Source organism: Megalobrama amblycephala, linkage group LG8 (genome assembly GCF_018812025.1).
Source record: "Megalobrama amblycephala isolate DHTTF-2021 linkage group LG8, ASM1881202v1, whole genome shotgun sequence".
NCBI lineage: Eukaryota > Metazoa > Chordata > Actinopteri > Cypriniformes > Xenocyprididae > Megalobrama > Megalobrama amblycephala.
Genome location: NC_063051.1, coordinates 27,336,239 through 27,480,417, shown reverse-complemented (window position 1 = coordinate 27,480,417; position 144,179 = coordinate 27,336,239). Strand labels below are relative to the sequence as shown.

General features: G+C 36.7%; 4 protein-coding genes and 1 long non-coding RNA gene across 13 annotated transcripts in view; 3 read left to right on the top strand and 2 right to left on the bottom strand.

The window, feature by feature from the left end:
- The window catches only part of ccdc85al (coiled-coil domain containing 85A, like), a 24,250-nt gene extending 4,988 nt beyond the window's left edge, over window positions 1-19,262 (top strand). The window contains exons 3-5 of one of the 2 annotated variants that reach the window (XM_048200295.1): window positions 12,927-12,984; window positions 15,321-15,357; window positions 18,306-19,262. In XM_048200295.1, the coding sequence (XP_048056252.1) occupies window positions 12,927-12,984; window positions 15,321-15,357; window positions 18,306-18,311 (101 nt within the window). In that variant the 3' untranslated portion in view covers window positions 18,312-19,262. The remainder of the gene's footprint in view (window positions 1-12,926; window positions 12,985-15,320; window positions 15,358-18,305) is intronic. The other variant, XM_048200296.1, reaches the window with a different exon arrangement.
- Window positions 19,263-73,012: 53,750 nt separating this feature from the next.
- Window positions 73,013-75,482, bottom strand: LOC125273285. Its single transcript, XR_007186039.1, has 3 exons — window positions 74,997-75,482; window positions 74,213-74,881; window positions 73,013-73,469 (listed from the first exon to the last, which is right to left on the bottom strand). It is a non-coding gene; the product is annotated as an uncharacterized LOC125273285 (long non-coding RNA).
- Window positions 75,483-79,219: 3,737 nt separating this feature from the next.
- trim25l (tripartite motif containing 25, like) lies at window positions 79,220-93,502 on the top strand. Of its 4 annotated transcripts, XM_048200291.1 has the most exons (23): window positions 79,220-79,268; window positions 79,377-79,480; window positions 79,590-79,731; window positions 79,799-80,453; window positions 82,445-82,540; window positions 82,656-82,889; window positions 83,096-83,255; window positions 83,329-83,394; window positions 85,998-86,036; window positions 86,121-86,159; window positions 86,272-86,313; window positions 86,405-86,470; window positions 86,551-86,619; window positions 86,703-86,762; window positions 89,462-89,530; window positions 89,657-89,716; window positions 89,802-89,873; window positions 89,962-90,021; window positions 90,444-90,515; window positions 91,728-91,745; window positions 91,873-91,938; window positions 92,558-92,623; window positions 92,752-93,502. In XM_048200291.1, the coding sequence occupies exons 4-23, from the start codon at window positions 79,800-79,802 to the stop codon at window positions 93,324-93,326; spliced, it is 2,583 nt and encodes an 860-aa protein (XP_048056248.1). In that variant the 5' UTR covers window positions 79,220-79,268; window positions 79,377-79,480; window positions 79,590-79,731; window position 79,799; the 3' UTR covers window positions 93,327-93,502. The 4 variants fall into 4 exon arrangements, with proteins under 4 accessions (XP_048056248.1, XP_048056249.1, XP_048056250.1 ...); XM_048200292.1 differs by having other exon boundaries at window positions 79,590-80,453; window positions 86,408-86,470; XM_048200293.1 differs by having other exon boundaries at window positions 79,590-80,453; window positions 86,706-86,762.
- Window positions 93,503-96,182: 2,680 nt separating this feature from the next.
- On the bottom strand, window positions 96,183-127,158 carry trak2 (trafficking protein, kinesin binding 2). Of its 5 annotated transcripts, XM_048200285.1 has the most exons (17): window positions 127,004-127,158; window positions 122,214-122,409; window positions 119,527-119,676; window positions 109,804-109,860; window positions 107,996-108,072; window positions 107,771-107,887; window positions 107,255-107,464; window positions 107,102-107,180; window positions 104,675-104,805; window positions 103,196-103,270; window positions 102,053-102,190; window positions 100,941-101,020; window positions 100,659-100,838; window positions 100,284-100,582; window positions 99,572-100,051; window positions 99,390-99,489; window positions 96,183-99,045 (listed from the first exon to the last, which is right to left on the bottom strand). In XM_048200285.1, exons 2-17 carry the CDS (start codon window positions 122,266-122,268, stop codon window positions 98,274-98,276), a joined length of 3,000 nt encoding a protein of 999 aa, XP_048056242.1. In that variant the 5' UTR covers window positions 122,269-122,409; window positions 127,004-127,158; the 3' UTR covers window positions 96,183-98,273. The 5 variants fall into 5 exon arrangements, with proteins under 5 accessions (XP_048056242.1, XP_048056243.1, XP_048056245.1 ...); XM_048200286.1 differs by lacking the exon at window positions 109,804-109,860; XM_048200288.1 differs by lacking the exons at window positions 109,804-109,860; window positions 119,527-119,676.
- Window positions 127,159-128,051: 893 nt separating this feature from the next.
- On the top strand, window positions 128,052-143,747 carry stradb (STE20 related adaptor beta). Its single transcript, XM_048200284.1, has 13 exons — window positions 128,052-128,297; window positions 129,305-129,375; window positions 129,486-129,547; window positions 133,513-133,596; window positions 138,134-138,230; window positions 138,380-138,501; window positions 139,294-139,402; window positions 139,491-139,614; window positions 141,066-141,237; window positions 142,036-142,140; window positions 142,231-142,478; window positions 142,754-142,796; window positions 142,897-143,747. The coding sequence occupies exons 3-13, from the start codon at window positions 129,536-129,538 to the stop codon at window positions 143,056-143,058; spliced, it is 1,278 nt and encodes a 425-aa protein (XP_048056241.1). The 5' UTR covers window positions 128,052-128,297; window positions 129,305-129,375; window positions 129,486-129,535; the 3' UTR covers window positions 143,059-143,747.
- The last annotated feature ends 432 nt before the right edge of the window (window positions 143,748-144,179 follow it).

The following is a 144,179-nucleotide window of genomic DNA, read 5'->3' as shown; positions in this document are numbered from 1 at the left end:
CAGGAGAACATGCTGAGTAGCCTATAGTTCACACCGCCCATAAAACACTCACCTCAAGGTGAAAGATGTGACTCACTTTGCATTCATTAGCTTCAAGAAATGCCCCCTTAAGATGAAATAAGAACCATGAAAGATCAGATAGATGTCCTGATTTAAATAACTCAAAATGCCAAAGAACGTTTTTGGCTGACTCTTGACGGTGTTCAATTAGCTCTTTACAGATGAGATTTATTTGTTACGTTTAAGATGGAACCTCTCTGGTGGCAAAATAGCATTCTCTCATTTGACAAGGTCAAAATGAAATCAATAATAGTCGTTGAAAGATATTAGCTTTACAAATTGCAAAGACCCTCAAGAATGCCTTTCAGCTAAGCACTAACAATAAAAGGTAATTGCTAACAAGATGACTGTTGTTGTCAGATGCTGTGGTTTCAGCACTGTCTGTAATGTTGCTGTGGACATTTGTCACTGTCACAGCCGGTTCTGGTGTTGGTCCCAAAGGGAAAACCATTGTTCACCGAACCCATACACATCCAGATCATCCGTAACTTCACATGGACAACCCCAGTGCTTCTGTGGTGTTGATGAACAAACTGAGTGTGTGTAAAGTATTGGGTTTAAGGGATATTTCAAAAAATGACACTTTACTCACCTTCATGTCATTTCAAACCTTCTGTAAACATGGAGAAAAAAAAGCCAAATGTGTTTTTGTCCATACAGTAAAAATCAATGGGGTCCAATGTGGTTTGGACCATAATATTCTACAAAATATTTCACAAATGAAAGAAATGCATACAGGTTTGGAATGGCATGAGGATGAGTAACAGAATTTGTAATCAAACAATCCCTTTTAAGTCAATCAGTTTACTTTAGCATCTGTGTTTATTGCCTAGATAACAAGAACACTGTTCTGACATCTGTATTTTGTTGAAGTGCCCTGTCAGTGACCGCTTTTATAGAGAATCTATCAGCAATGTCAGCATTTACTGTTGCAGTCACGGTGCCCAGGCAGCCAATGTTATTTATTTATTTTTCCACTCAACAGCAGTAGCTGTAGTGAATATAATCTAAACTTTTGAGTTATATCACGGTCACAGTTTAGGATTATATCACAGTTCGTGAGCTTTGGTTGTCTATTTGTAGACCAGCATGATGGAAATGGTTACCGCATTGTGTAGCTATTGAAAAAACATTCAAATGGAGTTAGCAGTCACTACAACTCATAAATGTAGTATTTGTTGTGGGAATTAAACTTGTGCGTAGATGTAGGGATGTAGTGATGTTGAAGCTCTGGATAATCCTGTAAGAGGTTTTCAGAGAATTATAATTTTTCTGCTTTCTTTCTTAGCATGTGGCTCTTATTCAAAAAGCCAAATCGCATGATTATAAACATCACAGTGCTTTAGTCGACAAAGTTCAGATAAATGAGCATCTAAATAACAGCGTCACAATACAATCCCGCTGCGTTTTTCGCTGAAATCCTGCATGAAAACAAGCACCTCTTGACCTCCTCAAAACTAATCTTAATACCATCGTGCTGCTAGTTTTTTTTTTTTTTTTTTTTCTCGTTAAGATGCTGGGAGGCTTTATTTTGACTTTGACTTTGCATGGGAATCACGTTGTACAGTAGCTAATGCTGTCAGCTCATGCCGGAAATTTGGTTTCTGGTGTTGGATTTCACATGAAAGCTGTTTTCATAGAGGCATAACAGTATGTGGCTACACTGAGCTGACAATGTCTGTCAATATCCAGCTTTATGCTGAAGAAAACGTGTCTTGAAAAGTATGTCCACGTCACTAAGCTCTAAAATGAGGGCATTGTTGTGTAGGCAGAGAAAAATAGGTGCTCTATTCTCTGTTTCACTCTCTGTCTCTTGGTTCAGATATGTATTTTTTTATTTTTTGCTGACCCCGCACTGTGAGCAGATGGAGGGACCAAAGTGTTTTTTTTTTAACAATGCAAGGTTAAATGACCAGTTCACCCAAAAATGAAAATTCTGTCATCATTTACTCACCAACATGTCATGCTAAACCTGTATGTCCTGTTTCCTCTGTGGAATATAAAAGAAGACATTTTTAATAATGCACTGGTCAATCTATTTTTTAATCCATCCACTTACAATAAATATAAGGACTGGAGCTTTCAAACTTCTAATGGACATTAAAGCGCCATAAAAATAGTCCATATGACTCATGAACTACATTCCAGTAAACTTATGTACGGAAGAGGATTAGGGCCAAGCAATAATAAAAAAATAAAACCATCTCGAGATTAAAGTTGTTAAATTTCGAGAAAAAACTTGTTAAATTTCGAGAAAAAAGTCGAAATAAAATGTTGAGAATAAACTCATTAAATTGCGAGAAAAAACTCGTTAAATTTCGAGAAAAAAAGTCGAGATAAAATGTTGAGAAAAAACTTGTTAAATTTCGAGAAAAAAGTCGAGATAAAATGTTGAGAATAAACTCGTTAAATTACGAGAAAAAAGTCATTAAATTTCGAGAAAAAAGTTGAGATAAAATGTTGAGAATAAAGTCATTAAATTACGAGAAAAAACTCGTTAAATTTTGAGAAAAAAGTCGAGATAAAATGTTGAGAATAAAGTCATTAAATTACGAGAAAAACTCGTTAAATTACGAGAACAAATTCGTTAAATTACGAGAACAAATTCGTTAAATTATGAAAAAATTTCGTTAAATTTCGTGAAAAAAGTCGAGATAAAATGTTGAGAATAAAGTCATTAAATTATGAGAACAAATTCGTAATTTAACGACTTTTTTCTCATAATATAATTACTTTATTCTCAACATTTTATCTCGACTTCTTTCTCATAATTTAATGACTTTATTCTCAACATTTTATCTCGACTTTTTTCTCGAAATTTAACGACATTTTTCTCATAATTTAACGAATTTGTTCTCGTAATTTAACGACTTTTTTCTCATAATTTAATGACTTTATTCTCACCATTTTATCTCGACTTTTTTCTCGAAATTTAATGACATTTTTCTCATAATTTAACAAATTTGTTCTCGTAATTTAATGACTTTTTTCTCGTAATTTAATGACTTTATTCTCAACATTTTATCTAAACTTTTTTCTCGAAATTTAACGAGTTTTTTCTCGTAATTTAACGAGTTTATTCTTAACATTTTATCTCGACTTTTTTCTTGAAATTTAACACGTTTTTTCTTGAAATTTAACAACCTTAATCTCGAGATGGTTTTATTTTTTTATTATTGCTTGGCCCTAATCCTCTTCCGTACTTATGAACCAAATCAGTTACACTCTTAGAAATAAAGGTTCCAAAAAAGTTTTTTTCACAACCATAGAAGAACCGTTTTGGGTTACAAAGAACCTTTCAGTGAACAATTCTTAAAAGAACCATTTTTGTCTTTGTGTGAAGAACATTTCAATAATATAAAGAATATAAACCTTTTGTCGAATGGAAAGTTTCCATGGATGTTAAAGAGTCTTCATAAAATTATAAATGCAAATAAAGGACCTTCATTTTTAAGAGTGTAAAGACTGATTTTATGAACAAAATTAACTCATTCAACAAAAAGATGAATTTGTTCTTGAATCGGACATCGCTACTTCTCTCATATGCCCTGTTTACACCTGGTAAGATATGTTTTGGTTAATCAGATCCGCCCATAATGACCTAATGCGTAAATATAATGGGAAGCGCACTAGCCAGACGGGATTTAAACTTTGTTGGCTGAAGACCCAAGTTTGGTTTGAAGATGAAAAACGCTCCAAGCCCAATGTTCTCTCACCATTCCTGATTTCTAACACACACTCGCAGCGTTCGGCGTGATCTTGTGGGTGTCAGAGCAGAAACGAAAGCTGATGCTCTCTGTGTGTTTTTCCATCATCTCCAGGGACTATCATATGTAAATTGCATGAGCTTATTTTGTCCATTAGATTGAAAGATCTGATAAAAACCCATACATTTACCCAACCATAGACCCTCCCTCAGAAAAATCAGGACAGAAGTGGTTGAAAGTGGACAAAAGAGATGGATTAAAACACTAGGTGTAAACGGGAATGTCTCCCTCGTCCACTTGTGATCCAATCGACCAAAACACATCTTAATATCAGGTGTAAACATGGCCCTAAACTCAATACCATCATCATGTATTTTAGCATGTTAAATCACATTAAACATGCTGGTCTAAGCTTCTCTTCTTAAAAATTCAGTGAAACTTTTTAAACTCTTGAGCATGTGAGATTTATTTCTCAACTACTTTCACTTCAGTTTAAACAATGGCAAATCTGAGACCTTCCTAATACCACAGATAAGGGTGAGGCTTTTAAAGAGGAGACAAAGCAGCCATTACACAACTCCTGAAAAAAGCCATTTCCTCATAATACAGAAGTCAGACCTCTTCAGACTCAAACTCTTCAGTCCCCAGGGAAGCCTGTGGTTTAGGCAGACCTGTATCTCAATTGCTGTATGTGTGTGGGTGTGTGTGAGCATGAACGCTGTGTTGTGTGTGCTCCTCCGTGACCTTGGGAGATACCCCCCTCTGACTCCAGCTCTAAATTTAGACCTGAAGCTGACAGTTTCTCAGTGTTTACCTCCACACATACAGTAGGCAAATACCTTTCCCCTACTTCCACTAACACACAGTCTTACAGGTGTCCTGATGAATCATTTATTTTTTATTTTTTATTTTTTATTTAAAACAAAAACTTGTATACTGAAGCCTACATCTTTTATTTTATTTTATTTTATTTTATTTTATTTTATTTTATTTTATTTTATTTTATTTTATTTTATTTTATTTTATTTTATTTTAACCAAGCTAAAGTTTACACTCTTTAACAAATTACTGTATGTATATATATATATATATATATATATATATATATATATATATATATATATATATGTGTGTGTGTGTGTGTGTGTGTGTGTGTGTCTGTGTGCATTTTACTTCATTTTATTTTTTATTTGATTTTAGTAAAATTTAAAGATGAAAAATTGTATAGTGAAGCATACATTTTAGTTTTTGTTATTTTATTTTAACAAAAGTTTAGTAAATTTTACAATCTTTAACAAATTACAGACAAAATAATAAAAAAATAAAATAAAATGCATATATACAGTAGATTGTTAAAGAGTGTTAAAGAATGTTAACTTTACTAAACTGTATTAAACTTCACTAAAATTTAATTAAAATAAAATTAAATAAAATAACTAAAATGTAGGCTTCAGTAGCATATACAAGAATTTTGTTAGTGTAAATTGTACTAAAAATAAAATTAAAAAATTAAAAAAATTAAACAAAACGCATCTATACAGTAATTTAGTAAAGAGTGTAAACTTTACTAAACTTTTATTAAAATAAAATCTAAAATGCAGCCTTCAGTATACAAGATTTATGTTTTGTTTTTGTTTTTTTACTAAAATGAAATGCTGTAGAGGAATAGGCTTACATTTACACTGTGGCATGGTTTGAGCAGATGAACTGAACAAAAACAGAATGGCAAGTGAGAAAATGTCCTATAATTCTTGCCCTGTGTGCCATATTTGAGTATTTGTATTTCCCTGAGAAAGAATATTACAGTGAGCTCTTAGTCACGGGCCCCCTAATGGATTTTAATGGCGGGCTCAGCTTAGTGTGTTGAGTCATTACTTTGTGTGAGGACTGTGCATTTCACAAAAAAGAAAGAAAGAAAATAAACCCCTTTGTAATTGCAGACATAACTGTTTTCTAACAGGTTTCCCAATCACTGCACCTATATCATGATATTGTAGTGAGAATGTAAAACATTTGACCAGTTTAAATGGTCTTTTTTAAAAAGCTTGATAAGATTTCCATGTGTTTTGGCATTAGCACATTGCAAAATCCAAAAAGGATTACTTTTAAACAACTTTTAATACAAAATAATACTTTTGATTTTGTGTTTATTACTAATAATAAGCCATGTGTGGGATTAAGAAAACAAACTGTGCACTACAATGGAGCCAGGAGCAGGGTGAAGCAGGCTGAGCTGAGCATGACTCTGCCTGAAGGGATATGGGTTAACACTGTCATGAGATGCACAAATGTGCAGTGAGCTTAATTAGGCGATGACCTTCAGTTAGCATGCTCTGTGAGGGGCATTGTGGGTATTCTTTGGATGATACAGTATGACAGCATATAAAGGCATTATTTTAGTGTGTTTAAAGGTGCTGTAAGCTGTTCTGTTAACTTGAACTGTATGCAGTCAGCAAACCTGAACAGACAAAATGACTCACAGCCAGAGAACATTTCTGATTGGCTATTTTTCTGCATTTTTTGATGGTTACAGACAGCATTGGGGGTAATGCATTACAAGTAACTTGATTTACGTAATCAGATTACTTTTCAAGTAACTAGCAATGTAACGCATTACTTTTTCAATCTACAACAAATTTTCTAAGTTATTTTTTCAAATAAGTAGGTGTTGTGTGCGCCGTGTGAACATGATGGCTATTGTAGTTCTAGACTAAATATGAACATGCATTTACTCATCTCACTTGCAAGAAAACATTCAGTATTCCTTAAAATGAATAAAAACGGTGAAATGCAATCTCTGAATTTTATGCAAAGTTGTAATAATTAACTATATTAAATTACATTAATATACTTTATGTGTATAAATTTCACTTTTTTAACCAATGTCTTTGCTGCTGACCTTCAATGATCCAATTCAACCATAATAAGCAAAAGTTACTTTAGATTAGATTTAGAAATAGCCCTGCGTTCCATTCGGAAGGGCTCATCCCTATGCCCTAATCCCTTCAAAGGGTTTACCCTCCAGAGTGAGAGCTCAAAACTCTTTTTTTGAAATGCACTTCTGCATCATCTTAACGAGACAATCAAGGAGGTGCTTTCGTCGCACATTTTGTACGCTGGTTGACCCCCCAAAAAACACACTCTGAACGATGAGTAGATTGTTTAACGTTAGTTTATTTAATTATTTAGGCTATTTTTGGTTTATCGCACCATATTATATATTGTGTCTATTTGAAACATTTGAATGGACTGATAAAGGTAGCTGTAAAGTATTTTTGTTGAAGTACAATGTCGTTTTGATCACAATAATGTACCAAATCTAACTATAAACTTTACAGTAGTATAGAAAAATACTATACATACATTTATAGGTAAAATTGATCTCCGAGCCTCCTGTACCCATTCTGTGATGCCAAACAACTTCCCTGTGCAAAGGATCATGGGGGCCCGAAGTGTCCATCAGTTGTACCCTTTGAAATCCTTCATTCCGCAGGGCCCTTTAAAGTGGCCAATTTTGCGCACTTCGGTTTGGAACGACCCTTCAATTTGGCGGCCATAATTGTTTTCACTCTGAAGTGCCCTTCGGAAGGCGAAATATCCCGTTTGGAACGCACTGTAAGAGTGTTGAACTTCCTTCTCCTGAATCCTATTCTTCTTTAATCCAGAATGGAAGCACAGCTAAAAGGTTTGTTTGAGCTGCGCCGTCTACTGTACAGGTGTAAATATGCATTTCCTTCAGCGTGAGGCTTATTCATTTCACTTTTGGTGTGAAAGGGCCTTAACATTTGCCAAAAATATAACTTTTTGTTGTTGTTAAAAAACAAACAATCAAGCTCAGCCCAAGAGAAAAAAGTAACATTACTTTTCATAAAAAGTAACTAAGTAATGCAATTAGTTACTTTTTTAGGGAGTAACACAGTATTGTAATGCATTACTTTTAAAAGTAACTTTCCCCAACAGAGTCTAAGACTTTGTTCAGTCTTGCAGCAAAAAATCTGTTATTCTTCTGACTGCATGCTTTTTGTTAAATCTATTGCTAAAGTCTCACAAATTGGTGAATGCACATTTGCATCGTTACTATCACAGCGAATGTGGACATGCTAGCAAAAGTGACTTCAAAAAATCAGATCTGGCCGCATATAACTTTATATAACAGTTTTTAGTCTACAAAATTAGATTAAAGACAAAAAATAAAAATCATGTTTCCTCTGCAGTGTGAACAAAGCCTAAGGCTGTCAGAGAGGTGATTATTTCAATGATATCTTTTAGGTAGTAAGACACTTTATGCATGGTATTAAAAATATTTGGGGCGGGGATAAGCTGTATTTTTTTATAGTACAAAATCTACAACTAGTAGTGCAGATGTGTGAAAATGATAAACTGACAACATAAAAGACAACATCTGTGTTTTTATAGGCAAGAATTTATTAAACTTCTTGGAATTACAAATATGATGCAGGCAGATGTCTTTGTGTGACAGTTGTGATCATAGACTTCGTTTAAGGAAAGAAATGTGAACATTTACATAACGGTGATGTTTAAAGACTCCTGCATCTGTTTAGAACTATTTAATTATTCATTCCAAACAATTCAAAGGAGAGCAAGTAGATTCTCTTCTCACCGATAAGAGAATTTTGTGGCCTCCTCCCCCTGTCAGAGCTTAAGCGTTCCCATGATCTCTGAAAATATAGGACATTCTCCTGTAATCCCTGTTTTACGATGATGGAAAAATGTGTAAGTCTATCTGCATTTGTGATAGCTGTGTGTGTGTGTGTTTGTTTGCATGTGTGTGTGTGTTTGTGTGTGTGTGTGTCTGTTATAGAGACAGGAGAAAAAGTAAGAGATATTCATCTTGACACAAGTTTTGAACTTACACAAATATGAAATCACACATCTTGACCTTCGCACCGACTCTATCTGAATAGACTGTATCTGACAGATCTGAGTCGCCCCACATGGCATAAATATCTGGCCATGAGCTCTCAGGGCAAATTGAATGTTATAATCTACCAGCCAAGAAGCACAATGACATTATAAAAGCCTACACAATGCAATTTCAATATTCAAGCTCAAGAGCTAAGCGCATACTTAGGCCATTATTATAATGTAAAGCCTAGTATAATGAATGTTAATGTTAATGGTAGGACACAACAAGAGATTTGGATCTCCGGCCATGTTTCAAATAACTGATCTAAGTATTCAATATGAAAAAACTGTCTTTTAACCCTATAAAGCCTAAACTGTATCATATTAGTTGCTATACTGTTACAAAGATCTCATTTGGTGCTTTTCCACTGCATGGTACGGCTCAGCTCACTTAAAGGTGCCCTAGAACCAGTTTTAACAAGATGTAATATAAGTCTAAGGTGTCCCCTGAACGTGTCTGTGAAGTTTCAGCTCAAAATACCCCATAGATTTTTTTTATTAATTTTTTTAACTGCCTATTTTGAGCCATAATTATATATACACTGATTCAGCGCGTGGCCCCTTTAAATCTCACGCTCCCCCGCCCCCGAGCTCTCGACTGCCTTAACCAGCATCAACAAAGTTCACACAGCTAATATAACCCTCAAAATGGATCTTTACAAAATGTTCGTCATTCATGCTGCATGCATGCATCGATTCCTGTGAGTATAGTATTTATCTGGATGTTTACATTTGATTCTGAATGAGTCTGATAGTGCTCCGTGGCTAACAGGCTAAAGTTAACATTACATACTGTTGGAGAGATTTATAAAGAATGAAGATGTGTTTATGAATTATACAGTCTGCAAGTGTTTAATAATGAAAATAGCGATGGCTCTCTTGTCTCCGTGAATACAGTAAGAAACGATGGTAACTTTAACCACATTTAACAGTACATTAGCAACATACTAACGAAACATTTAGAAAGACAATTTAAAAATATCACTAAAAATATCATGATATCATGGATCATGTCGGTTATTATTGCTCCATCTGCCATTTTTCGCTGTTGTCCTTGCTTGCTTACCTAGTCTGTTGATTCAGCTGTGCACAGATCCAGACATTTTGCCCTTGTGTAATGCCTTGAACATGGGCTGGCATATGCAAATATTTGGGGTGTACATATTAATGATCCCGACTGTTACGTAACAGTGGGTGTTATGTTGAGATTCGCCTGTTTTTCGAAATGAGATTTACATAAGGAGGAAACAACGGTGTTTGAGACTCACTGTATGTCATTTCCATGTACTGAACTCTTGTTATTCAACTATGCCAAGGTAAATTCAATTTTTCATTCGATGGCACCTTTAAATAGTACCTCCTCAATTGAGGTTCCAAGCGAGACGTACCAATACTAAAATGTGACATGTAAACATTGGATTTGCTACACAAGACACCAAACCCATTAGCCACAGCAGTATCATTTGTTCGCACGACTTTTTAAATGACTTGCTTGAAAAAAAACTTGAAAAAAGAAATGGCTGAATCGTGGTCAGTAGACTAGGTGTAGACATTCCTTTTGTTGGTAGCCAAGGAGCGGATCCACGGCAGTAGAGGCGGTGGAACTATAACGATCAGTTTATAATCCCATCCACTTTAAAGCGGTACTAACTGCAGTGGAAAAGTAAACCAAGCCAAAGTGAGCCGGGCCGTACCATGCAGTGGAAAAGCACAAATTGATTTACATTACAAGTTATTCTAATTTATTATACAAAATCCACTTTTACATGGTGTTTGGACATAAATGTGTGTTAGCAGTGCGTGAACACAACCACCCTACAATGAAAAAAATTGCCCCACCCCCTTTAAAAAAAAAAAAAATCCCCATTAAACCAAAGCAGTCTCATTAGACATGCCGTTTTGATTCTCTGAGCAGTGTGACATCACACAGCTCAGGCCCCGCCCACGGCCGTTGACTGACAGTCCTGCATTACCATAGTTTCCGCCCTCAGTGATTTGTACGCTGTCCACCAATCTATCCACGCTCGAGCAGCTTTACCGACAACGTTTCTGTTGCTGTATGAACATCTGAGCCACTGAGGACGGAATGGATTAATTTTTGAAGGTAATGCGCCCCAAATTATACCTAAATTCCTTTATGTCTGCGCAAATCATTTCACTCCAGACTGCTTTTTTGAATTAGGGTCAATGCAAAAGGACAATACAAAACACATGTTTTGCTATAAACTTGTTACTCAAGGGTGGATCATTATAAACTGTTCGTGATCCATCTTATAGTCTCTGGACTCGGAGCAATACTGTTTACGGCAGCAATGAAGGAATCTGAGTTGTTTCATCTGAGTTGTTTTACGGATATAAAGTTTACCGGTTTATTAAGCACCCCCATCGAAAAAAAGAATAAAAACAGGCTAAAACTAAAACAGGCTTGTAATAGTGGATAAAAACAAGATGAAAATAATTTATAACCGTAATTAAACTAAACTATACCTGTTCTGTCTCCACGCAGCATATATTCTCTGGCTCTGTAGGCATTATTGTCTGACTCCGGTTCGAACTGAACACCGCTGCCGACAGTTTCGTACATTTTCAGTGCTTGAGATTGTCCTGTTTGTTTGCTGCATGAGCTCTTGAAGCTCCGCCCTCTTCTTGAAAGTGGGCCGGAAGCAGCAGCTCATTTGCATTTAAAGGGACACAAACAAAAACGGCTTGTTTTTGCTCACCCCCCAAAACTGGCTATTTTAACATGCCATAAAAAATGATCTGTGGGGTATTTTGAGCATCACATACACACCGAATTGCATATTTTTGCTAAGTTTGGAGGTATTTTTACCTCCTCGAGTGTGAGCACCATATTGTCCTATATCATAAGCCGCTTTCCACCATCGGGCTGAACAGTTCTAAGAATGGTAAGGAATGGTTCCAGTTAGCAGGAAGGTAGAGACTGAGGGTTGTCTGTAGGAAATAAGAGGCTCCCAACATAAATTGTTGCCCTCTCAGCGCCTGAGCAGTTATTTTCTCTTTTTAAGGTTTAGTTGCACACTGGAGACCACAGGCAAACTCTCGTTTATCTGCTTTACTGAGCCCGGCAACAACATTTTCTCCTGCATGTCTGCCCAGACTAAACCAACTGTAAACCTGTCTGCTTTTCCCATATGCCACCCCATCAAGCACACACACACAAGAGCAGACATAGTGACAGTCCTTTGGGCTGAGAAACCTCACACTGTGGAGTGTGTAATCTGCCAGAGTAAGAACATTCAGTAAGATAGTATACACAATGTCATGTCTACATTCTCAGACTGCTTCATGAGAAAAATCCTACATGCAACATATATGAGCGCACCTTTCATTGGTAGGTTAATCTGAGGTTATCCAGCTTTCCTGCACTCTGACGGTTCAAAGTCATTCGATATTCATTCAGATAGAGTGATGGCACATCCATTCTGTCTGAGCTGGCCTCCATTAAGCCGGCATCAATAGCGCTCTATGTTTCATTCACCGCTTCTGTTTTTTCATCTCGTTATCATATTTGCTTCAGGCGTGCACTCGCAGTCGGCCATTAAAGATTCATGCCAGTCTGTGGACTTCTAAGAAACACTCTAGGAGGTTTTAGCAGTTATCCTGGCCGGATCACCCACCAACATTCACAACGTGAAAGCAGATAAAGCATGAAACACAAACTAAATCTGATGTCCAGGAGAGAGATAGGGCCTCTGCTTTGATCAGATAACAAGAACGACAAAGAGTTTTAGAAATCTGCTACACAAATGCTCAAAGGGTGATCAAGGATAAGCATCCAATCAATATTTAGTGATGAAACAAACCAAAAAGCAAGGATTCCCAGTATCACACAATCAAAACTGAGAGTTCCATCCATTTAAGCACAAGATCAAATCATGCTGGATCACAAAAAAGTTACATAAAAGAAACACTGCGAATGATGTAACTGGACTGAAAATGGCGGTACAACTTAAAACTATTCAACAGATTGGCGATGAAGGTAAAATCAATATATTTTCAATGTGCTGCAAAAAATTAGATATTTATTTTTTTCATGGTAACATTGTGGCCTCTACAGAAGTATATACTGTATCATTGATTAACAGTCTCTAAGTTTCTGGTATGTCTTGCAAGGTTCACACGCTATCATTAAAAATAAAGAAAATTGGCTTTGTACTTCCAGACCCAACTGCTGTGCAATAACATTCACAAAATTCTTTTTTATCTTCACAGCTTTGATATCAGCAGGATGTTGCAGCAACAACTGCAGGAACGTGAAGCTCTGGGACAGGTGAGTTCTGCTTCAGTGTCTCAGGCACTGTTCCAAACCCTAGTGAGCTGCCTACCTAGACAGCATTTTTAGGCATCACTGGTGTGCTCCTGTTTACTCCAAAACAGTAGGCAGCTAAATTATTTTGACCAAGGCAGCATTGTATGTATCCTTTGCTGATGCATCGGAAAAAGCTTAGTGCAGATTTTCAATAAACATGGCAAAAAGTAAATAGTAAATGCTGGGTTAAAAACAACCCAAGTTTAGTTGAAAATGAACAAACCCAGCGGTTGGGTTAAATGTTTGCCCAATGTGCCGGGCAGTTTTATTTTACCCAACTATTGTTTAATATGACTATATGGTTGGCTTAAAAAAATCAGACACATAATTACTACTAGAGGCAACAATAATCATCAAAAGGTGAACATTTATTGAAAAGCTATTTAATAAATGTTTATTGTTTAATTATTATTCATTAAACATATTATTATATATTCATTTATTAAACATATTAATAAATGTTAATTTCCAACATACTTTGGGTTAATTTTAAGCAAGCAATACAGTAATTATTAAACAATAGTTGAGTTAAATAAAACTACCCAGCAGGTTGGGCAAACATTTAACCCAACCGCTGGGGTAAAACAATCCAATTGCTATAGGTTTATCCATTTTCAACTCAACTTGGGTTGTTTTTAACTAGCATTTTATAGAGTGTGCAATTTATTCAAAGTATTAATAGAAAAAATGAGCTATTCTACCCAATATTTGTGTGTCAAATTGATAGTTTAGAAACATTCTAAATTCAAACTAGGATTAATAGTGAGCACTAGTCAAGACTATCACAGTTTATTCGGAATCGGATCAGTGTTATTGTTAACTAAAGCTATAATCGTTTAAAATATTTTTTGTTAATTGAAATAAAGCTGAAATATTCCACAAAAAGCTCAAACTGCCTTGGGAACTAACTGAAATAAAATACGTTTAAGTTGAATTACTAAAAATGACAAAGGCATATAACAAAATTACTAAAACTTACACTAAAATTAAAAATGAAAACTTGAAAATATAAAAATAAATGCTAAGTCAAAATATGAATAAATACTATAATACTGAAATAATACTGATTTACAGCTTATTAAGTATGCCTTAATTAGAAAGGAAGAAACTGACTGACTGATACATAAAATGATCAACCACAAACTAAACCAGTGATGCCACAATAACAGACTGACATTGAAAAACTCATTCAAATTGTTCTACAGATCTACAGAAAACACCAGGGTGTAGAAAAAGAGAATCTTTCAAAATGTAATGCTACAAATCTAACAAACTTTGGCAAATCCAGAAACTAGCTCATTATATTAACCAGAAACACAATTTTGTTTCCTGGCTGACTGAGCCGTTCACCCCGACTCCCAGAAGTTGCAAAGCAGTCAAGAGTTCTGTCTGATCTGATTTTCTCAAGAGCTTTCCAGTTTTGTGTGCAATATGCATGAACAGATTGTACCTTCGGAGGGTGAGACGAATGGGTTTGCTGCCTATATAGAGCATTTCAGTTTTCATTTCAGGTAGAAAGCTGTTAATGTAGACAGAATACAGTAAGGCAGTTTTACTATAGTTAAAACATGCAAGTGTCACCAAGATCCATGCATGTACGCTTCCATATGTGTATGAATACAATGGTAGAGGTGACCCTGTCTATCTGTGATCTCGTAAAGCTGCCCAACAGGGGCAGAAAATGGCTTTGTTAATATTTAATAGCTCAAAGGCAGACATTTATCCTTAGGGATTGCTCACCAATCCCATCAAGATTTCACTACTGTCACAGGAATGCTGATTTTTTTCCCCTCATGATTTTCAATTTCTTGATGCTTGTGGTAATTAAGGACATCAACTTCCATGCCATATAGATGATTTCTGTAATCCTCTTGTAAAAACCTGAGATTAAAGGAAGAGTTCTGTCATGTTGCAAGTAAAAATTTTGTCATCATTTACTCACCTTCATGTTAAGGCGCCTGTATTGTTTTCATTCCTCCGTAAAACAAAAAATTATGATATAAACTGCTAAGCTCCCAAAAAAATCTTCCCCTTTGAAGTTCTCAAATCTCTTTTAAGCTTGCATTCAGTCAAAAAAATGTTTGAAAACCACTGCACATGATATTTGTGAAATATGGCAGAGGTGAACAATGGCGTAATCACTTCAGAAGACTTGAAATATAGAGCAAAAGGAGTATATACTACATTTATGGAGCTAGTATGGTGCCTTTATTTTAATAAATCACCATCCATTTTTCTTGAATGAATAAATAAAGCTCTCCTGAAGATATCTCTTTTTTTTTTTTTTTGTTTCACAGAAGAAAGAAAATAATACAGGGTTGGAACAAAACAGAGGTTAGTAAATGATGACACATTTATGGGTGAACTACTTGTTTAAAAATGCTCAACAAGCACAGTTTTATGTCCAGTGTTGACATATGCTGAATTCAGAATAGCATACTACTCTTACTATTTCTTTACATTGTAGAAAAAATGTATTTAAGTGCTTTTAAAAAGTGTGAAAATGTCCTAATAAAAGTTTTACCTTTAAAGTACATTTTAAATCATTATGTTTTAATAATCTTTTGTCATGCTTTACAGAAGTACACTTATTTTGATGTGTTAAATACTAAGGTGAAGTAGGCTACTTGGTTATAATTTTAACTATAGTGTGGTTATCAATATTACATTTAAAGTTATTATTGTATTAATTTGCAATGTCATCATTACAATTGTGTAATACATGATACAAGATTCAGTAGAAATGATAATAACAACCGACATGGAAAAACTAAAATTGGCGATTAAAATTGGCGATCTGTGAACCCATGAACCAGTGTCTGAAGTTTGTAGACACACTTGTAAAGTATAAAGATTTGTAGTTAAAAGTCTCTTATGGGTCTGATTAATCAAGCTTTCCATAAAACAAACAAAACAAGCCCTAAGATTTAATAAAATAACATATTATAAAGACACTTCAGATTTAATGGTATTGTTTGGGCACTGTTCTGACCCGCGTGTGGCGTTTCGAACACTTTGAAAGAGTTAATCATTTTGCGAAGCAGTTGGTTAAATTGATTCAAAGTTTCGAAAAGCTTCACTTTTCCCATCACTGCAGCCAACAGTGTGGGAAAACAAGAGATCGAATAGGTATATACAGACCAGACTAACCAACAGGAACAGGAGTTTTGTCACAAAACAAACCAACACAAGACAGAGCACACAAAGGAAATATATAGGAAAAGAAATGAGGAGGGTAGCGAGGGAAAACATGTGCGGCAAATTAACTTATAACAAGATAACAAGGGGATGGGGCAAAGACATGAGACAAGAGAGCGCATGGCACATAGAAACAAACATGATGTGCTCACAACTAACATGACGAAACAAGGGCACATGGTAAATGAACAACCATAAGCCATGTGCTCAAAACTAAAAACACAACACATCAAATTGACAAGAGCACATGGTAAGGGAATCAGTAACTCATGCCATTTTCCCACCCAATGAGCATTTGGGTCCCGACACCAGAACTGACAAAGAACTAGACAGACCCAGGCAGACCTCACTCAGGCACAGAGACACGGATCCTGTCGCCAACCCAAAACATGACAAAGCAAAGAGACAGGATCCTGATAATGTAGTAGGCCTACTCTCTAACCATATTTCAAAGAAAATAGAAGTAATTATAAAATTACAAATTAAAATGTACTTAAAGTCACCATAAAATCTAAAATTGACAATCTATCCATGCACATTATAATTATTTTTTAATCAAAATAACTTCCCCTCCCTCTTGCTGCAACATCTCTTCTCTGATGACATGTTTATTGACATGAGGGCGGGACTACCTGTCACTCACCTGCCGAGATCCACCAATAGCAAACCACAGCCATTCAACCAATTCCCGATGGACAAAATCAAGTTCCGCCCTACATTTTTTCTTATTTGAGAAGCCATTTCACTCAGATATATGTAAGAATAGGATAGAAAGACTATGGCAACTTCTGTTTCATGCCATTATGTTTCAAGTTCAATTAGTTGAACTTTAAAGTTCAACTAATTGCATTTAATATAAACTATAATACATTTTCAGTTAATTGTAAATAACATGCAATTAAGTGTGTGAAGACATTACATTAAGTATATTCTTTTAAAGTATATTTCTTTAATAAGTGCTATTTTAAAAAGTATGCTCAAGTGTACACTGTAAAGCTCAATATGTTTAGAAAACTCAAAACATTTAAGTAAACTAACTCATTTTTAAAAGTTAGTAGAACTTAAAATATTTGTGACAAGTGGGTTGGGGCCGAGAGCTGTGGAAGCGGAGCAAAGCCAGCGTGGTGCACAGGTTTTTCTCATTACCATTCACGCCACCGGCATCCCTTCGCTCCCACAGTTCTCAGTCTTGCCCAACTAAGACATGCTATTATCAAAGAGACTGTCATTATATACTTGCTTATACAGTTTTGCAGCCCATCCTCAACCTAACCAAGCTCTACTCTTCACCACAGTGATAACCCTACAAAACTAACATAACAGAACCCCTTGTATATCCCAACACAACACAACATTAAACACTAACTTATGTCTCCCTATGTTAGTCTTGTGCAAAAACACACAAAATAACACTTACTTTCAACATTTATTTATACAGTCTGACACAAAGCATGCTGGGAATTAGAAATCTGCTGCAACTCAACTCAGTCATATTAAGTTCAGCTCACTACAATGAAATTTTGAGTTCACACAACTTTTTTCTATTAAGTACAATGAACTTTCATTATTATTTGAGTGAAACAAACTCATTTCATTTTTTTTATTTCACTGTTGGATTTGACAGTTTCACAAAGGTGGTTATCTTAAAATTTAAATTGTGTATTGGCTAAAGGTTTATTATGTAATTCTTTTTTAAAGAGTATTCAGATGGCTTCAAACATAGACTAAATGCCGCAAAACTCCAATTTTGATTCCATGGTCTTCTTTAAAGTCAGCATAAAACGAAAGTTGTGATAGTCATCTTTCATATTGTGATGTATATGCGAGTGAAATGGCTTCACGGACAAAAAAACAAACAAATGATTAACGGGATGTGTTTTTGTCCATTGGGAATTGATTGGATGGTTGTGGTTCGCTATTGGTGGATCACATGTGAGTGACCCACATCATCAGAGAAGAGATGTCATTGCAATAGGGAGTGAAAGTTACTTTGATTAAAGATTACGAGGGCACGTGAATTTTGATGTCATGATTTTTATTCCATTAAATTGTAACCGCTTAACGTGAAATTTCTGTCTCCGCAGTTTTGATGGCTCCTCTTGACCACGCCCTTGCTTGGAGGTTTGGGGTGACGCAGGGGCCCCTGGAGCCCCACTCTCACCATGCAGATATTCCATCCCTTCACCTTGTACTCGATGGGCCGAGCAGTCTGGGCTCATTTGAGTTGTCATAACAGCAGTTTTCTTTGTGGACCCTCTGGTGCAATCATTTCAAAGGGGACTAGAGTGAGACGCAGGATGTTTTCCCCACCCGTTCTGGTGAAAGAAGACGCTCACACAAACCACAGAAACAGACACACCCACACACAGCTATGAGAATCGAAATGTCTCCTGTGGTTTACAGATGTTTAACAGCACTGCATTTGGGTAATCAAACACTCGAGCCGTCCCTCTCTCTATATCGGTGTCTCTTTGTATCATTCTGAGTAGCAATAGGACACATGAAACACGATGCTGTGGCTTCTCTGAAGGTGCTTCCCTGTCCTTGATGTTTATTTATGCAGTTTCTTTTCAACCAAAGCTATTTGAAATATCCTTAATGTTCATTTTTCATCCAGGCATCTATGAAGGAGTATCAGTATCATGTTTGCTAGTTTTTCCATATCTTGGATTTTTTTTTTTTTTTACAAGACTGACACCAGTGCAAGGTGTTTGTGTACGGTTTATGGTCATCAACGAAAGCAGAGTGGACTCTGTACATGTTGTCAGTGACTGAATAACCTCATCAGTGTTTTGCACTGATTCTGTGTGTGTATGTATGCGTTTATTGGCTTTATTATTCCTTCCCTCCAAGCTCCTGTATATAAGCTAATGAGGTGTTTCTTCATGTTGTTTTATATACAGAAGTACAGCATAGTATAGTAAATTAATGGATTAGTTTTATATGCATATAATGACTATTATTTTTGACTTACAGTTATTATTATAACAATAATAATATGAATATATCTATGTGCAAAATATTAAAGGATTTTCATTATGTATGCATGCATGGAATTTATTATTTGTTTCACTAATACTAAAGCACAAAGCCTTAATCAGCAATCTGCAGGAGCAGCTAGATTCCCAGGTTGCTAATTGAGTTTAACCATCCGATCTGTTTTTACCATCAAACATCTTTCTATATGAAGCAGAGCTCTTTATTGTGCCATAACATCAGTGAGTATTTTATTACAAGCCTTTATTTTTTTGTGTCATGAATAAATTCATATTTTCTCAACTGTTATACCATGAAATCAGAAGCTTTTCGCTTTGGTTTTGAGATCCGGCTTCTGAGCCGACCTCAATCCGTTTCATCATTGCTCAAGCAGGGAGGCTCCGGACGGATTTTAGTTTCTGAGCATTTGCCTGTGATGAAATCAATTGATCCTCTTATCGACGACAGAAACGCTGTTTAGATAAGAACTGTGTGGTGCTTTAAGATCCCTGTTAAAAAGGCCTTTTATCATAGAGCTGCATATACCTTTATGTTCTTTGCAGATGCTTTCTCTTAGTTTCTTTAAGTTCACAGAGTTTGCAATTCACGGTGGTTTGCACCCAAATTACATATAAAATCAAATCCCTTGTGGGTCTATGGCTATGTTTGAAATGTAAAACCAGTGTACTATTCACTGAATGTTACGCAGTATATGCTGCTTATTCTTTAAAAATAGGGAGTGAAACCGTGTGCATTATGCCATGATAAATATCTCAAACAGTAGTACACTATACTGTTGTGAAATTTGTGTCTGGAAATTTTTTTTTCCACATTTTTAAATTTAAGTTTTAAAATGTGGTTACACTCTATTTCGATAGTCCACTTTAAATATTCTACCAACTATAAGTAACTTTGCAACTACATGTCAACTCTCATTAGATTAGAGTATTAGTAGACTTAGGTTAAAGGGTTAGTTCACCCAAAAATCATCTGTCATTAATTACTCACCCTCATGTCATTCCACACCCGTAAGACCTTCATTCGTGTTCGGAACATAAAAATATTTTTGATAAAATCCGATGGTTTAGCGAATCTTTTGTTTCCAATCAGTGGTTCGGAGCATGTATCAGACTACCAAAGTCACGCCCCCCAGTGGTGAACCATTGAAATTTAGAAACACTTATGACTTAACAAAGCCTCGTTTAATGAAATCACGTGACTTTGGCAGTTTGATACGCACTCTGGACCACTGATTCAAAACAAAAGATTTGTAAAGCTTTGAAGCTTCATGAAGCAGTGTTTTGAAATCGCCCATCACTAGATATTGTTGAATAAAGTCATTATTTTGTTTTTTTGCCACATAAAAAGTAGTCACATGAACTGTTTTAAATGTGTCTTTAGCTTTCTGGGCATCTGAAAGTGTTAAATATCTTGCTGGCAATGCAGGCCTCACTGAGCCATCGGATTTTATCAAAAATATCTTAATTTGTGTTCTGAAGATGAACGAAGGTCTTACGGATGTGGAATGACATGAGTTTGAGTAATTAATGACAGAATTTTCATTTGGGTGAACTAACCCTTTAAAGTTAGGTTTAGTAGAATAAGTTGACATGTAGTTACAAAGTTATTTATAGTAGAATGTCTGTTAGGGAGCATCAAAATAAAGTGTTTGCAGATATTAAGCAGAAAGTCTACTAATACTCTGACTGGTACTTGACGTAGTTGCAAAGTTACTTATAGTTATAGAATGTCTAATGTGGACTATCGAAATAAAGTGTTACAAAAAATGTCTTAAAAGTTATCAGCCCAATCAAATCATGAATCAAACTAGACATTTTACAAATTGAGATTAATTAATTAATTAATTCCAGTTCCATTCATAACACTGGAAATATAAAGTCATGTGCACTGCATTGTGGAAAACAGTATTTGACACACTGATGTATACTCTGATGTTTTGCAGTAAGTCATATGGGTGATTTATGGATGAAGAAAATTTGTATACTATATGTACTATATACTGCAGAAATTAGTATTAGTAGATTATTAGTTTAATAATATATTCATACAGAACCATAGAGAAGTCTTATTTGCTAGAAGATTCCTCTCTGCCACTGTGGAAAAGTATCTGAATTTTGTGGAAGCATCCTTTTATGGAGCAATTGATTCACATATCTATGAATCAATATCAGTCTCAATTTCAGACTAGCTCATCCAGTGTAGACTGTATGTCTGATGTGGAGAGTAAAGGAGAGAAAGGCAGTGCAGTGTGATTAAGACGCATCCTTGCCAGTGCAGGCGAGCTGACAGAGGGCTGGTCTCTCAGGTTCCCTGAGCTGCACCCAGTTCCGCTCTGCTGCATTGCAGTACAGTAAAGACGTGAATGCTAGAAAAGTGAGGAGAAGAGGAGGTAAGTAGAGATGGCAGAGATATGCAGAGGAAAGGTTGAGAGGAGATGAATCAGAGCGAGGAAGTTGGAGGCCAGTGGGTATTTAGAACTATATTGGGATAAGGATCAGAAAAGTTATGATTAGAGGTTATGTTATAGTGGAGTTTATGTAACAGGAGTTTAAATTTGAGGAAAGGAGGTGCAGTAAAGAAGTCAAAGGTTCAGAGAAGAGGGGAATATATAAGTTATGATCATAGGGCAGGAGGTGCAGGAAGAAAGGAGGTGCACTAAAGGAGTTATGACAACAGAGATAGAAGTGCAGTACAAGAGTTATAATAAAAGGGAAGGAGGCGTAAAAGGTACATAAAAGGAGTTATATAAAAGGAGTTATGAATTGTGAATAGGAGTTGCAGTACAGCAGTTAGGATTTAAGAGAAGGAATTACAGTTGACGAGTTACAATAAAAGAGGTACAATACAGGAGTTATGATTAGAGGGAAGGAGGCACACTACACTCATTCTAAAGAAAGAAGTGAAGCTGAGCTACGATTAGAGATGCTGTGCAGCAGAGGAGACAATGATTATTAAGAAGGAGGTGTAATTGAGGAGTAATATCTATACAGGAGGAGGAGCATAAGATGAGTTGTGATAAATGATTATAAAGATAATGATTATAAAGAAGGAGGTGTAGTTGAGGAGTAATAGCTATCCAGGAGGAGGAGCATAAGAGGAGTTGTGATAAATGATTATAAAGACAATGATTACAAAGGAGGTGTAGCTGAGGAGTAATAGCTAAATGAGGGGCATAAGAGGAGTTGTGAAAAAAAGAAAAGGAAGTGCAGCAGAGGAGAGGACATAATGATTATAAAGAAGGGGGTGTAGTTGACGAGTAATAGCTATCCAGGAGAAGGAGCATGAGAGGAGTTGTGATAAAAGAAAAGGAGGTGCAGCAGAGGAGAGGACATAATGATTATAAAGAAGGGGGTGTAGTTGACGAGTAATAGCTATACAGGAGGAGGAGCATAAGAGGAGATGTGATAAAAGAAAAGGAGGTGCAGCAGAGGAGAGGACATAATGCTTATAAAGAAGGGGGTGTAGTTGACGAGTAATAGCTATCCAGGAGGAGGAGCATGAGAGGAGTTGTGATAAAAGAAAAGGAGGTGCAGCAGAGGAGAGGACCATAATGATTATAAAGAAGGAGATGTACTTGAGGAGTAATAGCTATCCAGGAGGAGGAGTATGAGAGGAGTTGTGATAAAAGAAAAGGAGGTGCAGCAGAGGAGAGGACATAATGATTATAAAGGAGGTGTAGTTGAGGAGTAATAGCTATACAGGATGAGGAGCATAATAGGAGATGTGATAAAAGAAAAGGAGGTGCAGCAGAGGAGAGGACATAATGATTATACAGAAGGAGGTGTAGTTGAGGAGTAATAGATATACAAGAGGAGGAGCATAAGGAGATGTGATAAAAGAAAATTAGGTACAGCAGAGGAGAGGACATAATGATTATAAAGAAGGAGGTGTAGATGAGGAGTAATAGCTATACAGGAGGAGGAGCATAAGATGAGTTGTGTTAAAAGAAAAGGAGGTGCAGTAGAGGAGAGGACAAAATGATTATAAAGAAGAAGGTGTAGTTGAGGAGTAATAGCTATACAGGTGGAGGAGCATAATAGGAGATGTGATAAAAGAAAAGGAGGTGCAGCAGAGGAGAGGACAAAATGATTATAAAGAAGGAGGTGTAGTTGAGGAGTAATAGCTATACAGGAGGAGGAGCATAGGAGGAGTTGTGATAAAAGAAAAGGAGGTGCAGCAGAGGAGAGGACATAATGATTATAAAGGAGGTGTAGTTGAGGAGTAATAGCTATACAGGATGAGGAGCATAATAGGAGATGTGATAAAAGAAAAGGAGGTGCAGCAGAGGAGAGGACATAATGATTATACAGAAGGAGGTGTAGTTGAGGAGTAATAGATATACAAGAGGAGGAGCATAAGGAGATGTGATAAAAGAAAATTAGGTACAGCAGAGGAGAGGACATAATGATTATAAAGAAGGAGGTGTAGATGAGGAGTAATAGCTATACAGGAGGAGGAGCATAAGATGAGTTGTGTTAAAAGAAAAGGAGGTGCAGTAGAGGAGAGGACAAAATGATTATAAAGAAGAAGGTGTAGTTGAGGAGTAATAGCTATACAGGTGGAGGAGCATAATAGGAGATGTGATAAAAGAAAAGGAGGTGCAGCAGAGGAGAGGACAAAATGATTATAAAGAAGGAGGTGTAGTTGAGGAGTAATAGCTATACAGGAGGAGGAGCATAGGAGGAGTTGTGATAAAAGAAAAGGAGGTGCAGCAGAGGAGAGGACATAATGATTATAAAGGAGGTGTAGTTGAGGAGTAATAGCTATACAGGAGGAGGAGCATAATAGGAGATGTGATAAAAGAAAAGGAGGTGCAGCAGAGGAGAGGACATAATGATTATACAGAAGGAGGTGTAGTTGAGGAGTAATAGACATACAAGAGGAGGAGCATGAGGAGATTTGATAAAAGAAAATTAGGTACAGCAGAGGAGAGGAGATAATAATTATAAAGAAGGAGGTGTAGTTGAGGAGTAATAGCTATACAGGAGGAGGAGCATAAGAGGAGTTGTGTTAAAAGAAAAGGAGGTGCAGCAGAGGAGAGGACAAAATGATTATAAAGAAGGTGTAGTTGAGGAGTAATAGCTATACAGGAGGAGGAGCATAAGAGGAGTTGTGATAAAAGAAAAGGAGGTGCAGCAGAGGAGAGGACATAATGATTATACAGAAGGGGGTGTAGTTGAGGAGTAATAGCTATACAGGAGGAGGAGAATAAGAGGAGTTGTGTTAAAAGAAAAGGAGGTGCAGCAGAGGAGAGGACATAATGATTATAAAGAAGGAGGTGTAGTTGAGGAGTAATAGCTATACAGGAGGAGGAGCATATGAGGAGATGTGATTGATTGGGGGTTAGGTGCCTTGCTCAATGGCACCTCAGTTGCAGGTAATGAGAGTGGAAGAGAGCGCTGTTCATTCACTCCTCCCACCTACATTTCCTGCTGGTACTGAGACTTGAACCGGCAACCTTCAGGCCTAACAAGCCAAATGTGCAACAGAGGAGGTATGATAAAAGGGAAAGTGGCGTAATGGTTATAAAGACAGAGGTGCACACGATGAGATATCATTAGAGGGAAGGAGGTGCAGTAGAGGAGTAAGTGTTCTAAAAAAGGAGGTGTAGCAGCTAAGTTACAATTAGACTGAAGGAGGTACAGTAAGAGGAGAGGTGATAATGATTATAAAGGAGGTGTAGTTGAGGAGCCATGGCTTTGAAGAAGGAAGTGCATAAGAGGAAGTAAGATTAGAGGGAAGGAGGGATGTAGTACAATACAGATCACATCAGTTATTTGAAAAGGGGCACAGATGATGTGTTACAGTTAGAGAGAAGGAGGTGCAGCAGAGAGAGAAGTTATGATGGTAAAGAAGGAGCTGCAGCTCAGGATTTCAAATTATATGGAAAAAGATGCATAGGAACAGTTCAGTGGATGGATAAAGAAAAGAGAATCACGGAGATAGAGTATCATAAATGTAAAGGAACCTGTCATTGCTCCAGGGAAGGGCACCAGTGCAGTCTGGGCATCCCAACAAGGTCGAAACAAGTCAATTGCTCAATCTGCATATGAAGCCCAGCACAGAATCTATAAATACTGAACACATGCACATGATCTGGTTCTGATGAAGGTGCACTGAATGCTCAAGGTTTATGGCATGATGGAGACCTCAGTCTGTGAGCAGATCAGACATAGATCAGTTACATTGACGAAATTGAATATTTCGTCAAAGACATCGACTGATTGTGTTGTCGATTGCGTTGTATTATTTTATTTTAATTTCAAAAGTCATTTAGAAGTTCGGACAAAACCAAGAACAATTTAACCTTTTATGTAATGTTATTTATAGTTTATATAAAATAAGTTCAAAGGTGTAGTTTTCTATAGTTGAGATTTTAATTTTCTTAAAATGTACACAAGGTGTACACAAGAATCAGTTATCAATGCCACAATTTGTCTAATGAAATATTATCTCAAATTTAGACTGTTTTCTACTATTTGTTTGAAATTAATGTATATCTGTAGTCTGGGTAAACCCAGCCTGATCTGCCGGCGATTTGATTTCGCTCAGCAACTCAGTCTGGAAACCCGTGCATTCATTTCTGCTGCGCTGTTACACTTTTGCGGGAACCAATCACAGACTGGCCTATCCACCTTGCTCGCTATTGGCAGGTATAACACAATGACGATAGAGAAGCGACAGCAAGCAGCTTTCAAACTCTATCTGATCTAACCATCTCTCGCACGACCGTCACTCCAAAATAACAATGCACAATCACAGTGACGCCGATTGTGTTAAGCATTTACCTTATCTGAGAGAAATGTAGCAGAGCGTTGATCCGACAGTCTCTTCATAGGAAGATTACAAACAGCGATTAATGACACACAGTGATTCTCTTCTGTTATTTTGGTGGTTTGCTTCACGATGTGAGTACAGTACTCTTTTACTTCAATGCCCCTTGATGGTAGACAATATTTTTATTATTTGCTCTATATGTTTCGTCTCCCTGCTTCTTGAATCTTGCGCCGCCTGAGCTGACTGGAATTCTTTTTGGTTATGACAATGACGTAGTTTAGGGCGGCTATATTCCGCGTTCATTTACACTGAACCAGAACAGTATCAGAGTCGCCTTTTAAACTCTCGACAATGCTGAATGACTTCTTTAGTTAGCAAACAAATCGCTCAGGTGGGTGTAAATACCGATCACTTTCATGTTTTTTTGCACAACCTGCAAAAATCGCTCGATGCCATTGCTGCTTCTGCAAACCGTGGATCAATGCTACAAACCAATACAAACTAAACCTGTGTCTCAATCAGTTCCCTAGGTCGTGAATCAGTATATCATGAAAGTGAATGTGGCTGATTCCCTGATCAGTGCCCTGACTACTGAACTAGGGAGCTGATTGAGACACACGGTAAACCTGTCTGGAGTTTTCGCATCGCTCTGCAAAGTACGTCACCCGGATCGTTGATCTGATTGGTTGAAGGACTATCCAATTGCGTGAATAATGCTCGTTGATGACGCCTCTTGTGCAGTAGGAAATACATGCAAACTCCCCAGACCAATATTCAATTTTAAATTGAGCTTGGTCTAGTGATAGCCAGACTAGTATATCTGTGCACATATATTAATTTACCACAAAATCAAGTGGTTTGTCCTGACTCTGGGGAGTTAAACTGCCCACTATTCTTCAGAAAAAAATCCTCCAGGTTCTGCACATTCTTTGGTTTTCCAGCTTCTTTTGCATATCTGAACCCTTTCCAGCAGTGACTGTATGAATTTGAGATCCATCTTTTCACACTGAGGACAATTTAGGGACTCATACACAGTGTTGGGGAAAGTTACTTTTAAAAGTATTGTGTTACAATATTGTGTTACTCCCTAAAAAAAGTAGTATACTTATTATTTTTGGCAAATGTGAAGGACTTTTCACACCAAAAGTGAAATGAATAAGCCTCAGGCTGAAGGAAATACAAATTCATGTCATTACAGTAGTGTCAGGATCACCAGTCACCATGCCTGTTATTGTCTGCTCAACTCTTACAAAAATAAGAGACTTTATCATCAGTAGCAATGAGCTACATTTCATTTGATCCTGCCACTCTCCTTCTCTTCATAACCCAAGATGGCCACTCGATCAAGTTCTATGTTGAAGAGTTCCTTCAGCTTGCCCACCAGGTACCTTGGAATGATGAAACAACTTCTGGAGTGGTCTAGATGACCAGCTGTTTCTCCAAGTACCAGCATGTGCTACCCCGGGTACTCTAGCACAATACATAGATCATGTGCTGTGGTTGAGTGGTTCGTCCTTTACTGCTGGCGAGGTTGATGAAAACGGCAGCACAACTCAGTTGCTGCCACCCCAACCCACTCCAGCCCTCCTGGTACCGACGGTTTATTCCATCAAGCCCACTCCAGTCTCAAAGTCCAATCCTAATCATAAAATCTCCAAACCAAAGACTCCAGTCTTCCCTAGTGCCCGTAAGATAGCCACCATGCCAGAGCCTCGTCCCAAGATGGCTGCCATGCCAGAGCCTTGTCCCAAGATGGCCGCCATCCCTGAGTCTCGTCCCATCATGGCAAACATGCATGTGCCCTTAAAGGTTTGGTGGAGATTGAGGGGATGCCTTGGGGCACAGATATGGCTCCAGCCTGAGTCCAGTCCAGTGTCTGCTTCAGCCCCGGTGTCTGCTCCAGAGTCTGCTCTAGCCCCTGAGTCCAGTATCAAGCCCATTCTAACTCCTGAGCCTGCATCTGAGCCCACCCACCGGTGAGTCTGCTCTAAATTCCCCTTCAGTCCTTGATCCAGTACGAGAATCTTCCCCAGACCAAGAGTCCACTCCAGAGTATGCTCTAACCCATGAGTCAGCTCAAGAGCCCACTCACGCTCCAGAGTTCAACCATGAGTCCGCTCCAGAGTTTAGTCCAGAGTCTACTCAGCTTCCTGAACTCTACAAGGAGCCCATTTTTTACCCCACACTCAGTCAAGAGCCTGCATTAACCCATGAAGCAAGTCAAGAGACTGCAGCTGTTTGTTTGCTGGAGATTCCCATCTCCTCCATTATTGTCTGCTCAACTCCTACAAAGATAAGAGACATTATCTTCAGCAGCAGTCATCAAGGTGTGTGTGGTGTCCTTACCTGTCTGGACTGTTTCTATCCTCATCCACTCTGGTTGTTGTGATTTGCTTTATAATTTCACCCTGTTGGATAATAAACTGTTTTATCATTGTACTCACCGTTCTCCTGAGTCTGTGTTATGTGACAAGTAGAAGGCGCAGCTCAAACAATCCTTTCATTTGTGCTGCCATTTTGGATTGCAGAAGAATAGGATGCTGGAGAATGAAGTTCAACACTCTTCAGCAATAAAAACAAAAATGAGACACAAATGTGATGTTTATCTAAAGCCATTTTTTCTTCTTGGTAAACCAGTTACACTCAAAGCCTGAGACTTTAGATTTGTTGGTGTCTAAATACATAAATGCATGGTGAACATTCCATGCAGGGGGTTGGCACCATTCATAATTGTGAACAAGGAGACTAAAGGTTTCAATAGAGATCAAAAGCAGAGATAATGCACTTAGGAGCTGTTCTATAAGCACTGTGTGAATGATAGTCTTTAGCCTGAATGGGGTCTAATTTACCAGCTCTAATTACTGACTGCTAGTTCTCAAAGTGCAGAGAGATAGCATCAGTCATTAGACCTTTCCTAATTTCCCAGCCTGTCCATTTTCTACCATACCAGCCTTTATATTATCTGCTCTGTGCAAGCAGCCAAGAATAGAACAGGGAAAGAGTGCTTTTGGCTTTGTGAATGCAGTTGCATTCATCTGACGTGCTTCTCACAGACTCATGCATTGAGATGGGTAAAAAACTGACAGTTTAGAGTAGATGAATGTTGGAGATTGTTTTTTGCAAGCTCACCTCAGTCATAAGGATCCTGCGCAGTATCCTGGGCAGCTAAAGTGAAATACTACATTAATGGCATGACTTTGGTGCAGGACTACCTGTTTGTTCAAACAATGTATGCTGTTACCACAATGCCTTGTCCACTGGGAAAAAGGAAGCTCTTTGAGAGGTTTAAGATTAGTTTAGAGGATGTTTTTGAAGTCTTGTAGTGTGATAGATGTTGACAGCTATAAAGGAGTACAGCACAAAGCTTTGCAGGTCACTGCACAGTCATGCAGTACAGAGACAAAATCTGAATGCAACTCACTCAAAAACTAAAGCATAATACTACTCAAGACCCCCAACCCCCCAATAGACATGCACAAACCACGATGGAAACATATTTACAGAACAATGTGACTGCGCCACAACAGAGGATTTGTTTGGATAATTGGACAAATCAGAGGATCAGTTTCATTGCGTCTCAAATGTTGATTTAGTTTTTCTGAAACGCCAAAGTCATCAAAATGATTTGGTATAATGACCTCCCAGAAGCGTCTCACACGATTTTGTTCTCTTGACGATTTTGTTCTCTTAAACACATGGGATATAATCACTGCTTTATTCGCAAATGTTTTATGTGATATTCCGATTTTGCGGATAACTTAAATTCGCAACTTTGGATGGAAACATAGCTACTGACCTAATGTTGATTGCAAGATGACACTTTTTATTATAAATTATAAAGTTCGATTTCCTTTAAATCAGTGAAGCATTATGTCTGGAATTATTTAACCACACTGCTATGCCTGTCTTTTATCTGTAGCTAGTACCCATGAGACCATAAAACCTGACAGTGCAAGAAAAAAAAAGTTCAAATGAAGTAAATACCACCCAATTAGAAGCTCTTTGCTGCATCCCAGACAAGACAGACTGTTGTAAATGAGAAAAATCTGTTCCAGGCATGCAGTTCACTGAGTGTCTTTCAGTAATGCAGACTTTGCTAAAAATACCAGATGCTGTGAGGTAACTCTGGGCTGTTGCAAAAATAAATGATTAAATAAATAAAGAGAAATGTACACTGCAAATTAGCCTGGACTCCATTGTCTATTATGAATATGATTCTGAATATGAGGCTTTTTATGCTAATGTGATGAGTGAATCCATAGGGATTTCTTTGGCCAGTAGTCCATATAATCAGACAGAATTAGTCACGGCAGCCACTGCCAAGTAGACTTTAGTTCTAATGAGAAGAGAGAAACTTCTCTGAGTCATTTTGCAAATACTTTTAACTAACTGGTGCTGAGGTGATTGTTAGTGGATGTATGAAGTCAGTTCCCCTCTAGGTGTCCTTGCTAAGAAGACCTACAATATCTGTAAAAAAAAAACAAAAACAAAAAAACATTTGAATCCTATTCATTTCTATGGCCAACATAACTGTAGGTATTTGTACAAAAAAAGTGACGAAAAACATACATTTTCGCACATTTGCATAATATATATAATACATACACACATATATATATATATATATATATATATATATATATATATATATATATATATATATATATATATATATATATATACATACATACTACATATACAAAACACACACACACATATATACAGGTCCTTCTCAAAAAATTAGCATATTGTGATAAAAGTTCATTATTTTCCATAATGTAATGATAAAAATTAAACTTTCATATTTTTAGATTCATTGCACACCAACTGAAATATTGCAGGTCTTTTATTGTTTTAATACTGATGATTTTGGCATACAGCTCATGAAAACCCAAAATTCTCAAAAAATTAGCATATTTCATCCGACCAATAAAAGAAAAGTGTTTTTAATACAAAAAAAGTCAACCTTCAAATAATTATGTTCAGTTATGCACTCAATACTTGGTCGTCCTTTTGCAGAAATGACTGCTTCAATGCGGCGTGGCATGAAGGCAATCAGCCTGTGGCACTGCTGAGGTGTTATGGAGGCCCAGGATGCTTCGATAGCGGCCTTAAGCTCATCCAGAGTGTTGGGTCTTGCGTCTCTCAACTTTCTCTTCACAATATCCCACAGATTCTCTATGGGGTTCAGGTCAGGAGAGTTGGCAGGCCAATTGAGCACAGTAATACCATGGTCAGTAAACCATTTACCAGTGGTTTTGGCACTGTGAGCAGGTGCCAGGTCGTGCTGAAAAACGAAATCTTCATCTCCATAAAGCTTTTCAGCAGATGGAAGCATGAAGTGCTCCAAAATCTCCTGATAGCTAGCTGCATTGACCCTGCCCTTGATAAAACACAGTGGACCAACACCAGCAGCTGACATGGCACCCCAGACCATCACTGACTGTGGGTACTTGACACTGGACTTCAGGCATTTTGGCATTTCCTTCTCCCCAGTCTTCCTCCAGACTCTGGCACCTTGATTTCCGAATGACATGCAAAACTGAGCAACATTCCAGTGCTGCTTCTCTGTAGCCCAGGTCAGGCGCTTCTGCCGCTGTTTCTGGTTCAAAAGTGGCTTGACCTGGGGAATGCGGCACCTGTAGCCCATTTCCTGCACACGCCTGTGCACGGTGGCTCTGGATGTTTCTACTCCAGACTCAGTCCACTGCTTCCGCAGGTCCCCCAAGGTCTGGAATCGGTCCTTCTCCACAATCTTCCTCAGGGTCCGGTCACCTCTTCTCGTTGTGCAGCGTTTTTTGCCACACTTTTTCCTTCCCACAGACTTCCCACTGAGGTGCCTTGATACAGCACTCTGGGAACAGCCTATTCGTTCAGAAATTTCTTTCTGTGTCTTACCCTCTCGCTTGAGGGTGTCAATGATAGCCTTCTGGACAGCAGTCAGGTCGGCAGTCTTACCCATGATTGCGGTTTTGAGTAGTGAACCAGGCTGGGAGTTTTTAAAAGCCTCAGGAATCATTTGCAGGTGTTTAGAGTTAATTAGTTGATTCAGATGATTAGGTTAATAGCTCGTTTAGAGAACCTTTTCATGATATGCTAATTTTTTGGGTTTTCATGAGCAGTATGCCAAAATCATCAGTATTAAAACAATAAAAGACCTGCAATATTTCAGTTGGTGTGCAATGAATCTAAAAATATGAAAGTTTAATTTTTATCATTACATTATGGAAAATAATGAACTTTTATCACAATATGCTAATTTTTTGAGAAGGACCTGTATATATATATATATATATATATATATATATATATATATATATATATATATATATATAGCCCAGCACTTCTCAAAGTCTGGACTCCGGTCCGGATCCGGACCCGGAGGGAATTCAATCCGGACCTGCCTCCATTTCGTATTTCAACAGCAGTAATTGTGTGTAAGGGATTAAACATCTGGAATTCCTACTAAACGCATGTCAAAATCATTTGTTTAGTGTTTTATGTCTTTTTGGAGATGGTCCGAAATTAAAGCGAAGGCGAGATATTTAAAGTTTTCCTCCGTGATTCAGTTGCCATGACATCCAGTGAGCATATACTTTTGATGTAATTGGGCGCGAGTCGCGCGAGGACACTTCACTCGCAGTAAGCGTTTGAATGGGTGTGGAGCAGTGGTTCTCAACCTGCGGCCCGGCACAAATGTAAATGCGGCCCGCGATATGCCGACTACAATAATAATAATAATAATAATAAAAAATTAGCATACAATTTATTTTTGTTTTAAAATTTTAATTAAAGTGAATAAAAAAAATATAAATGAGCTATAATGCTTTATTTGTCATATAAAATAATTTTGGTGAGCATTTATTATTTTCAGACATCAGGCAATGTAGGCTAATGACGCAATCACTCAGTTAACGAAACACAAGTGCGCGCTTAGGAAGAATTCAAACAGTAGCCATTAATTTTGTAAATTTAAGCCTCAAAATGGTCAAATTTGTTATTAAAGGAGAAAAACTAAATGTGGAAGATAAAATGAAGGAACACATGCAAACAAGAAGAGTCGCAGCATCAGCAGTAAAGGCAAGAAGAATGGAAGAATCAGTTTGCTGTTAGGCCTAATGAGCGAGATGGGCAGCCTTCCTGTTTGCTCTGTAGTAAAGTACTTGACAAGCAAAACCTACAATTTCAAAAGACTGAACTGTGAATTCGATGTGTTTGTTTGATATATTTTAAATCAGTAAAATAACCGCATCAGCGCACCCGCGGCTGGATGAGCCCAACTCTGCGCGCGCTCGCGGATCCGATGCTGCGCGAGGGATTGCGACATGACAGAATGCTTGATATCGTCATTGTAATTAGCCTACAGTGCGCTCAGTGTTGTTTGTAAAAAGAGCTGAGTAACATTTGCTTATTAAGGCATTTATGTGATTGTTTGGTGACTATTGCGATGATGTTGAAGAGTCATAAAGTCATACAGAATTAAGCAACTTAAAGTGATTGTATATACAGTTTGTGTGTTCATTAAGCATTACTGATTATTATTGTAAAGCTAATGTCAGTAAGTTAGTTTTTATTTGTTATTTATTGTGTGCAACATCTTGTATTATCTGTTAATAATACAAGATTAAGTATTAAATATTATCTGCTAATACCATAACATTAAATCTGATTGATTTGCATTGGTGACGTCATATGTAAATTATATGCGGACCGTGAGACTTGCACTTGGACCATTGTGCGGCCCACTGGGAAAAAAGTTTGAGAACCACTGATATAGCCTATATATATACACACATACATATATATATACACACATATATATTTTATATATATATGTAGCATGCAAGCTCATTGACTACTGAATACAGCAGGAACCAATCAGCTGTGTCCTATAAATAATGATGTGGTTACAAACAGGTTGAGTTAAAGGACCTATTTAGCCTGCGCCATCTAGAGTTTGATAACAGAACTTTGTATTTATCTGCATTTTACATAAACTGTTGTAAAGCGTTTAGGGTGGGAGTGTGGCTCAAAAATATGAGAGGGAAATGTAACTATTCAAATATATTTATAATACAAACGCTTCATAAAGATTTGTACGTTTTAAAGATGTGTGAGCATTAATATTTTTATGTTTTAAAAGCTGTCAATACATCCATATTGTTACCAGAAGACGATGATGAAGGAGAGTTCAAAAGGGTTCTTTAATGGAAACAAACTAAGGTAATCCACAACGAGGAAGAAAAAGTAACAGTGTAACAAAAGGCACGCACGGACGGACGCACGCGCGCGCGCACGCACGCACGCACACACACACACACACACACACACACACAAAACAACCAAAGAGTGAAACAGAGCAACTTAAATACACAGTGATAATGAGATGATAACAAACAGGTGTGATGATTAGATGAGTGTCCATGACAACTGATGAGTGGCAGGAAAACTCAAACAAAGGAATGCATGTGATGAATATAAACAAAATAAAAAGTCCATGAAAGCTGAAACACAACTTCCATATTGTGACATATTGTATGTGTATACTTTACGTAAAATACAGATCCTCCTGGGACCCAGGAATAGACTTCTGTCCTCTGTAGTGGACATTATATTTTAGTGGTTTTCTCTGACATCATACATGTCACAGTTTTAAGTCTGGATGTCCTGTAAAGAGCACATTCAGGGCTTTGCAGAGATACCAGATTTTTAGAGGTTTCCCCATTACAACAACAACGTTCTTGGTCTTTAAATATGACTAAAAAAATGAAAATTAGCACTCTTATGGAAATATGATAATATTTTGTGATTATTTAAATCGGATTAATTTTCAAATTGTTTATTATAAATCAACATCTCAGGAAAATGTTATGGGGTTTCAAATCAAAATATGACTTTCTGTTATGAAACAGAACATTGATTTCATACATGTCCACTGTAGAGGACACCGGGACTTAAATCATGTTTATCAGGCATTTCAGGAGACACAACAAGTGAATAGGGAAAGAAATTATATATCAATATTCCTATTAATTATTAGATATTATTATGAAAATGTTGCCAATTATTGCTCCCATTATTACACTTCTTTTTTCATTGCATGTTGCTCCAAGAACACATTAATATGCAAATTAGATACAGTGTATAGATACATTGTATTGAATGGGAAAACCCATGTATGGCCATTTTACCCTCATACTGCATAAAGTAAAATGGTATATCAATTAATTCCATTATATGTTTCATAACATAGTTGAGAATCATCTTTATACAAAGTTTGGTTAAAAACAATCCTGAAGCCTAAAAATTGATTGGTGATTAAAAAAAAATCCCATTGTTTTTGCCTATACATGTCATTTCATGTCATTTTATTTTTTAAACAACTTAGTCCTGGTGTCCACTACAGAGGACATAGCATAACATATGAATAAAATATAATTTTTTAAAAATGTTATTTTTTCATTTGTTTCTTATGCTCTAAACAATATAATGACGTGAAAAAATACTAAATTTAAAAAAAAAAACATTTGGGGGTCTCAGGAGGAGATGAATATTAATGAGATTGAACGCAATGGTTGCTCGGCTTGCTTGCTGCCAGTTCAGTGTTGAGCCAGACACATGAGCCGTAAATGCCACGTCTTAAATCATTCTGGAACAACAGAAAAGTTGTCAAAACTTTCATCATTAACTATGGACCTGCTCTATACTAATGTTTGACATTGTATGCTTGGGCTGTCTTCCATCACATGTCCCGATTTTGCAGAGTTAGATGCGTTCCTGGGTCAACATAATGTTGATCCTGGAAAAACATTCCTGTCCAAAAATTTAGTACTAACATATCCCTGCCCCTAAACCTAACCATACACATAACTTACCCCTAAAATCAACAAGATGTTGAGCCAGGAACATGTTGCACATGGTGAAATCAGGTTCTGTGTCTTCAAAGTGGGCATCCATTCATTTTAGGGCAAATATTGCCCAAATATCCATAATGCTATGAGCTAAGAGAGGTATTTTTTTGATGGTGCAATTTTGACTTTTGTTTTCACTTGGACAAAAGTGCTGAAATAAGTGTATGAACTTAAAAGGTAGGGTGATGAAATTAGCTAGATGCTAACACCTGCTGTACATGTAAATCAATGGATCATTCAAAGCTTCGTTCAGGAAACCTGTTTGCAAACAATCATTATTTTTGCAATTCCCTCCAGTTACACAATTTAAGCTTTAAATGTTATGATTTTGTTTTAGTATGATAGTTGCATATTTCAAGTGTTTGTGGTACTGCCCATTTCCCTGATTTAATAACTTGTCCCTCGAATCTGATGTATTGTTTGGAATGTTGTTCCAGGATCAACAAACATGTTGCATTTAGTGAAATTAGGTTCTGTGTCTTGACTCCACAATAAATGTGGTTTACAATAAGGTCCATAAGCTAACATTAAGAGCATTAATTTTTTTTTTTTTTTTTTTTTTGCAGTATTTATTCATCTTTGTTAGTTACCAACTGTCTGTTGTTGGTTTGTGTTATCTCTGGTCCATTCAATAAGAACTTAAATTGTGAATTGAATAATGTATTAGTAAATGCTGAAATTAATATAAACCAAGATTAATAAATGCTTTGGAAGCATTTTTCATCGTTAGTTCATGTTAACTAATGTTAATAAATGGAACCTTATTGCAAAGTGTTACCATAAATGCTGCCTGGTTTGATATCTAATGCATTCAGTATATATACAGTTTTATTCTCACTCTGTCTCGCCTGACACAGTGCTCTGCCAGTCCTCTCACACTCTATCATCACTGTCAGTCAGGGGTATAAGACAGATTTCATACAACAGATTAATGGACCTTATCTTTACACAAGCTCACTACATATATACCACTCACCAGCCGGCCGTTGTACAAATCCATCTCCCCATATTCCCTGTAGACATTCATGCACTCACTTCAGCTTCCTGTTAAACAAACAGATCAGGGAGCCAGCACTATCTTACAACATTTATCATGAGTAACCGTTCCCTCATCAAACATGCAGCAGCTCATTCTGTCTGCAGAGTGAAACGTGCATAATGCATAGAGGCTCACGGTGCTCTTTCATTGGCCGATCTGAATCAGGCTCACTGTCAGAGTGAATGATTGATTCTGTGCAAGAGCGTTGTACTTCCTGAGTGCACAGCATTAGATGAACATCAGATGAGCTGAATCACTGGCGTGGCTGTGAAACGGAGCTGATTGACTGTGCTGTGGTGGGTTTGTTGGGAGCTCAGTTAAAGGAAAATTTTGAACCTGTCCTTATAGCGCATATATAACATGTTGATTGCCACAGACAATCATTTTGATTGTCCCTCAGTTTGTATGAAGAAAATGAAAATATGTTACAAGTAAATATACTTGTAAAGGAAATATAGGCTATGCTATATAAGGAAATATAATTATAAATCAAGATGGCCGGGTTAAAAAGCAGAAATGTGAATGTCAAAGGCAACAGACAGGGAAAAATAAAAGTCCATTTCATGCGTTAAAGAGACCTCCAAAAAACACCTACTATAATATAATGAAATATCTTCAATATTTATCAGAACACATAACTACGTTTGAATGGCCATCAAGAATCAACAAGTCAATCTAATATTTAATGCTTTTTAACATTATTATATAATATTTAATATTAAACATTTTTAAAGGAGAATCATTACTATTACCAGAGGTAAGGTTTTGGGTCTTGTTAAGGATTTTCTGTTTTGTTCAAAGTAATTAAATAAACTGATTTTTTATAACTTAAGATTATGTAAACATATGGTATTTGGGTTAACAAGCGCCCCCACTGTTGGTAAATTAAATAATTTTATTTATCAGTATTATTTTAATTATTTCTTGAAACAATTATTTGATGAACAATCATTATCTTAGATATTATGCCAAACATATCACTTTAGCTAATGTTTTTGTATCAATACTGGTGAGCCTTTTTTTCCCATAGCCATCGCATACATTTATATGATTTTGAAACAAAACAAACCAAACTAAGGTTATTGTGATGGTTTGTTACACCAGGGTTTTTTCTCATTATAGTCCCCTTTATCTTGCTCACTGGGGTTGCAAAGCAGTATTCTTAACGCAGCTCGTAAGCTGCTTACATATATTTATTGTGAAAGTTCCTTATACAAACTATTTTTAATCGAAAATGTTCTTCTTCAGGTTTATACATCCAATATTAAGTATAGCCAATTTAAGCTTGGAAGCAATAAAAAGTTCATCATATTTGGGGTCCTTGGCATCAAAATGTTTGAAAACCCCTTTGTTACATGACAACAATGTACTAAAAACTGAAAAGTTTCGAAGTTGTGATTTTCACGTACAGACGACAACCTTGTTAAAATCCCCATTCACACAGATCTGCGAAAACTACTAAAAATACTGTATTATTCTGCCAGGCCAATAGTTGGCGATGTCACTTTGTATGTGCCTATAGACTGAACATGTAATATGCGTTAGTGATGCAAAGTCTGATTCACTTCCGCGAACCGGTTCTTTTCGGACAGTTCGACTTAATGAACCAGTTCAAAAAGCCGATTCATAGATGTCATAAATGATGTCACTATGCATTTCTTTTCAAACAACTCACTGTCATGTTATATAAATGAAACATTCAAATAAAGACATTTGTGTCAACGCATACTGAAACAATCAAATAAAAAGTTATTTGTGTCAACACATATTGCTGATTATTGCCTTTTATTCACTTAAGTTGTGGTCACAGTTTCATTTGCAGATCCTTTATGTTGGATACGACTGACCAATATTGAGTATCTAGGATAAGATTCGCAACTACAACACACATTTGATACACAAACGCGGATATGTTCTACATGTCTAAAGTCTTATAAACTCATTGATTTTGCTTAACAACTTAAAATATAATCTGCATGCACAATAAACCATAGTAAAATTTATTTACATCTCTTGACAGAAATGTTTTTGCAGGTTTTAATAAAATGTTTTTTAATAACAGTAGTCATAATAATCATATTTCCAGTACGTGCCTCAGGCTTGCATTGTATCATCAACTCACTCATCAGACTCCTCGGTAATCCTCGGCAAACTTCGACAGTCAGTTGGACCCGCTCATTCGGTTATTTTTGAGTCGACGTGCTACTTCAGCTGTGCGTCTTGCATCATCAACCCGGAACTAAAGTTCAATTCAGTTCAGTTTGTGAGCCGACTCGACCAGTTACTTCCTGAGAACCGGCTCAAAAGAACAATTTGTTCAAGAATCGGGCCGTTTCTCAATATGCGTACTTGTCTGTACTTGTGCTCTCGTGGACTTGTGAAACGTCATCAGTCGCTGTCCAAGTACTGTTCCAATTCAAAGTTCACATCTAGCCAAGTTCAGTTCAAATTCCCGGATGTGTTCTTGATCCGCCCCTTTTATCGAGGATGCATCGAGAGGTAACTTGTGCAGACTTGAGACAGCCAGGTATCCCAGAATGCATCTCGCACTAACCAGCAAGCGTCAATAGTAAAGGAGAAACCCCGCATAATTTAAACATATTACTGTTTTTATGTGATGATATGTAGTTTTAAGAGTTTTTCAGGCGAGAATGTGTTGGTTTAAAGCTCAAATTTGTGTTTTATTGATACAGATTGCGCCTTTCTGACAATTTGATCTGACGTTGTCGGAGTTGTGAGATCCAGGCGATCACCGGACGCTCAGCGCTCATGTACCCAGCCGAGAGCAGCCTTATCTCGGCTTGTCCTTCTGACGTTTGCCGCTGGCTCCGTTTTGGCTGAGGGCAACGTGACGTTTGTTCATAACTTTATATATGGCTATTTAACTTTTGTATCCTACTAAAGCGCTGATTTTGTACGCTTGACTGAATTGTTTGCTTTATTTCTTATTGTATATTCTTACCTTTTATATTGATCATTAAAACTGACATAAAACAAAGAGACATGGTTTTGTGTTATGTTATAGCCTATTTCATTTTATTACAGTGAAGTTAATCAGAGTAAGCACAGATAGTACATTTAATATTTTTGAAATATATACGAAAAGAGGCAGGGTTGTTTAATATTTCGTTTTGTTATAAATATATGCACATTGCAGATAATCAATCACTGGTTGCCTGAGACTATTAATATGTTTTTGTTTGTTTTTTTTTTAAATAAAACGAAAAGAGGCAGAGTGGTGTTTTATAACAAATTTCGTTTTATTGTTGGCTAAAATATACATAAAGAGATAACCGGAGAAGCCAGAGCGAGCTGAGTGACGTTATCAAGAACGCTGCTGTTCCATTTGCAGAATCACCGGACTTGTGTTCTCCCGTCCACGGGAGCTCGTTCTCCTGAGTCGAACTTGCCAAGTCATAACTACCAAGGATGCGAGTCCGAAGTTTGCAAACTTGGTTTTGAGAAACGGCCTCGAACATCACTAATACGCATGCGTATGACGTCACTGTTTTCGCAAATTTGTGTTTTTGTAGTTTACACAGAGACGATAGCAATATTGTTTTTATAAACTTGCACTTTAAATCCCGTTTTCAAAAGTTCGCATTTTCAGGCCCCCAAAATGCCAGTGTCATGTAAATGAACAGCCAAAAAACATAAAAGGTTTTCCATTTTTAGTTGAAAACGTTGTGGTGTAAACAGCCCCAAAACACAATGAAACTAACCATATCCGTGAGAGTATGGGATTAGTTTCCTTGAGGTGTGACTTTAGCCTTGTTGTACCTTATAGGGTACAACAGGGCTAAAGGCACACCTTAATAAAAATTGTGCTTTTCACTACTCTCAAAGTATATGATTGCAGGACAAATATATATGTTTGTATTAGACATTGATGGAGCAACATATTTTGTGTGAAAAAAAAAAATCATAAAGTAGTTAATTTTGTTTAAAAATCTTATAAATGTATGAGGTGGTGAGGGGGGGCTTTTACTCCACACATGGGGTAAAAGGCACACAACATTTATACAAATACTTTAGCTAAAATAATGTTTTTAATAATGACTAGGTTAATATTTATTCAAAAGAATAACTTTAGCAAAGTTTGTGCTATTTTCAGTTTATTTTGATAAATAAAAGAATTCATTTTTGTTCAGTAAATATGCTATCATTAAAATAGGCCTATGCAATATATATTTTTATATATAAAATATAAAATTATATATTTTATTTTTAAAAAAATTATATATTATATTTTAAAAATACAGAAATACAGAAACAAAATTATTTAAAAAAGTAAAGATTCTGAAAGCATTGAAGGAGATCCCATAATAGCCTATTTAATATAGATTTACAGTAGTAACAATAAATGATATTTTATTATGATATGATTAAAGGTGCCCTAGAACTTTTTTTTAAAAGATGTAATATAAGTCTAAGGTGTCCCCTGAATGTGTCTGTGAAGTTTCAGCTCAAAATACCCCATAGATTTTTTTTAATTCATTTTTTTAACTGCCTATTTTGGGGCATCATTATAAATGAGCTGATTCAGGGCTGCTGGCCCTTTAATTGCTCGTGCTCTCCGCCCAAAGAGCTCGCGCTTGCCTTAAACAACATAAAATAAAACATAAAACTTTAAAAAAAAAGTTCAAACAGCTAATATAACCCTCAAAATGGATCTGTACAAAGTGTTCGTCATGCAGCATGTCTAATCGCGTAAGTACAGTGTTTATTTGAATGTTTACATTTGGTTATGAATGAGTTTGATAGTGCTCCGTGACTAAAGCTAACATTACACACTGTTGGAGAGATTTATAAAGAATGAAGTTGTGTTTATGAATTATACAGACTGCAAGTGTTTAAGAATGAAAATAGCGACGGCTCTCTTGTCTCCGTGAATACAGTAATAAACGATGGTAACTTTAACCACATTTAACAGTACATTAGCAACATGCTAACGAAACATTTAGAAAGACAATTTACAAATATCACTAAAAATATCATGTTATCATGGATCATGTCAGGCATTATTGCTCCATCTGCCATTTTTCGCTGTTGTTATTGCTTGCTTACCTAGTCTGTTGATTCAGCTGTGCACATCCAGACGTTCTGCTCTTGTCTAATACCTTTCATAATGTTGGGAACATGGACTGGCATATGCAAATATTACTGTTATGTAACAGTCGGTGTTATGTTGAGATTCGCCTGTTCTTTGGAGGTCTTTTAAACAAATGAGATTTATATAAGAAGGAGGAAACAATGGAGTTTGAGACTCACTGTATGTCATTTCCATGTACTGAACTCTTGTTATTTAACTATGCCAAGGTAAATTCAATTTTTGAATCAAGGGCACCTTTAATATATTTTAAAATATGATTGTTTCATTATAAATATGGGTATTATCTCTAAGATGGATACCCAATTTGATATATGATATTTGCTATGTGAATCTAACCATGTTATGTCAAGAAATGGAAAAGTCAGTCAGCTATTCATTAACATGTTAATTATTGTGCCTTTTGCCCCAACAGCAGGGGCTCTTTTTACCCCAAATACCATACTTTTACATATTCTTTCATTATTGAAAAACTGTTGCTTGAATTACCTTGAACAAAACTGAAAATCATTAAGAAGACCCTTGTCTGAAAATACAAACATTAACTACCTCAGAATCAACTTTGCGTCAAGAATCAGACAAATTTGTATGTACATTTTGAAAAACAGATGTTTAGGAAAGTGCTGCAGCAAGTTTTTGTGCCATCTAGTGGTTTAGAGGAAAATAAAATCAAAGGCGCCTTTTGCCCCGTTGTACCCTACTATTTCTAGCAGATTTTAAAAGCATACATCCCTTCATTTTAAGGCTAATATTGCCCAAATCCCCATTATGCTATGGAAGAGAGGTATTTTCTGATGGTGTACTTTTGACTTTTCACTTGGGCAAAAGTGCAAGTCTGAAATAAGTGTATGAACTTAAAAGGTAAGGTAATGAAATTAGCTAGATGCTAACACTTACTGTACATGTAAATCAATGGTTCGTTCAAAGCTTCTTTTGGGAAACCTGTGTGCAAACAATCATTATTTTTGCAAATCCCTTCAGTGATGGTACTTACACTTAAGTTTTAAATGTTATGGTTTAGTTTTAGTATGATATTGTTATAATTGCATATTTTAAGTGTTTGTGGTATTGCCCATTTCCTTGATAAGCTTCCATTTCAAGTGTATTCCTTTAAACATGTTTCCTGTTTGTTCATTCGAAAGGACAAGTCGATATTATTGCCAGTGCTAATCGACAGCAAGACACGGATGTGGTACATGGACATTAGGTTGGAAAAACCCAGAATTGTCTTTTACTCCTGCACACTGCGACTGCCTTATTAGACCCTCTGGAAAACTAGACCACGGTGATTTGCTTTCTAGACAAACTGCCGCCCACCTCTGACCCAAAACTCCCACAGTGAACGTAAGAATCAAAATGACCTTTCTCTCTCTCTCTCTCTCTCTCTCTCTCTTTCTTTTCTTTCTTTCTGCCTTCTCATTTCCCCTCTCCTTCTCTCTCTCTCTCTCACACACACACACACACATCTCTGGCTCTGATTTTTAATTACTTTGAGGTGCCTCCCTTGAGTGCGCTCCCCTTGGCTCAGGCTGTTCAGTGTTGACTCAAATCTGAGATCTGATCCCTCTCATCATCACACAAGACAGTCACATCTCACAGTGCCACTCCAGAGGCCGTCACACAATGTGCTGATTCATCCTCTCATCATTCTCAGCCACACAACTTTGTCTCACTGTTACTGCAGCCAACGTGCATCGGATTGAATCTGTAATGAATTTAAAATGTCTTAACGGCTGGAGCTGAGCAAGCAAAGAATATGAGCTGATAAATATATCATTTCACCAAAGCAATCAACATTAATGTCCATAATGGCTATATATCCTTCCTGTTTTGCACTGCCTTTCCCCCAATCCATCTATCCTCCTTCTCATCATCTGAATCAGGCACCTTGTTTGTCTGAGGAGCTGTTTGTTAGGCTCTTTTCTCTGTCGCTATGGGCTGCCCATTGATCTGGCCAGGTATACTATCTATACGGGTCGATCAAGAGAGAGGTAGGGGGTGAGAGATACAGAAGAGAGAAAAAAAGAGAATGAGACTGAGAGAAGGAAAAGGTATATAAATAAAGGTAACATTTCATGTCATTGGTCTACTTTAGACATTCTACTAGATAACTATAAGTAACTCTGCAATTACAAAGTACCAGTCATTAGAGTATTAGTAGACTGTCTGCTTAATATCTGCTTCCATTTTATTTGATGGTCCCCAACAGACATTCTACTGACTATAAGTAAAAATCTACTACAGTCTTCTAATACTCTAATGAAAGTTAGTTGACATGTAGTCGCAAAGTTACATATAGTTAGAAGAATGTTTAAAGGTGCCCTCGAATGAAAAATTGAATTTATCTTGGCATTGTTAAATAACAAGAGTTCAGTACATGGAAATGACACACAGTGAGTCTCAAACTCCATTGTTTCCTCCTTTTTATATAAATCTCATTTGTTTAAAAGACCTCCGAAGAACAGGTGAATCTCAACATAACACTGACTGTTACGTAACAGTCGGGGTGTACGCCCCAATATTTGCATAATGCCAGCCCACGTTTCCAACATTATAAAAGGCATTAGATGAGGGCAGCCAGTATTAACGTCTGGATGTGCACAACCAAATCATCAGACTAGGTAAGCAAGCAAGAACAATAGCGAAAAATGGCAGATGGAGCAATAATAACTGACATGATCTATGATAACATGATATTTTTAGTGATATTTGTAAACTGTCTTTCTAAATGTTTCGTTAGCATGTTGCTAATGTACTGTTAAATGTGGTTAAAGTTACCGTCGTTTCTTACTGTATTCACGGAGACATGAGCTGTTGCTATTTTCATTTTTAAACACTTGCAGTCTGTATAATGCATAAACACAACTTCATTCTTTATAAATCTCTCCAACAGAGTAGCATTAGCCGTTAGCCACGGAGCACTATCAAACTCATTCAAAATCAGAAGTAAACAATATAACAGTATACAATACTCACATAATCCGACGCATGCATGCCGCATGCATGACGAACACTTTGTAAAGATCCATTTTGAGGGTTATATTAGCTGTGTGAACTTTGTTAAGGCACTGTTCAAGGCAAGGGAGCTCTGTGGGCGTGGACCACGGGATTTAAAGGGGCCGCAGCATAAAATCGGCGTGTTTATAATGATGCCCCAAAATAGGCAGTTAAAAAAATTAATAAAAAAAACTCTATGGGGTATTTTGATCTGAAACTTCACAGACACATTCAGGGGACACCTTAGACTTATATTACATCTTTTAAAAACATAATCTAGGGCACGTTTAAAGTGGACCATTGTAATCAAGTGTAATAAATAAACAAGCATCTGTATTTCCTTTTTTAAAGAGGAAAGTTCACCCCAAAATGAAAATACTGACATTAATTACTCACCCTCATGTCGTTCGAAACCTGTAAGACTTTCATTCATCTTCAGAACACAAATGAAGATCTTTTTGATGACAGAATGACAGAATTTTTATTTTTGAGTGAACTAACCCGGGTTAGTTCACTCAAAAATGAAAATTCTGTCATTTATTGCTCACCCTCTTGCCGTTCCACACCCGTAAGATCTTTGTTAATCTTCGGAACACAAATTAAGATATTTTTGTTGAAATCCGATGGCTCAGTGAGGTCTCCATAGCCAGCAATGACATTTTCTCTCTCAAGATCCATAAAGGTACTAAAAACATATTTAAATCAGTTCATGTGAGTACAGTGGTTCAATATTAATATTATAAAGCAACGAGAATATTTTTGGTGCGCCAAAAAAACAAAATAACGACTTATTTAGTGATGGCCGATTTCAAAACACTCCTTCAGGAAGCTTTGGAGCATAATGAATCAGCGTGTCGAATCAGCGGTTCGGAGCGCCAAAGTCACGTGATTTCAGCGGTTTGGCGGTTTGACACGCAATCCGAATCATGATTCAATACGATGATTCATTATGCTCCAAAGCTTCATGAAGCAGTGTTTTGAAATCGGCCATTTTTGGCGCACCAAAAATATTCTTGTCGCTTTATAATATTAATATTGAGCCACTGTATTCACATGAACTGATTTAGATATGTTTTTAGAACATTAATGGCTCTTGAGAGAGAAAATGTCATTGCTCCCTATGATGGCCTCACGGAGCCATCGGATTTCAACTAAAATATCTTAATTTGTGTTCCGAAGATGAATGAAGGTCTTACGGGTGTGGAACAGCATGAGGGTGAGTAATAAATGACATTATTTTCATTTTTTGGTGAACGAACCCTTTAAACTAAGCTTTTACTCACATATTGATCAGCGAACATAAACAGAAGCTCAACCAAACCTGAACAAACCTCTTCCAGAAGCTCAAATGTGCTGCGTAACCAATGAGGTTCATTCTCATGTGTTACGGAGCACATTTAAGCTTCCGGAAGAGGTTTGTTCTCGCGCGTGAAACAGGTTTGGTTGAGCTTCTAATTATGTTTGCTGATCAGTGTTTACATGTGAGTAAAAGCCTAAATTAAATCTGTTCATCATAACAAGCGATCGATTCTCTTCAGAAAATTTGGACTAAACCGCTTGATTCATATGGATTATTTTTCCAATCTCTTTATGAAGTTTTTTAAGCATCAAAGTGGTAGTTATAAAGGCAGTCTATGGAAGGAAATCTGACAGCATTCTGTGATCAAAAAGGTCTGAAAATGAACGAACGTCTTATGAGTTTCGAACAACATGAGGGTGAGTAATTAATGACAGAATTTTCATTTTTGGGTGAACCCTTTAAATGTTCAATTGAAAAGTTTTGCATGAACATTCATCTTGGTGTCAACCGGACATCACTCTAACAGTGTGTTGTACAAAAACAGTATGCTGAAAAAAGCATTCCATACTTAGAAAAACTGCAATAGAATGGCCATTTAAGTCAGACTTAGCCTGATTTGAAAAGCAAATAAAATGCAACGAGTTAAACTTTCTACATTGCATGATAGAACATGTTATATAGATGTTACTGTGAACAATTCATTCATGCATATGTTTAATTTTTTTTAAACCTCGTTACGTTTAATCAAAATATCATAACTGGTCCTTCCTGTGAAAATGACAGACTTCTCTCTGGTGACATATGCAGGATGCATCAATTAGTCCGATAAATCCCTGCAACCTTGCTTTCATCTACCTCCATTATAGAGTGGAAAGCCCACATCTCAAAATTCAATCAACAACCGTCTCCATCCTACATTTCTTTTTTGATAATCTATTACACTGGGATGTACGTCACAACACGGAAGAAAATATTTGTCACTTCCCTTACATTACAACTTTAATAATGTGTTGAAGAATAGCATGATTTTGTTTGATTAACTTAAAGGTGCCCAAAAATGCTTTTTCACAAGATGTAATATAAGTCTAAGGTGTCCCCTGAATGTGTCTGTGAAGTTTCAGCTCAAAATACCCCATAGATTTTTTTAAATTAATTTAAAACTGCCTATTTTGGGGCATCATTAACTATACACTGATTTTTTCAGCGCGCCGCCCCTTTAATTCGCGTGCTCCCTGCCACACGAGCTCTCGATTATATTACAGCACATTTACAAAGTTCACACAGCTAATATAACCCTCAAATGGATCTTTACAAGATGTTCGTCATGCATGCTGTATGCATGCTTCGAATTATGTGAGTAAAGTATTTATTTTGATGTTTATATTTGATTCTCTATGAGTTTGAGGCTGTGCTCCGTGGCTAACGGCTATTGCTACACTGTTGGAGAGATTTATAAAGAATGAAGTTGTGTTTATGTTAAAAATGAAAATAGCGACGGCTCTTGTCTCCGTGAATTCAGTAAGAAACGATGGTAACTTTAACCTCATTTAACAGTACATTAGCAACATGCTAACGAAACATTTAGAAAGACAATTTACAAATATCACTAAAAATATCATGCTATCATGGATCATGTCAGTTATTATTGCTCCATCTGCCATTTTCGCTGTTGTTCTTAGTCTGTTGATTCACCTGTACAGATCCAGACGTTACTGGCTGCCCTTGTCTAATGCCTTTCATAATGTTGGGAACATGGGCTGACATATGCAAATATTGGGGCGTACACCCCGACTGTTACGTAACAGTCGTTGTTATGTTGAGATCCGCGTGTTTTCCGGAAGTCTTTTAAACAAATGAGATTTACATAAGAAAGAGAAAGCAATGGAGTTTGAAACTCAGTGTATGTCTTTTCCATGTACTGAACTCTTGTTATTCAACTATGCCAAGGTAAATTCAAATTTTGAATCTAGGGCACCTTTAATACATGACTTTACCAACACAAGTTATTACAAGTTTATTATCTTACAGCTGCATACATATTATTGCATTTAGGCATTATTTTGACAGTCAGATCTGACTGATAACTCCTCTAGGCTTTGTATCACTATGAAATCTTGTTTTTGTGTTTCGTGTTACTGGCAGTTTTCTGAGTGGTCTCGATGTTCCTGGTTCTGATTTCTGCCTTGTCTTGGATTTGGACTGATAATTTGTGCTTTGACCCTCTGCCTGGTTTTTGGACTATTACTGTGGATTGTATTATCTCATTAAACTGCACGTGGATCCTCACTCTCTGTGCTCAGTGCTGTCCTATGTAACAATTCTGCACATTTTACCAAATGTAGCAGGCCATCTCTGTTGTGCTTCTATCAAAACAGCCAAAAAGCCAAGATTGTATTTATTGCATTGAACAACATTTCAGCATCTTTTAAGTCATTTTTGTTACAGTGGGTTTTGTAGGGAGGATGCCAACATTCTGAGTGAGTACCATCTTTTTCCTTAGGAGAGGAAATGTTTAGCAGTGGGATATTAAAAAAAACAGGCCAAGCTGGCCTTAAAACCAGGGCCAGGAAAGAGATTGATTACATTTCACCTCCTTGGATAAAAACAACACATTTATGCCTGAATTTTCAAATCGAGGAGCGCTATCTTATTTTAGCTAGGCTTGCATTCCAGGATGTCAGGATGTAGGCTACATCCCACAGATCAGCAGAGGAGTTTAGAAATAAACTATGCTTACTGTGCGGTGGGAAGTTATGTTAGGCTGACAATGCCAACATATAGATATTCCATTTAAGCTTCTTACTTTGTGAGCAAACGTTCTAACACTATCCTGTACTTTCAAGCTACATCCATTAAATTCAGCACACACCATTAGACTGTTCTGAAATAATTTGCTTGGTTTTTGTTCAAACAGCTAGCTCTATAGCATGTTTTTTCTCCAAACCAGTTCAGCGCAAACTCCTGCAGATGTTTTTAGGGGTTCAAGCACATAGCTCTGAAATGCTATTGTAATTGTTTAAATTTCCAAGGATCAGCATTCTTACCTAAAAGTGATCAGGCAGACCAAATCTTACGTCATAGAGTCTGGTAGTACTCACGCCATCTACACCGTCACCAAGGTTCGCCCTGATCGGCCTGACGGGGCACTACAGGGGTGAAAAGTATGAAATCCTTCTTAACTCCTAAACTCTTAGGCGTAGCTCAAGTGTCTTATATCGTTGGAATCCTTGGCTCAAGATGGACCTGAAATCCAGATTTTTTTGCGTATTTTGTATTTTTTTTTTTTTTGAAAAACCTACTTTTGCAAACTAGTCCTAGGTTTTTGGCACGATCGGAACCAAACCAGTGCAGCAAAATTCTCTGGAGTCTGATTGTCAATAATTATAAAAAAAAAGTTGAATTTTTGATTCACGGCCTCTAAGGGCCGCCAAAACGTTCAAAGTGGGCGGAGACACTTTTACTAAAATGGCTGTAACTCGTGAACGGAATAAGAAATTTTTATCAGACTTGGCATACATATGTAAGAGCTGATTCTGTGGTCACTTGAAAAAGGGTGCAGCATAATATCTTTTTACACGTGTGCTTAAAGGCCTTAAAAGAGCTTGAATCCTGATAATTGCTGCTCGCATATATATATATATATACACACTGCGTTCCAAATTATTATGCAATTGACATATCAGTAAGATTTCAGTACAATAAACATTCAGATTTTAGTTTTTCTAAGAAAATGTTTGTTTGTTTATTCATCCATGTCTTTTTAGATAACTGGTATCAATCTCAGACAAAATAATTTGCTAGATATGGAAACCCTACTTAGAGGTTGTTCCACATTATTAAGCAAGTCACAGTTCTCATGCAGTATGGGGAGGAAGAAAGATCTTTCTGAAGATGAAAAGCATGAAATGGTACAATGTTGTGCAAAAGGCATGAAAACAACTAATATTGTGTGAAACTGAATGGAGATTATCAAATTATCATAAGATTTGTGAGTGATTTAGAGCACAGCAGAACTCGGTCAGATAAAAGCTTATTAATGAAAGTTCCTATCAAAAAAATTAATTGTATTAAAAGGGCAGCTATAAAAAAGCCAGTGCTGAGCAGCAAACAGGTATTTGAAGCTGCTGGTGTCTCTGGAGTCTCAAGAAGCTCACCATGCAGGCTGGCAGTTGTGCGTAAAGATGCATTTTAGACACCACTAACCAAACCTAACAAAGAGAAACATTTACAGTGGGTTTAGAAATACATTTTACTCACTTTACTGCTGTGGTGTTTTTTTGCAGCATGCCTAGTGCATTGTACAATAGTGCATTGTACTATGCACTATCCTCCTTTTTATACCATAGCTGAAAATGGCCAGTTATGAACTCCACATATCTTGCAAAAGTCATTTTAATACCCTCCATCTCACTTCCCAATATTCCAGCCCAAATCATCACCCACCAGCTCCTTGCTGACGTCGCAGTCTTGTTGGAACGTGGTGGCCACTCACCAACCATCCAGAAATCCATCCATTTAGACCATCCATGGTAGTACGGCATTAGTCAGTGAATAAAACTATTTAAAAATTAGTCTTCATATATTTCTAAACCCACTGTAAATGTTTCTCTTTGTGAGGTGGCTGAAATGCATCTTTACGCACAACTGCCAGCCTGCATGGAGAGCTTCTTGAGACTCCAGAGGCACCAGCAGCTTCAAATACCTGTTTGCTGCTCAACACTGCCTTTTTTATAGCTGCCCTTTTAATACAATTACATTTTTTGACAGGAACTTTCCTCAATAAGCCTTTATCTGACCGAGTTCTGCTGTGCTCTATATCACTCACAAATGATATATGATAATTTGATCATCTCCATTCAGTTTTCACAAAATATTTGTTGTTTTCATGCCTTTTGCACAACATTGCACCATTTCATGCTTTTCATCTTCAAAAAGATCTTTCTTCCTCCCCATATTGCATGAGAACTGTGACTTGCTTAATAATGTGGAACAACCTCTAAGTAGGGTTTCCATAGACCTGGCAAATTATTTTGTCTGAGATTGATACCAGTTATCTAAAAAGACATGGATAAATAAACGAACAAACATTTTCTTAGAAAAACTAAAATCTGAATGTTTATTGTACAGAAATCTTACTGATTTGTCTCTTGCATAATAATTTGGAACGCAGTGTGTATATATATGCTCAGCTCAATCATGCAGTCACCTGTCAAGAAAAGTTCAGACTTCGATCTGATCATGATTCACATTTATCTGTTTTGGATAAAACTGATCATTTCCTCACCCTCCTGCTTTTCCAAACCTGTACGACTGTCTTATGGGGAACATAAAAGAAGATATTTTGAGAATTTTTTGTTCATAATATGAAAATCAATGGTAGCCAAAACTGTTTGGGTACCATTCTTCTTTTGTGATTCACAGAAGAAAGTAAGTCATACAGATGGAACAACATGAGGGTGAGTAAATGATGACAGAATTCATCTTTATCTCTTTAATTAACATTCTACTAAATAAAGTAATGAACACACATTAAAACAATCAAAATTCAGCAAATGATTTACAATTTTGTAAGCTGGGGTAATAGCAAAAATAGTACCTCTACATCCCTTCATTGTTTGTCAGGTTATTGTAAGAAACGTAGTATTTATCAGTGTGAATGTGGGCATTCTCCCTGTTCTCGTCTCAGATCAATGCTGTGATCGGATTTGGCTGGAGCTGTGTGCTCGGCGTTGGTGTCTGTGATTGTCTCTGGCAGACAGAATAGGCTGGGAGGTGTGGGACAATCCATCTGCTGATCTGCATCCTCAAGTGCCTCCAGTACTGACTTGCAAATTGAAGAAAGCACACAACACACGCACTTTTTTCTCTGAGGGGATCCTAAACAGACCCCCAAGGTTGTTTAGACTTTCCATGAGTGCATATTTATGTGTGTGCAAATAACAATAACAATTTGTCTGTCACGTTATGCCTGCAATAAAGCGCATGACGCAGGAGATTCAGAGAAATAAAATGTATTTAATCAGATATCCACAGACAAACTCAGGAGAACGCAATCACATATAACACTGACTACACGGAACCCAGAACTGAGGAAACTAAGGATTAAATAAAAAAGGAGTGGTAATGAACTGAACAGAAACAGGTACGTAATTGATTAGGAACTATGGAAACATATTGGGAACACAGACAGGCAAACAGGAAAATAAAAACACCATGATAATAAAAACAGAACATAACCGTTTCATTGTCAAAAAACTCTTTACTAAACATTATCTGACCAATTCTACTTTGGCATCTGTTGCCGTCAACCATTTATCAGACAAGTTTTTGCTTTTTTAAAGTAAGTCCTATGTGTTGTAAATTCACAAAAATGATTCAAAATATGATGAAGTTATCTTAAACATATTTTTATCTTAAAATAAATCCCGAGAAGTGCACAATGTGGACTAAACTATGTGTCAGCTTTAATTTCCAAATGAACAAGCATAACATCAGTAAGGGCACCTACATTTGAAGAAACTGTCTGTCTGTCTATAATATTTTGATTATTTGGTGCAGGGTATTTTTGTCCTCTTCCTCCGAGTATGTTACTCTGAGGTGAGAGAGTTTTATTCCCGTTCATACACAACTGCTCCAGATACTGAACCGAGGGGGGTTGAGACGAAGCGAGAAATGAGGAAGGAATTCTCTCACTCTGTGACTTTGCACTTTTCTCCTTGTTAAAACAGCGATTTCCAGACTGTCTGAGGCAGCGCTCTTGGGAGTGTCTGGGGAATATATAATGAGATCTAAAGTATGATAATTGTTTGGAAGTTTTAATTGGCATCTCGCCAGTGAGGAATGATTGATAATCTTAATTGAAGAAACAGTGTGAAGGAAGTGATATTATGGTTGAAATGAAATAAATAAGAAATATGATAGACACTGCTAGCTGCATCCTTATGAAACAGCAGTTTTACAGACGAGAGAGCGATGTCTCAGCATGTTACCTATTATGGGTGAATCTCACCTAACTTGTGTGTGTATATATATATATATATATATATATATATATATATATATATATATATACACCAAGGCATTTATTTGATCAAAAATACAGTACAAAAGGTAATATTTTGAAATATTATTGAAATTTATAATAACTGTTTGCTATTTAAATACTTTAAAATGTAATTTATTGCAGTGATGGTAAAGCTGAATTTTCAGCATCATTACTCCAGTCTTTAGTGACACATGATCCTTCAGAAATCATTTTAATATGTTGATTTATTCTCAAGAAACATTTCTTATTATTAACAGTTGTGGAAATCATGGTAATTTTTTTTAGGATGAATAGATGATGAAAACAAAGTTCAGTATTTTTTGTAACGTTATAAATGTCTTTGCTGTCATGTTTGACCAGTTTAATGCATTATACTGATAAATCCTATGTCATGGGGAAATGTTTTGGTCTCCAAAAAACAGCTTATAAATCATACTAAATTATATATTTTTGAAAATGTAAAAATGCAGAAAGTTTTCTGTGAGGGGTAGGTTTAGGGTTAGGGGTTATGAATGTAATTCCCCATAATGTGTGCATGTTTTTGTGACATATCAGGATGCAAATTTGTGTAATGACATAGGTATTACAAGGAGAGGGTGACTTATGAGGACATTACCCCATGTCCCCATTTTTCAAAAGGCTTATAAATCATACAGAATGAGTTTTTTTGAGAAAGTAAAAATGTGCACAGTTTTCTGTGATGGATAGGTTTAGGGGTAGGGGTGGTGTAGGGCGCTAGAAAATACGGTTTGTACAGTATAAAAACCATCACGCCAATGGAATGTCCTCACAATTCACAAAAACAAACATGTGTGTGTGTGTGTGTGTGTGTGTGTGTGTGCGTTTTTGTAATTTATGAGGACACAAATTTGTATAATGACATGGGTATTACACTGGTATTACGACGTAAACATGAAATATGAGTCCTTATACATACTAAACAATGTTTTATTAAAAATGTAAAAATGCTGTCTTTTTGTGATGGGTAGGTTTAGGGGTAGTGTAGGGTGTGTTTGTGTGTGTGAGTGTGTGTCTAAACATTACTGCAAGGAGTCTGTATTCACGCTGAGTTTCTGCAGCAGGTGGGCATGTTAGTCCCTGGAGGAGAGTGATGGGAAAACAAGGTTCCTGAGATGCCTAGGTTCCCCCATGATGCATTGGGACACAGTAGGACTGAGATTATGACATCAGAGAGCAATCCATGGACACATACTATAACCACACCCACTAACATACACACAAACACAAGCACATACAACAGTTCAAAGATACAAAACATGCACTGTTTAAGCCTACTAGGATCCACCCAATCCAGTTCTCCTCAAGGGAAATCTCAACCACACACAACAACTGCAATGGTGAAAGCACCAAGGTTACATGCCATTTACTCCTTTGTCTTCAAGGAAGCCTGTGTTTGTCCTCTGACCCTGTAGTTATCTTATTGTGATTGATTATGCTGTTTTAATGCTTTTTGATCTCTCCAGATTTTTTTTGATTAATGAAATGAATAAGTATGATAGAGTCTAGAGAACACCCAGCTCCATAAAAGGGCACCATTAAGCCTGTGAGTGTGGGTTTTATCTATGTACAATATGGCTGCCTATCAAACAAAACACTCAGCCCACTGTTTCTCCTCTAAGCACTGGGTAATTAAGACTTTGAGAGGCTCTCAAGCTTCCAACAAAACCCAGCTAGTACCATTAAATACCACAGGACTCCAAACACTGTTCAGTGATTTGTTAGCCAGGATAACTGCATTGACCTTAGTCTTGGCAAGTCAGACTAAGAATAGGTGTAAAATGGTCCAATTTATGGCTTATTCTGGACAAGAGCCTACTTAGACAGAAAGAGTATGTCTGACTCACATGTAAAGCAACAATTTTTTGTTGTTTGGAATTGGCTAATCTGAAATGAAAGATACCACAATAACAGAACTGCATAAAAAGGCATTATATATTATACAGTATACTGTATGTGCAAATAATAGCAGCAGTCTGTTAAAAACTGTTAATAGTTTAACATTACATTATATATACACCATTTACTGCAACTGTCAGAACGTGATTGAATCAAGAAATGATTCGGAAATAAAAGAGCTGGATCTGTTCGCAAGCAGTTTTAATGAAAACAAAACCCAAAAAATACACTTCTCAAGTACTCAGGAAACAAAAACTGTGAACAGAACAGCCACTTATTTAGAGACAAGATCTGACAAAGAAGAACTGAAAATGGTGGCTATATACACAGAGAAACACTAGGGACTAAACAAGATAATTAACTAGACACAGGTGTAACACATGAGGGCAAATCAAAAACCATGGCAACTAATGAACTACGGGTATTTTTTTTTTTTTAGATTTATTTTTGGCGTATTTGCCTTTAATATGATAGGACAGTGATTAGACAGGAAGAGAGAGAGGGGGACGGGATGGGGAAAGGACCACGAGCCAGGACTTGAACTCGGGTCGCCCAAAGCGCATTGGCGCTAAATGTCGGCGGTGCCCATGAGGCCATAGGCGCCGACAACTGAGGCTACATTTACACGACAACGATAAGAGAAGTTTTTCCTTTGAGTTTTCCGCATACAGATGACACCATTATCAAAACGATCCCCATTTATACGAATCCGAGAAAATGACTTAAAACTTTGTATTCTGCTGGCAGGCCATTAGATGGCGATGAAACACTATAGACTGAACATGTAATGCGCATGTGCGCATGACGTCATCGCTTTCACAGATTCGCGTTTTTGTTGTTTACACGGAGACCGCTTTCAAAAACTTGCACTTTAAAAACCTGTTTTCAAAAGTGTGCTTTTTCAGGCCACCAAAACGCTGTTGTCATGTAAATGAACGGCCAAAACGTATAAAAGGTTTTCCGTTTTTAGTTGAAAATGGTATCGTATAAATGGCCCCTAAGACAAAGGAAAATTAACTGGAAAAAGTGTCAAACAAGATCACAACTCAAACAAAACTCAAACCCAGAACATACGGAAGAGGATTAGGGCCAAGCAATAATAATAAAATAAAACCATCTCGAGATTAAAGTTGTTAAATTTCGAGAAAAAAGTCGAAATAAAATGTTGAGAATAAACTCGTTAAATTACGAGAAAAAACTCGTTAAATTTCAAGAAAAAAGTCGAGATAAAATGTTGAGAATAAACTCATTAAATTATGAGAAAAAAGTCGTTAAATTACAAGAACAAATTAGTTAAATTACGAGTTTTTTCTCGTAATTTAATGAGTTTATTCTCAACATTTTATCTCGACCTTTTTCTCAAAATTTAACAAGTTTTTTCTCATAATTTAACGAGTTTATTCTCAACATTTTATCTCGACCTTTTTCTCAAAATTTAACAAGTTTTTTCTCGTAATTTAACGAGTTTATTCTCAACATTTTATTTCGACTTTTTTCTCGAAATTTAACATGTTTTTTCTCGAAATTTAACAACTTTAATCTCAAGATGTTTTTTTTTTTTTTTTTTATTATTATTGCTTGGCCCTAATCCTCTTCCATAAGAACAGACGTTATAGTAACATACTGTCAGATTTATGTATTTTGGTCAAGTTGATTATTCCTGAAACATTGTCACATTTTTTACAGTGAATTTCTGGTAACCACAGCTGCGTTTTTTTACCAGATATTTTTTACAGTGTAGATTTATCTCATATCTGCATATTGTACCATCCAAAAATATAGTTTGTGATTCTTCATTTGAGACTTGTAAGGATAACAACAATGATAAAATTATTTTGTTACAATCACCTGGAAACAGGTCAAATTTTAACCCAGACTTTGTCTCAGTTACTCATAATCTATTCTCTCTTTGGCTCCATAAGAGCTTTAGACTAAAAGAGAACAAATCAATATGTGTGCATGCTTTTATGTGCATTATGGATTCATATCCTCCAGTGCTGTATGTATACATAAACTACTGTGGATGCTTCTCTATTGGTAACACAGTTAGGCATGCAGCAACTAAACCACCTGAAGGCTGAATGAGCATCAAGCCACAGGACATTGTTATCTTTTTAAATTTCCATCTATTAACTGGAATACTTCCCAACACTAATTACCAGCAGTACTAAGGCAAAATGATCACGGAGCCACAAGCACATTGGCTGACACTTGGAGGAACTGTGTATAATAAGTGAACTATGACAGCAGTAAACATTTTGTCTTCAAATCCCTGCAATAGAGACATGAAGAAGCTCCCGGCTGCCTCCTGATGAGGGGAAAGTTTAAAGCTAGCAGACAGAAGCCAAAAGACTGACTCATACTGGCTGAATAAAAATACCACAGTTCTCTTATCTTTTTCTGCTTTAGATGCCTCTGAAAAAAACAGGCATAGCTGGTCACCAGCATACATTCTGCTTGCCAGTCCTTAGCATGGGATGCTAGCATGCTGGTGTTCAGTCTGGTTGACTAGCATTAACAGCAAAGATTTGGTGATAAACAACACCGGTTTGACTGGCACCAATCCAGAACTAATCAGCATAAACTGATCAGGCAATGACTTTGTAGGCAGGGTTTGCACACGAAGGCACCTCATGAACTGATTTCGGACAGAGTTCTGAGGCAACGTAATGGTTTAATGATCAGCAAAATAGCGCAAGCTTTGGCGATAACTAAGCGAATATTTAATGACTATTATAGTAATTTCTCGCTAGAAATGACATCAAAGTGGAAAATGATGGTCAAAAATGTACATTTTCACACAAACCACCAACCGCAACTTTCAGATGCCATCTTTATTTTTTAGCTCAACTGTCACAGAATAGAAAGCACAGGATTGTGGGATATCAAAGGCAGCGAAGGATAATATCTATGCTGCCTTCAAAAACTGATCAGATGAAGGCATATCACAAGACAGGAAGTGAAGCTAACTTTGGATTCGGAAATGCCTTGATGCCCTCCTACCTTGGAATGCGTCCTCCGAAGGCAGCATTTTTCAGTTATCGGATGCAGCCATTGACACGATGATTTAAGCATTAAGTTGACACAATAAGCTGATGCTCACTGCATAAGGTTAATTTAATACTGCATCCTGTACTGACACCTTTTCATTTTAAGTGCACAGAGTCATGAAATATTCAGAGATGTGTAAATACTAATTAAAGTTTAGTTTGTAAATCCAGGGTAGTGTGCATGGACTACATTTTTTAAATTTTCTGAAGAAAAAGTGAGTGGAGCTAGCCTGTGCAAAACTCACCACCACAAAAGTCACCATGAAATCAAAATGGACAATTCTTGTTTTTTAATGTAATATTGCTGTATTTATTCTAAATGATTTATCCGTGCACATCATTACTTTAAAAAAAAAAAAAAAATCCAATTTGCCCTTGTAATCTTTAATCAAAATAACATCTAAATCTCTTCTCTGATGATGTGTTTACTGGCACGGCGAAAAGCCGTTTCACTCGGACAGGGAAGAAACGAATATAGCAAAATTCTATTTCATGCCGACTTTAAATCTTTTGGGTAGTTGCCAGGGCATTGTCGTGAGGTTGTTTAGGTGTTTGCAGTAGTGCACGTCCTAATATTGCTGAGTTAGATGCGTTCCTGGGTCAACATTTTTGTTGATCCTGGAACAACATTCAAATCAATCAGATCTGAGGGACAAGTTATGTCAAGTTTAGGCTTAAATTATGTCAAGTTTAGGCTTAAAATCATGAATTGGAGCTTCTACATCAGTGTTATTCATCTATCATTTCCCTCTGATTTTTGGAATAACTTATGGGTAGGGTTAGGTTTAGGGGTAGGAATAGGGTTTTTCAAACTAGAATATTTTCAAACTAGAATGTTGTAAATTTTCAAACTAGAATGTTGTTCCAGGATCAACAAAATATGTTGACCCAGGAATGCATCTAACTCAGCAATATCAGGACGTGCTTGCAGTAGTATAACATTTTACAACATGGTTTCTTACTGACCAAAAGAACCCTCATCCTCCTGTACATAGATACAGTTCAGGTTCCTCTTTCAACTTAAGTACACATCCATAGCACAACTGAGGTGAAAGTTTCAAACTTAGAGATAATTACCCAGGTGAAAAAAAGTACACTTCCACTTGGATGTGTACTTAAAGTGAATGAATATGAACTAAAATGAATATGAACTAAAATGTGCTTTTAACATACTATCTCTGTATTGTAAATGTTTTTAGTTAGCACTTACTTGAACCCATCTTTCAAACACTTTCTTTTCATACACAAGTGTACTTGTATACATTTGTAACTTTATACACTTGTAACTAAATACATTTTTGAAAGTGCATTATATCACAATTAAACTGTTTAGTTCAGTTCTTTATATTTAGTTTCCATTCCCACATAGCAAAATCCCCAGAGTTAAATCAATTCTGCTCAGAGAACATATGGTCCCTCTCTACATAGATTTAAAATAACACTGAAGTAGAGTTAAAGTTAATGAGATAATATGCTGTTTGTGGAGTTGTTTATTCAGATCTTAAGAGATTTAATGTATTTTATCTTCAGTTGATTTCATCTAAGGCTGTGGCTGGAAGTCATTTGTAGTTATTGTGTTTCTCTTCAGTGATTCTGCTTGTTAACAGCAGGTGTTCATCAATAATGCTCAATCATAACTTAATCACTTAATTATCTCATTAACTTTAACTCTGCTTCAGTGTTACTTTAACACTATATAGAGAGGGACCATATGTAATCTGAGCAGAGCTGATTTAACTCTGGGGATTTTGCTGTGTATTGTCATTTGTTGCTATGGTTACTAATTTTTTCATTGATTACACTCACCCGCTCCTTGCTTTACCCCTTGTTAAGTCTGTGTATTTTATTTATAGCCCTTTGTTTCAGTTGTTTGTTGTCTATTCTTAATTTTGTTGTTAAATGGTTTGCTTACATGTATGCCATGTGTATTACTTGATCTAGTTTGTTTGGTTTTGGTTTTGTTTTAATAAATGAATAATTATCTTTAACTCCCCTTGCCTTGCTACAACCACACCCTGACATGTTACCTTTGGTAGCCTATACTAAAACTAAAATGAAAACGATATAAACTGAAATCTGGAGAAAACCCTTAAAACTAACAATTATGGAGTGAAACATAAAAAAATGAAAATAAAATAGAAATGGGGTGAAATTCAAAATTCAAAACTATATCAGAAGACATAGGAAATTAAAGTTCAAGGGGGTCAGAAATTAAGCTTTGTAAAAGTTGGATCACCAGACCACAGCCTGAGCTCGGCCTGGAGGACAGACTCCTCTACTGTCACACACAAGGAGACTGTCATATGTAGAACTCCCTGGAGAACAGCACTAATCACTGAACTTATTCACAATAGTGAGTGCAAAGAACTGATTGGCATCTCCGGGTTGGCAAGTGAGAGGGCTTATTTAGGGAAAATAAGTAAAGCTAGAAAGAATGTTAATGTGTCTATCGGGGGGATTTGTGTATGTGTCACTGCTGGCAGGTATATATTTACATAACCAATGAGGTATACTTCATCTCCAAGTCTCTTTGGGAGATTTGCATAATAATATGCCAGCATTATGCCTCTAGAGATGCCATATGACCGATCTGATTGGGTGTATCCATCCAGCTGTGAATGCACTGCATTTCACTGCACCAGTTACACAGCAAACCTACACAATCATTTGTGCTGTATAGCATGGAAGCAAGCAGTTTTGAGTAGATTTTAAATGTCACTTCCCAACCAATAAATAAATAAATATTTAAATTATTTAAATATATATACCACTTAATATACTTTTACAATATTTTTAACAACATGCTGGTAAACAACAACAAAAAACACTCTTTTACAACATAATTTATTTTATAAATTTAACAAATTAACAACCACATAGTAACACTTTGACAGTCCCCCACACATCCCTTTTGCAAGTAGCACTTCTTCAGAAATGCAAAAACTACTTGAAATTAACGTATTTACTCTTGAAACAGAGATTATTATTTTAACATATAACCATATAACTAGTGTGGCAAGCAGGACCAGGCGGAGAGCTGTGGGAATGGGGTGAGGCCAGTGGCGTGAGTGTTAATGAGCTTCGAGATCATAAAAGGAGGAGCGATGATGGTGAAGGATGAGAGAGGACCAGGCCTGGACTTTACGTTTTCTTTTGGGGAAGAAAAAGCTGCCGTCCGTGAGTGAGTGGAGGAGTTGCCGCAGTTTGCTGAGGCCGGAGCCTGCTGCCGTCCACCATGATGGGGAGGAGCAGGGAACGGGGGACTCCTGCCGGCTGCCTGAAACCAGAGAAGCCATCACCGTCCACCAGGCGGTGGAAGATTGTCGAACCGTCCACTGAGGGACATCCAGCGCTGCCGCCAGGCATCACAGAGGAGTTCACCCAGCTGGTGGAGGACCGGATGGCAGTGTGTTTTGGGAAGCAGACCAAGATTTTTTTTTTTTCCTTTTCCTCTCTACTCTCTCTCGTCTCTGTCGCTCCTGATGCTTCCGTCTCCTTTTCTCTTGCCTCATCTGTCCCCAACCTCAGGTGCCGCGACTGCCGTGACGGGTCCCCTGGGGGTGCAATCTTGTGGGTACCCCCTGGCCTGCTTGTATGTGGCAAGCAGGACGAGGTTGAGGGCCGTGAGAATTGCAAGACCAGTGGCGTGATTAATAATGCACACCACCTGTGCACCACACCTGTCTCGTATCTCACAGAGGAGCTCAGAAGCATAAAAGGCGAAGTAACGACAGTGAAGAACGAGAGAGAATCAGGCCTGGGTTTACGTTGTGTTTTGTTTATGTGTGTGCGACAGTAGTCCATGAGGGGCTGCCGCTTTTACTTTCGTTTGTGTTTGTTTATTTTATGATTAAAGTTTTGTGTGAAACTTTTGCCGGTTCCCACCTCCTTCTTCCCTGATCTACTAACCTTGCTACATTCAGTCAGCTAACTGAATTGCAAGACTAGTTTAAATAGACAAGATCCTGGCAGCCTATTACAAGATTATGATGAAAATGGATTGCCAACTAAGATGAAGTGTTGTGAACTTACATAAGCAATAATAATTTAAATATGCCAAAGCAGCACTGATAACCAATACTTATTGACAGACATGTCACTTGGAGGGAATGCAACCCAGAAAGATGGACAGAATCATGGGAGTTGTGTCTGTCTAAAAGTTAAATGTAATCTCTATTTGAAGTCTTATGGAACTTCAGCTCAAACTAAAGGATGCATCTCATGAGACTAAAAATATCTATATCTAAAAGTGCACTATGAAGCATATATAATAAACATCAAAGCATTGCCAGGCCTACACATCTTTCCTCTTCTTCTTTATTCTTCTCTCTGCAGCTTGTGTAAGAGGCTGCAGACAGAACTGCAGAACTGAATATGTCCATTTTGTTGGTCTTGAACACATATATGGTTTGGAGTTGTAAAATGTATATAGTAGCTGATCAGTGTGAGGCAGTGTAATGCTGGTCGCTTTCCATTGTCGATTGTGCTTGTTCCTGTTGCCTGTCCTCATTCTGGTAACCCCTGTGTGCATTGAGTCTGAGGAGGAGGGGGCTGGGGAAACAATATTTTGAAATTGAACTGCAGTACCCACTTCAATGGCTAGCTGTCAATATTACATACTGCTCCTTTAAAGGTTTCTAATTTTGTTTTGAAGGTCTCCTACAATAGGTTTACATGCATCCAAGGTTAAAAACACTTTAATTTTCTTATCATGTCCATTGCAGTCTGAAATGGCTTGCTCTAAACCCCTCCTTTGTGAGAGCCTTCTCTACTCTGATTGGTCAGATGGCCCAGTCTGTTGCGATTGGTCTACCGGTTATAGCATGTGTCGGAAACTAAATGCCTATTACCATATCTGAATTTTAGTTCCGGAGGCTTCCTCAGTAATGATGGCATCGGTTTTTCCTCATCAATTTCAGTGTGAGTCCTCATCCTCTTGAAATGCATGCAAAGTGGATTCGCAATGCTGAAAACAGCATTTTCTCGACATGTCGACAACATGAACCAAACTTTTCTAGGCCTCAGCTTCAACTACAGTGTTTGAGAGCACAGGCTGGCATTGTACAAATTTGTTACATTGTTTCATAGGTTTGTAACAGGAAGTGAGACTGGAATTACTGAAGACTTGTTTTGGCATAATCAGTTCTTGCACCTTGATCTTTAAAACTATGCAGACCTTTGAAATTCAAACAGCTATATTAATTATAAGAAATATTTCAGATGCTTCACTACTTCTAGGTCACTAATCAAACAAGCATGTTTAACATTGATTGTGTGAATTGAAGCACAAGGTGCTCTTAGGATCATTCTCAAATCATACTCAATTCCATCACCAAGTTTTATGCAAATGTGCAAAGTTCAGGTGCCTCGAATGTGATGTCATTAAAGCAGGCATACTTCTCAAATCAACTTTTCACTCAAATTGTGATGCCAATAATAAAATTTACAATTAAAATTTGATTAAATCAGACAAATATAGAAGCATTTTCACAAGTGGTCTTAGACTTTTGAACCCTTTAGGGAAAATATAGATTTTATAAAAAATGCTGGATTAAAAACAACCCAATTTGGGTTGAAAATGAACAAACCCAGCGGTTGGGTTAAATGTTTGCCCAACCTGCTGGATAGATTTATTTAACTCAACTATTGTTTAAAAATTACTGTATTTCTTGCTTAAATAAACCCAAAGTATGTTGGAAATTAGCATTTATTAATAAGTTTTGTTGAATAATAATTAAACCATAAACATTTATTAAATTGCTTATTAATAAATGTTCACCTTTTGATTATTATTGTTGCCTCTAGTAGTAATTATTTGTATGATTTTTAATTTCCAACCTATTTTGGGTTCATTTTAAGCCAGACATATAGTAATTTTTAAACAATAGTTGGGTTAAATAAAACTGCCCATGCACGTTGGGCAAACATTTAACCCAACCGCTGGGTTTGTCCATTTTCAGCCCAACTTGGGTGGTTTTTAAACCAGCATTTTTATAGAATGTATATTTTCTTGAGCGTGAAGCCATTTTTAACATATGTACATTTAAGATTAGGTTTATAGTGGCGCATTGTATGCAGCTTCATCAATTTTGTGCCATGGTCGTCCCTTTTATGACAGCGTGACATCAGATTGACACCAAGAGAGACTCAGAGTCCCTAGATGGGAAAACATGGAGCTTCTGCAACAAGAGAGAGCAAAGGGCCACTCAAACCCAAAGAGATTTTCATATCAGACCTTTCAGCATATAACGCTAACATTTCTGAAAATAAATTTACATGGCCATTTTGCTTTAGTTGTTTGCTTTCTTACTGCATATCAGAACCGTGTCATTCTGTAAACGGCTGTCACAACTTTATTAATTTATCTCTATAGTGTTACGGAAGATGGCAGTCAATAAGTTCTGGATGCGCTCGTAATCCTGTTGGATCAAGGCCAAGACACATATTACACAAATAAAACAGAAGCAGCCAATGGAAACTGGAGCCATTTTATCTGAGTAAGTTCATAACCTGCTGTCCTCCCTCAATCTGCCTCATGTATCACAACAATCATTGGGTCATGCAGTAAACAAAGAGAAAAACCACAGGACACTCGTGGAACATGACTAATTGAATGACACGGTTACTGTCACATTTTCAGTATTAAGATGGGAAAAACGTCTGTCTGGTGATGTCTTGCTTTTGCGCGGGCAGCTCTGGAGGTTCACCCTAAAAATTTATGGCACGGTTGACAGCTTCCCAGCCAGAAAGGATTGAGTTTGTGTGTGACAGTTCTAATCTGTCCGAACATCACGACTCAATTTGCAGACCCAGTACTGTGTCACACCGGCAGAGTGAATCCATTCATTATGTGCAACTAATGGCTGTCTGAGCAGTGTCAGTCATAAATTATGAAACCCCCTTCTCTCCTGTTCTCGCTGTATACAGAATAAATGTCCACCAAGTGCTGTAAAAACACAGGTCAGATCTTGCTACATCTAGGGAAGTTGTATAATGCAGTATTTAGGATGTTTACATATGGGATAATGTACAACCAGTCATTCATTATCCAAGTTATCGTTAACTACAACTATTAAAAACATCTTTATTAATTGAAATAAAATAAAACAAAATATTAGATAAAGCTATAAATTAAGCTATAAATATAAAAAAGTAATAATTAATAATAATAATAAAAACTAAAACAAATAAAATAAGCCTAAATAATAATATAAAATAATATCAAAATATTATTATTAAAATATGCAAAAGCATTTAAAGGGATAGTTCACCTAAAAATAAAAATTCAGTCATCATTTACTCATCCTCAAGTTGTTCCAAACCTGTATACATTTCTTTCTTTCTTTTATGGAAAAAAATACTATGGCAGTCATTGGGTTTCATTACTGACATTCTTCAAAAATCTGTTCTTTTGTGTTCATCAGAAGAAAGACATTCATATAGGTTTGCAAGAACTTGAGGGTGAGTAAATGATGACAGAATTTTCATTTTTGGCTAAACTATCCCTTTAATTACTAAAAATTACAAAATAAAAAATAGTAATAAAAATGAAAATATAAAAATAAAGCTAATTCAAAATATAATAAAAAAAAAACCTACTGCATAATAATATAAATAATACTAAAAAACTTTTTTAGCAAATTATTACAAGACTCTATGAAATACTTAATTCTGATTGGCCAATCGCAGCATTCAGCTGCTCATTCAGAATCTCAGATCTCTCATTTCATACAAGCACAACTGCCGTCATCTTAGTAATCAATTTTAGCAAAAATAACCTCACTTCAGTATGAATATCACTGTAATATTGCTGCAGTGTTCATCTTGTTACTAGGCAGATTGTTTCATACATTGTAATAGACTATTTTTTTTCTTAGCAGAAGCTAATAACATACAGGTAAAATTATTAAATAATTAAAGATCAAATCAATGCTTCATGTCTGTGTATTTATTTATGTGATGAACAGCTGTGTGTTAGGGATAATGTACAGTCAGCCGGCAATTATCAAAATATTGACACATTTCTGGGTTTGGAATGCAGAAGTAAACTATAGCAGGGTAAAATAGATGTACATGGGAATCCATAGCAAATATTATTTTTTATTTTTTACATTTTCAACTTTTTTTTTTAGTGTGTAATGTTGCTGTTTGAGCATGAAAAAGGTCTGCAAAGTTACAGAGCACAAAGTCCCTCCAAAGGGAGTTATTCTCTATATCAGTGTGTTTCTGAAACTCCCTGAAACACCTCCATTGTAGTCATGTAGTTTTCTTCTGGGAATCAACACATCATAATATTCCTTTTCAAATAATTCCTGCCTGACGCATTCACAAAATAAAAGGGGGTGAGGTCTGTTTGAGCTGTGTTAGTGTGTTGAAACTCACAGACATGGTAAAGAGCGTGACATTTCCCAAATAAGCTTAAAACGGTTGACCAATGACAAAACACTGATCCAGCTGACCAATCAGGGCACATTGTACTTTTCGGAAGCGGGTATGTCTCCATCTACTTGTGATCTACCAAAACATTAATTCTTCAAAACATTAAGTCATTAATTACTCATCCTCATGTCATTACAAATCCGTAAGACTTTCGTTCATCTTCGGAATGCAAACAAAGATCATTTTGATGAAATCTTTCTGTTTTGATAACTATAATATTGGTCAGCGAACATAAACAAAAGCTCAACCGAGCCTGATTGATGCGCAAGCTTCAATGAGCTTCTGGAAGAGGTTTGTTCTTGTGCATCAATCAGGCTCAGTTGAGCTTTTGTTTATATTTGCTGATCAACATGAGTAGAATCAAAGGGTTAGTTCACCAAAAAATGAAAATTCTGTCATTTATTACTCACCCTCATGCCGTTCCATACCCGTAAGACCTTCATTAATCTTCAGAACACAAATTAAGATATTTTTGTTGAAATCCGATGACTCAGTGAGGCCTGCATAGCCAGAAATTAAATTTCCTCTCTCAAGATTCATAAAGTTACTAAAAACATATTTAAATCAGTTCATGTGAGTACAGTGGTTCAATATCAATATTATAAAGCAGTGGTCGCCAACCCGTCGATCGCGATCGACCGGTTGATCTTTATCACTGTTCCAGTAGCTTGCGAAAATAACAGAAATATCTCCAGTTTTTGTACTGTATTTTTGTATTTATTTTATTTTTGGGAGCTACTGGGACAGACAGATAAAGGTAAATAGCCCACATCATTTCTGAGTCTGTAAACGGCCGTTAACAAGAGGCCAGAGACGCTTAAGACGGACGCAAAGAGGAGAAAAGTCTGTAGCAGGCAGATCAGCTCACCGTTCACGATGCTCGAAATATAGGAAGAAAATATAAATATTGAATTTGGGTGAGGGCTTATATGAATGCACCTTTAAAAGGAGATCAGTCTTCAGAAAGATTTCGATGGCAATGGCATTTTATTTTCCTCTTACCTTTGAATATAGTAGCTAATTATTAGCGCATTTCAGTATTGTTTACAGCGGTAACCAAGGAAACACTGTATCATTGCTGCTCCATAAGCGCCACCTGCTGTTGAATTTACGTTTTTGTTTCATGCTTTTTTGTGTATGTAGCATAATTGTAAATTACAATTTCACAAAGATAAAGTCAGACTGTTCTGTTTCTGCTTTAAATCCAGAAATTAAATCTAATTAAAACAAAAAAATAACTGCTCATGCAACGTGCGTAGTAGCCTATCTTTGTTTGGATTGTGATCAAAAAGCAGTGGTCCCAATTTGAAATGGCTATGTATTTTTGTTTATTATAATAATATTAATAATGAATATCTGCAACCAGTATCAGAATCGGCCAATTTGCTTGTAAAAATAAATAAATAAATAAATCAGAATCTACATTGGCCACAAAAAAAATACTAAATACAATCTGGGCTGTCTTTTTCTATCAAGTAGATCTTGTCTTTCAAAAAGGTCGAGGTCAGGGATCTTGGGCTTAAAAAGGTTGGTGACCACTGTTATAAAGCGACGAGAATATTTTTGGTGCGGTGAGAAAAAAAAAGAAAAAAAAAAAAAGAAAAAAAAGACTTACATAGTGATGGCCGATTTCAAAACACTGCTTCAGGAAGATTTGGAGCGTTATGAATCAGCGTGTCGAATCAGTGGTTCGGAGCGCCAAAGTCATGTGATTTCAGCAGTTTGGCGGTTTGACATGCAATCCGAATCATGATTCGACACAGAAGAATCATAACGCTCCGAAGCTTCCTGAAGCAGTGTTTTGAAATCGGCCATCACTAAATAAGTCGTTATTTTGTTTTTTTGACACACCAAAAATATTCTCGTCGCTTTATAATATTAACATTGAACCACTGTACTCACATGAACTGATTTAAATATGTTTTTAGTACCTTTATGGATCTTGAGAGAGGAAATGTCATTGCTGGCTATGGAGGCCTCACTGAGCCATCAGATTTCAACAAAAATATCTTAATTTGTGTTCTGAAGATGAATGAAGGTCTTACGGGTGTGGGACGACATGAGGGTGAGTAATAAATTACATTATTTTCATTTTTGGGTGAACTAACCCTTTAAATCTGTTAAAAATGATCAAGTGTCTTCAGAAAATTTGGACTAAACCACTCAATTCATATGGATTAGTTTTCCAATGTTACATACAGCAGTGAGCACAGAGATTGGGGAAGATCAGAGCACAGGTAATAAGTCCAATAAAACAAACAAATCCAAGAGGGAGGACAAGGCAAAAACGAGACACAAGCAAACACAAACACCAGAAACAAACGGGAAACCAAGGGAATGCTCAGAAAAGCTGTGCTAACACAAGTCAAGACTTTATAAGGATACAAATAACTGACCAGATATAAATAGACAGAAAACAGAGAGCCAACAAGCCCAATGAGGTGATGAGGCACAGCTGCACATGATTACCCTGATGACAAGCCAAGCACTATGGGAAACTGAGTCCAAGATAGTGTGTAGAGCAGGCAGTAAGAGTGCTCTCTGCTGGCACACAAGGGCGCTTGCAGCTGGAGGATTTTTATGAACTCTTTATGAACTTCTTGAAGCTATTCTATTGTGTAGGCTGTCTATAGAGGGACAGAAAGCTCTCAGATTTAATCAAAAAGATCTTCATTTGTGTTCCGAAGATGACAAGACGAAAGTCTTAAGACATGAGGGTGAGTAATTAATGACAGAATTTTCATTTTTGGGTGAACTAACCCTATAATACCAGGTGTAAACAGGGCCTGAGACTGAATTGCCTGTTACTTGTTTTGCTCACTAAAAAGTACTTAAATACTTAATTGTCACAATAGACTATCATCAAAATGGCAGCAGATTGTTTATTAAAAGAAGAGGGCAGGGACTCACTGTCTCCTCTGAGAGGCACCTGGCATCCTCACCTGTCCTCTCTGTACAATAAGCATATTTGTGTCTTTCACTATCTCTCTGTCTGTCCACAGCGCACTTTGGGGACACCACGTGAGAAGTGCTGAATGTATGTGCGTTTGATGCAGCTTCCTGTCCACCTCCATGCATTCTCAGCCAGCAGGATCATGTTACATTTTGCACATCCCCCACAACAACAGCACATGCTGAATACACATCAGAATGGATTTTCTAAAGGAGTATGTTAGCACTTTCTGTCATTCTGTCATTAATTACTCACCCTCATGTCGTTCCACACCCGTAAGACCTTCGTTCATCTTCGGAACACAAATTAAGATATTTTTGATAAAATCCGTTGGCTCAGTGAGGCCTGCATCACCAGCAAGAACACTCCCTTTTTCAATGCCCAGAAAGCTACTAAAACATATTTAAAACAGTTCATGTGACTACAGTGGTTCAACTTTAATATTATAAAGCGACGAGAATACTTTTTGTGCGGCAAACATAACAAAATAGTGACTTTATTCCACAATATCTAGTGACGGGCGATTTCAAAACACTGCTTCATGAAGCTTCGAATCTTTATGAATCTTTTGTTTTGAATCAGTGGTTCGGAGCGTGTATCAAACAGCCAAACTCACGTGAACTATTGAAGTTTCAAAACACTTGTGACGTAACGAAGCCTCGTTTACTGAAATCATGTGATTTTGGCGCTCCGAACCACTGATTCGAAACAAAAGATTTGTAAAGATTCGAAGCTTCATGAAGCAGTGTTTTGAAATCACGCAACACTAGATATTGTTGAATAAAGTTGCTATTTTGTTATTTTTGGCACACAAAAAGTATTCTCGTCGCTTTATAATATTAAAGTTGGACCACTGTAGTCACATGAACTGTTTTAAATATGTTCTTTCTGGGCATTGAAAAAGGGAGTGTTATTGCTGGCGATGCAGGCCTCACTGAGCCACTGGATTTTATGAAAAATATCTTAATTTGTGTTCCGAAGATGAATGAAAGACTTACGGGTGTGGAATGACATGAGTACTTAATGACAGAATTTTCATTTTTGGGTGAACTAACCCTTTAATGAGTATAATCCCTTTAAAATTACAACGTAACTGAAGTAGCGACGGATCGTTGCTTTTGAATTGTGACGTACATCCAAGTGAAATGGATTATTGGAAAAGAATACAAATGTAAAGCATGGGGACTTTCAATCCATCAGTTGTTGATTGGATGGAGGCAGATCTTCAAGCAAGCTTGTTGTCGATTGTAAGGAAGGGGCAGAAGACCAGCATACATTACCAGAGAGAAGTCTGTCGTTTCACTGGAAGTTATGACATTTTATGATAAAAAATGAGAAACTCAAAAAAATTAATAAAATAAATAAATAATTGCAACATGCATGGATGAATCTTTCACAATAAGCTTAATAAGATGCATTTAGAAAATTGTAGATTTGCAGATTTTCTGCTCAAGCTTGTAGATTTGCTGTTTTTAGAAATTTTAAGGAACTCCTTAGAGCACAAAAACCTTAACTGTACTCAAAACATTATCTTAGAATGAAATGTGCATCATAAATTATGCACTGTATATGGTTATATCAACACTGCTAAATGTGATTATTTATGTGTCAAGCTGAATGCCACCATTCAAACCAATACATTTGTATAGTTCAGCTGTTAACTGCTTGAGGAAATAAATGTTCTTGTGACTGATTGTTTTTGCTTTGATTGCTCTGAAACTATTTATTTCCATCTCTTGTCTTGTTCATTCCACCTAGCTTGCCCTGATTTCTTGGAATCTTTTTGAAAACAAATCTGCCTCCGGTCAACTTCCATGCAACAAGAAATGATGGCCACAGCTAATTTATTAGAGCAAATGTCTCATTTCACCTGCATGGAAAATCAGGCACAGCCTACAGCTTAACACAGCTGCTGCAAAACCAGATCACATGGAACAGAAGGGATAGAGGTGGGAGATCAAGGGAAAGAGAGAGATAAAATCAGGAAGTGATGAATGAGGTAGAGGAAATCAGAGGAGATGGATGGCAGTAAGCATAGATGAAAAGAGGAAGTGAGTGAGATAGCCTACATCCTCCAGGCATGTGCCCGAACAGCTGTTGTTTCTGCAGTGTTAGCTTTGTTGGCAGTGTTTCATGCGTTTGTCCTACTCTAAGTACCACCTATCCATTCATATGCTTCAATGGCACATTACGAGAAAAATATAATTTATTAAAAGAGTTTTAAAGGATTAGTTGACTTCTGAATAAAAATTTCCTCGTGATTTCCTCACCCCCATGTCATCCAAGATGTTCATGTCTTTCTTTCTTCGGTCGAAAAGAAATTAAAGGATTAGTCCACTTTTAAATAAACTTTTCCTGATAATTTACTCACCCCCATGTCATCCAAGATGTCCATGTCTTTCTTTCTTCAGTCAAAAAGAAATTAAAGTTTTTGATGAAAACATTCCAGGATTTTTTCCCATATAGCGGACTTCAATGGGCACCAAACAGTTGAAGGTCAAAATTAGGTTCATTGCAGCTTTTCAAGATGAGCATTTATGGTTAAAACTTCAATTTTTCAATTTTTTTTCAGAAAATGAGCGATGGTTTCACTAGATAAGACACTTATTTCTCATCTGGGACAGTGTAGAACAATTTGAAACTGCAGTGAACCTAATTTTGACCTTCAACTGTTTGGTGCCCATTGAAGTCCACTATGGAGAAAAATCCTGGAATGTTTTCATCAAAAATTTTAATTTCTTTTTGACTGAAGAAAGAAAGACATGGACATCTTGGATGACATGGGGGTGAGTAAATTATCAGGAAAAGTTTATTTAAAAGTGGACTAATCCTTTAAGGTTTTTGATGAAAACATTACAGAATTCTTCTCCATATAGTGAACTTCAGTGGGGTTCACCAGGTTGAAGGTCCAAATTGCAGTTTCAGTGCAGCTTCTAAGAGTTCTACATGATCCCAGACGAGGAATAATCGAGGAGTTATCTAGCGAAACGATCGGTCAGTTTCTAAAAAAAATAAAAATTTATATACTTTTTAACCACAAATGCTTGTCTTGTAGAGCCCTTTGAAGCTGCACTGAAACTGCAATTTGGACCTTCAACCTGGTGAACCCTACTGAATTTCACTATATGGAGAAAAATCCTGGAATGTTTTCCTCAAAAACCTTAATTTCTAAGAAAGACATGAACATCTTGGATGTCATGTGGTGAATAAATTATCAGGAAATTTTAATTCAGAAGTGAACTAATCCTTTAATTAAAAAATAAATGTTTCATGTTAGTTATTAACTAATGTTTAAATAATGAACCTAATTGTAAAGTGTTACAAATGTTATATAGACAGACACTGAGCATCCTGCATGAATACCCATATAGATTCATGTCATAGTGGGAAGAAGGAGTGGGGAGATATGGAGGGAGATAAATAAAGAGAGAAAAACTGAGAGATGGCTGACCCTGGACACTAAAGACAGGCTCTGCTATGCAGCTCAAATATATCACAGTTAGCCATCTGTGCTTCTGTCTCCCTCTTGCTCTTGGCTAATCAGCTAAAGACAGAAAAACTGAACAAAAGTCAGCAGGGACAGGATGTTAGTTCATATCAGCTCTATAGACGGTCATTCACCCTCTGCCCACGTGCGGCTTCATCCTGGGTGAGTTCGTGATCTCCTTCCACTGGCCAGGCCAATCTGAAATTCCACATTAAGCAGGTGACACCTAACAACACCAAAAAATCATTTTTACAAAAATATTAAGCATCACAGCTGTTCTCAACATTGAAAATAATAAGAACTTTTTGAGCATCAAATCTGTATATTATAATGATTTCTGAAGGATCATGATTCATGTGACACTGAAGACTGGCTGAAAATTCAGCTTTGTCATCACAGGAATACACTACTTTTTAAAATTGTAATAATATTTCACAATATTACTGCATTTACTGTATTTTTGATCATATAAATGCAATCTTTGTGAACAGAAGATAATTTTTTCAAAAACTGAAAAATCCCAAACATTTGAAGTGTATATATTTTAATTCTATAAAATGTAATGTTTAAAGTACAATATTATAAATAATAATGTTTTAGATGTAAAATTAAAGCATTTTCTTATATTTTACAGTGAAAAATATATATTACAAATAATCTAGACAACACACATCACTATTCAAAAACTCAAAAATCAGTTCATTTGTTTTTTATTCAGTCTGCTACAGTTCTTTGCAGCAGGGTTTTTCCCTGTGGCTGATAACTAATTGCTCATTTGGGATTTAGGTTATACCTCCACATTCAATAGCTGACCCTTTAAATCTTCTCTGTGGGCCCTACCACTGTATGCACAGCAAATTCTATATGAAACCAATTATATGCTGTTTTTCTTGATTAAACGTGACCCTATTGGAAAATATTGTGATTCTGTGTCTGGAAAATATGATACCGGCCTGTGACCTTGCATACCTCCCTCTGGCAGTGGCAGTGTTTCCTCCTGCATTGATTTTCATTTCAGTGCTGCGTTATTTGGGCTCCTGCTTATAGTCTGGAGTCGCTGCCAAAATGAGAAGGAGCCAAAACTCCACACCTCACAGACATCTATCATCCAGTATTTAAAATGCGGATGGAATAGGAAATAAGAGAATTAGAACAATCCATTAATGCAGCAGCTTATCTTCTATTTTTTTTTTTTTTTGTGTGTGTGTTAAGATCTTCACAAATGCATGAATAAATGCTGCAATATGATACAAAATATGTGGCCGGTCATTAGATGTTATATCTCAATTAATATTTTCAACATCATTCTAACTGTCAAAAAAAAATAAAAGATCTAAATGCAAAAGGCAAACAAAACATTTACCCGAACAAGGCCTAAGTTATTGATATTAACTTTTTGTTAAATGGCACACTAGAAACTTCCAGGCAGGTGTGGTGAAGCAAGTTTGAGCTAAACTCTGCAGGACAGTGGCCCTTCCAGGAGACCGAGTTTGGACACCTCTGCTCTGTGTTATACGGTGCAGTGTAAAGAAGTGATACCACACTTTTTTTACAACTTCGTCCTCTCTTTCCATGGAGTCAGCAACAATGGATATGTTGTTCCCAGTGTTGTCTGTTCTAATAAGGTTTGTGGTCCACCTGAAAAGATGAATGAAACATTCCTCAGATTTAAAAGACCTTCTGGAATCTCAATGTAATATTCAAATAGCTGAAATATTAACTTCTGGTTTAGAAATAAAGGTGTACCATTTACCTTTGTTACAATGAATGTGTGTTCTGGAAAAATCACATATAGATAAATAAGTATATACTGCCACCTAATGGCCAGCTCCAATAAGTTTGGCTCCCAGTTGTACCCCTAAAACCTGAAACATTTATCACAAAATATTTTAATTGATCAAGTTGTACAAGGCTGCATAACCATATAACATTGGTTGGGTAATTTATTCCTGTGATCAAAGCTGAATTTTGAGCATCATTACTCCAGTCTTCAGTGTCACATGATCTTTCAGAAATCATTCTAATATGCTGATTTGCTGCTCAAGAAACATTTCTTATTATTATCAAAGTTGAAAACAGTTGTGCTGCTTCATATTTTTGTTGAAACCGTAATACATTTGTCTTCCATGATTCTTTGAATAGAATTTAAAAAGAATGTTAATGTAACAACTGCCACTTATGATCAATTGAATGTATAAAATTTACATATAACAAACATTTTACAAGAAATTCTATATCTATTGTCAGCAATAAAATGTTAATTTAAGTTAATTATTAAATTATTATCCTTGCTAGATGTCCAGCGAGGAGGAGCGAATATAATTTGGGCCTAATGGGTGGAGCTAGAATATCCAACCACACCCTAACACAGGGTTCCCAGGTTTTCACAACAAAACCCGCCCAACTGCTACTCAAAACTAGCCCGATCGGGTTTCGGGGGTTGGGGGTGGGGGGTGCCCTGGTAAAAATCACATTCCAAGTGGTAAAATCTGTGTTTTTGGTGGGGGTTCCCCAGGTAATATTCACATTCCAGGGGCTAAATATCATGTTATTTGGGTCGCTTTAACCTGCAGACATGAAAAACAATCCGCGGCAACAGTGTTAAAGTAGCCCAATTTCATGGGAAACCCGCAGATTTGGCAACACTGCCTTAACCCTACCCTACCCTACCCTACCCCTACCCACATCTCTATCCTTCCACCCTATTAGATGTCCAGAGAGGTGGAGCTGGACTATCCCCAGCCAATTAGACATCCCATTATATGCCCATCAGGTGGAGCTGGACGTCATTTGACTCTGCAGTTAGACTCTGCAATGAGTACCACTTGAGAAATCTGGCAGGGAGTCAAAAAAATATAAAAGTGACAGTACTGCGTAGTACTGGTGCATACCGGCCCACAATGAGCACTGGCAATATGTTAAGGAGCCAATAATAGCACGTGGTGAAAAAATTGTGAGATACTTTCTCTCACAAAAGTATTCCATTCCTCTGAAAAACTTTCAGCACTGAAACAGCCTAGTGTTTCCATCCACCTCATACAATTCAATATGGCGAATTCAATGCACCACGTCTACCAAACCTTTAACATGCGAAAAAATAATAAACCCGCAGCCTATTGCAGGTCAATTTGACCCATTTTGATTTTTGAGTTGTCGGAAATATCAGTTAACCTGGTTATTCTTGAAAATTTGTGACTTTTTCTCATTTAGGGTCATGAAGATGCATGCAAACTTTCAACATGCTGATGTGTTTTGATATATACAAAAAAAAAAATTCTGTTGCGTTTGTGATGTTCATGGGTCAATTTGACCAGCATAATTTAATGTTCAAAGGCAACTGTACAGACCCAAAATAATAACATTTCTTGGTTATATTTTGTTATTTTAGTTTTTTATTACCCTATTAAGCCAAAAAAAGGAGCTTTTCCCCACTTATTTTAACACAGAATATTTTGTCAGCCACATATGGTAAAATTAGCTATAATTTCTTTTTTCAATCTATCTGAAATACTATGTAACTTATATTCTTTTCTTGACATTTTGTGACTTTTTCTCATTTAGGGTCATGAACATGCATGCAAAGTGTTATGTTGTGAAATGTGCATACAGAAATTTTATACAATCTTGCTTATATAAGCAATCTTATATAAGCAGCTATTCAAAAGCAACTGTACAGACCCAAAATACAAAACACTTCTTTGTTTTATGTCACAGCTCATAAACACTATTCCTGAAGTGCCATTGTCTTGCTGAGTTTAACAATTTTTTATTTTCAAAGTTTGTGAAAATTAAAATTTTACCTGTTAACTGTCTGTCCCACGTTTTGAGCATTGACTTGAAAATGACTTTTCCAACTTAAATTGTTAATAAAAATCATGAATACTTCAGAGCACAGACTTAAGTTTGGTATCTTTTTAAAGGAAACACTTCACAGAGTGATGTTTATAAAATTTTAAAATATATGTATTATATATTTATAAAATATAAAATATATAATATATAAAATATATAATTTACAAAACATGCTCAACTCTAAAACTTCAAGAAAATCAAAACTAAATATCTGAACAAGTTCTGTGCCAAGGTTGATTTAAAAAAAAGGACCTCAGTAAGGTTTTTTGTGTGCAGTACCAAACTTTTTCACTAGATGATATCCAGACTCCACCGGTGACCATCTAAGGACTCTTCGATTTCCATTTATGGTTTGAGTGACCTGAACCATATATTTTCATACTTTTCTAAATATTTATAAAGTAGACATTCTATTCAGAAGTAATTTTGGCAGCAATGTTAATATATGATTTGAATTCAATGTCTAAAACGTACGAAAAGAATCAGAGCATGTTTTATAGTTTGGCACCACATCACAAATGAAGCATCTATTGCTATTTATCTATTGCTCTGTCATTTCTTTTGAAAATCCGAAAGCTTTCAAATGCTACGTAGTTTGTCAAGATTACTTTAGGTTTAGACCAAGATATTATCGTTCTAAATGTATAATGGCAAGTGTCCCACGGGTATTGGAGAGGGGCAGCCTTAAAAATAGTGGTTAAAAACACTTTTATAAATCATAATTTCCTATATTTATTCTTTGTAATGTGTAAAAAGTATTGATATTAAAAGTTAATTATTCGTACCTAATTGTATGTTTTTTTTCATAGTATGATTTTTGAGGATTTGTATTGAATCCAATCAGGGTCAATTTGACCCAGACCATACAGGCTGTAATCAGAAATCGAACAGTGCATGAGGATTAAAGTTAAAGGGATAGTTCACCCAAAAATTAAAAATTGATGTTTATCTGCTTACCCCCAGAGCATCCAAGATGTAGGTGACTTTGTTTCTTCAGTAGAACACAAATGATGATTTTTAACTCCAACGGTTGCTGTCTGTCAGTCAAATAATGCTAGTGGATGGGAACTTCTACAATAAGAGTAAATAAAACTTGCTTAGACAAGTCCAAATTAAACCCTGCAGCTCGTGACGACACATTGATGTCCTAAGACAAGAAACGATCGGTTTGTGCGAGAAACCGAACAGTATTTATATCATTTTTTACCTCTAATACACCACTATGTCCAACGGCATTTATCACTCGATTCGTTTGGTCTGATCGCGCTCTGACAACGGCAGTGATGTCTCGCTCTCATTGGCTGCGTCCGAAAACCTAGGTAGCTGTCTTGCTGCCTCGCTATCTTATAAGAGAATGACTTGTACGGCAGCATTTGTGCATGAAAGTACCTCACGAAATTGATTTCGGACAGACTTCTGAGGCAGCGTAACAGTTTAATGATCTACAGCAATATAGCGCGAGCTTTGGTGAGAACTAAACAAATATTTAATTACTAACGTTACAGTAGTAATTTCTCGATAGAAATGATATCAAAATTGAAATATGTTGATCAAAATCGTACATTTATACACAAACTGAGCAGCAAACACAACTTTCGGACGCCATCTTTATTTTTCTAGCTCAACTGTCACAGAATGGAAAGCACAGGATTGTGGGATATCAAAGGCAGCTAAGGATACATCTATGCTTCCTTCAAAAATCGATCTGAGGAAGGTATCTCATGAGAGAGGAAGTGAAGCTAACATTGGATTCGGACGTACCTTGATGCCTTACTACCTTGAAATGTGTCCTCGGAAGGCAGCATTTTCCAGTTTTCGGACGCAGCCATTGAAGTATATGCGAGACATCACTGCCGCTGTCAGAGCGCGATCAGACCAAACGAATCGAGGGATGAATGCTGTTGGACATAGTGGTGTATTAGAGGTAAAAAATGATATAAATACTGTTCGGTTTCTCACACAAACCGATCGTTTCTTGTCTTAAGACATCAATGTGTCGTCACGAGCCGCAGGGTTTAATTTGGATTTGTCTGTCGTGTTTTATTTACTCTTATAGTCCAAGTTCCCGCTGACTTGCATTATACAACTGACAGACGGCAGCGGTTGCAGTTAAAAATCATCATTTGTGTTCTACTGAAGAAACAAAGACACCTACATCTTGGATGCGCTGGGGGTAAGCAGATAAACATCAAATTTTCATTTTTGGGTGAACTATCCCTTTAACCCAAATACTGGCTACTTTTCTAACTGACTGGACTTATTATTCTTACCTGGCGAACAGAGACTCAGAAACTTGAGGATGGACTCTTTTGACTTGGACCAGCCAAGCAACACACACAGCACCTTACCTCAGAATCCACATAGCAACACCCTGGCAACAGTCTAGTATGACACCAAAGATGCACACAACAGACAAACAGTTTTTCTTCGGAAGATATATTATTTGCATTATACTTAATTTTGCTTTATTCTTTCATTTACTTCCTACACATAGCCTATACTTAGTGCAAATGAAGAGGAATGCACACGCGAGCCTGATTTTCTCCCCAAACCTGCTCAGTGAGTGTCTCATCCACAGCCAGTCAAACCGGAGAGACAGACACTCTCACAGCTGGAACATTCATTCTGAATCACAGGTGTGTGTGGAGTAGATTAGGTTCAACTTTATTTTATTATTACATTAATTTGAATTTACACCCTCAGAATGAGTGGTCGTCTATGGACAGAGGAGCAGTTTAACTGCCCTGTGTGTCTGGATCTGCCAACTGACCCCGTGACCATCCCGTGTGGTCACAGTTACTGCATGGCCTGTATCTCAGATTACTGGGACAATGAAGGCAGAAAAAGCGGCATCTACAGCTGTCCGGAATGCCGTCAGAACTTCAACCCACGTCCCACTCTCTGCCGGAACACCATGCTGGCCGAAGCCGTGGAGCAGCTCCGCCGCGGGAACCTGAACCCCTCCGGGCGGGAGTCCATCAAAAGCGCCCGGCGCGCGGCAACCTCCGCGTCTGAGCGCGCGCGCACACGGAGCAAAGGGGCTACTAAACAGCTGCCGGCCTCCGTTGTGCCATGTGACCGCTGCCCGGAGCCCAAAGCGGCAGTGAAGACGTGTTTGGTGTGCATGGCATCGTTTTGCGAGACTCACCTGAAACCCCATGACACGCAGGACAAGCTGAAGAGCCACGAGCTTATCGCGCCCACCGGTAACCTGAGCCAGAAGATTTGCCCTGAGCACAAGTACCTGCAGGAGTTCTTCTGCCGCTCGTGTCAGATGTACGTGTGCTGGCTCTGCACCAGTAACCAGCACAAGGGTCACGAGAGCGTGTCCACACAGGCAGAGCGCTCTGAGAAGCAGGTGAGAACCACATTCACATCTAAAATAAAATAAAATAATACAATAAAATCAACTTGTAAAAGGTTCATTAAGAGTCTAAACAGAGTCTAAACTTGGTACATTGACCTTAAAGGGATAGTTCACCCAAAAATAACAATTCTGTCATCATTTACTCACCCTCAGGTTGTTCCAAATCTGTATAAATTTCTTTGTTCTGTTGAACACAATGGAAGATATTTTGAAGAATGTGGGAAACTGAATAGTTCTGGGGCACTATTGACTTCCGTAGTATTTTTTTTTTTCTACTATGGAAGTCAATGGTGCCCCAAAGCAGCCTGGTTAGAAACAAACTAAATTTATACAGGTTTGGAACAACCTGAGGGTGAGTAAATAATGACAGAATTTTCATTTTTGGGTGAACTATCCCTTTAACACTGTGTGTTATCATGTTTTTGGCACCATTAAAGGGTTAGTTCACCCAAAAATGAAAATTATGTCCTCAATTACTCACCCTCATGTCGTTCCAAACCCGCAAGACTTTCGTTCATCTTCGGAACACAAAGGAAGATCTTTTTAATAAAATGTGAGTGATTTCTGTCCCTCCATTGACAGCTAGATACAACTACCACTTTGACGCTTCAAAAAGTTCATGAGATCTTTAAAACTAATCCATATGAATTGACCGGTTTAGTCCCAATTTTCTGAAGAGACATGATCGCTTTTATTCGCATATAAACATTCATCTCACAGCTCAAGCATGCTTGCTTGACGTGCGAGAACCAATGAGGTTCATTCTGGTGCTATGCAGCACGTTTGAGCTTCTGCAAGAACCAATGAAGTTTGTTCTCGTGCGTGAGTTCAGTTGAGCTTCTGTTTATGTTAGCTGATCAAAGTTTATATGTGAATAAAAGCTTAAATTCAATCTGTTCATCATATAAAGTGATTGTGTCTCTTCAGAAACTTTGGACTAACCCGCTCAATTAATATGGATTCGTTTTACGATCTCTTTATGAATTTTTGAAGCCTCAAAGTGGTAGCTGTGTAGCCATGAATGGAGAGTACATAAAATATTTTCATTTTTGTTCCAAAGATGAACAAAAGTCTTGAGGGCGAGTAATTAATGACAGAATTTTCTTTAACACTTTCCAATAAGGTTTCATTAGTTAACATTAGTTAACTACTTTAGTTAACATGAATTAATGAACAATACTTCTACAGCATTTATTAATCTAAATGAATGTTAATTTAAACATTTACTAATACATTATTAAAATCAAAAGCTGTATTTGTTAATATTAGTTAATGCTTTGTGAACTAACATGAACGACTACATTTTTATTAACTAACATTAACAAAGATTAATAAATACTGTAAAAAAAATGTTTTGTTCATTTTTTAGTTAATAAATTAACTAATGTTAACTAATGAAGCCTTATTGTAAAGTGTTTACCGAATTTTCATTTTGGGGTGAACTATCCTTTTAATGATGCACAGTACCATATTGGTCATATTGGTTTATAATTTATTTTTTATAAATTCCCATTATAAAACCATGGTATTTTTGGTATCATTTATTACAATTGTATATAAAAGTATATGACAGTGCTTCTATGTAAATTTCAGTCCACTTTAGGTGTTAGTTGTTTATTGGTCACATTATTGTTTTCAAAAGCTACAATATACAGGTTACAAGTTGGCTCTCTTATTAAAACAAATTTCAATTACATGCACAAATGAATAGCTTTTTCCACTTTCATGACAACTGCTTTGAGGACAGTTTATTTTTGACATCTGTTATAACGTCAGTGAGCCTGAAAAATGATCATGCATGCAAGGCACTGACATCATTCAGAATAATGCTCTTTCACTGCCACTGTGTGAAAAACATGACTCACCTTTAAGTTTTGCATGACGTGCTGTGTGGTTTAGTATTCATGAGCTAGTCTTGTTCCACTCCATATTCATTCCAGTCCACATTCCAGTCTAATCCTTAATCATTGTTGTTGAATTAGAAAGAGCTGGGCACAGTTCTGTCTGAGAACCATCAGAGACTCCAGGACAGAGAGAGAGAACTGAAAGACATGAAAAAAGTCTTAGACACACTCACGGTAAATATTTATAACACTCCAAAAACAAAACAACATTATATAAGTATATTCTGTTGGTTTTATGAATTTCATCGCACAAGATCACAGTCTTCAAGGTGTCTGTGTGTGTGTGTAGCGTTCCTCAGACACGGTGCGGGACGAGGCGGATACGGTCCTGTCTGAGCTCCAGGAGTCAGTGCAGCGGATGCTGGAGTTGCTCCAAGACGTGATGGTCTCCACTGGACAGGAGAAGCTCAACGAGGCCCAGGACGTGGTGACCAAATTGGAGTCCGAAGTCAAACAGCTGAAGAAAAAAGATGTAGAACTTAAAGAGCTCATCAACTGCCAGGACAATATCTACTTCCTGAAGGTCAGATTATGGTTTAATCCAGTGGACCACAGCAATATCAGAAGTTTGTTGAAGCCCTTGGTTGAGGACCACTGGTTTAATCAGTTTTGGGGACATGTGGGGTTTAACAAAACCAATGTTTCATGGCTTCGTAAAATTCAAAAGACAAAAATGCATAATCTCTTCATACCATCTCTGAACACATCTTCTTGTTCTCGTCTCCACAGACGTATCAGTCTCTGTGCTTTCCGCTGGAGGGGGGAGAGCTGGGAGCTGTGACCGTGAACCCTGAAGCCACGTTTGATTCTGTCAGGAGTGTCATTGTCCAGCTCAGGGAGAAAGTGGAGGAGATGTGTGACCAGGAGCTGGACAAGATCAACAAGACAGGTACAAACAAACACTGCACTAATGCTCTCAGGTACAGGATCACTGGAGGGTCATTATCTGTGTTTATTCTCAGTGTTCAACACCACAGCGTTCACAGTGGCAGACCGCAACGGCCAGAAAACAGGAGGCATAATGAAGTGTAAGTGAATTTTTGAGTACACTGCATTTGGTAGCATGTCAACAAATAAAATAAAATGAAATCATAAAAACAAGTAAATTGTAAAAACTATATACAGTATCTCACAGAAGTAAGTACACCCCTCACATTTTTGTAAATATTTTATTATATCTTTTAATGTGACAACACTGAAGAAATGACACTTTGCTACAATGTAAAGTAGTGAGTGTAAAGCTTGTATAACAGTGTAAATTTGCTGTCCCCTCAAAATAACTCAACACACAGCCATTAATGTCTAAACTGCTGGCCACAAAAGTGAGTACACCCCTAAGTGAAAATGTCCAAATTGGGCCCAAAGTGTCAATATTTTGTGTGGCCACCATAGTTTTCAGCATTGCCTTAACCCTCTTGGTTCACCAGAGCTTCACAGGTTGCCACTGAGTCCACTTCCACTCCTCCATGACGACATCACGGAGCTGGTGGATGTTAGAGACCTTGCGCTCCTCCACCGTCCGTTTGAGGATGTCCCACAGGGTTTAGGTCTGGAGACATTCTTTAGCAAGGCAGTGGTCATCTTGGAGGTGTGTTTGTGGTCATTATCATGTTGGAATACTGCCCTGTGTCCCAATCTCCGAAGGGAGGGGATCATGCTCTGCTTCAGTATGTCACAGTACATGTTGGCATTCATGGTTGCCGGCAGCACTCAGGCAGCCCCAGGCCATGACACTCCCACCTCCATGCTTGACTGTAGGCAAGACACACTTGTCTTTGTACTCCTCGACTGGTTGCCGCCACACATGCTTGACACCATCTGAACCAAATAAGTTTATCTCGGTCTCATCAGACCACAAAACATGGTTCCAGTAATCCATGTCCTTAGTCTGCTTGTCTTCAGCAAACTGTTTGCGGGCTTTCTTGTGCATCATATTTAGAAGAGGCTTCCTTCTGGGACGACAGCCATGCAGACCAATTTGATGCAGTGTGCAGCGTATGGTCTGAGCACTGACACGCTGACCCCACATCCCTTCAACCGCTGCAGCAATGCTGGCAGCACTTATACATCTATTTCCCAAACACAACCTCTGGATATGACGCTGAGCATGTGCACTCAACTTCTTTGGTCGACCATGACGAGGCCTGTTCTGAGTGGAACCTGTCCTGTTAAACCGTCGTATGGTCTTGGCCACCGTGCTGCAGCTCAGTTCAGGGTCTTGGCAATCTTCTTATTGCCTACGCCATCTTTATGTAGAGCAACAATTCTTTTTTTCAGATCCTCAGAGAGTTCTTTGCCATGAGGTGCCATGTTGAACTTTTAGTAACCAGTATGAGAGAGTGAGAGCTATAACACCAAATTTAACACACCTGCTCCCCATTCACACCTGAGACCTTACGAGTCACACCTGAGACCTTACGAGAAACACTAACGAGTCACATGACACCGGGGAGAGAAAATGGCTAATAATTTATATATATATATATATATATATATATATATATATATATATATATATATATATATATATATATATATATATATATATATATACAGTACTGTCCAAAAGTTTGGAACCACTAAGATTTTTAATGTTTTTAAAAGAAGTTTCGTCTGCTCACCAAGGCTACATTTATTTAATTAAAAATACAGTAAAAACAGTAATATTGTGAAATATTATTACAATTTAAAATAACTGTTTTCTATTTTAATATATTTATTACTCCAGTCTTCAGTGTCACATGATCCTTCAGAAATCATTCTAATATGCTGATCTGCTGCTCAACAAACATTTAATGTGTACAATTGTACAAAATATTTGTGTACAATATTTTTTTTCAGGATTATTTGATGAATAGAAAGTTCAAAAGAACAGTGTTTATCTGAAATCTAATCTTTTGTAACATTATAAATGTCTTTACTGCCACTTTTGATTGATTTAATGCATCCTTGCTGAATAAAAGTATTCATTTCTTTAATTTCTTTTCAAAAAAATAAAAATAAAAATTCTTACTGACCCCAAACTTTTGAACGGTAGTGTATAATGCTACAGAAGCTTTGTATTTCAGATAAATGCTGTTCTTTTGAACTTTCTATTCATCAAGGAATCCTGAAAAAAAAGTACACAACTGTTTTCAACATTGAAAATGATCATAAATGTTTATTGAGCAGCAAATCAGCATATTAGAATGATTTCTGAAGGATCATGTGACACTGAAGACTGGAGTAACGATGCTGAAAATTCAGCTTTGCATCACAGGAATAAATTACTTTGTCAAATATATTTAAATAGTACACAGTTATTTTAAATTGTAATAATATTTCACAATATTACTGTTTTTTACTGTATTTTTAATTAAATAAATGTAGCCTTGGTGAGCAGACGAAACTTCTTTTAAAAACATTAAAAATCTTAGTGGTTCCAAACTTTTGGACTGTACTGTATATGTATATATATATATATATATATATATATATATATATATATATATATATATATATATAAAACACAAAATTAATATAAATAATATGATCAAAAAAGTGGTTTGTTGAGTCCTAGTTTCTTCTATAGATTTCATCTGTCATTTTTCTATAAATCGTCTCAGCTCTTTACCCTGTTTTTGCATCACAGTGTTTTCTGGAAAAGGAACCAAAGCTGCTCGTGCGCAAGGTATGAAAACAGTGAATAAAACCAGGCATTGTTTTTTGTTTTTAGAATTGCTAATGTATGTGGATGTATGTGAATATTTTTTAGGACCTCCACCACTGCCATCAGTAAGCACACGAGGATCTGGTAAAACCTTTAAGTTCCTAATTTAATTTAATTTAATTTAAAATGTAATTTAATTTAATCCAATATCAGGTGTGTTGTAAGTTGTTTTTTTTATTTTTTATTCTTTCTTCAGTGAACACGCGTCCACAAGCCGTGAGAAACAATGAGCCAGGAGGTGAGACTGATCTGATTTAATTCTTTGACTCTAAAATGAGTTTGTGTGACTGTATGTAGGAAGGATTTTAAATATATCAACATTTGTATAGCAGTTAATAGACGTGTTACAAACTCCCAAAGACCAGCAAGATCACCAAGAGAGGAGAGAGATGACAGTAAGACGCACATCTCACACACTTTCACTCATGTACGTCTGAAATCTGTAGTTTGTCATTTATAGTTTCTCACTCTGCAGCCGACAGGAGCCGCAGTTCATTGAGACCAAGAGAGACACAAAGAAGAGAGGAAAGAGAAAACACTGAAGGTGAGAAAGAGAAATAATCATACGGATATAAAGACAAACCTCTGTCCAGTGTAGTTTTGATTATTGTGTGTTTGATTCCTCAGCAGACACCTGGAGTTTAAGTTCAGTAAGAGGGAGACAGAGAGGAGAAATCAGAGAGCAGGGTGAGTTTTATTGGGTGAATCTCACAAAGATGTACATGTCATATCCTAAACAAAATTGTATAGAGTAAATGAAGTCTATTTTTATAATATCAGTGAAGATCATTTTGCATCACATACTTTTTTTTTTTTTTTTTTTTTTTTTTTAAATGAAAAGCACATTTTTTTCACAGTCTCATTATAATGTGTCCAGATATACAGTGGGTACGGCGGAAAGTATTCAGACCCCCTTAAATTTTTCACTCTTTGTTATATTGCAGCCATTTGCTAAAATCATTTAAGTTCATTTTTTTTCCTCATTAATTGTTAAAACACAGACTAAAAGAAAAACACAGAATTGTTGACATTTTTGCAGATTTATTAAAAAAGAAAAACTGAAATATCACATGGTCCTAAGTATTCAGACCCTTTGCTCAGTATTTAGTAGAAGCACCCTTTTGATCTAATACAGCCATGAGTCTTTTTGGGAAAGATGCAACAAGTTTTTCACACCTGGATTTGGGATCTTCTGCCATTCCTCCTTGCAGATCCTCTCCAGTTCTGTCAGGTTGGATGGTAAACGTTGATGGACAGCCATTTTTAGGTCTCTCCAGAGATTCTCATTTGGGTTTAAGTCAGGGCTCTGGCTGGGCCATTCAAGAACAGTCACGGAGTTGTTGTGAAGCCACTCCTTCGTTATTTTAGCTGTGTGCTTAGGGTCATTGTCTTGTTGGAAGGTAAACCTTCGGCCCAGTCTGAGGTCCTGAGCACTCTGGAGAAGGTTTTCATCCAGGATATCCCTGTACTTGGCCGCATTCATCTTTCCCTCGATTGCAACCAGTCGTCCTGTCCCTGCAGCTGAAAAACACCCCCACAGCATGATGCTGCCACCACCATGCTTCACTGTTGGGACTGTATTGGACAGGTGATGAGCAGTGCCTGGTTTTCTTCACACATACCGCTTAGAATTAAGGCCAAAAAGTTCTATCTTGGTCTTATCAGACTAGAGAATCTTATTTCTTACCATCTTGGCAAACTCCATGCGGGCTTTCATGTGTCTTGCACTGAGGAGAGGCTTCCGTCGTGCCACTCTGCCATAAAGCCCCGACTGGTGGAGGGCTGCAGTGATGGTTGACTTTCTACAACTTTCTCCCATCTCCCGACTGCATCTCTGGAGCTCAGCCACAGTGATCTTTGGATTCTTCTTTACCTCTCTCACCAAGGCTCTTCTCCCCCGATAGCTCAGTTTGGCCGGACGGCCAGCTCTAGGAAGGGTTCTGGTCATCCCAAACGTCTTCCATTTAAGGATTATGGAGGCCACTGTGCTCTTAGGAACCTTAAGTGCAGCAGAAATTTTTTTGTAACCTTGGCCAGATCTGTGCCTTGCCACAATTCTGTCTCTGAGCTCTTCAGGCAGTTCCTTTGACCTCATGATTCTCATTTGCTCTGACATGCACTGTGAGCTGTAAGGTCTTATATAGACAGGTGTGTGGCTTTCCTAATCAAGTCCAATCAGTATAATCAAACACAGCTGGACTCAAATGAAGGTGTAGAACCATCTCAAGGATGATCAGAAGAAATGGACAGCACCTGAGTTAAATATAGTGTCACAGCAAAGGGTCTGAATACTTAGGACCATGTGATATTTCAGTTTTTCTTTTTTAATAAATCTGCAAAAATGTCAACAATTCTGTGTTTTTCTGTCAATATGGGGTGCTGTGTGTACATTAATGAGGAAAAAAATGAACTTAAATGATTTTAGCAAATGGCTGCAATATAACAAAGAGTGAAAAATTTAAAGGGGGTCTGAATACTTTCCGTACCCACTGTATATATATATTTTTTACTTTTGAATGATTCAAATATTAGTGTTATTAATTTAATACATTATTTACTTACTTTAATATTAGAATATGAAAATGACTGTAATACAGTTTTATATCACTTCAACATTGATGCATGGTTCCTACGCAGTTTGGAAAAGTATGGAATTTGATTTGAGTCATTTCCAGGTCAGGAAAAATATGGAAAAAAATAAAATGCACAAAGTATGAAAAAATATTTGCTTTGTCAGACTATTTCCCCTATTCAGTTTTCTAATCATTTCTAAAAAAAAACCCAGCAACAGATAAAGAAGCAAACGATTGTTTAATTCAGACTGTACTTTGCTGTTTGGTGATCATGCAACATCAAATCACATTTACAGTATCAAACTGATGTGTCAGAGGTGAATATATGCAGGTTATAAAGCGTTTTAGGTTTCTTCTCATTACGTAAGTGCATAATACCACTTCAAGAAAACCAATGAAAAAAAAAAAACTGAGAAAATATTTACAGATGATTGTACTATAATCCAAATATAATGTTGTATTTGTATTAAATATGGTCTGAAAAATCTACAGAGAGGTTTGGCAGTTTGAGTAGGAACCCTGTATTTAATAATTTAAATGCTTTATACATGTAAATACTTTATAAATGTAAATATTATAGATGCAAATATAGGAAAAATATAGGAGAACATGTCATAAAAATATCACAAAGCAAATACTCTAAATGGGCCTAGAAATAGGCTACAAATGTAATTTTTTTTTTCATCTGATTCTAGAGTGAAAAATGACTTCAACATATCCTGCCATTTACCCTAGTGTCAATTTATGTGCTATTGTTCATTTTGTGTGTTTTATCAATATCATTTTAGTCATGATTCTGTTATCTCTGTGTAGAAAGAGAAAATCAGACTTCTCAAAGACGTCAAAGCACACAGAGCAGAAGCACACGTGATGAAGAACAAGGTGAAATGACACCTACAAACAGCACACTGTTATTTAGGTTTAAATGAAAGATTTTCAATGTTGTCTCAGACCTCACTTTATATACACTGCATTTTTGCTAAACTGAGTTTGACTTTTAATTATCAGCGGATCGCTGGAGCTTGAGTTCAATCAGACCGAGAATGAGGAGAGAGGACAAAGAGCAAGGTGACGTTTGATTCATGTCCGATTATTGACATTTAACAGACTCCTTTATAAATAGCTTGTTTGTGTCTGTCTTCCTTCTTAACAGTCAATGGAGAAAGTCAGAATCTCTCACAGCAAAGATCAAACGCTGCAGACAGACAGCAGCCGGCCAGACAATGTGAGTAAGACCAACACACGCTCTGCCTGGAATAAGATGTTGTGATTTAGATTTTATTCTTAAATTTCCTCATTCTGTTCTTCATCAGCGGACAGATGGAGTCTGAGCTCTCTCTTACCCAGAAACAGGAAGAAGAGACAGGACACAGGTGAGCTCAAGAACACACACGTTTACTTTGCAGTCCAAATGACGATAGATGATAGATTTCTATTGCTTTTATATAAAGCCAACTAACTTCTGGGGACAAATGTGTACCCTAAATATACTCACATAAACCCACACACACAAACAAAGAAACCAAGCTAAGGCTTGTCAAGAAATATTTACTGGTCATACTGGTTTGTCTAGCATCCAGGTAAATGCCTGTGTTTCCTGCTCATAAAGTCTCATGTGAACTGTGGTCAAAAAGTACCTCAAGATGTCCATATCTTTGTCTACTATGGAAAGCAAAACATAGCCACTAAATTAAGATTTCACAAACCTTTTAAATAAAAAAATGCTTCTTGCCATCAGTCATCATTAAATTATTTAATGAAACATGATCATATGTCACATTTCTACCACTCACAGTGAAAGAGGCCACACCTACTATACAGGAGGCGGAGTCAGTGAGACCTCGTAGCCCCGCCTCTGCCAGTGTCTGTAAGTCAATCAGTGTACACAGATGTTTAAAGAATTATTTGAAATTATACTTTAGTTAAAATTCTTTATAAATGTGAATAATTTAGTTTAAATGCTTTATAAATTCAAATAATTTACCATCTACATCAGTGTTTCTCAACCCTGGTCCTGGAGGACCCCCAACACTGCACATTTTGAAAGTCTCCTCTGTCTGACACACTCATTTCAGGTAGTGGAGTTTCTTCTAATGAGCTGATGAGTTGAATCAGGTGTGTTTAATTAGGGAGAAAGACAGAAGGTTTGTTCGAGATGCATCGGCGCTGCGCAGACCGATCGGCATATGACATCAAACTACTGCGAGAGCGTTTGGAGAGCATATGATTCCTTATGCTTTTGAATCGCTCTCGCGGTACTTTGATGTCATACACCGATCGGTCTGCGCAGCGCCGATGCATCTCAAACAAGCCCAAAACCTGCAGTGTTGGGGGTCCTTCAGGACCAGGGTTGAGAAACACTGATCTACATCATATATAAATATATAGATTTAAATACTCTATAATTTAAATAACAGTAAGAGAAAAATGGTCCTGAAAAACGAAATTGTACTGTTTAAATAATAAAACGTTAATAAAACTGATAAATTTATTTAGCATACAAAATCATTCAAAAGTTTGGGGTTTGTAAATGTTATTTTCTGAAACAAATTAATACTTTTATTCAGCAAGGACAAATTAAATTGATCAAACATGACAATTTTTACTTTCTATTTATCAAAGAATCCTGAAAAATTTTTATCATGGTTACCACAACAGTATTAATGTTTTCAACATTTATAATAATAAGAAATGTTTCCTGAGCATCCAAATCAGCATATTAGTACAATTTCTGAAGGATCATGTGACACTGAATACTGGAGTAATGATACTGAAAATTAAAATTTGATCACAGGAATAAATTACATTTTAAAATGTATTCACATAGAAAGCATTATTATTTTGTTATTATTCTTAAATTGTAATAACATTTCAGAATTTTACTGTTTTACTGTATTTTTGATCAAATAAATGCTGCCTTGCTGAGAAGAGACTTCTTTCAACAAAATACATTTAAAAATCCTACTGACCCACACATTTGCCTTTGTCAAATTAGCATTAAAAAGAGAAAATTATTGTAATTGTTATATTATCAATTGTATCAATTATTGTTGACTATATATCTCTGTTTGCTCTGTAGGGGGAGAGCCAACAGAAGGTAATGTTTGAAGGTTTTTTGGTTGTAGTCTTTCATATTCCATCATGGTGAGGTTAGTTAAATTAATTACATGAAGAAGAAAAATTCATCTCTGTCTCACTTTCTTTCTGTCTTTCTCTCTGTGCAGTGAATACAGCTCTGTTCCTGGACTCACCTACTGACAATCCCTTCATCAATCCTGCTTTTCCCACATGTCAGCAGTTGCAACGTTATCTTTTACACTATAAACATAACATGATGAGACAGACAGACAGACAGACAGACAAACGACAGACAGAGGGACAGACAGACAAGATAAAAAGACACAGACAGACAGACAGACAGACAGACAGACAGACAGACAGACAGACAGACAGACAGATAGATAGATAGATAGATAGATAGATAGATAGATAGATAGATAGATAGATAGATAGATAGATAGATAGATAGATAGATAGATAGATAGATAGATAGATAGATAGATAGATAGATAGATAGACAGACAGACAGACAGACAGACAGACAGACAGACAGACAGACAGACAGATAGAGATAGACAAACAGATAGATGATGAATGACAGACAGAGGGACAGATAGATAGATAGACAGAGGGACAGATAGATAGATGAATGACAGACAGACAAACAGAGGGACAGACAGATAGATGAACGACAGACAGAGATAGATAGATAGATAGATAGATGAACGATAGATAGATGGAGACAGACTGAATTTCTTTTTAACAAAAATATAAAATATATATATTTTTTAGTATTTGAATGATCATATTTTCTTACAGCTTGTTGGTTGTCTCATTCTTTCTTTACAGTGAGAGAAATTAACATTGACAGCATTCAGGCCCCAGAGCCCAGGACCAGAGAAGAGTTCCTGCAATGTGAGTTTATTCCTCATTCACAGATCATGACATCCATCGTCTGATCTTCTGTTATTATCATCTATTAGCTTCTTTTCATTCTTCTTCAGGCTCACTTTATCATCTGTTTCTCTCTCTGTCTCCATTAGATGCTTGTGATTTGACCCTGGATCCAAACACAGCCCATCGGCGCTTGGTCCTGTCTGATGGAGACACAGTAGCCACCCTTCAGCAGACGTCTCAGGCGTACCCTGACCTCCCTCAGCGCTTCGACGGCTGGACGCAGGTGCTCTGTCTCCAGCCCCTCTCCTCCGACCGCTGCTACTGGGAGGTGGAGTGGAGGGGGCGTGGCTCCTCTCTGGGTGTGGTCAGCGGCTCCATGCCCCGCAAAGGAGCGGATTCAGGGGCGGGGCTTGGGTATAACAGCCAGTCATGGAGCTTGGAGCTGTCAGACATGTGCTGTGCAGCCATGCATGCCAATCAGAAGGTGGAGATCCCTGTGACCTACAGTCCTCGTGTAGGGGTGTTTCTGGACAGGCCCGCAGGGACTCTGACTTTCTATAGTGTGGATGATGGGTTGGTTCCTCTCCACACCTTTCAAGGGTCATTCCCACCCCCGCTGTATGCTGCGTTCGGGGTAGGCTGTGGGGTCGGCGTGGGGCTAGATTTTGCTATGGGGCAGTTCAGCTCCACATCAGACAGCATTAAAATCTGTCCCTTGTGAATGGAGCGAATCTCACAAAAAACATATCCAGTTCATATTTCACGCAAAATCAAAAGAATAAAAAAATTTGCATAAAGAAATTTAAAGGGTTAGAAAATTCAGTCATTATTTACTCACCCCCATGTCGTTCCACACCCGTAAAACCTTCGTTCGTCTTCAGAACACAAATTAAGATATTTCGGATAAAATCTGAGAGCTTTTTTTTTAATCCCCCATAGACAGCAATTTAACCACCACTTTCAAGGTCCAGAAAAGGTACTAAAGACATTGTTAAAATAGTCCATGTGACTACAGTGGTTCAACCTTAATTGTATGAAGCATTGAGAATACTTTTTGTGTACTTTGTGTAAAAAAAAAAAAAAAAAAAAAAATTTCATTAAAAAATATCTTAATTCGTGTTCCGAACAACATGAGGGTGAGTAATTAAATGGCAGAATATTCATTTTTGGGTGAACTAACCATTTAAGTCTATTGGTAAGACAGTTATTTTTCATTAAAATTAAGCACATTTCACCTCCAAATTCACATTACCATAATGCTTCTAGTTCAGTTTTTGTTGTAATTCTCATTATACAATTATGATTTTCATTTCTGCAATACAGCAATAACAATCATACTGTCTATACAATATTTTAATCTACAATAATAATAAAAAAAAAAAATTATTAATGTGAATAAAATATTGTATGAATTTTTTTTTGCCTTATGGTAATTAGAATTGGTACGTAATTTTGCTTCACTGTCATAAAAATAAATATCACAATGCAAAAGTTGTACAAAACATATGCCATTTTTTGCCTTTTATTTGCTAGGACAGTGTAGATTTTTGACAGAAAGTGAGTGGGAGAGAGAGAGAGAGAGAGAGAGGGATGCAGTCTGATTTGCAGGGATGCAGTCTGAGTCCGACTCTATTCAACATCTACATAAATGATCTGGCATCAGTGCTAGAGCGTTCTACCGTCCCCGGCCTCACTCTACACCACACAGAGGTCAGATGTCTGCTGTACGCAGATGATCTGCTCCTGCTGTCCCGCACACCTGAGGGTCTCCAGCAAAGCCTGTCCCTGCTGGAACAGTACTGTCATGAGTGGGCCCTGACAGTCAATCTGGACAAAACCAGAGTAATGGTGTTCCAGAAAAAGGCCAGATCTCAGGCAAACAAACACCAGTTCACTTATAAAGGCCAGGTCCTACAGCATAGCACCAGCTACAGTTATCTAGGCATCGACATCAGCGCTTCGGGAAGCTTTGGTCTGGCTGTCAAAACACTGAGTGAAAAGGCTCGGAGGGCTTTTTATGCTATAAAGTCACGATGCGGTCACTTAAAATTACCCATTAAAACTTGGATAAAATTATACAATTCAATAATTAAACCAATTATTTTATATGGATGTGAAATTTGGGGACCAGTACAAAATTTTAGAAATTGGGATAAAACTTCAGTAGAAAAACTACAATTGGAAATTAGCAAAAACATTTTAGGGGTTCACAGAAGCACATCCAACGACGCCTGTAGGGCTGAATTAGGTTTGTACCCACTGAACATTGAGATCCAGAAGAGATGTGTTCAGTTCTGGCATCACCTCCATCAGTCTGATCCTGATTCAGTCCAATATAAAGCCCTCCTCGCCAATGAAACCTCAGCAGAATCTCATCCTCTAAACACACTCGCTCTTCAACTTGTCCATGAAACTCAATTCCCAATTGACCACAGCTACAACCCCAAAACTATTATTAAAGAAATTGACAAAAATCTAAAAGATACTCATGATGAATCACTAAAAGCACATTTTGAGATCCAAAATAAACTCCAATGTTACTCGACCCTAAATAGAACCACTAAATTGGCAAATTATTTATTAATCAAACAATTTAAAGAAAGACAAATCCTCTCCAAATACAGATTAAGTGACCATGATCTAGAAATAGAGAGAGGAAGACATAGACAAACATGGACAGCGAGAGAACAGAGGATCTGTAGACACTGTGATCTACAGCAAATAGAGGATGAGAAACACTTTCTACTCATCTGTCCTAAATATCACAATGCAAGAGAAACATTTCTCTCCATACTTGGAACACTATTTCCATCATTCATTGAACTAAGTGATACTGAGAAAATGCCCTTCATGCTTGGTGAAGATGATAACACAGCTACACTAGCTGCAAAATATGTGTTAGCCATTCACAAAATTAGAGATGGATAACTCTCTAGAGACCTGCTTTATTTATTAATTTACTAAGATGGATTTGTTTGCATTGCTGCATGTAACATGATGTATACATATATGTTTTGTTTGTTTGTTTGTTTATTTTATTATTTATGTATAATATGTTAATGCTTTGGCAACACTGTGATTCACAGTCATGCTAATAAAGCTCATGTGAAATTGAAATTAAAATTGAGAGAGAGAGAGAGAGAGGTGGGGATGGGATCGGGAAAGGTGCCTGAAGCACAACCATGCCATATGTTGGCACGCTGCCCAAGAGGATTTCGACACATCACTTTTAAATCTGCAATAATAAAAATATTTAATTCACATCACAGTAATAAGATTTTTTTTGCATTATTCTAATTAGAATTAGGCTGTAACTTTGCTTGATTGTCAAAATGCAAAAATGGTACAAAACAGTTTGTATGTTTATGGCAAATAATTACCAATATAAATTATTAATATACACATGAATTCAATCTAATGTAATTTATGCAGAATTTAACAAGGGAAATGAATCATATGGTCACTACTATGTACTTAAAATGTTGTAAACATAAAATGTACATTAATAAAAAGCAGATTTTTAGCTTCTGTGTACAGTTATCAAACTCCTTAGGATGAAATATCAGGGACACCAATGTTGATTTTGCCTGTTTTATTATAAAAAAAAAACCCAACATAATGATGCTGATACAGGGTTCTGACAGCACATAGGAAAACGCATAGGAAAACACACCAAGGCTGTGGTTACTAGGTCAACAGCACAAAAGAAATCACTTGGTGCTTGATGTCACAACATCTTCAAGCATTAACCTTTGACCTGAATGGCAGCAGAGAGCTTGACGTCAACAGCAGGATGTAAATAAGGACACTTTTGATACTTAAATCAAATCATGCGTTTAGTACCATACACTTCAGCTCGGATTAGAGATAAAGCTAGTGATGTATATATGCAGCAAGCATGCTGGTATTAGTCTGAAGAAGTTGTATGTGATCCGAAACCTAAGTTTAGTTTGAATCACATTTAGTTATTGTTCACTGGCATGGCTGAAAAATGTCTCACCTGTAAGAGTTTCTTTAGCAAACTGATGGTTTTCCCTGTGCTGTCATTGTGTTTACTACAAAGCACAAACAGTCAGTTTACCACAAACACAAAAACACCAGTTTTAGCTTATAAAAATGACAATTCAGGCAAAAAAAAGACAAATAATTTTGGTTTAAACCCAAAAAGGCCTTTGAATCTTGAGTCCCTTCTCAAACTCCACCAAAAATATGAAATATATTAACCTCATTCCTAACTGAATGGTTAGTAAATCATATTAGCCATCTCTCAGGATAAATATACTAACATACTATAGTTTTACCTTATTGTTAGATAACGCATGTAATGCCTATTTACTAAAAACACAATTCTAATATGTTAAAATGAAAAGTGCATAATGAGAAAAGAAGTGAGGATGACAAGGAAGCACAATTGGAATTCATTCAGGAGTCAAAGGTCATGGGCAAAGTGTCAAGACCATGTGGTAGACATCTCTAGGGCTACTTTAGAAAGGTTTCTGTATTCACTAAAAATAAAATTTGCATGATTTATATTTAAGGGATGTAAACGCAAAACCAAAATTTATACTAGTCCAAGAATAATTCATGTAGAGGTCGCATTTTCATCTTAAGCCAAAATTAACTCACTACAGAGTATAATCTGCAGTGATGCTTTCCAAGTGTACATATGAACAGATAACTCCTTTCGCTTAAATACACAGTCCCTGAATATTATTTTAAATAATACACAGTTTAGAATAGGATTAGCAGAGCAGGGCAGAACAAATGCCTGTACAAAACTCAAATATGTCCTGAGCAATCCAGATGTGCTCTTTTGTGACAAACTTCCCCAATAACCAATTAATTCAGTGCAAAGTAATAAGAGAAGCTTATGTCCATATACACTATAATGCTGAGGGAAGCAAAATCTTGGTTAGACCTTTCACCTACACCTGTAATGATGCAAAAATACAGGCAGGTAGATGTTCTACTAAATGTCTAAGAGGCTTCAGCTATCTGTAACGCAGGACTGACTGGCCAGAAACTCTCAGGAACTGCTGAATGAATCGAGACAAACTCCTAAAATGAGGCTGTGGAGATGCAACCATTAATTTCACTTCCATAATTCCATTCTTGTTTGTGTTCATCACCTCAATCTCTTTTATATGATTCACTAGGATGAATCAAAGTGACAGAAAATTATAAATAAACCTACAGAAACCTTCATATTCCCAGTACTTTATAGCATTCCTTTAAACTTCCTTCCTTCCATTCAACATTCAACATCCTTCTACACGTACATATTTCTTCCTGCTCTATCCGCCACCTCACAACTCCACAGCCTCATGAGTTAATGAACAGAAAATAAGTGCAATGAAATGTTAATGAGAGTAAATAAGGATAAAAGGGCAAAGATGAACAATAAAAGGGAAAAAAAGAGGAAATTCAGGGGAAAAAAAAAATAGTATTAGAAGTCTGTATTTCCTCTTGAGTGCTATGATAAGGCCTTTAAAATCTTCATTTTAACATAAACATGGCTACAAGACACTTTCCCTTCATTATTTTGTGCTTTAAAAACAACCTTAAATGTCTTTCAGCTTCTTTTTGACTGTTTACGGGTGGCAGGAAGGGGAATAGATGGTTTTGATGGCATCAACTCTCCTATTGGTCTGAGACCACACCCACATCCTTATGAATTATGCAGGTGGGGTGGGGCCTGAGAAAGGGAGGCGTGTCTACGTGTGCGCCGCGGTTCGTTTAGGTTTCCCCATGGTGGAGTGGGAAGGGCCAAGGAAGTAGGGTGAGGGGGCGGGACAGGAAAGGACGGACTGGAGACGGATGCACTACGGCGGCCAACCATAACAGGCAGACTTTGATTTCGCCTGAGCCCGTCCAATAAGCTGCCGCCTCCTGTTGCTAGGAAGGTGGCAGATTCCTGTGGATGGGCACCATCGGCATCCGGCCCTTGGAGCACTTTTTTATCCAAGCCTAGCTTGCGAAGATGCTCCACGAGCTTGACGCCGTGGCAGTCTGGTTTGGTTGACTGCCCATGAGGGGATTCAGGGCTGAGGAGATCGGGTCGGGAGGCACGACCGAGTTTCAGCCCATAGACGTCTTGCAGGAAGAGCTCAGCGGGACGGGATGCCAGGAAGTTGTCCGAAGAGGTGGATCGGGAGTCGAAGGGCACAGGGGAGGGGCATGGGGAATGGGAGGGGGAGTTTGGAGGAGTGCTGGGAAGAAGCCGTAGAGAAAGAGGCTTTTTAGGTGCCGCCACAGCAGCGGGACCCTGAGCAGAGATGCCTTTCTCCAGCAGGAGCTTGGCGAGACCACCAGGGGGTGCTGCAGGGCGGCGAACCGGGAAAGAATCACCCAGACTCAACCTGCAGGGTGTGACTGGAGTACTGGGACCGGTCCGGAGAGAACTCGGGGTGTTGACGCTGACAGAAGGACTACAGGCAGAGCTGATGAATAGAAACAAAAACACAGGAAACAAAATCACATTGATAATGATGATAAATGTTTCTTGAGCAGCAAATGAGCATATTAGAATGATTTCTCAAGGATCATGCGACACTGAAGACTGGAGTAATGATGCTGAAAATTCAGCTTTGATCACGGGAATAAATTTCTTTTTACTACATTTTTTTAAAATAGAAAACAGTTATTTTAAATTGTGAAAAATTTCACAATATTACTGTTTTTACTGCATTTTTAATCAAATAAATGTAGCCTTGGTGAGCAGAAGTGACTTCTAATTTATATAAAAAAAAAAAATAAATAAATAAAAAAAAAAAAGTCATCTTACCTGGGTGTGACCTGTGTGCTGTCACTAGGATGCAGGATCCGGCAAGTAGTGAAGGTGTACGTGGAAAAAGTGGAGCTCTGATATTTCCCAGGATTTACAGCTAAACAAACAAAAATTGATCAACAAACATGCATTATTATTTAGGAACTGAACAAATGGTGGTTGCAGTGACAGCCATTTACCTGTAGAGGGCGCTATAGAGCAGACATTCAGGTCAAACTGGGGAACTGCTGATCCTGAGATTCCAGAACTAACTGCAGGAGCAGCAGTCAGGTTAACTGCTGTTGCTATGGAGACAGCCATTGCTATGGGTACAGGGGAATTCCTGAGGGATGCAGGAAGGGGCGGGACATTAGTTGGGCTTTGGACACGCCTCCTCTCCATCTTCTCTTCCGGAGTGGACGATGACCGCACGTGAAATGTGATTCCGTCCTCCTCCTCATCTTCCTCTTTTGTTTTTCTGGCCTGTGGCTCCTCCTCTTTTCTCTTATGTTCCCATGATAGTTTCTCCTGGTCTTCATCTTCTTCAAGGTCATTCAGGTGATAAACATTGTCCTGAGGGAGAGGGCGGAAGCCTTTGGTAACTACACCTGGATGGGGGTCTAGAATAGTGGCCAGGTGGGGTTTAGCAAGCTGCTGCCAATGATGAAGAGTCAGAGAACCTGTAGATCAAGGAACAAACATTCAAAAAATAGTGGGTCAGAAACCCTCAGATTTAATCAAAAATATCTTAATTTGTGTTCCGAAGATGAAGACCTTGCAGGTTTGGAATGACATGAGGGTGACTAATTAATGACAGAATTTTCATTTTTGGGTGAACTAAAGAAGTACATGCCGAAAGTTACAATTTCAGAAAAACCTGGCTGTTTTTCTGAGACACTATCCTTTACTCACCTTCCATTGGTTTAACAATCTGCAGTTTTTCAGGGAGAAATGTCTTGAAACAGCTGGAGGATATGGAGAATTCTGATAGGTTGGTGAAAGAAGAGACGGTGCTTCCCATTGGTGAACTGCAGCCGCTCCCGCCCCCGTCAGACTCCGCAGCTGCCAACTCCTGCAGCTTCCTGTCTCTCTCTGCCTGGAAGAACTGTCGCTCACACAGGAAATTCTGCCTCCGCAGGGAGAGGCGATTTAGAGCTGATGTAAGGTCGTTTCCTCCAGGAGAGCCGGGCTGACCTAGATGGGAGTTCTCTCTGCAGTGCACACAGACGTGTGTCAGAAACACACAAAAGCATTGTGGGTATAAATATATTCTCCAGTCACACTCACTTGGTGACGTCCACATCTATGGCTCCTTCCTCTGTGTTGGGTGTGTGTGATAGATAGGGCACTGGTGTCATGACCACGCCGCTGCGGGCGGAGCCAGGGATAGGAGGCACTGCGGCAGCCGCTCTCATCACGGCCTGATTAACAGACCGTACCGTCTGGAACACACGCTTATGGGTCGACCTTCAAAAACAAAAGCAGACGGGGTCAAAGGTCAGTACTGCTGAAGGACCAAATGGCTATGGAAACATGACTGTGTGTGTAAGGGAGAATGGTGAGTGTCACCTCTGGTCCTGAAAGGTGATTTCTTCTTCTACACTCAACTCTCTCCTCATAGTACCTTCAATCTCAGCTGCCAAAGAATCCTGACAGACAAAAAAAAAAGAAGCAAGGATTATATACCTATTAAAGGGATAGTTCACTCAAAACTGAAAATTCTGTCATTAATTACTCATGTCGTTCCAAACCCGTAAGTCTTTCCTTCAACTTCTGAACACAAATGAAGATATTTTTGATGAAATCTGTGAGATTTCTCTCCCTCCAAATGCTAACCTGAACCGGAATTAGCACGAAAACAAACCTTTTGTGGAAGCTCAAACGTACTGCGTAACACACAAGAAGCACGTTTAAGCTTCCGCAAGAGGTTTGTTCTCGTGCGTCAATCAGGTTCGGATGAGCTTTTGTTTATGTTCGCTGATCAATGTTTTATATCAATAAAAGCCTAAATTAAATTTGTTCATCATATAAAGCAATCAAGCCTCTTCAGAAAATATGATTCATATGGATTAGTTTTCTGATCTGTTTCCAGTTGTGAAGGCAGTCTATGGACAGAAACCCTCAGACTTCATCAAAAAAAAAGTGTTCCGAAGATGAACGAAAGTCTTACGGGTTTGGAACAACATGAGGGTGAGTAAATGATGACAGAATTTTCATTTTTGGGTGAGCTAACCCTTTAACCCAAAGCAAAGAGACAGAGTCAATAACAAAAAATAAAAAAAATAAATGAAATACAATGAAATATAAACAAACAAAACAAAATAAAACAAAAAATTAAATGAGAAATAAAATAAAAAACAAAAACTAAAAATGAAATACAATGAAAGACAAAAACAAAAACAAAATGAAACAAAATAAAAAAAGCAATTACAAAAACAAAACTAAATAAAATTAAATAAAAAACAACAAAATAAAAAACAAACAAAAAAATTAATTAAATAAAACAAAACAACCAAATAAAAAATATATAACAGATTGCAATGGTTATTATAATGCATAGCAAGTGCAGGTTACTGAATACATTTCTTTGAAGAACAGATGTGATTGGAAAAAAATATAATGTAAACGAACAAATGTGTGTGAGTGATAGAGGTGTGGAGCAAGAGATCTGTGTTTCTCACCATGGGATAGAGTCCATAAGGCAGGTGTCTGCGCAGGCCTGCAGATGGCGTGTTCTTACTGCGCAGCTCCTTAATCTCCTCCTGAGACTCATGTAACATTCCCACACACTCTGCATTTCTGTCTGACAGCTCCTTAAGCTAGCACACACATACACACAACACAGATGTTTATATCCCACAGGCAGCTGAGGTATGCCTCATAATAATACAGCAGAGCAGGCCTGTCATGATAATTCCTATATTGTACGATATATGGACATGACATTGATCATTTTTGAGGACCTCGACATTGCCCATTGTGTTTACGTGTTTGTTTGTTTGCATAAGAATGAATGTCACCAACGTTTTAGCCAGTCTTGACTGCATACTGTCCCAACACTATAACAATCAAAAACAGAACAAGAAAAAAAAAAAGAAAAGAAAAATATATATTTCTTTTGTTTTAAGTCACAGGATCATCGTTTTCATGATCGATCATTACTGGAACTCATGCGGTTTCCTAGATTTATTTATTTATTTTTTTACATTATCAAAAAAGTATTAAAATTGCTCTTTGATGTCCTTGCATTATTATGCTCTTATACTGTCATTATATCAGTGACATTAAATGGTCTTAAAATGAAAGTAATATCGTTGATGGCAATTTCTGGGATAATTTATCACCCCAAAATATGTTATTGTGACAGGTTTACAGCAGAGAGAGTTCAATATGCTGATATACAAAGAGATTAAAAGACATTATTGCCATAATAAAAAAATAAAAAATAAAAAAAACAGCATGGTGTATTAACTAACACTGTCCTGTGACGCATTATACCACTGCAGCCTCTACGGTCACATTTCATAAGTTCAGCAGAAGTGCAATGATAAGACAGACACACCACATGAATGAATGAGTTTATGGCCTTTTCTAAGTCACAGTGACTAAGCTGCTTTGTTGTAAAACTGATATTTAAAATGTTTTAAGCCCTTAAATCAAGCGGATTAATCCAAATAAGGCCCTTAACCTTGTATTTGAGTAAAACAGGGTTTTTTCAAACAGAATGATCAGTCTTGATCCAGATTTGCAGATGCAGAGCCATTTGAGCTTAAGGTTCATTACATCACACATGCAGTGCATACATTATGCGTGTGTAGATTTACCTCAGCCGTGAGTTGCCGTTGTGCTTCCTTTGAGGCCTGAAGGTGAATTCTCAGTTCTTCTTTCTCTAGCGCCAACTGAGAAAACAAAGAATTATACATCAACATACACTATCGTTCAAAGGTGTGGGGTCGATAAGATTTTTTTGAAAATGTTTTTGAAAGTCTCTTCTGCTCACCAAGGCTGCATTTATTTGATCAAAAAATACAGTAAAAAAAAAAAAACAACAACTAATATTCTATTATGCTGATTTGCTGCTCTTATTATCAATGTTGAAAACTGTTGTGCTGCTTCATATTTTTGTTCAACCAGTGATACATTTTTTCAACACTGTTTGATGAATAGAAAGTTCAAATCTTTTTAACATTATAAATGTAGTTGTCAAGTTTGATCAATTTAAAGCACCCTTGCTGAATAAACGCATTCTTTAAAGGTGCCCTAGAACTTTTTTTTTAAAAAGATGTAATATAAGTCTAAGGTGTCCCCTGAATGTGTCTGTGACGTTTCAGCTCAAAATACCCCATAGATTTTTTTTAATTCATTTTTTTAACTGCCTATTTTGGGGCATCATTATAAATGAGCCGATTCAGGGCTACTGGCCCTTTAATTTTCGTGCTCCACGCCCACAGAGCTCGCGCTTGCCTTGAACAGTGCATAAACAAAGTTTACACAGCTAATATAACCCTCAAATGGATCTTAACAAAGTGTTCGCCATGCATGCGTCGGATTATGTGAGTATTGTATACTGTTATATTGTTTACATTTGATTCTGAATGAATTTGAGGCTGTGCTCCGTGGCTAACGGCTAATGCTACACTGTTGGAGAGATTTATAAAGAATGAAGATGTGTTTATGAACTATACAGACTGCAAGTGTTTAAAAATGAAAATAGCGACAGCTCTTGTCTCCGTGAATACAGTAAGAAACGATGGTAACTTTAACCACATTTAACAGTACATTAGCAACATGCTAACGAAACATTTAGAAAGACAATTTACAGATATCACTAAAAATATCATGATATCATGGATCATGTCAGTTATTATTGCTCCATCTGCCATTTTCACTATTGTTCTTGCTTGCTTACCTAATCTGATGATTCAGCTGTGCACAGATCCAGATGTTAATACTGGCTGCCCTTGTCTAATGCCTTTCATAATGTTGGGACCATGGGCTGGCATATGCAAATATTGGGGGCGTACACCCCGACTGTTACGTAACAGTCGGTGTTATGTTGAGATTCGCCTGTTCTTCGGAGGTCTTTTAAACAAATGAGATTTATATAAGAAGGAGGAAACAATGGAGTTTGAGACTCACTGTATGTCATTTCCATGTACTGAACTCTTGTTATTTGACTATGCAAAGATAAATTAAATTTTTCATTCGAGGGCACCTTTAAAAAAAATACAATTTTGATGACTTTTGAAAAGTAGTATAAATGCAGCCTATAAGGCAAAAGAAGATGTGGCATGTATCCTTACCTCTTTGATTCTGTGCTGGAGCTCTACAATCTGTGAGAGGAGTTGGGCGATCTCCTCCTGATGTCTCATTAAATCCTCGTTCTTCTGGGAGAGTTCGTTCGTTAGTGACACCATCTGACTGTTTGACTCGCCTGTTAAACGAACATACTTAATAAACAACTCAAAATAATCCAACATCACATTCAGTAGTGTGTTTACATGCACTAATTTTTGTCAATCCGAATGAATCTAATCTGATTTCATATTCTGAAAGTTCTTTATATGAACCCTAAACGTTGCAATATGATTCACATAATCGTTTATATATGCATTACATATATTCCGAACAAAACCACAGCACGTGTAATGGAGAGTCTCAAAAACAAAGAATGCTACTGCAATAATGTCAGCGGAGCAACCATAAGCATAATTTTATGTTTTGCCTTAATGATATGTATATTAAAAAACTGATATATACAGTACAGTTCAAAAGTTTGGAACCACTAAGATTTTTAATGTTTTTAAAAGAAGTTTCGTCTGCTCACCAAGGCTACATTTATTTAATTAAAAATACAGTAAAAAACAGTAATATTGTGAAATATTATTACAATTTAAAATAACTGTGTACTATTTAAATATATTTGACAAAGTAATTTATTCCTGTGATGCAAAGCTGAATTTTCAGCATCGTTACTCCAGTCTTCACTGTCACATGATCCTTCAGAAATCATTCTAATATGCCGATTTGCTGCTCAATAAACATTTATGATTATTTTCAATGTTGAAAACAGTTGTGTACTTTTTTTTTCAGGATTCCTTGATGAATAGAAAGTTCAAAAGAACAGCATTTATCTGAAATACAAAGCTTCTGTAGCATTATACACTACCGTTCAAACGTTTGGGGTCAGTAAGAATTTTTATTTTTATTTTTTTGAAAAGAAATTAAAGAAATGAATACTTTTATTCAGCAAGGATGCATTAAATCAATCAAAAGTGGCAGTAAAGACATTTATAATGTTACAAAAGATTAGATTTCAGATAAACACTGTTCTTTTGAACTTTCTATTCATCAAATAATCCTGAAAAAAAATATTGTACACAAATATTTTGTACAATTGTACACATTAAATGTTTCTTGAGCAGCAGATCAGCATATTAGAATGATTTCTGAAGGATCATGTGACACTGAAGACTGGAGTAACGATGCTGAAAATTCAGCTTTGCACCACAGGAATAAATTAATTTGTGAAATATATTCAAATAGAAAACAGTTATTTTAAATTGTAATAATATTTCACAATATTACTGTTTTTACTGTATTTTTAATTAAATAAATGTAGCCTTGGTGAGCAGACGAAACTTCTTTTAAAAACATTAAAAATCTTAGTGGTTCCAAACTTTTGAACTGTACTGTATGTCTGAAGAACTTTTTTTTTAGCAAATATTTACTAAAAATTTAGTTTCATCCACTGACCAGTTTGTAAGATGCAAAACGTATGTAAAAATACGCATCACATCACCGCGCACACGATATTTTTGAATCTGATTGAGAAAATAGTCTGATTTAAACGTTTACATGCTTAATTTTTTCAAGTTGATTGAATTATTTCAGGTCCACCTCACTCTCACAATCCGTTCAAGCTCTTTCAGCTCGATTGCGGTGTTTACGTGAATTTCAGTCTGATTATGAGCAAACAATCTGAGGATTATTTGGTTGCATGCTTTTTTTACTGAGGCTCTGTTCCATATGGAAGCTTGTTTCCACCACTAAATAAAAATAAAATAAAAAAAAGGTACTCATAATTTTGAGTTATAAAGTCAGAATTGCGAGTTTATAACGTCGCATTTATAAACTTGCAATTCTGACTTTTTTCCTCAGAATTGAGTTCATATCTAACAATTCTGACTTTATAACATGCAATTGTGAGTTATAAAGTCAGAATTGTGAGATATAAACTCGCAATTCTGAGAAAAAATTGCTTTTTTTCTGGGATATAAAGTCAATTCTGACTTTATATCGCGCAATTCTTTATATTATGTAATTCTGACTTTATAACTCACAATTTTGACTTTATATCTCGCAATTCTGAGAATAAAGTCAGAATTGTGAGTTAAAAAGTCGCAATTTTTAAAAAAAAATTTGTTTCATGGCAGAAACAAACTTCCATAGTTCCAAACCCTAGAGAGCTGCTCGCCTAGACAACCATTTTCATGCATCATAGGCGTTCTTTGAGTGCAGAGGCCATTTAAAAACACAGGTTGCAAAATTGCACATAGGCCAAAATCAACAGCATTTCCATTTCATGGAATTCCAGAATGCATCACAAAAAAATTTTCATCCAAGATGGCAGACAAATGTGGAGTCCATTAATGAGGTTTAATTTGGTTTCTGATGTAGACCATGTATACAGTCTGATTTAACTCGATTTGGAGCTTGAAAATACTCACGTAGCTCTTTAACGCAGTCGTTCACCAGCTGCTGTTCTTTCTCCTCATAAGTGACGGTCTCTTTCTTCAGGTGACAGGCCTGTAAAACATCGAACGTCACGCTTTTGTAAAACCCTTCTGCTCCTGAAATATCAGGCAAAGCCCATGACACACCTCTGATCTCAGCGAGAGGTTCTCCTCCTCCAGCTCCTGGAGTTTGTACTGTAGCGCCTCCAGCTGGCTGAGGGCAAGAGCGGCCCCTGCGGGCGTGGGGTGACGTAGCGGTGTGGAGCAGCTAGAGTCGGTCTCGCTCTCCTCGCTGGCGCTCGCAACCATCCGGAGGAGCTCATCCTTCTTCGACAACTCATGCTGAAGCTGATGAACCTGATAGAGAGAGTTTGTTTGTAGCAAAAGCTGCTTTGAAACTGTAGCTTATATAGGGCACCATGAAATTGATTTTATTTTTCCAAATTCCATTTTATTTTCCCCCAAAGTTTTTTTCTCGTTTTAATTTTTCTGGGTTCCATTTGAATGATTAAATAAAATTTTAATGATCAAAAAGCATGTCAAATCAATACGTTAAATTCCATTTTATGACTGGATTCTGTAATTCTGCCCACGTTTTCCGCATCGTGGAAATTCTACTTATACACGATTAGCCTCAATTTTTTCATGTCAAGCGTGTTGTACCTGGTCTACAGCCTGTGCTAGCTGCTCTTCCAGAGATTCGTTTCGTTCCTGAAGCACATGGTTCCTCTGCAGGAGAGACTGACCAATCCGTGCGGCCAATTCCAAGTCGCGATCCCTCTGCGAGACGACATCGTAATGCAAACAGCCAATCAAGAGCCATTACAATCAAAAAGAGACTTGACAAAGCACTTTATCACAGTTTGCTGATAAAGCAACATCACTCACTTCACCCAGGAGGTGTGTGACCACATCAATGTCATTGTAGGTCTTGGTCATCTGCTCCACCCGCTCGGCGCTGAGGACTACAGTGAGAGCGAGACAGGCAAAGAAAAAAGAATGAATGCATTAAAAATGAATCCTACATATATTGGCAACTACACTAGCGGTGTACTGGTAAATGTATAGTTTTTGTTTATTTCTGGCAAGAAAAAGCAAGGTAAAAAAAAAAAGCAACACACACGCACACTGCAGTTACATCATGCACAAACCCAAAATGCATTCAAAAACACGTATTCATATTCACTATTAACTTCATGCGCTACACACACTTTGAAAAAGAAATTACTATTTTTATTTAGCAAGGATGCATTAAATTGATCAAAAGTGACAGTAAAGACCTTTATAATGTTACAAAAGATTTACATTTTAAATAAATGCTGTTCTTTTGAACTTTCATACTGAAAAAATGTATCACGGTTTCCACAAAAATATGAAGCAGCACAACTGTTTTTAACATTGATAATGAGAAATATTTCTTGATCAAATCAGCATATTAGAATGATTTCTGAAGGATCATGTGACACTGAAGACTGGAGTAATGATGCTGAAAATTCAGCTTTGAATTACAGGATTAATTTATAGTTAAAAAATAAATATAATATAATATAATATAATATAATATAATATAATATAATATATATATAATATATATATATATATATATATATATATATATATATATATATATATATATATATTTTTTTTTTTTTTTTTTTTTTTTTTATTAACTATAAATTAATCCTGTAATTCAAAGCTGAATTTTATATATTTTAATATAGGAATATAGACATATATATATTTTAAATTCTAATATTTCACAATATTACTGTTTTTACTGTATTTTAGATCAAATAAATGCAGCCCTAGTGAGCATAAGATAAAAAAAAAAAAAAAAAAAAAAATCATACCAATCTCAAACTTTTGAACAGTAGTGTACATGGATCTAAATCTAAAGTCAGTTTACTCTACACTACAGATGTACTGCTCTCTACTGCCTATAAACACTAGAACTTTAAAGGGGTCATATTTTCTAGAAGTTTTATTTTTTTCCTTAAGGCCAACTAACAATTATTGTCAAGGTTGCACAAAAAGTTGTATAACAGGGTTTCATTTTAATTTCCCATTTGTGTGTCCTAACCAGCTGCAAAGGAACAAATTGATAAGCAATGAATCCTGGTTGTCCCGAACAGATGCAATAACAGCAAGTCATTTTGTCGACCACCTGGCATCTACAGCTGTTTGCTCAAAATTGCTCATTTTCATATTCAACATTGATAGTTAAAATGCTTGCTGTGCCACACCTAGGATGATTTGACTACTGTACCTTTAAGACTTCATGTAAATGAGATATGTTACAGATCTATGATTGGCTAACTTCTTCACATATGAAATGAGTAACAATGGTGATTTATGAATACCAAATAGGTGTTCATGTTCTTACATTAATGAGCTCATAGTTCAGCTTAGTTTCAATAAATGTTCCAGGTGGAATGCAGAGGGAGTTTTGAGTTGTGAATAACAGATATTAAATAAGAGTTTGATATACTGTTTTCCATGATATGACCCCTTTAATGTGAGTTTCAGATGGCTCCAGGCATTACATTTAGCACACCACACTACACATGCTTGTTGTCCGAGGTCAAACACTAAGTCAAAAATAGAAGCAGAAACTAGGAAGGACAGGCATTCTGATAGAATAGATGACAGATGAGTGGAATATAGACAGATAAAGCATCAGAGAGACCATGCGTTACCTTTAGAGAGGCTGTTAGAGCCATTATGAGGATAAGAGGAACCAACAGCTAGATATGCTGCAGAAGGAATGAGAGAAAGAGAACGAGAGAGAAGGTAAGGACAGAAGAAGAGAAGGAAGAGAGAGAAGTATTATATGCTGAGGAAGTCTGGTAAACATCCACTGAGGGTGAAAATGTGAGATACCATCACCAGCGGAGTGAGAGAGAGAGAGAGAGAGAGATAAAGGAGGAACAATGAAGCACCTGACAGCAGTCACTGTCCCGTGAGCAATCCTGGATTAAAATAAATGCATTCTCATTAGGTTTAAACACACACACATTTGTTTCACTATATTAGTGAGGACATTTGCACAGATTTCCACCGATTTTATATGAGGTTGAAAAGTATTTGGCCGAGAGTTCATGTGACCTCCAGTGAATCGCTGCTGCCATTGTGTTCTCATGAGCTGTTACAGCAATAAACTGCTGTCGCTATAGTACACATGATGCAAACATTCATGATTCAGACCCATAAATGTAAATGACCTAACAGACTATCTGTTGAGTGAAAAGCACTCATGTAACAGTAATAGAAATGAATACTATATTATAGAGAATATTATCCTGTAATCAGAGTCATCATCGGATCATTTAGATTGAGACACAGATTAAAAGATTATCTGGTTTATGGTCTACACTTAAATAGACTTAAAAAATATAAACACAGTAGATTTGTCTCCAAACTATAGTTAAAGGGTAGTTCACCCAAAAATGAAAATTCTGTCATTTATTACTCACCCTCATGCCGTTCCACACCCGTAAGACCTTCGTTAATCTTTGAAACACAAATTTTAGTTGAAATCCGATGGCTCCGTCAGGGCCTCCATAGGGAGCAATGACATTTCCTCTCTCAAGATCCATAAAGGTACTAAAAACATATTTAAATCGGTTCATGTGAGTACAGTGGTTCAATGTTAATATTATAAATCGACGAGAATATTTGTGGAGCGCCAAAAAAAACAAAATAACGGCTTATTTAGTGATGGCCGATTTCAAAACACTGCTTCATGAAGATTCGGAGCATAATGAATCAGTGTGTCGAATCATGATTCAGATCGCGTGTCAAACTGCCAACGGCTGAAATCATGTGACTTTGGCGCTCCGAACAGCAGATTCGATACACTGATTCATTTGTGCTCCGAATCTTCCTGAAGCAGTGTTTTGAAATCGGCCATCACTAAAGTCGTTATTTTGGGGTTTTTTGGCGCTCCAAAAATATTCTCGTCGCTTTATAATATTAATATTGAACCACTGTACTCACATGAACCGATTTAAATATGTTTTTAGTACCTTTATGGATCTTGAGAGAGGAAGTTTCCATTGCTCCCTATGGAGGCCTCACGGAGCTATCGGATTTCAAATAAAATATCTTAATTTGTGTTCCAAAGATGAACGAAGGTCTTACGGGTGTACATGAGGGTAAGTAATAAATGGCAGAATTTTCATTTTTGGGTGAACTAACCCTTTAAGTAAACAAAGCTTGGTAAATAATGAACTCCTTGTAAATACCCAAATTCTAACCTAACTCTAAACATCTTAATATCTAACCCATGTTACATCAGCATAATAAGAATTAGTGTAAATAAAACTTTAGTAAATGTACACTACCGTTCAAAGGTTTGGGGCAAGTAAGATTTTTTTTAAATGTTTTGAAAGAAGTCTCTTCTGCTCACCAATGATGCATTTATTTGATCAAAAATACAGTAAAAAAAAAATGTAAAATATGATTACAAAATAACTTTTCTATTTGAAAGCATTTTAAAATGTAATTTATTCCTGTGATCTTGTATTATTATTACTCCAGTCTTTAGTGTCACATGATCCTTCAGAAATCATTCTAATATGAGTGGCAGTTCAAGAAATGTTTTTAACATTGTCATTGTAGGCAACGGCTGTGCCGCTCTTTTTTTTTTTTTTTTTTGTCTGTACTGTCACTTTTGATCAATTTAACGCATCTTTGCTGAAAGTATTAATTTCTTTCCAACAAAAAATGAGCATCTCCTCAAACTTTTGAACGGTAGTGTCCATCTTGTCTTTGTATGCCAAATTTCCATATGTTCATCCATTTCCATATATTCATTAAAATTCCAAATCACTGGAATAATCAATTCCCATTCTGTAGCTCTCTCTCTCTCTCTCTAACACACACACACCTGTCCTTACCCGAGGTGAAATGGTGAGCTGGGAGCTCTTCACTCAACTGAAGCATCCTGACAATCACGGCACTTTGTCACTGACATCAAGACATACCTCTATCCCGACCCAAACACACACACCTTACCGCAGAAACAACATGAGCTGAACCACAAGCCTCAAAAACACTCATGACTCTGCAGTCCAGCCACTCTGATCCGCTCGGTCTAGTTCAGACGTCCCTATATATACACCCTAACTGTGTCATGAAGAGACCTCAGCAATAAGTGACACATTAGTAATCACAGAAACGAGGAGACCTTTGATCTCCGGTAAAACATCAGGTGGTGTCAGTCCGGTCATTTCACTTCCACTATCACAGTGGACCTTGCAAAACAGTTTGCCACAAATTTGAGATAAATTGAGAGATCTGTGATTTTTGCTTAGGTAATCAACAATGACAGAGCACAACACAATAACACCGTACAACCACATGATGCTTGATGCTTGATGGATGTTTGACCTGGAATCTTGAGTGAGCCGTCATTCTTTTACCGGTGTTACTGTTAACTGAAAATAAAATAAAAACTATTAGAATTAATTTTCGGTAACTGAAATAAAGCTGAAATTAAACTAAATAAAACATAAATATTAGATGAAAAACTCATTTACTGCAGTTAGTTAGGCAACATTTCAAATTTTCGTTATTTTAAAGGTGCAATGTGAAAGATTTGGGAGGATCTATTGACAGAAATGGAATATAATATACATAACTATGTTTTCAGTGGTGTATAAAGACCTTACATAATGAACCGTTATGTTTTTATTACCTTAGAATGAGCCATTTCTATCTACATACACCGCGGGTCCCCCGACATGCCAAGTTGTCATTTTGCGCCGGCAAGTTTCTACAGCAGCCCTAAACGGACAAACACTCTACAGAGCGCGTTTCATTACTATGTTGTTCTTCTTCTAAATCATAGTAGTAGTAGTAGTAGTAGTAGTCGTCGTCGTCTGGTTTATTAGAAGCAGAGACCATTCTTTGTTAGAAGTAATAAGAAACCTCATTGCTTGACTGGCTAACGTACTCTCTGTTGTCTCAGACGATGACATCTTTGACTTGTGTCGGCCAGACGGCCTCCGTAGCTTCTCTATTTTGCTTCGAAAGAGAGGAGTGAGCTGCCACTGGTTGCAGTTCGCAACCTCACCTCTAGATGCTGCAAAAATGTACACACTGCACCTTTAAGTTTAAGCTAAAGTTATCAAACAATTGAAATAAAAGTAAAACTAAACAAATATTTTAAAAATAATTAAAATGACAAAACCACATAAAATGATTAAAACACTCTAAAATTAAAATAAATGAAAATATAGCTAAAACATTTTAAAGGGATAGTTCACCCAAAAATGAAAATTTGATGTTTATCTGCTTACCCCCAGCGCATCCAAGATGTAGGTGTCTTTGTTTCTTCAGTAGAACACAAATAATGATTTTTAACTGCAACCGCTGCAGTCTGTCAGTTGTATAATGCAAGTCAGCGGGAACGTGGACTATAAGAGTAAATAAAACATGACAGACAAATCCAAATGAAACCCTGCGGCTCGTGACGACACATTGATGTCCTAAGACACGAAACGATCGGTTTGTGCGAGAAACCGAACAGTATTTATATAATTTTTCATTATGTCCAACAGCATTCATCACTCGATTCGTTTGGTCTGATCGTGCTCTGACAGCGGCAGTGATGTCTCGCTCTCATTGAAGTATATGCGCGAGACATCACTGCCGCTGTCAGAGTGTGATCAGACCAAACGAATCGAGTGATGAATGCAGTTGGACATAGTGGTGTATTAGAGGTAAAAAAATGAGAGGTAAATACTGTTTGGTTTCTCGCACAAACTGATCGTTTTGTGTCTTAGGACATGTGTCGTCACGAGCCGCAGGGTTTAATTTGGATTTGTCTGTCGTGTTTTATTTACTCTTATAGTCCAAGTTCCCGCTGACTTGCATTATACCACTGACAGATGGCAGCGGTTGCAGTTAAAAATCATCATTTGTGTTCGACTGAAGAAACAAAGACACCTACATCTTGGATGCCCTGGGGGTAAGCAGATAAACATCAAATTTTCATTTTTGGGTGAACTATCCCTTTAATAAATATTATAGTATATAAATACTACTAAAATAAGAATGCCTATTACAGATATAAAATGAATCTCTTTATTTGCTTTAATTAGATAAGCTTTAATTGCATATGCACATACTGAAATAAATGAATTGAAATAAACGTTAAATTTTCTCTCTAGTTAATTGTGTTCTGGGATCTTCTATCATGTCTCTCTCTCTATAATATGACTCTCTTATATTGTGTTCAAATATTGTGCTCTTTGTTCATGCACTCTTGTGTTCAGCCCTGCGTTTATAAACCTGAAATAGCCTCCATCTGCCCCCTCTCTCTCTCCTTCTCAGATTATTCTTAGTATCACATCATCATCCAGCTGGGTGAAACTAGGGCAAAAAGTCTCAGCAGGTCTCTGGCTATGTGCCCCTCTTTTCAAAGCTACCCTACATACCCCCATACCCTCGCTCATTAGAGCTCTAGCACGTACACATGAGATTTAATCACTGAACCCACTGACTTGATGTTTTAATAGTATCTAACGGCAGAGCCACAGAGTCATACGTCACGGCTGTTTCAAGACAGGCACACCAGGCCAGCTGTCTTAGACTGGATGTTGGGGTGGAGATTATAGCCTCATTAAGGGTAGGGTTAATGGTGGGGGTGGGTTAGGCGAACGTCAGCTCTGCCTTAACTTCCGGTCTGAGACAGCTGGCCTGGCGTGGCTGTGACATAATGGAACTGCTGCTCTGCAATTAGACATATCTATGATGTTTGTGTAGTTAAAGATACAGTCACATTAAAAAAAACAAAAAACAAACAAAAAAAAACATTTGCTCTGATTAGCAAAAAAGAAAAAAGCAGAATTTCAAGTCGTCACAGGAGTGCTGTGGACATGAAATCTGATTAGGCCAAATTTGGATGTTTATTTGGCATCACACTCAACCTTGATAGAGAGGACAAGCACTGCAATAAGTGAAAAAAAAAAAAACCCTACAAATATATATAAAAAAAAAAAAAAAAAAAATCGAAGCAAGAGAAATGTTGATGAAATATGCACTTAAAAAATAAAAATAAAAGTATTGATAAAAAAAAAGTTCAGCTTAAATAAAAATGGACTATTTCAACCATGCATGCAGGGCTGTAACTAAATGATTAATCTGTCAATCAATCGATTATTATATACCGACTCCTTGATCATTTATATCTTCGCAATATGTAAACTTTATTATTGCACAGGTCTATATATAATATTGTATGTATAAATATATACAATTTTACTCGCATACATACTATATACTCATGTAAAGCCATGCTATATAGCACATCTCTATCAACTGCGTGATTCGTAATATCATATAAAATGTAAAGTACTTTATTGACCATCTCGAATCTGCCAAATGCAACTGATGAATGAAGATATTAAAATATTAGGGTACATTAACATCATGATTTTCTTTAAAACTGCTTTGAATTTGAATTAATCGGATAAAAAAAACATCTAAAATTATTAGTAGAAAAAAGAAAATTCCATTTTAACCCATTATTTACAAAATTGTTATTCCACATTCTGCACAGTGTTGTCAGGGTTGCCACGTTCACACAACAAAACCTGCCCAATTACTACTCAAAACTAGCCCAATCGTGTTTCAGGGGGTGGGGTTCCCCTGGTAAAATTTGCGTTCCATGGGATAAATATCATGTTATTTTGGATCGCTTTAACCCATGGCAACAGTGTAAAAGTAGCCCAATACCGCGGGAAAACCACGGACTTGGCAATGTTGAGTGTTGTCCACCAACAATGTGCAATTTGAAGACAATGAATAGTGCAAAAAAAGTTAAACACTAGGTGTTGCTAACGTTAACATTTAAATCAACTATAAGCGGAGTCTCCCATGCATTTTCATTGTTGGCTACATATGAGGTTCCATAACTTCCATGCCTGTAGCCAGTAGGAGCTAATTTAGTATGTAGTATGGACCAGTGATAATCCTGCAGGAAATACACCAAGCATGTCACATGATGTCATGTCGGTCAGCTTAAAGATGACATCAGCACAACATGAGCTCTCACAAATGACATCAGCACAAGTATAGCTGATCTTAGAGATGCAGAGATACACGAGCCCTGACTTCCTGTACATGCTGTAAAATCAAACCAGCACACACCCTCAAAAAAATGGCACAACAAGTCAAGGAAATGTTTAACAATGCCTGCAAGCAACTACGCAAACAGATGGACAACACATACTGCATTCATACGGGTGCAGAAATGCACAAGCGTGAGTTCACCCTACGTGCCCTGGCCATTATAGATGACCTTGAATTGTCAGAAGTACTGTAGTGTCTATAAGTAGCACAAACACTTAAAAATAAAACACTCAAACACAACTCTTTATCATAAGTGCATGTACGAATCTCAATATCGTCTCACCTTCTGCAGCATATTGATCATAGAGCTCCTCATTCTGTATGTTTAGTACTGGCATGTCTGCTCCTTTCTCCTCTCTCTATTCATCCATCCATCTGCCCCTCTCCCTCCCGCCCCGTGACGCCCGGCCGGCTCTGCTGTCAGCTGCACTTAAGAGACCTGACCACTGAATTCCTGTGCCCTTGCCAGTGACGGGCACACATACAAGCGCACACACACACACACACACACACACACACACACACACACACACACACACACACACACACACACACACACACACACACACACACACACACACACACACACACACACACACACACACACTTCCTCAAGCATATGTGCACCCGTGTAGGGCAGTCATAGCAATACTACCAACTTAACTACATGTTTCAGTAGCTCAGCTGTTTTCAAAAAAATGTAGATTTGCTAGTACGAAGCCACTGTTCCCCAATACAAAAGGATAAAATAAATATACTGATACAACATATGTATCAGTATACAATTGCCACACACAGCTTTATAGCAGAGCAAATGGAGGTTACAAAAACAAACAAGCTGTCTTAAAATTCCCTCTCTCCTATATGTAACTTTGGAAAGTTTGATTGATTTTAAGGAATCGGTTTGTTCTGGAAACTCATGTAAACAAACATTTTTAAAAGGTTTAAATGTTATAAGCAACTATGAATTATTTACTCTTTTTAAATGTGCAATGCATCCTAGGAGACACACAGTATAAAAAAAACAAACAAAACAAAAACAAACAAAAAAAAAACAAAAACAAATTAAAAGCATTATTAAAAAATATGAATTATTTGAGTAATGAGAACGATAAATAAATAAATAAATGAATAAATTATATATATATATATATAGTATTCTCGTCACTTCATAATATTAAGGTTGAACCACTGTAGTCACGTTGACTATTTTATCGATGTCTTTGCACCTTTCAAGGCCCAGAAAGGTAGTAACGTCATTGCTGCCTATGTGTGGATCAGATACCCTTGGATTTCATCAAAAATATCTTAATTTGTGTTCTGAGGATGAACAAAGGTCTTACGGGGTTGGGACGACATGAGGGTGAGTACTTAATGACAGAAATTTCATTTTTGGGGGAACTAACCCTTTAACACTACCCATATTCATACTATATACACAACATACTTTTTAAAGGTTGCAAAGTAAATTCAAATTCAAATGTAGTACCTACTCAGAGAGTATGTGATTTCGGATGCACTGCATGACTATTCGAATTCAATATTTCAAATCCAAGTTTTAAAATTTCTTTATATTTCCAGGATATTTCCCTGCCAACTTCATTATTATCTCGTACAGTCAACTCCAGAATTATTGAAACCCTTGTTAAATATGATCAAAGAGGGCTTTGAAAATAAAATCTTCATAGTTTATTCTTTTGATCTTGCATTCAAAAAAATTCACAAAATTCTAACTTATCATTGAAGTAAAACTATTGAAAGTGGGGGGAAAAATCTCATTGTGAAAAATGTTTTTTTTTTTCTAGTTCACTTTGGCCACAATTATTGGCACCCAATTATTGCACCATCCCTTTCCCCCAAGATAACAGCTCCGAGTCTTCTTCTATAATGCCTGATGAATTTGGAGATCACCTGACAAGAGATCAGAGACCATTCCTTCATGCAGAATCTCTCCAGATCCTTCAGACTTCCAACTCTATGTTGGCTCCTCTTCTCTTCAGTTCACCCCAATCAATTTCTATTGGGTTCAGGTCAGGGGACTGGGACGATTATGGCAGAAACTTCATTTTGTGCTCAGTGACACATTTTTGTGTTGGTTTTGATGTTTGTTTTGGGTCATTGTCCTGATAAAGATCCAACCATGGCCCATTATAAGATTTCTAGCAGAGGCGGTCAGGTTTTGATTTTTCTCTGTTGGTATTTGATAGAATCCATGACACCATGTATCTGAACAAGATGTCCAGGACCTCCAGCAGAGAAATAGGCCCACAACATTAAAGATCCAGCAGTATATTTAGCCATGGGCATGGGGTACTTTTTATCTCTGTTTGCACCAAACCCATCTGGTGGGTTTGCTAACAAAAAGCTTTTTTTTAGTTTCATCTGACCATAGAAGCCGGTCCAGTTTGAAGACCAAGTCGTGTCTGACAACTAAATATGCTGGAGTTTGTTTTTGGATGAGTGAGGAGGATTTTTCAACTTGTGGGGACGAAGGTGCTGTTCAATAAATCTTTTTTAGGCTTTCTGACCCCAAGACTTAACTAATTCTCCAGCTGTGATCCTTGGAGAGTCTTTAGCCACACAAACTATCTTCATTAAGACAATAGACACGCGTCCTCTTCCAGGCAGATTTGTAACATCTTTAGTTGATTAGAACTTCTTAATTATTGCCCTGATGGTGGAAAAGGGGAATTTCAATGCTTTAGCTATTTTCTTACAGCCACTTTCTATTTTGTGAAGCTCAACAATCTTTTGCTGCACATCAGAACTATATTATTTACTCATGGCTTTACTCATTGTGATGAATGATTAAGGAAATTTGGCCTTTGTGTTTCCTCATGTTTATACTCCTGTGGAACAGGAAGTCATGGTTTTTATAATGCGAGTTTCCCCCCTACTTTCAATTGTTTTACTTCAATGATAGGATAGAATTTTTGAGTTTTTTAATGAAGGATCAAAAGGATAAATGATGCAGATTTATTTTCACAGCTGCCTTTGCTCATATTTACCAAGGGTGCCAATAATTCTGGAGTTGACTGTATATAAAAACACAATGGCCCCTTAAGTTGCTTCAATGCAATTACCAACTTGTTAGGAGTTTGCAGTATAGCTAACTATGTTTCAAAAGAGCAGCCTGACTGTAGTTTGACTCCTTTAAATTTATGAGTAGCTTGTATTTTGTTTCAAAGTAGCTTCCCTAACAATGGCAAATCTGACATAAATAGCAACCAAACAGTCATGCACACGTGTTTGGCAACAAACACACACTCAAAGTGACTTACTCATGTAGCGGAAAGTTTCCTCAGCCAGCATGGGTGAGATGGTGCTGGGTTCTTCTGGAGAGCAGGAGGGGGAGATGACCCAGTCCTGACCCTCGTAAAGATACAGCGAATCCCCGCTGACACCCCTGTCGCAAACTTTACTGCCCTCATCTACAGGACAGACAGAAATAACCGAGCTTCATTGAATTTTACAGGTCAGAAGAGACAAGGTTGCACATTATGAATCCATGCACGCCATCTGCTGTTCATTCAAGTCAAAATAAACTTGGTCATATCATGAAGAATCATAATTTCCTTGATCTGTAGAAATAAAAATAAAATAACTTTCAGATCTCAAACTCCCTTCACAGATCGTTTGGGACTTCAGCAACTTTGTGACATTGCGAAGAATGTGTAAAACAACAAATTTTCATAATTAACTATGGATTATTCAATGGATTTTCTAAATGACTAGTCGATTAGTCTGCGATAAGGAAGCATTGTATAATTAGTCTGCATCATGTTTCACTTAATCATCCTAACCAATCCCTAGATGTCACAGAGATGACCATTCACGTTTACATGTCAGTCATGCCTATTAGATGATCAGAAACTTGTTCCACACAGTATAGGAATGTGTATGTGAAAAAGTTCACCATACATTACTGTATGTTTTAGCACCTGCCGCTCAGCATATCCATCCAAAGAATCTCAATATTAAAAGTTAAGGCTGAAGCCTAAATTTACAATTAAAAGTATGATATGATTTCAGGTCAATTTATTGAAAATTAATAAAAAGCATGTTTACAGCTATGCATAGCCTGCAATCATTCTAGAGAACGTTCTCAACCAGGGGGGCCACCGCAAACTTTCAAGAGGGCCACAAAATGGCTAAACGTGACTTTAAATTAGACAAAACAACTTTAAAATAAGCTGAAACAGCTAAAATAATAATAATAATAATAATAATGACAACAATAATAAAAAATTAACCATTATTTTAATTTGTTCCCACAACAACTATCATTTTTGTTTAAGAACCAGGGTTCTCATAGTCTTGGTAAATCCGGAAGTCATGGACATTTTCATAAAGAATGAAAATACATTAATCTAGTTATGTCAAAGGCAAATATTTTATTGGGTAGAAATTGCCAAACTTGCTGAGTAAAATATTATTTTTATAAACTCATATTCATGAATGACTAAAAATGTTACTTAATTGTTATTAATAATTAAATTTAAAATAATATTAATTATATTTAATTATATACACAATTATCTGTGCAATAATATATAATTATATTAATAATAATAAAACTTAAAAAATTATTAAGTATGGCATACAATGCTCAAAATGTTTAAAAAAACATTTTTCTGGTATAACACTTGTATGAAGTCTTCAGTTAAAAGCTTGTATTTAGCCTGTAAATTTGTCCAAATCATCCTTTTGAGGTGGAAAGAAATTACATCACGTCATAATTATTCTTCACTTATTGTTTCAAACTGATGGACGGGATGAAAATATGTTCTGTTGTAAAATCAACTGAACACCCTGAGCTTAGGTTTGTAATTAAATTGGACAATCCCTGATGCTAAATTTACCCTGAAATGACACATTAGAGAGCAATTACATGACGCACTTTATACTAAAACAATCAAGTGTACACATTCAGTCTGAACAACACAAGACAAATATACACAACATAACAAGAAACGTCAACCAGCAGACCACAGTCAATGAAACATCAACACATTTGACAGGTTGGAAATGTTGCATTGCTTTTAAAATTAAAGGGGAAATTGTTTACGTAATATATATGTGCGTGTTCTGTGTATAATAATTATGTATATATAAATACACACACATACAGGTATAAAGTTTAGAAATATATGCATGTATTATAAATATATATATATATATATATATATATATATATATATATATATATATATATATATATATATATATATATATATATATATATATATATAATATAAAATATATATAAATATAAACAAATATGTTATATATAAATATAAAATTTTTCTTAAATATATACATGAATGTGTGTGTATTTATATATACATAATTATTATACACAGAACACACACACATATATATTACGTGTAAACAGACTTTTATTTTGCAAACGATTAATCGCGATTAATCGTTGCAGCCCTACAACCATCCAAACAATTCCCTAAGGACAAAATGAAATCTCGCCCTACATTTGTTCTTGTTCGTGAAGCCATTTCACTCGGATTTTCATCACAATAGGGAAGAAAAGACAACTTCTGTTTCATGCCAACAATAACGAGTGTTCGACGTTGTCTTGCTCTAGAGGGAATCTTATGCAAATGTATTTGTCCATGCGATGTCACAAATCCCCACATGTTCAAAGGAACCGTTTTTGAAGCTTGATTAAATAAATGCTCTTTTAATTCTACTGAGGATGTTTTAAGCCATGCAATTTTGGAAGTTTTAAATGGTACAAAGACCCCTTATATGTAAAAGATCAAGGCAAATTTGATTTTTTTTTTTTCCATGTCATGAGCCCTTTAAGGTTAATTTCCCTATCTTTCTTTCTTTCTGTTAAAAAGTTATTTAACATTGCAAAGGTCACATTTACGCCGGAGTTGCTTTGTAACATATTTCCAGTTGGGTGAATATTTGGTTCAGTGGAGCAGTTTATTGTAGTCACACACACCTGTTCCCGCAGCTGTGTCCTTCTTCTCCACGCTCATGGGCTTCACCTCGAACATTCTGATTGATCAGCTGGGCGAATGAGGACGGGGCTCCTCACCCATTGCCCAAACCACACGTGCAGAAGACGTGAAGGCTGCTGATGTCACATCCTGTTTTGCATCAAAACACCATGGAGATGCACAGACTCTAGCCTATACCTGAAAGACATAGAAAATACCATGACATTTAACCATATGCACGTGTGTGTTTTCAGAGGCCTGCAGAGAAACATGTATATATAATCAGTCCCCATTCTCTCGCTGCTGACATTTCAGCTTTGGCTGAGTGTTTCTCCTCCTGCTGTTTGGCAGATTATTTCTCTGCTTCAGCAAGCGTGTATGTGACTGAGCGAGAGACAATGATCTAACACTTTAACCATTATGTAATTTGAAGAGTTATGTGAAGGGCTTGGGTTTGTCACTTGCAAAAAGTGTTTGATATATAAATAGTTTTCACCAAAACACCATAGTTACTACTAACGATTAAGCTTTCTGCGATAGTCGGTGTTGACAGTGTTTCGATTTTTTTATAATGATAAAAATCATTTAGTTCAGTTAAAAAACAAACACTATAATTAAAAACTGAACATGTTTGCTCAATGCAGCGTGAGCCGAACGAGAATCGCAGTACAGATCAGCAGCAGTCGTCAGATTTCATTTATCTCGAAAGTGAGGAGCTGACTGACAAGATGATGGCGGAAGATTTTTGCTGTATTTTAAATTTAAACCCAGTTCTAATAGGGAAACTGCAAAGGATTAGTTGTGTTTTTCCATTAAGAATAATAATCCAAGAACCCAACATTCAAGCAATTGCCACCCCCGAATTGGCACTAAATTGAAAACGAATGCAAAATGTGTGCATCTACTGACATTGAGCATTTCAGTTCCTTCTTATGGAAGCTCAACTTCCATAGGAATTAATTGAAAATGCTCGCTCTGCTCCGCACAGTTATGAATACCAATGTGGCCTTGCGTATTTTACTTTCGCTTTAAAATTAGCGATTTAAAAGCGAGGTGCAAAAGAGGGAACACTCCCTTCCCCATCCCGGTTTTCCTGTAGCTCAGTGGTTAGAGCATGGCACTAGCGATGCCAAAGGTCATGGGTTCGATCCCAGGGATTGCACATACTCAGATATAAATGTATAGTATAATGCAATGTAAGTCGCTTTGGATAAAAGCGTCTGCTAAATGCATAAATGTAAATGATAGCGATGTTGTCACACGTCGATTAACCGGTGGGAAAATTTCCTCACAGTCACAACCATACTAACGTTTTTTTTTTCCTCCCAGATTTATTTTTGGTGTTTTTGCCTTCATTATGATAGGACAGTAAGCAGACATGAAGCGAAATGGGAGAAAGAGGGGGACAGGATCGGGAAAGGTCCAAGAGCCGGGACTTGAACTTGGGTCGCACGAAGCGCAACGGCGCTATATGTCGGTGAGCTGCCCACGAGGCTATCGGATTCGGTGCTGACAGTTACTGCTAATGATTATATGATTTAGATTTGTTTTTATGACCGATACCTTTTATTTTTTTATGTTGAAGTATGATATCCAGAACCCATTTTTAATTAGTTTTATTACAACAAAATTAGCCAATAACCAAATTATCATTACACTAAAATAAGCATAATATGCATTATGAATAACAACAGCAAAAACAATACTTTAATTAAACCTGATTATTATTTTTAGATTCATAATGTACACTATAGATTAATAAAACAGTGTACATTATGTTATTATCAATGTATTATTACTACTATTATTGCTAATTATTAATAAAAATGGTATGCATAATGAATACTTTTACTACTACTATAAAATAATTATTTTTATCGTTATGATAGAGTAGCATACATGGTTATGAGTGCAGATTGGACTTAATTTGTATTTTCTAATGCAGTGACACTGATACAAGTGGGACTTTAGTGTCCAAATACTTTTTGGGGCCTCTAAAGCTTGACTGTTGTCTTCAGGACATGCCACGTAGCAGCTGTCTCAGAGAGGGGAGTGAGGGGCACTTCCTGTTGTTCAGAAAATGAAAGGCTCCAGCATGATTTAAAGGAGCACACATGAACTTCATGTCTTGAGGTCTGGAGAGAAGAAAATCCCATAGAACTGGCCAGTTGCATAAACTTAGCCACCATGTTAAGAAGACTGTGTTTTAAGGCCAACTTGCTGTTAACCGATGGCTAATCTGTCTAACTTTTCCAATTCAAATTAGACCAATCTACCATTTTATGTAACTTGATGTATATTTTTTCCAGTCTTGAAGAAAAAACTATGACGACTTACTTTTAAGACTAGTCTAAGCAGTATTTATGCAACTGGCCACAGTGCACAAGGTGATGTTTACAGAGCACAGTATTCATTTGGGAAACAGGAGCTGTTTCTATAATGGATGAAAGATGAGAGCCAAAACTCTGCTTATAAAAACGTAATAAAATAATCACCAGGCAAACAAAAAATAAAGTCAGATAACAGAGAAGTACATTACATTCTCATTGAATCATTTAGCAGAACCTTTAATACAGCACAATTTACAAATTATATGTAATATTACTACAATTTAAAATAACTGTTATAAAACTGTTTTCTGTTGTAAAATGTAATTTATTCCTGTGATGCAAAGCTGAATTTTCAGTATCATTACTCTAGTCTTCAGTGTCACATGATCTTTCAGAAATCATTCTAATATGCTAATTTGCTGCTCAAGAAACATTTTTTATTATTATCAATGTTGAAAATATTGTTGCGCTTTTTTGTATTTTTGTGGAATTTTTTTTCAGGATCCTTCGATGAAGAGAAATTTCAAAAGAAAAGCATTTATTTGAAATGTTATGTAACAATGTGCATATGTTTGTCAAGAGGGAGTGTAATGTGTGTTTTTGTGCATAGAGAGAACAAAACAGACCTGTCGTATACCGCAAACAAAAGTGAAAGTGAAAATAGAAATATAAACGTATTACGTATAATAATGGGAACAATTTAATGTAACATATTCATTATAATGACAATTACTTGGCTAATAAATTTCAAGTTAAACTCTAGCTTCATTTTGTTTTACATTTTCAAAATTATACTGCAATTCTGATTGTACCGACAATCTCATCCGATTTCATTTCCAACTAATCCTCAGAACAAGATCCTAAGCACTTAATCCGTATTAATCAGTATTGTACTGTCCCTCTCGTTTCCCATAAAACTCCAGAAGAATTTACTGAACCTGAAAAACGTGATTTATTCTCTTGTTATTGTCAGAAGATAAGCAGCTCTGCAAGGCCTTTCTGTCAAATAATTTCCTACAACGATATTTACATTCCTTCTCTTTTTGTCTTTCTTCAGGAAGCTATTGTATTTTTGGGAAGTGACGACAACTTCTGTTCTTTTAATATCGAGCCTCATGCCCACAATGTCTGACCAGCCCATTACAGGAAACAGATATTCAAAAGCCTCTTTATCAACCAGATGGATAATAATCTCAACCTGGCTCTGCAGCATCACTGGATTAGAAAAAAAAAAAATATCAAAACATCAGACTGTCCTTTTACTGACACATCAAGCGCAACTTGCAGACGCTTCCCAGAAGTAAATGCATTTTTGTAAAAGTGCGGTTCTGCTGTTCAGACGCTCCTCTGCTTCTGCAACGGCATGAATCCAAACGGTTCCTCGGCATTGTGTCTGATCCAGACGTTAATGCAGAGCTCATGACAGCTGCTGCTGAAATTATACCAGCATGACTTCCAACAAGCTCCATCTAAACGACACCTGGAATAAGTTATTACACGTCGTCCCATATATTCTCAGCTTCTCGGTTTGCTCAAGGGCAAGAAGAACTGCCAATAAACCTCCATTAGCAATTTGTCAATTGATCTATTCCTCAATCTTCCCTCTGACCCACAGTTATGTTACAGCAAGCTGTCTGCTGCTACAAACTAAAACAAAACAACAACAAAAAAACCTTGTGAGAGGATCCAGAGGGCTCATGTTTAAGTCTGAAATATGACTGTAAAAAAAAATTTGAGCTTAGACTTTTCTTTTAATTAAAGAAAATTGTTAATTCTGTTATTAAACCAAAAACAATCACACACACATATACATATATATATATATATACATATATATATATATATATATATATATATATATATATTATCTTGTGATAATATATGTATATTCTTTTGATAATAAATATATAAATACAATATCATATAATCTGAAGGTCTGTTGATGTTCTGTCTATTAAAAGTCAACAGGTCGTGTTCATATAACTAAAATTCATAAATCATCAGATGATGACGACGGGTTATTAATTCTGTTTGGATATAATCACAAGCTCTCTGTGTATGATGAATGTAATTAAGATGAATGTGATGAAAATAAAAAAAAAACATGTATATCATCTGAACACAAACACATGAGCAAAGGCAGCAGAGAGATGGTGCATTGGTTTGATCTGATGCAACAGATTTCATAATCCCTGCAGATGTCACATTATATTATCTTTAAAAACGCTCAGAATTATAACAGAAAACACACCTACACATCTATTGAACACTCATTTGAAAACATACACACAATACATATGCGCTGAACTAGAGGAATTGATCTGCATCCCAATGGCCATATGACCAGACAAACGAGCCTCCCTCAGCACATCCGTGACCCGTCAAACTCATCCACTCATCCCTACATACACCCAAATGTCTGTATATGAGCTGTGAAAGAGCGGAAAATCACTCTCTCTTACCTTTAGTTCACTTAAAATCCGTTTATCTGAGCGATAGTGGAGCATGTGGCTCCTGTCAGCTCGAGCGTTTCAAACAATAGCGAACAGAGCGAGGAGGGAGGGGTATTTGGGGAAGAGTTTTGGGCAAAAATCTGGCGTCAGTGATCCACAATTACGTCATATATTCCGCGACATTTATTTTGTGATAAAAGTCCTCAAGAGATTTATTTATTTATTTATTTATTTATTTATTTAATGGGTCACAATTACAATCATTATTATACATATTAATTTTTTCAAAATAAGCAAACACACTAATAATAATAATAATAATAATAATAAAAATAAATACAACAAAATAGAAATATAATAGATAAATGGGAAATAATAGAGGGGTCAAATTATTTCCTACATTTTATCCTCAGAGGTCCTGACGTGTGAGGAAGATCCATTTAGATCCGTTCTTATGGATCGATCCGTTTAGATCCACTCTGACGGACAACAACAACAACAACAACAAAAACCTCCCTGAAACTTCCTAGCTCTTCCATCCAGATAGCAAATTTCTCTGCTTTTGCTGTTATTTCTATTCCTTATGTTCTATTTTTATTATTCTTTTTTTATGTAAAGCACTTTGAATTACCATTGTGTATGAAATGTGCTATACAAATAAAATTGCCTTGCCTTGCTATTTATATTTTAAAATAATATTTAATTATGAGCGTTCAAATAAAGAACGTGGAGAGAGGATGAGAACCTTCATTATTTATACATTATAGTTCCCTTATTTGAAAATAAAGCACAATTTGTAACATTATTCATTTGAGATTCTAAAAGTGTAATTTAATTAAAGCTTGCTGTTTTAGATAACTTCCTATCATCACAAAAAAAAAACAAAAAAAAAAAAAACCCGTAAGTAATAAATATATATTTAAAAGGCAGAGAGTCGAATTCATTGGATAGATTATGTCCTATTATTATGCATAGCCCTCTATTGAGACTTTTATTGTATACAGTTCTCCAGTGTGTGTGTGTGTGTGTGTGTGTGTGTGTGTGTGTGTATGAAAGACTTTTATTATGTAAATATATCCGATAAGTCGAGCGTGACGCGTGATCAGCTGGGACTGTGAAGAAAAGCTTTGGCAAGTCAACTTACAAATGTTATTAAATATGAGAGGCGCTTCTTGATTTTCCTCAAGAATAAAACTGTGATGTGACCGAAGTGACTGTAACTGCCCAGAACTGACGCTCGCCGTCAAAATCAAGGGTACAAAATCAATTTACAGATGAGCCTCCATCCACATGCATAACAATGGTGAGTTGTTTTTTAATATATAGGGCTTTGAGCTTCACACAACCTCAGCAAATTATTTCTATGTATAATATTATAAAACAACAGTTATTGTAGCACGTGAAAATAATGTTATTCGTGCATTATTAATGTAAAAAAAAATCGTGTACACTCACCAAAGGCACTAATGCAACATTATTTAAATTTATATGAAACAAGGAGGGTTTAATGTTAAAGTCCAGTTTATTTTAGAGCCTTCTAGTGCACCATGGCTCTTTCTTGAAGATATTCTTTTTCTTAACCCTGTTAACCTAACGTTACACGCAATCACTGTCAAGGACTAGGAAGGGCACCTGCTCTCAGTTGCTCTGATAATTACATAATTAATAATTAAGATTTCATCTCATTTGGGCATGCATGTTTATGCATATCTATATGTTTGCTGCATTGTGCATTTATTTACTTTTCATTTGCAATTTTACTAAGAAGCCTCATCTTGAGCTGTAAATATGTAATAATCTTAAATATTTTTCTTATTAAATAAAGTGTAATCTGGCAAGCATGAACTCATTTCAATGCTGGCATAATATTAATTGCATATTAACGACACAAAATGGACAGTAGTTCCCAATGTCTCTTGCGCTGATATCAGAGCTGATGCGCCTAGACAGATGTGACATCCTATCAGCACAGATAACTGAAGATGATGATGTCTCGAGCAGAGAGGAAATCAGACTCATAGGTTCATTCAAGCGGAGCCAGACACTGAATCCGGCTGCTCTGTTCGTGGACACAGTGCATGGTCCATGCATGGGCTACAGGACTAGAACATAGATGCTGAGGAATTTCAGACAGGATGCATTTGAAATCAGACTATCGAGAAATAAACAGCTCGTTGAGCTTTCATCTAGAAAATAGAGAGGTGTGTAACTGAAGCGAAAGCTTTGGATTTGGATCATATGCAATGTTATTTAAGCCCTGGAAATCTGATATGTGCTTGAAAGCCTCTCTACTGATGGTTTGGTTCATAGGACTCTAATGGAGCAGCATGAGATGAGATGAAGTCTGTGTCTTTTATGCACTGAAATCCGAGCAAAGCCAGGTAAGCGAAAAACATTGTTTTTTCAGGCGATGAAAAATGCAACGTTGCACACTGGAAACTGCCACTGAAGTATTTTTGCAGATGCACTAATTGTTATTCACTGTCTCCAGAATCAGATAAATGAACTCCAGTGAAGCATCAGCTCAGCCAAAAGCACCTCATGTCGTTTCTGGTGAGAGTCAAATCTTTTTATACCCAGCTTGTTTGTGCAAAGCTCAGTGCATTCTGAATTTCATGCTTTCTGTGATTATTTCTGCAGGTCTTGTTTTTAGGTATCAGAATCATGTTTGGATTTGATTCTGGAGTGGGTTTAGTATTCTGTATAGTAGTAGCACTTTAGGGATGTTTTTGTATGAACTGAAGATATTCACTGAATAAAATCCATGGCCTGATTTTTCTCTAGTCCCTAGATATCAGCACATTTAATAATAAACGCCCTCATTAATATCCACCAATCCACCATCTCACCTCTGAATCCAAGCGGATAGTTTCAATGTCTCACTCATGAAGAAATGTTCCGGATTCGATATAGGTTCTATAGACCTTTTTCAGAGCAGCGCCATGACGGGTATGAAAGTGAGGCTGTGAGGGATAGACTTGTTTTTAACTGTGTTTTCAATAGTATCCGCTGTTAAAAGATGTATAAAGCTATTGGATCAATTTTAATTTTCCACAGTTTATGTCTGGACATTTTTGTCTACTAGGGGTGTGACAACAACCGTTTTGGTACAGGACTTCTGGTACGGTGCATATGTGTACCAAATGCATTACATTGCAACATTAAGGTCTCCTGTTTGGGAACACTTCGGTTTCCTGGTGAATTATGACAACGGACAAAGACAGGTGGATAAGACTAAAGCAGTACACAAGCCTAACCACCAATAATCACAATAAGCTCTGCGTTTTGTTACTTTCGATAAGAAACAAAATGGCATCTTTCAAATTCTTTCCATTTTATCACGAAATTCAAATAAAAAATGCCGTTTTGACGCTCTTTGATGTGACGTGACGGATCACTGTATAGTAAACGAGTGAACGCGATCATCTCTTCCTCTTTAATGCTAGTTATAAAACATGAATGAACATCTGAAGGTATGTTGAAAGATACAGTACAACTTACTGAAATGTATCATGTAATAATCACTCAACAGTGGAAAGACATCAATAAAACAGCTTTAAAACAATATATTGTAAGGAATAGCATTACATTTACCTCAGAAAAGTCATTCAGTGTCCACAGCTTGTTAGTTCTTTTGTTAAATATATGCACTATATTAGTATGGCAAGCCGTTTTGACTTTTATTCATTCTCAGGATATGAATTCTTGATATCAACAATTCAGTTTTCACTAGTTAAAATGCTAATTTTTGATATCAAGAATTATATTTCCACTAGTAAAAACTAGAATTCTTGATATCTGTAATTGTATTTTCACTAGTGAAATGTCACCATAGGCTGCCATTCAAATTCAATTGTTGATATCAAGAACTGATTTCTTACTTGTTGAAATTCCAATTTCACATATCAGAAGTACAATTCTTACTAGTAAAATTAATAATTTTTGATATCAATAATTCAGTTGTCACTAGTTGAAATGTCAGTTCTTGATATCAAAAATTGAATTGGTACTAGTAAAAATGTTAATTTTTGATATCAATAATTTGATTTTCACTAGTGACAATGTTAGTTTCTGATATCATGAATGTGATTGTTAATAGTAAGAAAACCATTTTAGATATCTGAAATTATATTGATATCAGAAATACTTTTTCAGATATCAAAAATTAACATTTTTACTAGTAGCAATTCAATTGTTGATATCAAGAACTGACATTTCAACTAGTGACAATTGAATTCTTGATATCAAAAATTCGCATTTTACTAGTAGCAATGTAATTATTGATATCAAAAATTACGATTTTTACTAGTAAGAACTGTATTTCTGATATGTGAAATTGGAATTTCGACTAGTAAGAAATCAGTTCTTGATATCAACAATTGAATTTGAATGGCAGCCTATGGTGACATTTCACTAGTGAAAATACAGTTACGGATATCAAGAATTCTAGTTTTTACTAGTGGAAATTCAAATGTTGATGTCAAGAATTAACATTGTTACTAGTGGAAATGTAATTCCTGATATCAACAACTGAATTGTTGATATGAAGAATTCATATCCTGAGATGTGAATAAAAGTCAAAACGGCTTGCCATATATTAGCCTATATATTCATTATATTTTACTTAAATGTTAGTGATGTCTTGATTTAATGTATGTTTAAACAAATCTGTCATGATTTATTTAAATCGAACCCATACTGAACCATGACTTCATAACTGTGGTACATACCGAACGGTCAGTTTTGTGTACCGTTACACTCCTATTGTCTACTGAAATTCTTGGAAAGATATTTTTGCAGTGTTTCATCAGCAGAGCAATCCAAAAACATATTAAATAACAGTACAACCCACTGAAGAGGTATATGTCTATTCCTCACAGCCTCGCTTTCATTTCATAAAAATCAAAGATTGCGCTGCTGTGAATAAGTTCTATAAGCATGGCTTGTTCATTAGTTTGTAAAAAACAAACACAAATCTTGTTTGCTGTAATACACTTACAACTTAACCTGTTTCACTCAGTAATACATACATACATACTGTCAAAATGATTAATAGCCATAAAAACAGATGTTAATTTTGCAGCAATACAAAATGTCCATTGCGTTGTTTTTAGCTAATTTTATAAAAAAAACATTTTGACATTTAAAGGGATTGTTCAGCCAAAAATGTAAATGAAATTACTCACTCTCAAGTTGTTCGAAACCTGTATGAATTTCATTCTTCTGCTTAGAATTTCCATTTTTGGGTCAACTATCCGTTTAAAATCTTTTTCTGGGAAATTAAGCACGTGTTCTTCCACCATTATTCATAATAATAAAATATATTTAAATCAAACACTAATTTATATGTGACATTTCAACCATTATTAAAGGATTAGTCCACTTTTAAATAAACTTTTCCTGATAATTTATTCACCCCCATGTCATCCAAGATGTCCATGTCTTTCTTTCTTCAGTCGAAAAGAAATTAAAGTTTTTGATGAAAACATTCCAGGATTATTCTCTTTATAGTGGACTTCAATGGGCACCAAACAGTTGAAGGTCAAAATTAGGTTCACTGCAGCTTCAAATTGTTCTACACGATCCCAGATGAGAAATAAGGGCCTTATCTAGTGAAACCATCGCTCATTTTCTGAAAAAAATTGAAAATTATATAAGTTTTAACCAAAAAGCGTATTACTGCCCTCAACAGGTCAAAGTTTGAACTAATTTTTATATGCAATATGCTAGTTCAATAGTATATAACAATTAGTTCAAACTTTGACCTGTTGAGGGCAGTAATACACTTAGCAGAGTCTACACCACCGGATTCTAATAGAGAAAAAGAAGAGAGCTAGTTCAAGATGAGCATTTATGGTTAAAACTTATATAATTTTAAATTTTTTTCAGAAAATGAGCGATGGTTTCACTAGATAAGACCCTTATTTCTCATCTGGGACAGTGTAGAACAATTTGAAGCTGCAGTGAACCTAATTTTGACCTTCAACTGTTTGGTGCCCATTGAAGTCCACTATAAGCAGAATAATCCTGGAATGTTTTCATCAAAAACTTTAATTTCTTTTCGACTGAAGAAAGAAAGACATCTTGGATGACATGGGGGTGAGTAAATGATCAGGAAAAGTTTATTTAGAAGTGGACTAATCCTTTAATATCATTGTGTGTCTGCTAATGTCTCACTCATTAAAAAAAACTGTTCCAGATTCAATAGTTTATAAAAAAAAAATGTGTTTGCAGTAATGCACTTACAATGGATTGTGATTTACCCAGTAATATGTCACATTATGGAAGTAAAATGTTTGTTTCATGTTGACTTTTTGCATTGGAACATTCCTGTAACCAAAGCTTAATCAAACATGACAAGTTTGATTTCCATAATCATGTCTTCCTTTTGCCGTGTCTTGCTTTGCCCTTCAGCCCACCCTTCCATGCATATTCATACTTTGGATGTTCATATTCACCTCCATATTCATTTGTGGGGTGGGGGGCATGTCTCATCTTTCCTCCCCTCTTCCCCTCAGGACTGCACCTGTATCTCCTCCCACTCACAAGTCCAGTCCATCAGCATAGAGGAGCAGTATGAAGACATCAGCCATCAGTGCTCGGTCAGTAGAGTCTAATAATAGATCATGGCTCATGGTGTGTTTAAAGGCATCAGGCATTGACTATTCCTCTTTCGACAAGCCATTCAAGGGGAATTCACACTGACAGTGATTAAATCACTGCACTGTTGGTTGCTAGCAGGACTGAGTAAAAATTCAGAATTTAGGAATTGGCTTAATGTGGTGCGAGTTAGAATTTGAATTGGCCACAAACCACAGAGTTTTGAAATGGAGTTTAAAGGGGAATGACAGGAAGAGGAATTTACAGAATTTTCAATTTTCAGAAATGTAGTAGTCACTCAGAGGTTTTGTGGCAAAACATATATTTCTGATAATTTTTATGAATTTAAACTACAAACAATACTGTCAATATAATACTGCATTATATTTGTGTGTGCATGAAAGAATGTGTATCTTACAGTGTTGTCAGTCGATTAAAAAAAAGGAATTAATCGCACATTTTTCTGTAATTAATTGCACCTACCATTAAAGTTTTTCATATACTTTTATATTATAATAATTTCACATTTAATCTCCAAATTAATGTAGAAACAGCATAAACATATTTTAAATATGTGATCTAACAAATATCCAGACATTGAAGTTATGAAACACTTTAGTCTTCACTGCATAATTTAGATTAAAATGTAGATTAATTTTTATTAAAGCTACAAAAGTTATTCTGTTAAGAGCGATAAATGATTTTCTTTTGTTCTTTGCTTAACTAATGACAGACTGTAGCAGGTTTATTAGGCTGCTGTCACTTTAAGATCTGCATCCCATTTTCTCACAATTCTTTGTTCATTTAAGACTTTATTTAACTCGTTTAAGACTGTGCTTATGAGGATACTCGATAAAACGGGCCTTTTGACATAATTTTGTGTGTTTTTGTGCGTTTGTCCACGAAAGAGAACTTAATGCGCCTGGCACGCTATTTGAAGCGGCTTTCTGTGTGCATGAGGATGCTGCATTAATTGCATTAAATATTTTAACTTGTTAAGGCTGATTTATACTTCTGCGTCAAACCTACGGCGTAGCCAGTGGTGCCAAGTCTGCGGTCCCGCGCTGTGATTGGCCTGCTAGAACCACTCCCTCAGGTTAAAAAAAATCTGCAATACGCATTTCCACTTGCAACATAACTACACTTCGATATTTAACAACAAGCTGCAACAAAAGTCGCTGTCTATTTGCTGCCATCACTGCTGCTGCTTCTCCTACAACGTCCACAAGCTGCCTTTTTCTTTGGCTTTTGCCTTGATACTGTGGGTTACACCATCAACATGCCCATGGACACTGCCTACTAAGCAGTCTGCATGTGTAATTGCACGACGCAGAAGTATAAATGAAAACCGATATATATATATATATATATATATATATATATATATATATATATATATATATATATATATATATATATATATATATATATATATATATATATCATTTAGAAAGATAGATGAACTCAGCTCAACTCTGTTGCATTGCCAACAGCCCCTGTTGCCCACATCACCTTAAATCATCAACTCTGGTTTAAAATGAATGACTTCCAGTCACTTTGTCACTGCAAATAGTTGTCAGTGTGACAACAAGTCACTCTAGGATAGGCTATGTCTTGTGATGGACACATCAGTGTAGTCATGCCAATTGAAACGTCATTGCATATTCAGCACAAGCTCCAGTGAGGTTCACGTTGTTGTGTTGAGCTGTTGTGCTCAAGTGTGTTCTGAGACTGAGTGAATCCATTGTGTTGGGCGTCACGAAGCAGTTTTTCTGTTCCATTGATCTGGATGAAAGCTCACTTGTGCTATTGTCCATGTCTTTGTCTGAAGGCATCTGTGGGCTATCTGTAAATATTTCCCTCCTGTGCTAGAAATATTTGGTCTTTTACTGCAGCCTGCTGGGTCACTTTTCCAGTCTCCAGAGGCATTTCAGAATGTTATTCAACAAAAAAAGTTATGAGCTTATGGAGTTAGCTAAAGTACAAAATATTGACATTTATAGAAGCTACCTGAGTAATAACAATTGCAAAGAGATTTGAACATAAACCAAATTTAATAAACTCCCAAAGCATTATGAATTATGTAATTAATCACAGAGTTTAATCTTTTTTATTTATTTCTAATTACAAAACACTACTACTGTAGCTCAATGGCACTAGCAACATTTGTTTATTTGATTCCCAGGGAATGATAAATGTATATGACATTTTAAAAATGCTATTTATGTTAGTCTCTTATTTCACTAGTACTTTCAAAGATCCTACATCCCATTAACCTTCATCTAGACTAGAAATTGTCAATTATCAGTGTTTCTCAGCAGTTATTTTAGTTTTATTTATATACTATTCTAGTTTTTATTAATATTTTGAATTAACTTAAAAGATATAAATAAAAGCTTTCATTTTAATTTTAGAATTTTTTTTAGTAGTTTTATGTGCTTTTGTAATTTTAAGCTGGAGAATCTCACGCAGCCAAAATGAGGATTGTCAGTAACAGTGTTCAGCCTTACATTGTTCAAACCGGAGTCGGACACTGATGGAGAGACTCAGGAAGAAGTTACAACTTTTAAAATGCATCTGAACGTTTCTGAATGGATATTGGATAAATTTATGTAGTTGTTGTGGAGTTGATTCAACTCATCGACTAGCATGTGTCATCATGTTAAACTTTTGTACAAATCCAGCGTTGAATTGACCCTCATTTGTGAAGCAGTCCGTCTTAAAATGATGGCATGGTAACAACACTACAACAAGTCTTCCTCTTCTCTAAAGCAGCCCAACATGGCCTCATCCCCTTTGTTGTGTGTTCTCGGGGGCGGGGTTTATGTAAATGTTAGGATTAGTGATTTCACTAACCTGGAAAGAAGCTCGTTGTAGTCCCTACCAGCTGTTTGTTGTAGTCCTTAAATAGCAAATTCTTTAAAAGAAAATATCTCCCTTTGCATTAAACTTTGAGCGTTGTAACTTTGCAGATGTTGTTTATGCTCTAAAAGCAACATTACACACTAACTAAAGGTAAAAAAGTGGAATCATAATCAACCACCCCTTTAATTTATCTTTATTTCAGTTTAGTAAATTTTTAGTTTTGGTTAAACTTTATTTTATGGTATCCTTGTTACATTGTTATCATGCATTTAAGTACTGAGTAATAATAATTAACTTCATGTACTTACTGTAGGGTTTGCTGCATGTAATTATGCATAATGTATAGTTATCACTACAGTAACTACATGTAACATGTAAAAAGGACATTGTAAAATAAAGTGTTACCTTAGTTTTTATTTATTTCTAGTTATTAATTTTACTGCTTCAACTTTCAAGGCAACATTTCTAAAAAGTTTTTTTTTTTTTTTTTTTATCTAATATTTAGATTTTATTTTATTTAAATTAGCAAATGTGTTTTTAAAGGGTTAGTTCACCCAAAAATGAAAATTTGATGTTTATCTGCTTACCCCCAGCGCATCCAAGATGTAGGTGACTATGTTTCTTCAGTAGAACACAAATAATGATTTTTAACTGCAACCGCTGCCGTCTGTCAGTGGTATAATGCAAGTCAGCGGGAACTTGGACTATAAGAGTAAATAAAACACGACAGACAAATTCAAATTAAACCCTGCGGCTCGTGACGACACATTGATGTCCTAAGACACGAAACGATCGGTTTGTGCGAGAAACCAAACAGTATTTACCTCTCATTTTTTTACCTCTAATACACCACTATGTCCAACTGCATTCATCACTCGATTCGTTTGGTCTGATCGCGCTCTGACAGCGGCAGTGATGTCTTGCTCTCATTGAAGTATATGCGCGAGACATCACTGACGCTGTCAGAGCGTGATCAGACCAAACGAATTGAGTGATGAATGCCGTTGGACATAGTGGTGTATTAGAGGTAAAAAATGATATAAATACTGTTCGGTTTCTCGCACAAACCGGTCGTTTCGTGTCTTAGGACATCAATGTGTCGTCACGAGCCGCAGGGTTTAATTTGGATTTGTCTGTCGTGTTTTATTTACTCTTATAGTCCAAGTTCCCGCTGACTTGCATTATACCACTGACAGACGGCAGCGGTTGGAGTTAAAAATCATCATTTGTGTTCGACTGAAGAAACAAAGGCACCTACATCTTGGATGCTCTGGGGGTAAGCAGATAAACATCAAATTTACATTTTTGGGTGAACTATCCCTTTAATAGCTTTAATTAACAATAATTACCCTGTTTCTCAGTCATTATACTATCATACAGGATAAACCTGATCTGAGACCTGCAAACATTCTTCCATGTTCCAGTCACTGGCCCAGCAGGTCCTCCAGCATCCCATTAGTGTCATTCACAGGACAGGAAGTGTCTTATGTTCTATTAACATTTGAAGTCTTCACCAGAATACCTTAGTGAGCATCTAACAACCACGACCACCACTGTGTGGAGGATTTCGTCAGCTTTACCTATGTTACAGTAGTAGAGTTCTGTGTGTACGTGTGATGTGTTTGTTCATATGTGGACGTGTGTGTTTGTCTGCTGTGTTTATGTGTGTGACAGAGCAGTGATGTGTCTCCGTGTTCTGTGTTGACGGATGAAGATGACATCACAGATCTTTCCACTGACCCTGCCCACTATCAGCTGCTGTCACAACTGGGTAGGGACCATGTCCTACTTTATAGTATGATATAAGTTAGTCATTCCCTCTCATGTTTATATCATGTAACTAAGATTGATGAGTATTACCGTATTTCCTGCTCTGTTCTTAATGTCTATGTGTGCGGGTATTTTTGTATATATATGCAGGCCGGGGCTTTAATAACCTCAGTCAGGTGAGCATGGCACGTCACACACCATCTGGCCGGCTGGTGGCAGTGAAAAACACAAACCTGGACGAGTGTACAGAAGATGAGCTTCTGCAGCTGATGGTGTGTAATACACTTATGAGAGCATCCCATTGATTTCTGCTATTTGGAACTGAAGCTTTATTAGATTTAAAGCCTGACATATGAAATGATAGTCAAAAATAAATATTTTTAAATCAAATTGTCTGTTGAAACTTTAGAAAAATAAATAAATATAAAATTAAATATATATATATATATATATATATATATATATATATATATATATATTTTTTTTTTTAATTTTCAGATTTTTATGGTATTGGAATTTCTATGGATTTCATTATTTTTGTTTATGAAGGGAGCTTTTAATCGCAAAATGTTGTGAAAGCAGACTGCATTTTATATATATATATATATATATTACCGGTTTGCACAGTGAAATGAGTAAAAAGGGACATTTTAATTAAATTAATGTAATTATTAAATGAGTTGATGATCATATTTTTGTGACATGAGGTTATTTTCATAGTGACTGTTGGTGTATGAAATAACTGTTAAGCACCAAAAATGACAAAAATATTATAAAAAGTTACCCCATAAGACTTGTTTATTATATTTTAAGGTTTTTGAAGCCATACCATGATTTGTTTGAGATACAGGCTGACATCATTATTCAGGAAAATAACAGCATTGGTGTTTGCGACATGAGAGAGAGATTTTTTGACCCTGTTATGATGATTGTCCTTGCATAGGTTGAAGAAGATTGACTGTAATTGTGAGGGCATTTTCAGGTTTTTAGACACTTACACACAAATCTTTCTCAGAGAAGCCCATTGTGCTTGTGCATTCATAGTTTGTGCATATTAATTGCAGAATGAGGTTCTGCTGTCCAGACGGTTCCGTCACCCAAACCTGCTCACGTCCAGACTGGTGTTCAGTTCGTGCTGTCAGCTCTGGGTTCTGTCTCCTCTCATGAGTTACGGTAAGAGTCTGCAGTCATCTGTCTCTTACCTTCTTTTTCTTTTCCCATTCTTTCCTTATAAAAGCTTCTCTGCACATGCCTCTTTCAGGTTCTGCAGACTCTCTGCTCAGGTCGTACTTTCCGGATGGAATGAGCGAGTCTCTGATCGCGTACCTGCTTTATGGAGCGCTCAGGGCGCTCGAGTACCTGCATCACATGGGCTACGTGCACAGGTGAGCACATGATTGCTTGGTTTCACAGACGTTAATTAAAGGGTTAGTTCACCCGAAAATGAAAATTCTGTCATCATTTACTCACATTCATGTCATACCAAACCCATCAGGCTTTCGTTCATCTTCGGAACACAAATGAGAGATTTCTGTCCCTCCGTTGAAAGTTATCTGAAACTTCAAAACGTTCATAAAGAGATTGTGAAATGCTGCATTCTAGTTAACCTTCTTATTTACTATGCCATAATGTATGTACGGTTTTTGTGAAGAAAAAGTACATACTTTTGAGTGTGCAGCAGAATAGTAGGCAGGCTTTGGGACATGCTACTTCATAATTGTGTTTAACGGACTGCTCTGTCACTTAGTTATGCGCATCCTGTCACCGTTTAAATCGCAGACGTCACACCCACTGACCGTTGGCTGAACGTCTGATGTTATATGGCGCACAAAATTGGAAACACTTCAGGAGTTTCAAAGTCATCATCTGACTGGTTGAATTCTACAGGATTTCTTTGTGTCGCGTTCTTTAACGGACCACCTGGAAACAATTCAGGATCAACTATATAATGTAGATAACATTTAATAAATATCTTTTCGTCAGGTTAGATACTGATTATTAATCACTGAAACGCCTTTATCTAAACTTCTACTTAACTGTCTGTCTCGCACATCCACCATGTTTGTAGTTTTTTTTAGTTTGTAGTTCTAATCGAATCCTTGTCCAACGCACAATGGGTTGTGGGCAATATTAGCCATTAGAGTGTGCACAGATCTGCACTTCGGATTTAACCGGAGATAGTAGACCATTCGGGTATCTTTTGAATACTCATACTCATACTACTACAGCATATGATTTGGACACACTAATTCTAATTTCAAATACTATTTAGGATGGATAGTATGTGAATTGGGACTCAGCACAGGTCTTCTGAAGAGATACGATCGTATGATTCATTTAGGCTTTTATTCACATATAAACATTGATCAATGAACAATGTTTACAGCATTCAAATATGGTAAATGTATGCTCAAGCATGCTTGCTTGATGCACGAGAACCAATGAGGTTCATTCTCGTTATTCTAATGCAGCAAGTTTGAGCTTCTGTTTATGTTCGCTGATCAATGATTATATGTGAATAAAAGCCTAAATTAAATCTGTTTATCATATAAAGTGATCGTGTCTCTTCAGAAGATTTGGATTGAACCGCTTAATACAATGGATGTAATCTACAATCTTTAAATTACAATGTTTTGAACCCTCAGTTTTGGGTGAATAGACTTTCATTGAAGGGACAGAAATCTCTCAGATTTAAAAATATCTTAATTCGAGTTCCTAAGATGAATGAAAGTCTTATGGGTTTGGTGAGTAAATGATGACAGAATTTTCATTTTTGAGAGAACTATCCCTTTAATCTCACCTCATCCCTTGTCTTCTCATCTCATCTCTCCTGCAGAGGTGTGAAGGCCAGTCATGTGCTGCTGTCAGCTGAAGGCCGTGTGTGTTTGTCAGGGCTTCAAAGTGTGTACAGTCTGATGAAGGATGGCAAGAGGATGAGAGCTGTGTTTGACATGCCTCAGCACAGTCCGTCTCTCCTGCCGTGGCTGAGCCCAGAGCTTCTGCGACAGGTGACATTTTAGGTGCAATTCAGACGTAAAGCTGTTCCAAACAGTAGCATTATAGACAGCATAAAACAATAAACAATATATGAAAAAAATTAAGTGAGCATTAGATTATGACAGGAGCAGTCAAAATGTAAAAAATGAGCTTGCACAATTAAATATCCAAAACTGTCTGATATACAAGCTACCTTTCAAAAGTTTGGCTTTATTTTTAAATAAATTCTTTTTTTTTTTTTTTTTTTTTTTTTTTTAAACTCAGCAAGGATGCATTAAATTGATCAAAAGTGACAGTAAAGACATTTCTAATGTTACAACATATTTCAAAAAATGCTGTTCTTTTGAACTTTATTTTCATCAAAGAATCCTGAAAAATATATATTAGTTTCCAAAATAATATTAAATGGTAAAACTGTTTCCATCATTCATAATAAGAAGAAATGTTTCTTGAGCAGCAAATCAGCATATTAGAATGATTTCTGAAGGATCATGTGACACTGAAGACTGGAATAATGATGCTGAAACTTAAAATAGAAACAGTTATTTTACATTTGTAAAAAACATTTCACTATATTACTGTTTTTACTGCATCAAATAAATCCAGCCTTTGGTGACTTCTTTCAGAAGAGACTTCTTTCAAAAGTATTAACTGACCCAAACTTTTGAACAGTAGAATATATATATAATACTGATATTTTGTCCATTCCTAATTAAAAGGCCTGGTCAATGTCAGGACCAACATCAATTGTAAACATATAGCTTCATGAGACATTATGATGGATTTTTGTGTCTCTTTCTGTGATGAAGGATCTTCATGGCTATGGAGTGAAATCAGATATCTACAGTCTGGGAATCGTGGCATGTGAGCTGGTCAGTGGCAGAGTGCCGTTCCAGGACATGCCGCCCACTCTGGTACTGCCGTTCATCACGTGTGTCATCTGCTGCCATCTACTGAGAATGTAACTATGATTAATGAACACTCACTTCCTGTTTCTTCTGCAGATGCTGCTTCAGAAGTTGCGGGGTTCTCACTGTTGTCTCCTCGACGTCCCCCCTTACCCGCTCGGAGACATGGGGGCGCTCAAGGTGTCTCGCTCTGGTGTGGATTCGGGGATCGGAGAGAGTGTTGCGACTGGAAGTCTGACTCGTACTGCCACTGCGGAGAGACCTCAAAGCCCTGCCCCCAAAAACCACTCTGCTACACTGCACAACCTGGTCCAACTGTGCCTGCAGCAGCAGCCTGAACGCAGGTAGAGACAGAGAGACCCTTAGCAAACACACTACACAGCCAGAGTTCAAAACAGCTAAATAATTCAATAGTCATCACACAAAAAATATATTTTTAATAAAATAATGCAAAAAGTTTTTTTATTTTTTAAGTGTTTTCTCTATTCATCTGGTATTGGTAGGGCGATTTAAAAAAAAAAAAAAAAAAAAAAAAATCACCCTGTCTAGAGCAGAAAAAAATCTGTTTTACCTTTTTATCTTTTCTGAACCCCATGCAATATGCTTGTGTGTTGTATAGGCCGTCTGCGACTGCTCTCCTCACCCACCCCTTCTTCAGACAGGTAGATTCACCCTTTCATCAAGCTTTCACTAAATTTACCCTCTCTTCAGTCTTAGAGTGTAACCTAAAGTAATTCATGCATTGATCTGTGTGTCTTCCAGGTGAAGAAACACACGAGGGACTCTTTCCTTAGTTTGATGTATCCAGCCGTGCCAGTGTCCTGTCCTCCAGACACGCCTCCATCCGGAACACCGACCCAGACCTGCAACACCCCGTCTCCCACCGATACTGAGCCAGAGGACTGCATGTGGGACTTCTCCTAAACCTTGCTATCCCTCTCTTATCCACTTCCTTTCTCACACAAACCTTGACCCAAGCAACTAGCGATAAATATATTCCATGTTAATCCGTCCTAACCAGCAGCTACATTTTGTCATTCACTTAGTTTGTATTTATGTCATATCAAACTACGGTAGCCCACCCACAGTGAAATCTCTTTGGTCTAAATCCCCGCTCTTTATGGACCAAAATATTGATGACATCATCTTGCACTTATGGGCGTATCTACATTTTTAGCCAATCAAATACTCTCTAGAATGAGTACATACCAGCTGCCTAGACATTTCCTGACTAGCAATAGCAAGTATAAAATCATTGTTAATGGCTACAACCTAAACTAAAAGCCTATTAATACATTTAAAAAAAAAATATTAATTGATAAAATAAAAGTGAAATTGTGATATAGTGCGGTTATTAAATCTCAAAGGCTGCTATTTAATTAAATACATGCACTGCATATTTCACAGTGAAGCACAGCAGTGTTTTCAGTGTCTCTGAGTGACTCGGTTTGCAGTAAATGCTGATCCACATGACCTCAGTCCATACACAAAGTAGTATTATTATTATATATTTTTAAATACTTGATTTTAAATTTTACAGTGACATTACAATAGTAATATTATTTTTGTTTAATATTTTTATTTAGTAATAATATTAATATGATTATTATGATTATTATTATTATATTCATATTTAAGGAAGCTTGTTTCCAGCACTAAATAAAAAAATAAAATAAAAAAGTAATTGCGACTTTTTATCTCATAATTCTGACTTTTTTCTTTCTCAGAATTACAAGATATAAACTCACAATTGCGAGTTATAAAGTTTTTCATCAGATTAGATACTGATTATTAATCACTCAAAGTTCACACTTTCTCAGAATTGCGAGTTTATATCTCACAATTCTGACTTTATATCTCGCAATTCTGAATTTATAACTCACAATTCTGACTTTATAACTCAAAATTCTGACTTATATCTCACAATTCTGACTTTATAACACACAATTCTGACTTTATAACTCAAAATTCTGACTTTATCTCTCACAATTCTGACTTTATAACTCGCAATTCTGACTTTATAACTCAAAATTCTGACTTTATCT

Excerpts from the sequence above, each read along its gene's own strand:
- trak2 (XM_048200285.1), bottom strand. The coding sequence starts at position 122,268 with ATGTTCGAGGTGAAGCCCATGAGCGTGGAGAAGAAGGACACAGCTGCG. Across the intron at positions 119,677-122,213 it reads GGACACAGCTGCGGGAACAG|ATGAGGGCAGTAAAGTTTGC; the intron begins GTGTGTGTGACT and ends TCTGTCCTGTAG. Across the intron at positions 100,583-100,658 it reads ATAGATGTGGACGTCACCAA|AGAGAACTCCCATCTAGGTC; the intron begins GTGAGTGTGACT and ends TGTGCACTGCAG.
- stradb (XM_048200284.1), top strand. Across the intron at positions 138,231-138,379 it reads TCAGCTGCTGTCACAACTGG|GCCGGGGCTTTAATAACCTC; the intron begins GTAGGGACCATG and ends ATATATATGCAG. Across the intron at positions 141,238-142,035 it reads GCCCAGAGCTTCTGCGACAG|GATCTTCATGGCTATGGAGT; the intron begins GTGACATTTTAG and ends TCTGTGATGAAG.
- trim25l (XM_048200291.1), top strand. The coding sequence starts at position 79,800 with ATGAGTGGTCGTCTATGGACAGAGGAGCAGTTTAACTGCCCTGTGTGT. Across the intron at positions 80,454-82,444 it reads CAGAGCGCTCTGAGAAGCAG|AAAGAGCTGGGCACAGTTCT; the intron begins GTGAGAACCACA and ends TTGTTGAATTAG. Across the intron at positions 92,624-92,751 it reads CAGAGAAGAGTTCCTGCAAT|ATGCTTGTGATTTGACCCTG; the intron begins GTGAGTTTATTC and ends TGTCTCCATTAG.